Source organism: Nicotiana sylvestris, chromosome 5 (assembly GCF_000393655.2).
Source record: "Nicotiana sylvestris chromosome 5, ASM39365v2, whole genome shotgun sequence".
NCBI lineage: Eukaryota > Viridiplantae > Streptophyta > Magnoliopsida > Solanales > Solanaceae > Nicotiana > Nicotiana sylvestris.
The window spans coordinates 17,346,497-17,490,675 of record NC_091061.1 but is presented as its reverse complement, the minus strand read 5'-3'; the positions used below and the strand labels follow the sequence as shown (position 1 = coordinate 17,490,675).

At 37.6% G+C, this 144,179-nt stretch overlaps 6 protein-coding genes, 1 long non-coding RNA gene and 2 other non-coding genes across 14 annotated transcripts; 4 read left to right on the top strand and 5 right to left on the bottom strand.

Moving 5' to 3' along the window:
• The first annotated feature begins 56,719 nt into the window (after positions 1 to 56,719).
• On the top strand, positions 56,720 to 58,811 carry LOC104236166 (DELLA protein GAI-like). Its single transcript, XM_009790043.2, has one exon. The coding sequence runs from the start codon at positions 56,920 to 56,922 to the stop codon at positions 58,450 to 58,452; it is 1,533 nt and encodes a 510-aa protein (XP_009788345.1). The 5' UTR covers positions 56,720 to 56,919; the 3' UTR covers positions 58,453 to 58,811.
• Positions 58,812 to 60,417: 1,606 nt separating this feature from the next.
• Positions 60,418 to 61,493, bottom strand: LOC104236165 (uncharacterized). The gene is made up of 2 exons (XR_713369.2): positions 61,425 to 61,493; positions 60,418 to 60,932 (listed from the first exon to the last, which is right to left on the bottom strand). It is a non-coding gene; the product is annotated as an uncharacterized lncRNA (long non-coding RNA).
• Positions 61,494 to 76,267: 14,774 nt separating this feature from the next.
• On the top strand, positions 76,268 to 80,308 carry LOC104236163 (uncharacterized). Of its 2 annotated transcripts, none has more exons than XM_009790042.2 (6): positions 76,268 to 76,682; positions 76,762 to 77,014; positions 77,229 to 77,413; positions 78,050 to 78,237; positions 79,477 to 79,581; positions 79,797 to 80,308. In XM_009790042.2, exons 1-6 carry the CDS (start codon positions 76,588 to 76,590, stop codon positions 79,976 to 79,978), a joined length of 1,008 nt encoding a protein of 335 aa, XP_009788344.1. In that variant the 5' UTR covers positions 76,268 to 76,587; the 3' UTR covers positions 79,979 to 80,308. The 2 variants fall into 2 exon arrangements, with proteins under 2 accessions (XP_009788344.1, XP_009788343.1); XM_009790041.2 differs by having other exon boundaries at positions 79,312 to 79,581.
• Positions 80,309 to 81,546: 1,238 nt separating this feature from the next.
• LOC138869837 (small nucleolar RNA R71) lies at positions 81,547 to 81,651 on the bottom strand. Its single transcript, XR_011400088.1, has one exon. It is a non-coding gene; the product is annotated as a small nucleolar RNA R71 (small nucleolar RNA).
• Positions 81,652 to 105,193: 23,542 nt separating this feature from the next.
• On the bottom strand, positions 105,194 to 105,298 carry LOC138869853 (small nucleolar RNA R71). The gene has a single exon (XR_011400103.1). It is a non-coding gene; the product is annotated as a small nucleolar RNA R71 (small nucleolar RNA).
• Positions 105,299 to 105,895: 597 nt separating this feature from the next.
• On the top strand, positions 105,896 to 107,068 carry LOC138868314 (uncharacterized). The gene has a single exon (XM_070145859.1). The coding sequence runs from the start codon at positions 105,896 to 105,898 to the stop codon at positions 107,066 to 107,068; it is 1,173 nt and encodes a 390-aa protein (XP_070001960.1).
• Positions 107,069 to 119,079: 12,011 nt separating this feature from the next.
• Positions 119,080 to 122,937, bottom strand: LOC104244031 (protein RSI-1-like). Its single transcript, XM_009799330.2, has 3 exons — positions 122,786 to 122,937; positions 122,664 to 122,688; positions 119,080 to 119,266 (listed from the first exon to the last, which is right to left on the bottom strand). The coding sequence occupies exons 1-3, from the start codon at positions 122,858 to 122,860 to the stop codon at positions 119,085 to 119,087; spliced, it is 282 nt and encodes a 93-aa protein (XP_009797632.1). The 5' UTR covers positions 122,861 to 122,937; the 3' UTR covers positions 119,080 to 119,084.
• Positions 122,938 to 128,927: 5,990 nt separating this feature from the next.
• LOC104244032 (probable transcription factor At3g04930) lies at positions 128,928 to 131,318 on the bottom strand. Its single transcript, XM_009799331.2, has one exon. It carries the CDS (start codon positions 130,242 to 130,244, stop codon positions 129,123 to 129,125), a length of 1,122 nt encoding a protein of 373 aa, XP_009797633.1. The 5' UTR covers positions 130,245 to 131,318; the 3' UTR covers positions 128,928 to 129,122.
• Positions 131,319 to 132,015: 697 nt separating this feature from the next.
• On the top strand, positions 132,016 to 138,223 carry LOC104244033 (pentatricopeptide repeat-containing protein At1g66345, mitochondrial). 5 transcript variants are annotated; one of them, XM_070174276.1, is made up of 4 exons: positions 132,016 to 134,378; positions 135,128 to 135,243; positions 135,969 to 136,040; positions 138,134 to 138,218. In XM_070174276.1, exon 1 carries the CDS (start codon positions 132,224 to 132,226, stop codon positions 133,847 to 133,849), a length of 1,626 nt encoding a protein of 541 aa, XP_070030377.1. In that variant the 5' UTR covers positions 132,016 to 132,223; the 3' UTR covers positions 133,850 to 134,378; positions 135,128 to 135,243; positions 135,969 to 136,040; positions 138,134 to 138,218. The 5 variants fall into 5 exon arrangements, with proteins under 5 accessions (XP_070030377.1, XP_070030376.1, XP_070030378.1 ...); XM_070174275.1 differs by having other exon boundaries at positions 135,128 to 136,040; positions 138,134 to 138,223; XM_070174277.1 differs by lacking the exon at positions 138,134 to 138,218 and having other exon boundaries at positions 132,016 to 133,511; positions 134,312 to 134,378; positions 135,128 to 136,163.
• Positions 138,224 to 144,179: the final 5,956 nt, after the last annotated feature.

Below are 144,179 nucleotides of genomic sequence, written 5' to 3'. Positions count from 1 at the left end.
CCCTAAATCTCCCAAGTGGCGACTCTGAAGTAAATAAACCAATCCCGTTTCGATTGTCCTTTAATTGGAAAAACTCCCTTGCGCCCTCTCGGGTGCGTAAAAAGGAGGTGTGACAGCTCTGGCGACTCTGCTGGGGAGTCCTGAACCCAGAACCACTGGTTCAGGGTTAAAAATTCGAGCTTAGATAAATTGTTATATTTGGCTTTATCTGATTTTTACATGTTTTGAGCCTAATGTGCTAAATGCTGCTTTTACCGCTTTGATATTATCTGAACTGTATATAAATTGTGCCGAAACCTTTCTCTTCTTACCTCCGGGGATGTGCTCACTGGTTGAGACTCCCTATTCTGTTAGTGTCATACCCTAAATAAAAGAGGCTCGGAAAGTTTCTAAGCCGGCTGGCCTTTTGGTTCCCGGAAAGGAGCTCCTTCCTCAGCTCGAGTTGTCCGCTCGGGTACACTGTCTAGAACACCGACCCAGGTTTTGAACATAGAATAACGTGACTTCATGCCGGATCCCTAGTAGGAACGCTTATTTGCATCACGTTGCATTTGACTTAGGGGACTCAACACAGGGGTTGGGTCCGTCTAGGACTAGCAACCTGATATGAAAAGGCCATCTTGATGCATCCTATTTATTTTCCGTGCATTTATTTGTCTTGTGCCCGCATGCTGGCCGGTGTTTGAATATTACGAATGTTGTAAAATTGAAAAAAAAGGAAATAGCGGTTAAAGGATTGATTGTTTATTTAAAAAAAACAAAAAAAAAACAAAGGAAAAATAGAAAATCGTTGTTCTGTTTTATATAGAAATATATAGTTTGTCTTATTATAAAAAATCTTATTACAATCCCGAGGCATTGAAAGGCCGTGTTGCAATGTTGAATTTTCTATTTTTGAAAAATGATAAGAGAGTCATAAACAAGTCCGGGTGACGCCGCTTATGTCAAAATAGCCAAATGTTCCCGAAAGGAACTCCGGAAGGCTGCCTTGGTACAGACGGCCACCTCGTTTTTTTTCTCACACAACCTTAAAAATCTTCGTTCATGAAGTGCTGAAAGGTCGTGTTCAGAAATCCTTTTGAGAAAATTCGCATATATTTTTGTTTTATCAGAATAAGTTTCATTTGTTAAAAATCGTATTAATAAATGTGCAGAATGAGCACGACTCCAAATGAACCCTTTTCGATCATGAATAAAATCCCCCTCCAATTGCGGCTCTGGTGGAATGATTTAGGCAAAGAAGGGCATGACGAAATCAAGAAGTATCTGAAAGGCCTCACGAGTTTGTTGGATATCAGGCCACGGGGAGATATCATAAGGGCACTAGTCCCCCACTGGGATCCTGCGCACAATGTCTTCCATTTCTCGGACTTTGAACTTACCCCAACTTTAGAAGAAATAGCAGGGTATATCGGCAGCGCTGAGACTCCTTTGAGGCACAAATATCTGATTGCTCCAAGAGCTGTAGCAATACACCGGTTTCTGGACTCCTTAAAGATAGTCAGAACAATTCATAACCCTGACTTGGCAAAAGGTTTTTGCAGCATGAGTTTCATATATCAAAGATATGGTCACATAGGAGGATTCGACAAGCCAGAAAACCAGTTGTGCAGCAAAAGTAATCGTCAAAAGTGGGAAGAACATAGACGGATTGCTTTCATGATAACTTTCTTAGGACTACTAGTATTCCCAAGAAAAGACGGGAATATTGACATAAAGATAGCAGGGGTCGTCAGTACGTTGCTCACACAGAGAGATAGTACGTTGGCGCCCATGATAGTATCTGATATGTTCCGGGCTCTCACGTCTTGCAAAGCCGGAGGAAGCTTTTTCGAGGGTTGCAATTTGTTGTTGCAAATGTGGATGACCGAACACCTATGTCACCGAGCCCAGTTTCTGAGCCATGGATCCGCTGAAAAGACCTGCATAGAGGAGTTCTATACCAGAGTTAATGAGACCTACCTACCGGAAGGAGTCACAGCATGGACCTCATATTTCCGTACCCTCGACGCCAGTCAAATACAGTGGGCGCTAGGATGGTTACCGATCGACGAAGTCATATACATGCCAGCAGCCAGGCCCCATTTTCTCTTAATGGGACTTAAGAGCATTCAACCATACGCGCCGCATCGGGTTTTAAGGCAACTTGGGAGGTGTCAGATAGTGCCGAAAGACGAGGATCTAAGCACCCAGGTGATTGAGATCAGTCCCGACGGCCAGTTTCCTGAAGCAAGGGTTCGCCAAATTTGGAGCCAATGTCAATACTTAGAAGCAAATACTTGTGTAATGAATCGGGCAAAAGGGGAAGTTTCGCCCGGGTATCAGGCCTGGTACAAAGGGGAGACATCATCTGGAAGACCGACCAAAAGACCTCACCTGCAAGAATTTGCCAAATCTTCACAAGAACAGTGGGGCTGGTTGGCCAAAGAGCAGGAATATCTTGTCAAAGCAGGCAAACTGAAGCAACAAGTTCAGGATATGAAGTTTGAGTGCCAATTACAGTCTGCTGCCCACAAGGGAGAAAAGAACAAGTTAATCAGAGAAGGCGAGATCCTCAAAGCTCAGATCCGGAGAATGAAAAAAGAGGCTAATAGCCAGCTAGGAAGCCGGGCAGATAAAAGATTGATAGCAGGGTTAAAAGATCAGGTTGCGGAATGCCAGGAAGATTTGGAAAAAGCCAGGGCCAGCACAGCAAAATTGCGAACCAAGTGGGCAAAGGGTGCGATGGCTCGGAGGCAGCGCCTGCAACAAGTCATAAGGGAGTATGAACTGAGCATCGGGACATTAAGGGAAACGAATGCCTCTCTTCGAGAAAGGATCCTCAAGCAAACACGAAATGCCCAAGCCGACAGAAGGCAATATTACGATGCAATGACCAGAATGGAAAGGCAAATGGAGATGTTCCAGGATCAACTCACCACCAATGCGCAAACACTAGGATTAAAGAACCGACAGATAAGGCAGTTGTTCGCAGAAAGGGACAACATTCGAGGAAGGATCGACGAGATTGGGCATTACATCTACATGAAATGCCTGGCATGCGAGCAAATGCCTCGGAAGACCCTTCTTGTTTCTATCATGGGCTGCGTCCACCGGATCATGAATGAATTAAAAAGCTTGCAGAAAGACCTTACACCTAGAGCCGCGAAAAGGCCGAATGATGCCTCGCGGGCCCTTAAGTTGGAGAATTAATCTTTGGTCAAGTCCTGTTTACTTGGCTTTGTTGTTTTCCCATATGTTGTTTTTTTAGTCAAATCAAGTCAAAAACTATGGAGTCTGTGCTGTTGCTATTTTGTTTGAAGTAATGTGTAATAGCAAATTTTGATATTGAAGTTAAGTGACTCCGAAAGAATTTTTATGTGTCTTTACTTGAAGGCAGAACTACGCCTGGTCTGATTCGCGCGGGGACGTGATACGTAGGCAATCCCCATAAGATTCGACCGCTTTTAATAAAGAAAGAAAAGAAAATACAAAAATAAATAAAAAGGGAACAAATGAGCAAACCGGGATGACGCATGTTGTTCGAAGCAAAGCATGTAGAAACGGTTAACTGCCCAGGAGCATTGCATCCTCTATGTGTTATGATCAAATCTGTTAAACTCTAACGCTAACAAAGTTTGTTGTTGTCTGAACCAGACAAGTTAGTTGTTAAAGAACTCTGGCAACACACTCCTACCAAACCATATCCAAAGGACCGGTAGCAACAAGCATGACTACTTCAGAGAATAGTAATGAGGAAGAAAGGCCGATGAGCCAGTTGTTAAAAGAAGCGATGGAAAAGATTGAAAGGATGGGACTAGAAATGAATGCAATGCAGCTAGCCCTAGCCAAAGCACAAAAGAGCCCTGAGCCACTGGGGCACATGCCGGAATACCCTCACTCCGGCCCTTCCACAAGTCTCCCAAATCCCCGTTATTATCAAGAAAGAAGCCCTCATGATTCCCAAGCTCCACCACCCTATCAACCTCTCCCAGCACCCAGCATTCCCACTTTTGTGGGACCCACATCAGCCCCCTTGCAAAGAACGACCAGTGAGCCATTGTTTTAGGCTCACGATACACAATACTATCCCCCCGAGCCTACGTTTCATGCCCCCGAACCACAGGCTTACAATCCACATTTGGAAGTGCCGGCAGAGATTGAGAAGCCGGCTAAGGCCCCTGAACAGGATGAAGTATTGAGAAAGTTCAAAAGCCTGGAGCAGTCCTTCAGGAACTTGCACGGGCTGGGCAATCAAGTCAGCGTAGCATACAAAGATCTGTGCCCTTTCCCAGACGTCCAACTCCCGGCTGGGTTCAAGATGCCTAAGTTTGATTTATATGAAGGGCACGGTGATCCCATGGCACATTTGCGGGGATTCTGTAGCAAAATGAGAGGGGCAGGCGGCAAGGATGAGCTGCTGATAGCTTATTTCGGCCAAAGTCTGAGCGGATCTGCACTAGAATGGTATACCAGGCAGGATTCCAGCAGGTGGTACACGTGGGATGATCTGGCGCAGGCTTTTGCAGGTCATTTCCAGTACAATCTCGAGATAGTCCCTGACCGTCTCACATTATTGAGAACTGGGAAGAAACCCGGGGAAAGTTTTCGCGAGTTCGGGTTCCGCTGGAGAGAACAAGCAGCTAGAGTCGATCCTCCCATGAGAGAGGGAGAGATGGTGGACTATTTCTTGCAAACATTGGATCCAACCTACTTTGGTCACTTGGTGACAACGGTTGGAAAATCTTTCAACGAGGTGGTCAAGATAGGGGTTCTGAGGTCCGACAAAATCTTGAACTACTCGGCACTCAAGGCCACGACTCAGGCTATTCAGAGCGGCACGGGAGGTGCGCTGCAAAGAAAGAAAGAAGAAGTTGCCACGATCGAGGCAGGCAGTTGGTCCAGGGCTGGCAAGCCACACTACAACCAACCCAGACCTCACAGGCCAAACTACCCATATAACCCACCACAACATCTCTATCCGCCTCAAGAACCACATTGTTCCGTACACCAGGCCCAAGCATACACTCAGCCTCCGGTTCGCCCGCAATGGCGCACGCCGGCTCCCCAGAACATATATGCACCACCACAAAATACCTATCCTCCACCGAGGGCATATAGAAACCCTTCAGGGGCAGGCTTTCGGGGAAATCCAGATGCTAGGAATGACAGGTTGCGGAAACAAAGAACTTTTACGGAGTTGGGAGAAACCTACACTGCTTTGTTCCACAAGCTTAGGCAATTGGGTTTGGTTAGTCCTGTCCAGACTCGAGAACCAAATCCCCCACCTCAGAATTTGGATCGATCAATAAGTTGTGAATACTGCTCGGGGATGCTCGGGCATGATACTGAGAAGTGTTGGAAATTGAGGCATGCTATACAGGATCTTATTGACACCAATAAGATCGAGGTCCAGACACCGGAGGCTCCTAACATCAACCAAAACCCACTACCAGCGCACCACGAGACTCACATGATTGAGTTGGTGTATGAGGAAGGAGAGTTGAGAAAACCCTCACAAACAGTGATGATGATCCAGGCCGCCCCGAAAGAAGTCTCAACCAGTGGGGGAACGATGGCACAGTCGCAGGGAGAAGGCGTTAAGCCGGTAGTGATATTGGGAAAGAGCCCGTCCGCCATAACAAGCAAACCCGAGCCAAACAAGTTGGTAATATTAGGGATTCCGCCCGCACCTGCAGTTGTGTTGAAGGGGGCATATAGAGAATTGGTCACCATAAAGCCTGTAGTCCAGCTGCCGATGATTGATAGCAAGGCTGTGCCTTGGAAATATGAAAAAGCGGTGGTGATGTACAAAGGAAAACAAGTGGAAGAAGTCAGTTGTGAAGCGCAAGGGCTGACTCGATCAGGTCGTTGTTTTGCTCCAGTGGAGCTAAGAAGAACCAACCCGGCTGCAACCAAGAAACCCGTGTCCGAAGAAGAGGCTGAGGAGTTCCTGAGGAAGATGAAAGTGCAGGACTACTCCGTGGTCAAACAGCTGAGAAAAACACCAGCCCAGATCTCACTGCTATCATTGCTGATCCATTCTGAGGAGCAACGGCGGGCCCTGATGAAGATATTGAACGAAGCTCATGTACCCAATGAGATTTCTGGAAACCACCTGGAAACCATTGCCAACAAGATTTTTGAGGTAAACATAGTAACATTCTCAGATGATGATCTGCCGGTGGAAGGTACGGAGCACAATAAAGCTCTATACCTAGCTGTCAAATGTGAAGACTCGGTGGTAACTCGAGTATTGATGGATAACGGCTCAAGCGCCAATATTTGTCCACTATCTACCCTGAACCAGTTAAAGATCGACCACAGAAGGATCCACAAGAATAGCATCAGTGTCCGAGGGTTCGAGGAAACGGAACAGCCACTGTGGGGGATGTTATACTTGAACTGTCCATCGGTCCAGTCCTGTTTACCATGGAATTCCAGGTGTTAGACGCCACAGTATCTTATAACCTGCTGTTGGGGCGACCATGGATTCATGCAGCCAAAGCAGTGCCCTCCACCCTACATCAGATGGTGAAGTTCGAGTGGGAAAGACAAGAGGTCGTGATACACGGCGAGGACACAACGTGCACCATGGGCGGAGCCATTGTACCTTTCATAGAGACCGCTGATGACAAAGGTCCTTGGGTCTACTAGATTTTCGATACAGGGTCGACCAACAAAATTTCTGAAGGAGAGATCATCCCACACCCTAGGGTAGCTGCCGCGACAGTCATGATGGTCTCAGAAATGCTGGGTTGTGCCGGGAAAGGGCCTAGGAGTCGAGCTTCAGGGGATTGTCCAACCTGTCACCCTGCCTAAAAATCTGGAAACTTTCGGATTGGGGTTCAAACCAACCGCAGCAGATAGGAAGCAAGCGCGAAAAATGAAGAAGAGGGTCTGGTTTCTGCCTAAGCCGGTGCCACGTCTCTCAAGGTCTTTTGTCAAAGCAAGTGCTAAGGGGTCACCGGTCCCAAAGATTCTAGGACCATTGATCGGTATAAATGAGGACCTGAATCAGAGTTTTGAAAGGCTATTCGCTGATGTCAGTATGGTGGAAGCTGGAGAAGGTTCCAGTGGAACAGAGATACAATTTGTGGGGCCTGAGGCCAAGACCAACAATTGGACAGTTACTCCTCTTCCTGTCCGAGGGGAGTCTTGGTAGTAGGCTTTGATTTATGTTTTGTTTGTTTGTTTATTCGGATTATTCAAGGGTGTAATCCAAATTTTACTTTGTAAAAGTGTGAACCCTTTTATCCCGCAAGTTTAATAAAGTTCTCTTCTTTTGCCCATTTTAATTTTGCTTTGTTCTTTTTCTTTCTGAATAGTTCTCTTTTTACTGGTTCTAATGACATGGCATGCACAGCGGATCGTCGACCTAGTCTAATAAATCAATCTGAATCCGACTTAATGACACAAGAGGTCGTTTTCAACGATGAATCTGAATATGACGAAGATAAAGCCTTTGAAGAGATAAACCGAGAACTGCGCCAATTTGAAGAAAAACCCAAACCTAACCTAAATGACACTGAGGCTGTGAATCTAGGGGACGCTGATAATGTCCGAGAAACCAAAATCAGCATCCATATTGAGCCGAATGTCAGGGAAGAATTGATCAAAACCCTCATGGAATTCAAAGATGTTTTTGCATGGTCATATGATGATATGCCAGGATTAAGCACCAATTTAGTGGTTCACAAATTGCCCACTGACCCGGCATACCCTCCGGTCAAGCAAAAGCTAAGGAAATTTAAAACAGAAATGAGTGTAAAGATCAAAGAAGAGGTGATTAAGCAGTTGTAGGCGAAGGTCATTCGGGTCACTCGATATCCCGAGTGGCTGGCCAATGTGGTACCAGTCCCAAAGAAGGATGGGAAGATCAGGGTGTGCGTCGACTACCGCAACCTCAACAAGGCAAGTCCCAAGGACAATTTTCCATTGCCCAACATCCATATCTTGATCGATAATTGCGCTGGGCGCGAGATCAGATCCTTTGTAGATTGCTATGCGGGTTATCATCAGATCCTAATGGACGAGGAGGATGCGAAAAACACAGCATTTATTACGCCATGGGGAACTTACTGCTATCGGGTAATGCCGTTCGGATTGAAGAACGCCGGGGCAACGTACATGCGAGCAATGACTGCTGTGTTTCATGACATGATACACAAAGAAGTCGAGGTGTACGTCGATGATGTGATCATAAAGTCTTGGCGTCAGGAGGACCATGTAGCAGACCTAAGAAGATTTTTCCAAAGACTCCGAAGGTATGATATCAAGCTCAACCCGGCCAAATGCGCATTCGGGGTTCCATCGGGAAAGCTGCTAGGGTTCATCGTCAGTCGACGGGGGATTGAGTTAGACCCATCCAAGATCGAATCCATCCGAGATTTGCCACCGCCAAGGAACAAAACACAGGTAATGAGTTTGCTGGGTAGACTCAATTACATCAGCAGGTTCATCGCTCAACTCACAGCAACTTGTGAGCCCATATTTCGGCTGTTGAGAAAGGATGCTGCGGTAGGTTGGACGGTAGAGTGTCAAGAGGCCTTCGACCAAATCAAAGGGTATCTGTCTAATCCACCCGTATTGGTCCCGCCTAAGCCTGGGAAGCCCTTAATTCTTTACCTGATGGTCCTGGAAAATTCATTTGGTTGTGTATTGGGGCAACATGATGACACAGGAAGGAAGGAGCAGGCCATCTACTATCTTAGCAAGAAATTCACAGTACATGAGGTCAAGTACACTCAACTCGAGAAAACATGTTGCGCCCTAACTTGGGTAGCTCAGAAGTTGAAGCACTACCTGTCTTCGTATACTACTTATCTCATATCCCGTTTGGACCCATTGAAGTATATCTTTCAGAAACCTATGCCCACGGGAAGGTTAGCAAAATGGCAAATTCTGCTCACAGAGTTTGATATCGTCTATGTGACGAGGACAGCCATGAAAGCCCAGGCGCTGGCCGATCATTTGGCAGAGAATCCCGTTGATGAAAAGTACGAGCCCTTAAGAACGTACTTTCCCGACGAGGAGGTAATGCATACAAATGAGATGGAATTAACTGAGGAACCGGGTTGGAAGCTTTTCTTCGATGGAGCTGCAAACGCAAAAGGGGTTGGAATAGGAGCAGTGCTCATTTCTGAAACAGGACGCCATTATCCTGTTACGGCTCAACTACGCTTCTATTGCACCAATAATATGGCCGAGTATGAAGCTGGAATTCTGGGTCTGCGCTTAGCTGCAGATATGGATGTCCAAGACGTCTTGGTCTTGGGAGACTCGGACCTCTTGGTACATCAGATTCAGGGTGAATGGGAAATGCGAGATTTAAAGCTCATACCATATCGACAATGCTTGCATGATCTGAGCAAGCGATTCCGATCGGTGAAGTTCAAACATATCCCGAGAGTTCACAATGAGGTTGCGGATGCCTTAGCCACCTTAGCATCAATGCTGCACCACCCTGACAAAATGTATGTTGATCCTCTGCACATCCAAGTCCGTGATCAGCACGCTTACTGCAACGCCATAGAAGAAGAAGCAGATGGCGAACCCTGGTTTCATGATATCAAGGAATACCTCATAATGGGGATATATCCAGAACATGCCTCTAGAGACCAAAAAAGAGCCCTTCGGCATTTGTCGAATGGTTTCTTCCTCAGCGGAGGAGTGTTGTACAAAAGAACCCCGGATTTGGGATTGTTGAGATGCATAGATGCCGTTCAAGCCACGACGGTTATGGCAGAGGTACATGCTGGAGTTTGCGGGCCACATATGAGCGGATATGTATTGGCAAGGAAGATCCTCAGGGCAGGGTATCATTGGCTCACCATGGAACACGACTGTATCACTTTCGTAAGGAAATGCCATCAGTGTCAGATACATGGAGATCTGATTCATTCTCCGCCAACAGAGTTACATACGATGTCAGCACCCTGGCCGTTTGTGGCATGGGGCATGGATGTCATTGGACCTATCGAGCCGGCAGCATCCAACGGTCATAGGTTCATTCTAGTAACCATTGACTACTTCACCAAATGGGTTGAGGCTAAAACCTTCAAGTCGGTAACTAAAAAGGCAGTGGTGGATTTTGTGCACTCCCATATCATCTGCAGATTTGGGATCCCAAAAGTAATCATCACGGATAACGGTGCGAATCTTAACAGCAGCCTGATGAGAGAGGTATGCCAACAATTCAAGATTACACACCGCAATTCCACCCCATATCGTCCCAAGGCGAATGGAGCGGTCGAAGCAGCCAATAAGAACATCAAGAAGATACTGCGAAAGATGGTGGAAGGGTCCAGACAATGGCACGAGAGATTACCCTTTGCTTTGTTAGGTTACCGCACTACCGTCCGGACCTCTATAGGTACAACTCCTTATTTGTTGGTGTACGAAACCGAGGCCTTAATACCAGCGGAGGTCGAAATTCCGTCCCTTCGGATTGTCGCTGAAGCCGGGATTGATGATGAGGAATGGGTCAAAGCTCGATTGAAACAGTTGAGCTTGATAGATGAGAAAAGATTGGCAGCAGTGTGCCATGGTCAGCTATACCAGAAGAGAATGGTGAGAACATATAATAAGAAGGTGCGCCCCAGGAAGTTTGAAGTAGGGCAACAGGTATTGAAGAAGATCCTCCCACATCAGGTCGAGGCAAAAGGCAAATTCGCCCCAAATTGGCAAGGGCCTTATATCGTGACCAGAGTATTGTCCAATGGTGCTTTGTGTTTGACAGATATCGAGGGGAGATGTGTCGAACATGGCTATCAATTCTGATGCAGTCAAGAGATATTATGCGTAATTTCTTTAATTATGGCAATTATTGGTTCGTTTGTTTGTATTTGGCATTTATTGGATAATGAGATGACGGAGGCAATTCTTTCTTCTATCCAAACACTTTTAACCCTTGCTTCCCCTTTTGAACCTTAAGTCATTCTTTCATACCCCTCTTTTGGAATCACTAATGGAAAAGACATGAAAAAAAAGGAAAAGAAAAAAAAAAGAAGAAAAGAAAAGAAAAAGAAAAAAATCTTTAAAGGAAAATGAAAAGAAAGAGAAAGAAAAAAAAGAAGAAGAAGATAAAATCATAAGGAATACAAAACCGTGGGAACTACGTTTGACCTGATTCCTCAAAGAGGATACGTAGGCGCCTCACGGCTCGGTCATAGTGTGCAGCATAGTATATATAGGATGCATAATGTACATAGTGTGCATAATAGGCACAGTGTGCGTAACGCACGCAGCCCAACATAAGTGTAAAAAATAAAATTCCCCAAGCAAGAAAACTGGGGCAGAGGTTATGTTTTAAGTTCCAACAAAGGTTTGATTCCAAAAGTTGTAGCAGATCACCCATCAAATTATTTCATTTTTTGATAGTCTTTCTTTAACCCCACACCAAAACCAACATCGGTGTCCAAAAGACCTCCCGATCAATATCCAAGAGATACCAAGTCAGGCAAATAGAGCCAAGAATAATACGCCGATCCCCAGCAAAGAAGAGGATCATAAGACGGGGAATGAATTGATGGTCAGAGGAACCTCCAGAAAAGAGGGTCGTATTGACAACACCCCGATTCCTTGATGAAAATGTAAAATGAGAGAGTCTTATCGGTGAAAACCTTCACAGGCACCGAAAGGCGACGTAAGATGAGAAATGTAAAATGAGAGAGTCTTATTGGTGAAAACCTTCACAGGCACCATAAGGCGCCGAGAGCTGAGAGAAAAGAGAGAGTCTCATTAGTGAAAACCCCTCGAAGGGCACTATGAGGCGCCAGACAGATCAACAAAAAACGACCACATTCGCAACGAAATGGACACTCATTTATCATCCCCAGCAAGTCAGACCATCGGGCAAATCGATTGATACGAATAGACTGGGTCGGGAATCTATGGTGCACGTCATGATCACGGGGACCAGTCATGTCCTCCAGATAAGTTCTTTTGAATTTCTTCTCCCACCAAATATTGGTTCAGAAAGATTTTCTCCTTTTTCTATCTTTTATTTCTCTTCCTAAAAATTTGTCTTGAAAAGGATTTTTCAAATCTTACTACCAGAGATCGAAGGGGAATTCATCCAATGCAGGATAACACAAACAATCTTAAAGGTCGGCCCCAGGCAATGCAATGATCGTGCCTTGCAGTTTTGGAGGAAGTAAGCTCCTAAAGGGAGTGGTTTCGGGAGTAAAAGCAGACTCCCACAGCATGTGCTTAAAGAGAAAGCAGAAAGGGGGATAAATTGAAAATCAGCCCCTAGCAGGCCAGAAACCCCCAGCAAGCAATTTTGTCCACCAACCAATTATGGGGACATAGAGCAAGAAAAGGGGAAGAGAGGAAAAATCATCCGCTGAAAAGACACCTCCTCCCACCATGATTAAAACTAACTAAATCCTTTTGTCGGCTGCAGGAAAACAAAGGACTGATGATGGAAGCAAGACGCAACGCCAGGGAAATCACCAAAAACCGGGGCAGAAAATTTTCTGCCGATTGTCAAAATTTTCTCGGAAGAACGGGGAAACAATTTCAATACTTTTAAGTTCTAGGTCGCCCACCAGTAAAATGCGGGAATACATTTAAGTTCTAGGTCGCCCACCAGTAAAATGCGGGAATACATTTAAGTTCTAGGTCGCCCACCAGTAAAATACGGGAATACATTTAAGTTCTAGGTCGCCCACCAGTAAAATGCGGGAATACATTTAAGTTCTAGGTCGCCCACCAGTAAAATGCGGGAATACTTTTAAGTTCTAGGTCGCCCACCAGTAAAATGCGGGAATACATTTAAGTTCTAGGTCGCCCACCAGTAAAATGCGGGAATACATTTAAGTTCTAGGTCGCCCACCAGTAAAATGCGGGAATACATTTAAGTTCTAGGTCGCCCACCAGTAAAACGCGGGAATACATTTAAGTTCTAGGTCGCCCACCAGTAAAATGCGGGAATACTTTTAAGTTCTAGGTCGCCCACCAGTAAAATGCGGGAATACATTTAAGTTCTAGGTCGCCCACCAGTAAAATGCGGGAATACATTTAAGTTCTAGGTCGCCCACCAGTAAAATGCGGGAATACATTTAAGTTCTAGGTCGCCCACCAGTAAAATGCGGGAATACATTTAAGTTCTAGGTCGCCCACCAGTAAAATGCGGGAATACATTTAAGTTCTAGGTCGCCCACCAGTAAAATGCGGGAATACTTTTAAGTTCTAGGTCGCCCACCAGTAAAATGCGGGAATACATTTAAGTTCTAGGTCGCCCACCAGTAAAATGCGGGAATACTTTTAAGTTCTAGGTCGCCCACCAGTAAAATGCGGGAATACATTTAAGTTCTAGGTCGCCCACCAGTAAAATGCGGGAATACATTTAAGTTCTAGGTCGCCCACCAGTAAAATGCGGGAATACTTTTAAGTTCTAGGTCGCCCACCAGTAAAATGCGGGAATACATTTAAGTTCTAGGTCGCCCACCAGTAAAATGCGGGAATACTTTTAAGTTCTAGGTCGCCCACCAGTAAAATGCGGGAATACATTTAAGTTCTAGGTCGCCCACCAGTAAAATGCGGGAATACATTTAAGTTCTAGGTCGCCCACCAGTAAAATGCGGGAATACTTTTAAGTTCTAGGTCGCCCACCAGTAAAATGCGGGAATACTTTTAAGTTCTAGGTCGCCCACCAGTAAAATGCGGGAATACATTTAAGTTCTAGGTCGCCCACCAGTAAAATGCGGGAATACATTTAAGTTCTAGGTCGCCCACCAGTAAAATGCGGGAATACTTTTAAGTTCTAGGTCGCCCACCAGTAAAATGCGGGAATACTTTTAAGTTCTAGGTCGCCCACCAGTAAAATGCGGGAATACTTTTAAGTTCTAGGTCGCCCACCAGTAAAATGCGGGAATACATTTAAGTTCTAGGTCGCCCACCAGTAAAATGCGGGAATACATTTAAGTTCTAGGTCGCCCACCAGTAAAATGCGGGAATACTTTTAAGTTCTAGGTCGCCCACCAGTAAAATGCGGGAATACATTTAAGTTCTAGGTCGCCCACCAGTAAAATGCGGGAATACTTTTAAGTTCTAGGTCGCCCACCAGTAAAATGCGGGAATACATTTAAGTTCTAGGTCGCCCACCAGTAAAATGCGGGAATACATTTAAGTTCTAGGTCGCCCACCAGTAAAATGCGGGAATACTTTTAAGTTCTAGGTCGCCCACCAGTAAAATGCGGGAATACTTTTAAGTTCTAGGTCGCCCACCAGTAAAATGCGGGAATACATTTAAGTTCTAGGTCGCCCACCAGTAAAATGCGGGAATACATTTAAGTTCTAGGTCGCCCACCAGTAAAATGCGGGAATACTTTTAAGTTCTAGGTCGCCCACCAGTAAAATGCGGGAATACTTTTAAGTTCTAGGTCGCCCACCAGTAAAATGCGGGAATACATTTAAGTTCTAGGTCGCCCACCAGTAAAATGCGGGAATACATTTAAGTTCTAGGTCGCCCACCAGTAAAATGCGGGAATACATTTAAGTTCTAGGTCGCCCACCAGTAAAATGCGGGAATACTTTTCAGCTCTAGGTCGCCCACCAGTAAAATGCGGGAATACTTTTCAGCTCTAGATTTGAAATCAGTAACCCCACCTGAAGGCGGAAGGTTACAACAGAGATCCCCAAGCAGGAAACAATAAAATCCCCAGCACCAAGAAGCAGAAGGCTGCAAAGGCAAGCGCTCGATTCAAAAGGAAGAAGGAACGCGTCTCGAAGGAAGCAGTTTGGGGAAACTTTATGGCATGCCCAACATAACAATTTTGATGAAGAAAGCCATACCACTGAAGAAACCATTGAAAGGCTTAAAGAAGAGGGCCATGTTCCCAGTAGATCAAGCGAAGTGATGAAAACTGGCATTCACAAAAGGCGAAGGACCAGTATCATCCCCCAAGTTCACAAAATAAAGGCATCGGAGGAAAGCGCTAGCCGACAAGGAAGCAAGGTAACAAGAACAAGTCGAGGATAGATGAGATCTCATGATCCATAGTCTAGCTTAGCTTCTTGTTTTTCCTTTCAGAACAATGTAACAAGGAGATCGGTGAGCGGTAGCATCCTGCAGCAGCATGCAACATCGCACAACAACAGCGAACACTACAGTCACACGGTAGTCCCAGCTACCAAAAATTTCCCGAACTACATTGACCTGATTCCTGTTCAGCCCAGAATATGTAGGAAACCTCTGAAGCAAAGGTTCGGTCAAATCTTTTTCAAAAAATGCTTCACACGGAGTATTCGAACGGGCAAAAATCGCTCGCTTTATCTTTGCGCGAAAACCCTTCGTGTCTTCGTGCAAAGAGGGGCAGCTGTAATCACGTGATTTTTGCTTCACGGACAATCGCTCCAAAAGAAAACAAAAATAGTGACAAATGACTCCGCTGTACAATTTTTCAATTTTTCGTGGCATGTGCTGTTAGTCATTTGTGGTTCGGTCCATGTTGAATTTGATCTTATCAATCAAAATAGAACTTATGTTTGTCATGGTAATCAAACCGTAATTCGGTCGTTGAAAGAAAATTCAAAATATATATATATGCATCGTTCGTTCTAGGTTGTGATTTAACTTACTTAAATATTTTTGTGATAATTGTGTTAAAATGTTACATTGTTGTTTGTTTTAATTTCATTGTTTTTTATTATTATTATTTCATTTTTGTTTAAAATTAGAAAACAAAAGAAAAGAGTGAATGAAAATCAGTTTGGGCCCAAGAAATGTAACAAAATAGGCCCAAAACCAGCACACCAGTCCAGTCCAAGTCCGGCCTGCCCAAGTACGGACCCAAACGACGTCGTTTCAGGGACGGTTAATCTGAGCCATTCATCTCCATTGATCCGATGGCCCTTATTGGTCCTCATGACCGGACCCATTCCCATTTTAACCGACCCCCTACTTAACCAAGCGACACCGTATTGTTAAGCCTCCCCAATCCTGACCATCAATTGTAATCAATCCAACTGCCAGGATTGAATCACCCTCCCCATATATAAACCTAACCTAACACCCCACGCCCCATATCCGAACCCCCTCCACTCATCGTCTTCACCAAACACTGAAACCCCCCAAACCCTAGCAGCCGCCCTGATTTCCCTTCACCAGAACCCGGCGGCATGAACGCCGATGACCACCTCCTGAACACCCTAGGACCCCCTCACTCTCCTGAACATGGATCTATTACCCCCTAGCCTCGAATCCCCTTCCTTCATCTCGAATCTTCATTTGAAGATTCGAGTCGAACCCGGACCTATACCAAACCTCACCATCTTCGTACCAGACACTCCCATGACCTCCCTCGTGACCAAACCAAACTTGGTTTGGTCCGAATCTACCCACAACTCCTAAAAAACCAGATCTGAAGATCCAAAACCTAGAACACGAGTAGCCTTGGAATCCGGCCGGTCTTAACAGGGGTTTGAAGTCTAATATACCTTAATCAAGGTGTTCTCGTGTGAGAACACCCTGATTAAAGTTTGTTCGGCCTCAAATGGTCGAAGCTAAGTCGGATTTGGGTCAGTTTGGTTTAAACTTTTTCAGTAAGTTTTCCCTTCTCTTTGTTTTAATTTTGATTGAGTTGTTAGCATGCTTTGTTGTGACTGTGTGTTATTGTCTGATAATTTTCTTAATTTCTTCCATCTCTGTCAAAGACCTTTTTATTTGGTCGATTGTTTTCTGTGTATGTTCTGAATATATTCTGTGATATACATGTTCGATTAGGATAGTCGTCGCATAAATAATTCATATAGGTTCCCAGTAATTGAACAAAAGTTGTCCGATGCCCTTTGGGTCCCTGTACGTATTGTTTATGTGAACGATTGATTATTACCTGTTGTATTTAGTATAGTCGACTCGATAAACATCGTCGATTAGTTTTCTATAACTAATTGATCAAATGAACTAATAATGTCACATGACTGATCGAACCATGTCACTAACTGAATGCCCGACACTGTTTGAAATGGGTTTGTTTGTATTGCAAAACGACTGAAAAGATTCAGCCCATGGGCAGTTCTGAAATTGAACTTTCAGAAGTTCAAAATGCCCTGATGCTGCAAGGGGTTTAGGGCAGTAATAATAAAGGTTAACAAGGGTAGTCTGGGGTTCGAGAAAAACAGGAAAAGTTTAGTTTAAGTGAGCTGACAAGTAGGGTACTAAATTAGGATTAAACTAATGCCAATGGGGAACAAGACACAAGAGTATGGGGTTTAAAATGAATACTTAAATGAGCCCATAACTCTTGAACAAAAGGAATAAGCCAGGCGTGGGGAACAAATGGCTGGCATCAAAAAAGATGCTTAGGCATGGGATTTAATAGGCATGGGCAGTCTGCAACTGGCAGAATCCAGGCAGCTTGACTGCACTGGTTTGTTGGCTTATAAATAGGCTATTTCAGAACTTAAAAGGGGCTGGAAAATTAGTCTTGAAGAGAGGTCTTGTGAGTTGAAGAAAACTGAAAAAAACAGAAAGAAATTTCCAGAAATACTGTAACTGAACACTGTCCAAAAATTGCACAAAGAAACCAAGTTGGTTATCCTAACTGGGACTGTTATTTGTTCCATTATGAGAAGTCTGTGTTCTTCTGCTGTGATTGTTACTACACTGAGCTTTCTGTGTGCTGTTGGTTTGAGTTTTAGTCTCCTTGATTGTCGAAATTGTGCTGGTTATTTGCTGAGCCTTGGCGGTTATTGAATTTCTGTGGCTATAGCACAAAATATTCTATTTCCTTTCTCGACTGGTTTTGTTTCCTATCCTGTTTTCCTGGGATTATTAGTCTGTTGCTCGACCAACGTGTGAACTTCATCTTTGTGGTTGTTTGGTTGTTGTTGTGTTGTGCTATTTATCTGCTGCTGTTGTGCTTGCTGCGTACCATTCAGCTGATCATTTCCTTCTTCTTTTGTTCTCTATACCAGGTACATGACTAATATACTGTCAAATGTAATTGGAAAGTTGAGCATGAATACAAAAGAAAAGACCTGAAGAGTGACTTTTATACATATATTGTTACATTAAATATCATGTACTGTATAATAATTTTCATTCCTGTTTTGATAATAGAAGTAGCCTGTATGCCCAGTATATATCAATGTAGATTAGCTGAAGGTTAGTTTATATATGTATGTTGTTAGGTGAAAATATTCCCAATGTAATAGGTTGTATCTTAAACTTAGTTTAACTGTGTAGTATATTCTTTAATGTAGGCCAGGCATGAAAACTATCCACTACTAGTTAAGTTCTTTCCCTTTAATAAACGATCCCTTTATAACTGATAAACCACGCCAATAGAACCCAGAACAATTTCACGGCCTCAACCTCACAGGGGTCGAGCCCAGGTCGAAACAGACCAAGCAGGCCCGCATCGAACAAATAATGGCCCAGGTCCGGCCCATCACGCATGAGCTGGATTTAGGCCCTTAATATTTGCTCGGTTGACTGTGTACGTGGACATGCTTCTGATTTTGCGCAAGCACTCGGAATTCTGTTATTGATAACTTGTAAGCATGTAATTAACTAGGGCTATCTACTGTTTTCAATTAGTAGAGACAAACGCGACAAGAAACGTAGTTGCTATAGGATATCCTTTTAAAATAAGGACAAGATGAGCCTCGACAAAAAAAAAAGAAAAACGCACAAATTGCGGGGCCCTCGTTAAATGTATATATTGAAGCATTCAGTCCCTAAGGTGGGTCGTTTAGCAAATCTCACGACCCTCCCGGAATAATAACGCGATAGCCTCTTTAAGCGCGTATTTAATAATTTTACCTTCTTAAATTCGGGTGCGCATTTATGTGACCCAAATCCAAATCTCGACGGATTCGAGATGTGTTTCTAATCACGGGTACATTGATTGTGACGTGGTTCGAGATGCGTGTCCATGACGTCGCAAATTCCTTTTAAAAACAAGAATGAGACGAGCCTCGACAAACAAAATGTACAAAAGTTGCGGGGCCCTCTAATGTATGTATATATCAAAGTATTTAGAATTCGGGATGTGCCGTTTAACGAATTTTTACGACCTTCCTCAAAATAACAAGACGCTAGTTGCTTTAGGCGCGCCTCTAATAATTTATTTTCCTTAATTCGGGTGCACATTTATGTGACCCAAATCCAAATCTCAACCGAGTCGAGATATATCGATAGCCACGGGTGCATTGATGTAACGTGGTTCGAGATATGTTTTCACGACGTTGCAATTCTTGTAAAATAATAATAACGACAAAGGCGGTTAAAAGTTAAAATTTGCACATATGTTCAATTTGTATAAAATCAGATAATCAAGCCGAATATAACAGTTGAGCGACCGTGCTAGAACCACGGAATTCGGGAATGCCTAACACCTTCTCCCAGGTTAACAGAATTCCTTATCCGGATTTCTGGTACGCAGACTATAATATAGAGTCATTCTTTTCCTCGATTCGGGATTAAAATTGGTGACTTGGGACACCCTAAATCTCCCAAGTGGCGACTCTGAAGTAAATAAACCAATCCCGTTTCGATTGTCCTTTAATTGGAAAAACTCCCTTGCGCCCTCTCGGGTGCGTAAAAAGGAGGTGTGACAGTTATGTGTAGGCGGATCCTGGAAGGGTTATGATAGTTTAACTACTTGAGGATTTGAATGTTCTACGATTATGAGAATTCACTCGCGTGTTGTTATGGTTCTCTTAGAATGAGTTAAGTAAAATAAAAAAATCTATGTGATGAAGTGTTCACCCTATTAGTGGTTCAGGAGTCAGGATGAAATTCTTGTACTATCGCATATTGGCATGTTAGGTGCAGTGAGCGGTATGAAATTTGAAAGTGAGAATCAAGGTTGCGGTTCGGCGTTGGCAAGGACGTCACAAGCTCGGATGAGCAGAAAAAGGACTTTGAATGTTTAGAGTAAGCTGGTATTGTTTTCAGCATCACCTGAGATCAGTGTTTTGTGAAAGAGGCTTTGCATCCTAGTTATGGATTATTTATTTGCTTACAACATTGTATGGCCAGTGGTGAGGGTGTGCAGACTTGTTACCTGGTGCGGGAGGACGTGGGAGCGTATCTCACGGGAAGATTGTATAAATGTGACATATAGTCACTTGATTGATTAAAGATTTAAACCAAGTATGAAGGTTGTGGTAATATCACTAATTTAAGAATTTATGCCTGGAGGGCACTCGGTTTATTAGGTTGTGGACTGTGGAGGTTTGCTCCAAATATGAGGGTTATTCTTGTGAGTTATGGAAAAGGGGGTTATTATGGACCCTTGAAAGGTTATTAGCCTAGTATGATGCGGTCAGAATCGGCTCGAGGTCAGTGGGTGGATTTAAATATAAATATGGGCTCTATATCAGGCCAGATGTGTTTATTTTAGCATAGCACTCCTCATGGAGGAGTATTCGAACATTGGATGCTATTTCGTCATCGGCTATTTCATGTAGTACTATATTGTGCCGTGTGAATTGTGAAACGGCTTGATAAATTTCTTATGCGTTGAGGTTTCGCGTAGCGATGGTGTCATATGAGCAGGATGGCTCTTAAGATTCAGATCATATACCGCACCTCAGTTGTGCTTGAGTTTTGTAGCTTATGGCGCTATATGTCTCTCCAGGATTGGTATTATGCACTTTGCGTGCTTGTGACCGATATTCGGTATTTTATTGTAATGAGCAATTTAGCTCGATGTGTATCTCCTTATGTGAATTTTATGTGTGGATCGGGTGGCACGCCGCCACGGGTATGTTATTTGGATTGGGTTGCACACCGCAACAGTGTGATGTTGAATACAACTTTCTATATTCTATTTTTGTGTGTCTTTTTTTCCATTTTCTGAGGAAAGTTCATATTAGTGCGTGAGTTGAGTAGTCCCTTCCAACGTTCATTTTCCTTATATATCACGTTCGAGTTTATAGCCTATTGGCACATTGTGGCATCATATGAGACTTTTGATCATGTCCGGGTGGCTTATTACCTTCGTACTGGGTGATATGAGTTCATTGGATTTAGGATCAGTGCAATCTGATTATATGAATTATATTAAGGAGCAAAGACCATTATTTGGTTCATAATGAGGTGATGGTTCTTGTCAGGAGTATAAACCCATTGATTTGTTGATTCGGCAGTTGGTTATGAATTTCTACACGTCTCTTCCATCGTGACAGTATTGTAAGAGTTAGAGCAAGACCTATGTATGTCATGGAGTGCGTTGGGAGCATTAGATTCGTGACATTTCGACTATTATGATCAGAGAATGTTATTATGGTCCTGTGAATAAAGTGGTGCAAGGTGTGAATTCAGCAAAGCTATGCAGCCACGTTCTGGTATATCGTGTGGTGATTAATAAGGTGATCGTATGTTGGAAACAGGCCTGGCAAAGAATTCCGGATGTTGGAACTGGGCACTAAGGCTTATTTGCCTGAATGAAAGAGAATATCTTCAGATTTTGCTCAAGATAATGTGCTCAATTGAGTCGTGGTAGCACGAGTAGGTGCTCGAGGTGTTAAATAGTGATTTTGGACAACTCCAACACAGTTCTAAGCACGTTCGAGGACAAACGTATGTTTACGTGGGAGAGAATGTAATGACCCAACCGGTCGTTTTGAGCTCTAGTGTGTCATTCAACAGTTTGAGGCCATGAGCAGCTTCACTTCAGGTATTATGACTTGTAAGCGTGGTTGGAATTGAATTCCGGGAAGTTCGGAGTTGATTTGGAAAGAGAATTCCCATTTCGAAAGCTTTAAGTTGGAAGAATTGACTAAAATTGAATTTTTGAGTAAACGACCTTGGAATCGGGATTCGAAGGTTCCAACAGGTTCGTATGATGATTTCGGACTTTGGCGTATGTCCGGATCAGGATTTGGAAGACTCGGGAAAGTTTCGGTACCTATTGTGGAACTTGGCATTTTTGAAAGAATTTCATAAGTTTGGGTTGAAGTGCATTTCAATGTAATCGATGTTTATTTGGAATTTCGAGTTAGGGAATAGCTTCGTATGGTGATTTTGGTGTTGGGAGTGCGATCGAAAGTGAATTCGGAGGTTCGTGGGTCATTTTGGAGTCATTTAGCTAAAGATAGAAATTTGAAGGTTTTTGAGGAGTTTGACCGGAAGTGGAATTTTTGATAACGGGGTAAGATTCTGATTCCAGAAGTTGGAGTAGGTCCGTAATGTCGAATATGACTTGTGTGCAAAATTTGATGTCAATCAGACGCGATTTGATAGGTTTCGGCATCGAATATAGAAGTTTGAAATTCCAAAGTTAATTAAGCTTGGATTGGAGTGCGATTCATGGTTTTAGCATTGTTTTATGTGATTTGAGGCCTCGAGTAGGTCCGTGTTATGTTATGGGACTTGTTGGTATGTTTGGATGGGGCCCCGGGGCCTCGGGTGTGTTTCGAGGTAGTTTTAGATCATTTCAAGTTGTTTTGCAATAGCTAATGCTGGTGTCTGGTGTTGTTCTTCGCATTCGTGAGGATCCTGTCACGTTCACGAAGAAGGATTTGGCTTCAGGGACTTTGTTCTTCGTGTTCGCAAAGAGACCCTCGCGTTCGCGAAGAAGGAAATCTCTGTTGCATAGGTATAACTTCGGAGGCTTATATCTCGTAATCTATAAGGAATTTGGAGATAATCTAAAAATTAAAGTTGTATCACTTTGTGTCTAATTTTCAGAAAGGTAAACTATTTAGCATTTGGATTTGTGTACAAAAAGTTATGGCTGGTACACTACAGGCTGTCCGGAAAGATGAAGAAGAAATTTGGGTTGCACGGGGCTGACGTGGGCAGCTTATATCTTAAAATATATAAGGAATTGGGAGATGACCAAAACATGAAAGTTGTAGATCTTGGTGTCTAGTATTCAAAACATTAAACCATTTGTTATTTGGAATTTTTTTACAAAATGTTATGGCCATTATACTAGAGGCTGTCTGAGAAGAGTTTGGAAAATAGTTTTTGGGAATTTTCTTCTTCGCAACGCGATGGGGGTCTCGCGAACGCGAAGAAGAGTCGTCTGGGCAGTGTATAAGTGTAAATAAATGGGTTTAGCTCATTTCATCTCATTTCCTCCATGGGAGCCGACCTAGGATCGATTTTGGAGCTCCATCTTCATCATCTATGTCAAGGTAAGTGATTCCCACCTATTGCATGTTAATTACTTGGATTATATCTAGATTTTAACATGGAAAATCATATAAATTAGTAGAAATTTTGGGATTTTGAAGAAAACCTAAGAAATTTGTATTCTTGGATTTGACCACGATTTTGAACATGAAATTGAGAGCAATTTATGTCACACCTCCTTTTTTACCACCCCCGAAAGGAGGTATAAGGGAGTTTTTTTCTAATTTAAAGTGACAATCGAAACAGAATTATTTATATTAAATTCAGAGTCGCCACTTGGGATAATTTATGGTGTCCCAAGTCACCGATTCAAATCCCAAATCGAGAAAAAGATTGACTCTGTTTTACAGTCCGCGAACACAGGAATTCGGGTAAGGAATTTTGTTAACCCGGGAGAAGGTGTTAGGCATTGTCGAGTTCCGTGGTTCTAGCACGGTCGCTCAACTATTATTATTGGCCTAATTATCTGATTTTTAAAATATTTTTAAACCTATGTGCATTTTAACTTTACAACCACTTTTATTTAATTAATTTTTAGGAGAAAATTCAACGTCATCTAAAACACGTCTTGAACCACGTCACATAAATGCACCCGCGGTCCACGATATATTTTATCTAACATTGTTAGGATTTGGATTTGGGTCACATAAATGCGCACCCGAGTTTAGGAAATTATTTTTTTTAAAAATAACGCGCCTAAAGCAACTACGCACTTCAACTTTGCGAGGGCCATGGGAAATTCAACTAAATGGCACCCCTCGATTTCTAAGGATCGAAATTAATTAAATGAGGGCTATGCGTTTTGATGTTTTATTTAGCACGTCTCACCTCGCTTTAAAAGATTTCTAAATTTAGTTATGAGGGTCATAGCTATTTGCGTTATAAAATATGGCACACCTGAAATTATTCCAATTTTTAAATGTAAAACTAAGCTTTTGAGGTCCATAAACTATGCCTTGCTATCTACTATGGCTCAACTCAACTATTAACAAAGTCTAATTAATAACAATAGATGAATAGGGATTTTACCCCTCTTACTTTTAAATCCAACGTTTAGGCTAATTTAACAAAAAGAAAATTTGCATCGAAGAAAGAAAACAGATTTGGTTATTTAAAGAAAAATAGCTCGTGTCATATCCAACAATAAAACCAAAGGTTGAAATAGGCCGGCCCAACACGAGAGGCCTGCGTTTCAGCTTCGTGCAGCCTCATGGCCCAAATTATTTGAGAGCTAAGGAGAAAACAAGGACGAGACTCGAGTTCGAGTCTCCAGGCATGCATTCAATATCAGAAACATTAGAGGGGGGATCAACATTGAAACCAGCCAATTACCAATAAAGCAAATCATACATTCCATCAGATTCCCTCAATTAAATACCAGCAATGTAGCTAAGTATCAACATCAGGCCTTCAGGCTTGGGCCTGAACGAGCCCAAGTCTTAACGAAGATGGGACATTCCTTAGCTGGTCCAACCTTAAGCTCAAACTTTCAGATCCAATCGGTGACACAAAACTAATTAAAATTGCAAATCCAATCGAGACTATACAAAACATGCCATTGCATTATCGATTTTATTTCTGCATTTTAAGCTAATTAAACCCCAAATCGACTAAATGAGCATTCTTAAATTCAGATACCAATTCTAACTTGAAACAAGTTCATATGCCACTCAAAGGTAAAACCCCACAGCAGCCCAAAACCAACTTTTAAAATCCCAAAATCAAACCATCTTCAACCCAGGTGCAAGATTTGAAGTTTTCAGAGATTCTAACTAGTGAAGAGGATCAGAAAATCAACAATAAACAGAATTTTTGAGCAATTTTTCACAAAGACAAAATGCAGGGAAATCAGTGTTCTTTCAAGTTTTCAGCCGTTTCAGTTTTACAGAATTTTATCCCTAATTTTTTCCCCCTTGAATATCAAGTAATGATGCCTTTATAGGCAAGCTATTAGGGCATGAGAAATAAGCTAAGTTTTGCTCATAAAACCTTTCAGAATTTTCATTTTTGCCTAGGTATCCTTAGTGTAAAAATCAAATTTTCAGTTAGGTCCCCACCCCAGCTTCTAGGAAGCTTCCTCAATCAGTTACTGAGATTCCTTTCACCTAGAAGTCCCAAATTACCCCTTAAACCCTTGCTTTTTAACCCCTGAAACCAGACCAGATGGGTCAAAATTGACCCAAATCGAATTGTTATGGGTCTCCTGTCAAATCCCTTTTGGGCTTTTCTGATTTCAGAATTCAAATCGAGCCCTAATCCAAAATATCAATTTAACGGGTTAGGGGAAAAATCTGGAACCCTTAAGACAAAGCCCAAAATCCAAAAGAAAAGGAAAATGAATTAATTAGTTTTAAACAACAAAATAAACTATGTTGATTATTAAACAACTTATGCATGGAAAAAATTGAAAATGAACAAATAATGAGGAAAAAGAGAAGAAGAAATAGAAAAGAGATGAAGAAGGACGAATAAAAAAGAGAAATACAAGAACAGAAACAACAAAAACAAATGAAAATACCTAAACCGGGCTGGCGAGACCTTGAAGTCATTCTTCGATCTTTCGATTTTGACCGAAAGGGGTCTTAATCATGTGTTCTCAGATGAAAACATATGAACAAGGTCCATTTTGGCCTCAATATTTACTAAGTTTGCCGATTTTAGGATCTTGAAATTTTAGGTTTCATATTTTGATTCAATATTCGATGATATGGAGACGGATTCAAGGGGAACCGTGTTGAAATTTGGAGAGAGGGGGATGAGAGGGTTCAGGGGTGTGATTTTGGGGTAGTTTGGGGTGGTGCAAGGCTGCGCCGCCACCGGAGATGATGGTGAGTTTTGGGGTGGCGTTTAGGGTTATAGGTTAGAGTCTTTGAAGATAGGGTGAGAGACATGAGACGAAAAGGGGGGAGTGAAGGGTTCGGACAGTTAAATAAGACAGGGGACGTAGTTCTGAGCCATCCGATTGAAGGAAATCAACGGCTGAGATTGGCTCAACGAGAACGGTGTCGTTTGGTTGGAAAGTGGGGCTGGACCGGGTTTTGGTTGGGTTTGGGCCGAATTGGACGGGTTAATTGGGGAAGTTTGGTTTGGGCTTGGGATTTTTACATTGATTTAGCCCAAATCCTGATCTCTTTTACTTCTTTCCCTTTTTCTTTTCAACAAATCCTTTTAATTCCTTTTTTTTTTAAATTAAAAACAGAAACCTAAATTAAATCTTAAAACCAAATTAGCATATACATATTAATTCTAAATATTAATTAACATAACTACTAAAAAAAACTAAATTTAAAGAAAACTACCAAAATTCGAATATAAACAATAAAATGCAAAATTAGTTATTTTTGGTGATTTTTCCGATTTTTATGAAACACTAATTTATTAATTAATCTAAAAATATAAAATTAAATATTAAATGCAAATGCAACATATTTTTGTGTTTTTCATGAATTAAATAAAATAAACGTGCACGGACAAATGCAAACAGTCGACAAAAAATGCCACAAAAAATCTACAAAATTGAAAATAATGGAGAAATTTATTTTCTTGAATCTATGGGAGTAATTCATCTAGGTAAAAAATCATGTGCCCACAATTTATATATTTGATTTCGTGAGGTTGTGAGTAAACTTTATCTTCGAAAAAAATTGGAATCCGGGCACGTGGGCCCGAGAGCGATTTTGTCAACTTTTTGATCGGGGTTAGAAATTATTATAAATTGGGTTATTATGAGTAATTGAACATATGTTAATAGGTTTACATAATTGTTGGCTAGTTTTGGAGCATTGTGCATCGATTTGAATCTTCGGAAGGGCGTGGAATGCCGATTTTGGAACTTCGGAGCGAGGTAAGTCTCCTTTCTAACCTTGTAAGAGGGAATTAACCCCATAGGTGAATTAAATTATTATGTGCTTCTATTTGAGGGGGCTACGTACGCACGAGGTGACGAGAGTCCGTACGTAGCTACTAGCTATGCCCCTGTCCGGGTAGTTTAGGCTTACATCATGCTTTGTTGATATTGTTGTTAATTTATGTTATTGTTGTCTTGAGAAGAAACAAGATTAGGGGTGCATAATAATTGTGTTGAAAGGAATTTGAATTGAGGAATTTAAGATTTTTAAGGGTTTTCATGAAACTTCGTATTTTCGAAAGAATTGAGAAATATTATAATGACTTAAGAAATCTATGTGTAACTGTGTCGCATGTGCATTTCGTGAGCGGGGAGAATCTCTTTAAAAGTTTCACGTTGAATTGTCCTTATTTTGAAAGGAATCAAGAAAAGGATTTTGATTTATTAATAAATTATATTTGGCCGTGTCGCATGTATGATTCGCGAGTGGAAAAATTCCGTAAATTATACTTGACCGCATCGCACATATCGCGAGCGGGGTATTTCCTTCTACTACTCTTATGGGATCGGGTCATTCGCCTCGACAGGATTTATGTACCACACTCTCATGGGAACGAGTCGTTCGTCTCGGTAGATTAATAGATGCATCTATGGTTCGCGTCGTTCGACCCTCGGCAATGCACAATTTACTTTTATGTTGGATCGGGTCGTATGCCTCGACATTTCCTATATATATATATATACATCATTCTTATGGAATTCGTGCGTAATATTTGGCTAGAAGCCGGTATATCTTAGGATTTTTTCCTGATTTGATTTATGACAACCTCTTGATGATATCCACTATATCTTTATATATATGCTCTAGTTACGGAGGGAACTTGCTAGTTGAGAGCTCGAGCAAAAATTGTAAAGAAGGGAAATGTACCACGTATTTAATCCATGTTTATCTCATATATTTACTCTCTTTCATATTTATTTACTTCTCTACTGTATTTGATATTATTGGACCACTAGTAAGTGTCGAAGTCGACCTCTCGTCACTACTTTTTCGAGGTTAGACTGGATACTTACTGGGTATGCGTTGCTTTTGTACTCATACTACACTTGTTGTGCATTTTTGTTGCACATGCACATGTATGTTTAGTGTCCTTGTTAGGCGCAACAACATGGATGATATGGAGACTTAGGTGAGCTACATATCTCGGGACGACCCACAACCAGCAGAGACTCCTTCATAGTATTGTATTTTTCTTTCTGTCCAATTTGTATTCCGGACAGTTATTGTATTACATTTTAAGTTGCTAGAAATTGCTCATTCACTTGTGACACCGGGTTCTGGGATGACTATGAGATTTTTCAGTATTTAATTTGTTAAAGACATCATTATCTACTCAGTAAAGTTTATTATATATTATTTAATGTAAGGAAAAGAAATGATTTTAAAAATACTAAATTGAGAATTTAATTAACTTCTTGGTGTTGGCTTGCCTGACAGTGGTGTCCGACGCCATCACGACCTTTAATGGATTTGGGTCGTGACATGCGCGTAAAGTAGACGTTTGCTAAACACTTATGAAAAACTATTAAAGTCTATATCGATGATACGTTAGTTACTCCCTAAAGGCTGAATAACATTTATAATGCTTAGATCAAGCCGTTAAAGTCTTACGACAATACAACATGAAATTGAACCTTGAAAAGTGCACCTTCGGATTGTCCTTAGATGTAACTGTAATAAACTGAAATATTTCCATATACTTATTAATTGTGGGATTGAAGAATTAATTTTATTTATAATTATTGGAGCAAATACTAAGACAGTGGAATAGTGTATTAGATAGGAAAATTTACATTCCTATTTCATATAGGAAACTATATTACCCTCAATGTTTAAGGTTTGATTTAATTACATTTAGTATACCTAATTACCAATTCTATATCATAATGTGTTTTAACTGTACAATTAATGTACCGTATATCACTTCTTAATAAACGCTACCGTATATTCCTCCAAGTCTCCACCTCTCACGTTTCTCTCTCCCAAACTCACACCCTCACCGATGTATCTCCCCACACCCACGTTTTAAACCCATTATTCCCTCTGTTAAAACCAGAGAAACATATGTAACACCCTTCCATTAACGTCCAATTTCAAGCTTTTTTCTTCTAAAACCAGTCAAAATTGAAGTCAAATCTTTAAAATTCATACACACATTTACCTTCAGCTTCAAATTTTCTCAATGAAGAAGAACAAACCTTCAAAGAGATAAGAGAGCAGCAATTCCACCTTTGACCGCCATTAAAAAGCTTTGAAGCTTTGAATTCAAATTTGGGTTTTCAAAAATCATTATTTGTTTTGATTGGGTGTTGTTGTAAATAATTGGGAATATATTTTGGAGTTCATATCTCAATTTTGAGGGGTTTTGGTGAAGATTTAGACTTGATTTTGGCTGAATTTCAGATTGAAACTCGAAGAAGAAGAAGAAGAAGAAGAAGAAGAAGAAGAAGAAGAAGAAGAAGAAGAAGAAGAAGAAGAAGAAGAAGAAGAAGAAGAAGAAGAAGACATGACATACATTATATTGCAGCAATTGTAGATAAATTGTAGAAAAATTATAGATAAATTGTAGACTATTTTTTGCAGAAGATTTTGTAGAAGTTTTAGTCGTTTTGGATTTGTGAAAACAGAAAACAATGCATCTACAATCAGAATATAAATAATCTACAATTTATCTACAAAATATCTATAAACTGGGTACATTGAATTTTAATATCCCAATTCTCATTTCAATTGTAGCATAATTGGCATTTTCGACATAATTGCGTTTTTTGCAGAAGATTTGTAGAAGTTTTAATATCCCAATTCTCATTCGATTGTAGTTTAATTGAGATTTTCGACATAATTGCGTTTTTTTCAGAAGATTTGTAGAAGTTTTAGCCGTTTTTATTTGTGAAAACATAAAATAAAGCATCTACAATCAGAATACAAATAATCTATAATTTATCTACAAAACATCTACAAACTGGGTACATATTTGGAATCGACATGCTTCCCCTGAAATGTATGTTTTACATTTTTTATACATATTTTTGTCCAAAACAGTACTAAATCATCCACTTTAATACAATTTTTATACAATGTTGTTCAACTTTCATACAATAGGTAAATGAATAAAAGATAAATAAATAAACAACAGTCTACAATTTATCTACAATTTTTCTACATTTTCTGCAATATGTCGTCTTCTTCTTCTTCTTCTTCTTTGAGTTTCAATCTGAAATTCAGTCAAAACCAAGTCTAATCTTCACCAAAACCCCTCAAAATTGAGATATAAACTCCAAACCATATTCCCGATTATTTTCAACAACACTCAATCCAAACAAATAATGATTTTTGAAAACTCAAATTCGAATTCAAAGCTTTCAAGCTTTTTAATGACTGTCAATGGTGGAATTGCTGCTCTCTTTTCATTTGCTTTGTATTACTGAAATTTGCGATTGAGAAATAGAGAGAGATGTAGAGAGAATTTCTGGAAACAGAGTGTATCGCAAAAACAGAGTATGAAAAATCTTGTTCTGCATTGTGGAAGATCAGAGTGAAGCCGACTATAATTATGGAATGTGCGTGATTTGCGTTGGGGAAGATCTGGAAAATATTTAATTCCCCTTTTTAGCGCGCAAAATAAGAAATCATAAAGCTACAGTAATTCTTTATTTAGTGCATTGTATATATTAAGTAGAGATACTATTAGCATGAAGTGTAATAAGCAAACTATGAACATATTTGGTAATATAGTTTCATATATGGTATATATACGAAAAAGCCTCTATTAGATAAGTGACTTTAGTTAGTATTTAAAAAACTAATAAGTGGGTCAAGCCCACCACTTACTAGCTGGTCACATGAGATGGCCTAGGTTTAAAGATTATATAGTTTAGTAGGAAAAGAAGTAATGGAGGTTTTAGTTCAGAAAAAAAAAATAACGAATTAAATAGTAAGAAGCCTTTTTACATTGTCAATGTGTACATCGAAGTTTTAAGAGTAAGAAGCCTTTTTACATAGGGAATAAGCTGGCAGCGTGAATAAGGGCTAGAGGGACATCGAAGTTTTTTTTTGGATAATCACTGGAACACATAAAATTTTAGAGCAAAGGAGTTGGTGTGCTAATTCATTGACGGACGAGACTAAGGGAAACGCTTCAGATTAAGGCCATTGGATTTGTTCGGTTGGCGTTATTGACGTTGCAAGGTTGGAGAACTTCCCATTAGCGAGGTAAGTGAGACTTTAAGCTTTAACGCTTGGTTTTCTAAAACTCATTTTGAAAATATGTTTTCTTTGCCTGGTCCATGTGTTGGGACAAGAGTGCGCTTGGCAGAATAGGTGGTATTAGACTAGCCACAAATATATTATTTTATGAAAAATACAAAATATATATATATATATTATAAGTTGTTTGATGACGTGATACGACTGTGAGCCATGATATTGTGTTTGATACTTTGATACGGCTATGAGCCATATTGTTGAGTTTGATACTTTAAGACGGTTGTGAGCCACGATGTTGAGTCTGAGATTTTGATACTGCTGTGAGCCATGGTGTTGAGTTTGATACAGCTGTGAGCCATGATATTGGGGATTGTGTATGCCGCCGTGATAGATTTTGGGGCATTGTGTATGCCGCCGTGATAGATTTTAGGGCATTGTGTATGCCGCTGTGATAGATTTGGGGCGTCGTGTATGTCGCCGTGATAGATTTGGGGCATTGTGTATGCCGCCATGATAGATTTGGGGCATTGTGTATGCCGCCATGATAGATTTGAGGCATTGTATATGTTGTCGTGATAGATTTGGGGCATTGTGTATGCCGCTGTGATAGATTTGGGGCATTGTATATGCCGCTGTGATAGATTTTGGGGCATTGTGTATGCCGCCGTGATAAATTTGGGGCATTGTGTATGCCGCCGTGATAGATTTGGAGCATTGTGTATACCACATGATAAATTTGGGGCATTGTATATGCCGTCGTGGACTCGTCAAGGTGTTTGATTAGTTTTCTTCATTGCCGCTTATGACAAGTCCTAAGTGTGAATTGTGTTAAAGATATACGTGTGTGATGTTAAATATTAGTTTGGACAATTATATTGGGAAATAATTATTGTGCATATTACTTTTGTACTCGTTGTGTGTTTGTATTTTCTAACACTTGTTCTAGAAATATTTAGAGTGGCGGGTCGAGGATCTTATTGGGTTATATTCAAGTATAACTTACTCCTTACCTGCATGTCCATGCAGATACTATTGGTGAAGATGGAGCTAGTAGTAGATGGGTTCACTAGAGTTGATCTAGTTATTGAAGTGAGCCACCGCATTGTTCGTAGAGGCTTCCAAAAGAGTCTTTATCATCTATTCATATGATGTCTTTTGTAATCTTCTTAGATGTTCCATATTCTAGTGTAGGATTTGGGCTAGAGTGTGATTTCTTCGGTTATTTATGAAACAATTTGGATCATTACTTATTCGCATTTAATTATCAAAATATTGAAACTTAAATTTATTTTTGTTGAGTATTGAATAAATGCTAAGTATATGGTATAAGTTGGTTCGCCCAACGGGTAGTGTTAGATGAGTGCAAGTTACGTCAAGGGGTAGTTTTAGACGTGACAAAGTTGGTATCAGAGCATAGGCTTTAAGTCTCGGGTCATGGAGCAGTGTTTAGTAGAATCTTGTTCATGGGTATGTAAACGTCCATATTGTTACGCAACGCCTTCCTGATGTTCTTTGGAAGGGCAATGTAAGGCTAAGCAACCGATGTCACTGCGGTTGCTGTCCGCCAATGAGGTCCCCTCCGCACGCTAGACTAGATTGTCAGTGCCGTGCGGGAAACCAATGTTACGAGCAATTGCGGAAGCTGAGAGAGAATTGGGTTTTGAATGATGATGATGATTTTATTGATGACTGAAATGCTGATTACAAAAGATGCGGTGTCGAGGGGGAGAGACACCAGTACAGAAAATTGCTTGCTTGAAAATGTTTGATTGTTTGGTCCCCCTTAATAATGCTTAAAAAAATAAACCAACATTACATGACTAGTCCTAATAAAGCTGTAGAAGCACACTGAATGAAAATGATGTAAACTAGCCTATAATTACAATGAAAAAGACTTAGTTTATTACAAGGCAGAACTAAGTCCGATGGCAGCAACTTTGTCTTGCGGGTCAGGGTCTGCGCGCGCGTTGCTGTGGGCGCGCACGACATTTGTTATGTTGGCCTGAGGCTGGGCGCTGGTGCTTGGCATCAGGGTCTGTGCGCGAGGCGCTGCTGGAATGGGCCTGCAGCTGGGCGTTGGCGAGGCATCAGGATCTGCGCGCGCGGCATTGTCAGGGCGCGCGGCGCTGTTGTCATTGGCCAGCCCTTGGGCGCTGGCGAGAGGCATCGGTGGGGAGACAGAAGCGCATGCGCGCTTGTCACTTGGCGCAGCCAAGACCACGAGGCCGACCATGGCGCTAGGCATTGTGAGGCTTGCTAGGCCGCCATGGGGCGCGGCCAAGGGGTCATGGGACGTGTCTGGAAAGCAGCCCATGACATCTCCCCCACTTGAGTTGGCACCGTCCTCGGAGCCTTATGATGATGATGATGCTTCTGGTGGTTGTTAGATGGGAGGTCTGCGCCCCTCTGTTCTGTGAGCTTGCTATTCTAGCGACGCAATGATTTCATGCGGCTGACATGGAAGACTGGATGGATCTTCCACTAGGATGGAGTTTTCACCTGGTATGTGGACTTCCCAATGCGTTTTTCGATGGGCAGGGGCCCGTTGTATTTTTGTTGCAGGCGAGGGTCACGGGTCCTCTCTGCAAACAAGTATCGCTTTGGGATGCATAACATTACTTTGTCCCCCTGTTTGATGTTGGGCAAAGCAAAGATTTTGTTCGGTGAATCTTTTTGCCCGCTCTTGGGATTTGACGAGATAGCTCCGCACTATCCCCATGTTGCGCTCCCATTCGCTCGAGAAGTTGGCAGCTCGAGGAGATTTTGGCATGGTTGACGCATTCACCATTTGCGGGAGAAACGGTTGCTGTCCGGTAACAATTTCAAAAGGGCTTTTGTTTGTATGATGGCTCTTTTGAGAATTGAAACACAGTTGAGCAACATCCAAGAGCTTCACCCAATGCTTCTGTGATCCGGTTGCAAAGTTGCGGAGATATTCCTCCAGTATGTCATCAAACCGGTCTATCTGGCCATCCGATGGTGGATGGATGTCTGAGTTGTGACTCAATGTCGACCCAAAACACCTAAAGAGATGGGTCCAAAATTGCTAGTAAAGCGTGAGTCGCGCCTACTAACTATGTCTTTGGGCAGGCCCCAATGTTTGACAATGTGCGAGAAGAAGAGTCGAGCTGTATCTTCTGCTGATGCATTTTGCGGGGCTGCTATGAAGGTTGCATAGTTTGAAAACTGATCTATGACAACCATGATGGATGCAAGATTACCGACTTGGGGCAATCCCGTGATGAATCTGAGGGAAACACTTTCCCATGGTCTCTGTGGGACATGTAATGGCTGCAAGGGTCCCGTATGTGATGAGTGATCCGGCTTGTCCTTGTGGCATGGCTGACAAGTCTTCACACGCTGAGGGGCGTCACCAGTCTCTTGAGGCCGATGACCTGATGGCTGATTGTTGCTGTGAAGGGTAGCCGAAACCAGGGGTTCATGTCTATTGACTACCTTCTCCAACTGCATGGCCGAGATGTTTTCAGCGGCCATATCTATGGGAAAGCATGGTATGGTGCAGGGCTTGGCCCCATTTCCTCCCATCATCAGGAGCATGTTGGCATATGGTACCGGTATGGTATTGGTTTGCCTCATGAACTCCAAACCCACTATGATGTCGAAGTCATCTATGATTGCGATATGCAGGTCGATGCTTCCTCTGTATGGGCCAAGTTTCACTGGGACATTTGTAGTTGTTCCACCCAATGTCTGGGGTGGTGAGTTGATAGCCTTGACGCGACCTTTGCTCTTTTGCACAACAAGACCCAGGCGCTCTACTTGAGTTGACAACAAGTAGTTGTGGGTGGCACCCGTGTCTATCAATGCGTGAAGGGGCTTGCCGTTCACTTTCAATTCGACGAACATTAGGGTCCTCGCTTGTTTAGGTGGTCTCTCGTCTATCTTTTCCTTCCCTTTCTTGGTGATTGGGACTGAGATTTTCTTAGAAGGACATGCACTGGTCCCCGCTAAGGCAAGCGGGATAGAGCCAACAATTGCATTGAAGGCGCCTACCTGGTCTTCTTCTGATGTGTCTGATGCATCTGACTCATCCTCGGCAGTCTGATGAGCATTGACCTTTATGTTTGGGCATTCATTGTTCCAATGTGCCCCGCCGCAATGATGACATTCTGAGGGAGGCTTTCTCCCCTGGTTGTTGTTGATGGATGCAGCACTGTTACTGCTGGAGGGAGGAGTCTTAGTTTTGGATGCACTCCGATCTCCCCCACTTTTGCTTGGGCCACCATTGCTGGGATGGTTCCCGTTGAATCCCCCCGGACAGACGGCTGGGGCCTGTCGTTCTAAGTTCCCAAATGATAATCACCAAGGCATTCTGCAGCTTGAATGGCCTTGGGCAGGGTGTCTACCCGTTGTCTCTGTAGTTCCATACGGGCATAAGGTTTCAAACCTTCTATGAATGCGAAGAGTTTGTCTTTGTCCCCCAGTCGCGTATGTTTAGCATGAGTGCGGAGAATTCACGCACGTACTCCCGCACTGATTTGGTGTGGCGGAGCTCCCGTAGCTTTCTCCTTGCATTGTATTCCACATTTTCGGGGAAGAACTGCAGGCGTATGGCTACCTTCAATTCATCCCATGTCTGGAGAGTATCTTCACCGGCCTTGATGGCTTCGTATTTGACCCGCCACCAAAGTTTGGCATCGCCCTGAAGATACATGGCAGCAGTCGCTACCTTTTTGGATTCCTCCAAATGGCCCACGGCATCGAAGTATTGTTCGATGTCGAAGATGAAGTTTTCCACTTCTTTAGCATCCCGGGATCCGTCGTATGGCTTTGGCTCCGGTATCTTAAGCTTTTGTGGAATGGGGGTGAGGTTTGCTGCACCCCTGATGTGATGGTCGCCTTCTCGAAGTAGGCTCTGTAAGGCAGCATTGACAACGTTGAGCTTGTCTGTCAAGTCGTTTATGGTTTGCTGCATGATAGTTAGTCTGTCTGCCTCTTGTTGCCGATGGGCTAAATCGTCGGCACGCTCCTGTTGGAGGTCCTCAAATTTGCCATGAATATTGGCAGTTTCGATGGCTGCCGTTTGTCGGTCATCGTCAGAGTCACGACTGATATTTGCAATGTCATTTTCTGCCTGCCGCATTCGACAGTCTAGGTTGTCCAACCTTTGTACTAGGTTGTTGTTTTGATCAGGCACTGTATCCACGATGGGTCGTAATCGGTCAACCGTCTCTTCTAGGGATGCTAGACGCTCCCCATGATTCACCATGGTCAGAAATGGTGATGATGGCAAATGTGTTCCCTCGTCCGATGTCGAGCCTAGGCTCTGATACCAACTGTTACGCAACGCCTTCCTGATGTTCTTTGGAAGGGCAACGTAAGGCTAAGCAACCGATGTCAGTGCGGTTGTTGTCCGCCAATGAGGTCCCCTCCGCACGCTAGACTAGATTGTCAGTGTCGTGCGGGAAAATCAATGTTACGAGCAATTGCGGAAGCTGAGAGAGAATTGGGTTTTGAATGATGATGATGATTTTATTGATGACTGAAATGCTGATTACAAAAGATGCGGTATCGAGGGGGAGAGACACTAGTACAGAAAATTGCTTGCTTGAAAATGTTTGATTGTTTGGTCCCCCTTAATAATGCTTAAAAAAATAAACCAACATTACATGACTAGTCCTAATAAAGCTGTAGAAGCACACTGAATAAAAATGATGTAAACTAGCCTATAATTACAATGAAAAGGACTTAGTTTATTACAAGGCAGAACTAAGTTCGATGGCAGCAACTTTGTCTTGCGGGTCAGGGTCTGCGCGCGCGTTGCTGTGGGCGTGCGCGACACTTGTTGTGTTGGCCTAAGGCTGGGCACTGGTGCTTGGCATCAGGGTTTGTGCGTGAGGCGCTGCTAGAATGGGCCTACAGCTGGGCGCTGGTAAGGCATCAGGATCTGCGCGCGCGGCATTGTCAGGACGCGCGACGCTGTTGTCATTGGCCAGCCCTTGGGCGCTGGCGAGAGGCATCGGTGGGGTGACAGAGGCGCATGCACGCTTGTCACTTGGCGCAACCAAGACCATGGGGCCGACCATGGAGCTAGGCATTGTGAGGCTTGCTAGGCCTCCATGGGGCGCGGTCAAGGGGTCATGAGGTGTGTCTGGAAAGCAGCCCATGACAATACTTATGACCTTGAGGCTACTGAACATCTAGGACGTTTTCTCTTCTTTCATTCCTTATTCGTGCATTGAGCTAGATCAAGTTGAATCTTGGGATGTCCTGTCGCAGACGGCTAGGATACGCATATCCTCCCCTGTTGGACAACACTAGAAGTTTGAAAAAATATATGTGCAACTAAGAGTTGCCTTTGGTACATGGGTTATTATGTTCTTCGGTTGTTGGGATCAGAAAAAAAATTATAAATTTCGGGATAACTTTATTTCTAAAGAAAAAAAAGGCAGCCCGGTGCATTAAGCTCCGGATATGCATGGGGTCCGGGGAAGGGTCGGACCACAAGGGTCTAAAGAAGCCTTACCCAAATTATTATTTTTAAAGAACTTTGTGGGTTAGACAATATTTTGGAGATTAATTTATAAAGTGGCCTAAGGATATAATTCTTGATTAAGAGAAACTTATTCAAAATTCGAGGTTATATATACAACTATGCTTTATGAGCTTGATTAGGAGAAGAAAATAGTTTAGCAGGAAAGTTACAATTGTAATGTAATAGCTTAGCTAAGTCTTGCTTGTTAGGCTTGGTTGTGAAGGACATTTTTAAGAAAGTACTTATATGGTTCTACGCTTAGTGCCTCTTGAAATGATTTTCTATCATTGGTGATATTGTAATGGTGATGTTATAAGTGTGACCGTAATGTAAAAGTATATAATTCCAAGTGCATTAAGTATAAGCATGGTAGTGGTACTACGTGATGCAAAGCCTATTGATGGTGAGAGTCCGTGTAGAAATGCTAGCATGTGATAGCAAATAAGACTTAAGTATATATATATGCACCAATATAGTAAAAAGTTAAGTATGAAACTTAGCACATAGTGACATTATACACGGAATAGTGAGACTACTACACGTAGGAATGAAATAGATGAACACTAAATGAAGTTGAGTATTAAAAACAAAGAAGAAAAAAAGAAATGACATGACTATCTCTAATAAAAGTAATCAATTTATACAGTTTTATTAACGTATATTGTGTTCGATAAAACATATATTTGAGGAGGAAGAGCAACACGTTATGAGTTGTATATGAGGGGAAAAAATGATTTATGTACTTGGATCTACCATTTTGTGATGACCTTACTCGTTTTGAAAGTAAATTTAGTGTTCTGAGGTCTTAAAACCTCTTTTTGTCTCACCTCAATTTGCGTACACAGTCCGGGCGCATTTTCGAAAAGTTTTTATGTGAAAACCAAGTGAAATAAGGAAATTGGCTTTTAAAATTGAATAAAGTTGACTTGGGTCAGCATTCTTGGTAAACGGACCCGGACCCATAATCCGACGATCTCGTAGGGTCCATAGTAAAATTTGGGACTTAGGCATAGGCCCGGAATCGAATTCTGAAGTCCCAAACCCGAGATATAAAATTATTTTCTGGAAAATATAAAGGTTTTTAAAAGTGAATTGATGCATTTTTTTGATGGTATCAGGCCCGTATCTTGGTTCCGGAGCCTGGTACAAGTTTAAAATAATAATTTAGATGAATCTGTAAAATTTGGTAAAGATCAGAGTTGGTTTGGTATAAAACAGACCTATAGTTGAGAAAATAGTAATTTTGATGTTCTTGAGTGATTTCATGAATTTGAGGTTTAATTCATAGTTGTTGATGTTATTTTTATGACTTGATCGCACGAGCAAGTCCATATGACGTTTCTAGACTTGCATGCATGATTAGTTTGGAGCCCCTAGGGCTCGAGTGAATTTTGGATAGGCCTCGGAGTGCATTTAGACTTAGAACATAACAGTTGCAGGTTCAGAGAAAATTGCAGGTCTCTGAAACTAAGTCCGCGGTGGGGTCTTCGCGATCGCGGTAGGATCTTCGCGACCGCAGTGGGATTTATGCGGTCAACGGTGAGCAAGGCTATGTCTTCGCGGCCGCGCTCGATATTTCGCAGTCCGCGGTGGAGCTCCGCGGCCGCGGTCCGCGGTGAGGGTCTTACTTCAATTTTTAAAACCCTAAAACATAAGAGACGATTTTTCAAACACTCTTACTTCTACAAAATACTAGTAAGTAATTTTTAACTCATTTCTTTCACTTCTTAACTTCTTTTTACAAGATTTCATCCTAGAATCTAGGATTTTCATGGTGGAATTTGAAATTTTGGGTAGAACCTAAGAATATTGAAATTTGAGGATTTAGAACTCAAATTGAGGTCAGATTCCAAAACCAATTATATATCCAGGCTCGGAGGTGAATGAGTAATCAGGTTTTGGTCCGAATTTCGGGTTTGGACCAAGCGGGCCTGGGGTTGATCTGACTTATTTTAGAAGAACTCGGGTTACTGATAATCAAATAGAAAATAGGAATAATTAATATAAATAATAGCTGAATAGAAATCAAAGTAAATCAGTATATTCCAATAGTATTTCGTGTCTTTACAAATGTTCAATCTTCGCCTTTTATAGCTATCTTTAAGTAATACAATTTGTTTCTCTCATAATAGAGCCATAATGGACAATTAATGGCATTTAATGTAACGTTATAATTGGTAATCAATACAGATTCCATAATGTTTTTCGTAATTAATGCCAATTAATTACTGATAAGACGTATCTATACCGCTTTTTACTATCCAGGTTCATCCTCCTAATACGACTTCCGAATATTAAGAGGTTCGAGCATCTATCCTTTCTGGTTTTCTTGGATCTCTGCCCGTGTCTGTTGAAACTCGTGCCTCTTCAACTATTCTTTGCCAACTGTCATCCTTTGACCAGTACACATGTCATGACATGTTACCTTATAATTAATTCTATATAGGAACTTAATTTTTCCCAATACAGATAGTCCTCCTCACTTGCCATTTATTCATCAATAGAATATTTGGGAAGTGGATCTTCATTAAAGCGGGAATATTTGCCGCCATTAATTTTTCTCTGGAACTGACGCTTCATATGTCACTTCCACTTAATGTTCGTGACATGTGGCATCCCCTGGTTGGTTCTGCAACTTTTCAGCACTTTTTAGGACTTTTTTACGGCTTCATCAATTACGAAACGACAGCTTCCATCAAGACGTTTCCATCATTGCACCTTTTCCTTTGACGGTTTCTTCTGAATATAAATATAACTTTTCATCTTTGTCTTTCTCATAAAAGGTTTAGAATATTCAGCTCTTGTTTTCTTCTTCCTCGTACTACTATGTCTTCTTCAAATCCTAACCCTCGGAGAGTCCCCATTGTTGATAACCTTCCTCTTGCTCCTGGTAGAAGTAGGAGAGGAGGAAGACTTCGTAGTTTAGGATCTTCATCATCACGAGGCCCTTCTCTTCCTTCAACGAGTTTTACTCCACCTTCCAAAACCAGAGGTTCTCTTTCCCAGAGGTCTTCGTCTAGAAATAAAGAACCCAATGAACCTCTTCATGAACCTTTGGTAGATGAAATTGTTCCTGCTGAACTATCTTTTTATACTGATAGAGAGTCCATCAGAAACCAAGTTTCCTCTATGTCTTCATTAGATCATACTGATATTTACCCATCTCAGATCACTAAAGGTTTGATTTCTGTGGTTCGTAGGGATTGCCATTAGAGTCATGATTTACCCATTATAATTCCTAATGCAAACCAAAGAATTACTTCTTACTTGACTGGGTTTTCTTTCGTATATACATATCCTTTTACACTGAATTTCAAGCCTCCTATTGACCCTGTTATCATCGAATTCTATTGCTTTTTCGACGTTTGTTTAGGACAAATTGGCCCCATCTTGCAGAGGGTAAGTAACCTCCACTTCCAACCAAGAGGTTGTGAGTTCGAGTCTCCCCAAGAGCAAGGTGGGAAGTTCTTGGAAGGAAGGATGTCGGGGGTCTATTTGGAAACAGCCTCTCTACCCCAGGGTAGGGGTAAGATCTGCGTACACACTGCCCTCCCAGACCCCACTAAGTGGGATTATACTGGATTGTTGTTGTTGTTATGCGGAGGATTGTTGCTTGTTTGAGGCATTTGGCCAACATGGTTGGCTTGCCTTTTACTTTCTTCCATTTGATCCACCTTTATTCTCCCAAACTTTTCCGTCATGGAATTTTCATTTTAGTAGTGAGAAGCAAGAGAGTTTTAGTTAGCCTAGAGGACGATAAAGACCGTGGCTGGTATGCCAGGTTTGTTGCTGTCCCACTGTTGGTTTAGTGGGTGAAGAGAATGTTTCATTTCCTGAGAAGTAGAATTTTGCACGTAAGTTTTCTTTTTATAACTTTCTATACCTTTTTCTCAATTTTGCTTGTTATCATTTTAACTTTCTCTTCTTTTTCAGCAACCATGGGAACTGTTGATGAGATTCCCAATTTTCGTGGTTGGGTAGGAAAATTGTTAAGTGTTGCTCCGATGGAAGGTAGATCCTGGAAAAACCTTTCTCATCGGTTTGGTTGGAAAGTGAAGACTCATGGTAAACGCTTTTTCTCTTATATCCTTCATATTTTCATTCACTTTTTTCTTTGGAATTTGTTTTTATCCTTCTTTTTATCAGGATTTCCCATTCGAGGCATAAGTGCTGATGCTGTCGTAGCCTCCAGAGTCTCTTTGGAAAGAGCCCAAGAGATAATTTTGGGTTCTTCATCGAAAAGGAAGGCCACTGTTGTCCGGGATTCTGAAGAAGGGGAAGAACAAGATGGAGGTTCTTTGATAAAAAGGACATGAGCCAGAATACGTGTCTTTTCAGACGATGAAGCGTCTCCTCCCCGTTCTGTTCCCTTTACCGAGCTTGTTGAAGCCACCATGGTGATCTCCGATGATGACACTCCCGCGGCTGCTCGTGATTCTAACGATCAACTTTTTGCTCGTGGGTTTGATAGTGAAAATTTGGGTTCAGTTTCTGATGAAGTACCTCTTGCCTCATTTTTCATGCCTGCTCCTGTGAAATCCTCTTTACCGGTTGTGACTGATGCCGTTGCTGCTTCGCCCCAAGCTATTTTGATTCCTTCCACAGTTCGTCCTTCAACTGTCCATCATACCGAGGTTGGTTCCTCAAGTGAAAGTGGATCTATGAAGCAAGTTATCATCGAGGTTCCTGCCGATAGTAACCTTTTGAGAAAATCAGGTCAGGCTGATGTGTGGTTGAAACCTCTGATTGGTCCAGTTGAGAGATCCAAGCTTGAGAGTCACAACTCTTTGACTTGGATGAATGACATAATACAGTCATCTTTAAAGGTATCCCTTTTTATTGTTTACTACATCCTTCTTCTATTAAGGTTCTTACCTCTTTTTTCTTTTTTAGATCAATCTAGTTGGCATAGAGACGATGAAGAGGATTTCTCACACAGAGCAGTTAATGCATGAATATCAAACTGAAGCGGACAACTGGAGAGAACAGTATAAAAGTCTTCAAATTGATATGGAAATGTTAGAAGATGGCAAGTGCACCTTAGAGAAGCAATTGAAGGTTTTGACTTTAGAATTAGTAGTTGAGAAGGCTTCCTCAAATCAAGCTGATAAGGATAAGAATCTCCTTGAAACATCTTTTTCTGAACAACTCTCCAAGGCTAGTGAAGAAATCAGAGAACTGCAAGCTTTGCTAAGTGAGAAAGAAGTTTATGCTGGTGAACTCGTACAAACACTTACTCAGACCCAAGAATATCTTCGTGAGTCTTCTGATAAGGTCAGTTTATTAGAAAGTTCACTCGCTCATCTGCAAGCTTCTTATGATTCTGCCTTGGCTGAGAATGAAAAGCTCAAAAACGAGATTGATTAATGGGAGAAAGATTATGAGATTCTTGAGGACAAGACTGCAATTGAAGTGAGTTGGGCTATTTTAAACACACGCCATGATACCCTTGTGGAAGCTATCCACGAGGGTTTTAACTTGGATGCTGAGTTAGCTAAGATAAAAGAGACCGTTGAAAAGACTCAGCAAGGCCAAGATTTTCACTCTCCCATGGCTGATACTCCCGAGCACATTGAAGATGATATGGGTACGGTGAATGTTCCAACTCCTTCAAGCCAAGTCGAACCTTCTGCTGCTAGTGACCCTGCTTTAGATCCTTCTTCAGCCCCTTAGTGAAAAATTTATGACATGTAACTTCTTTTTTTTTTGGTGGAATGTGGTTATAACCCCCGATCCCACTTGGGGGTTTAGTTTTTGGAAATGACAAGTCCCAGGACTGTAGAAAACAAAAATCAAGACTTCAATTGGCAATTATCAAGAAAATACCATCAGCCACGTTCAAGGAAATGTAATTAACGTCTTCATTGGCAGAGGGGTCACTGTCGCTTTTCGTCATTCCGCATTCGCATAAACGCGCTGATAGATAAAGTTTGATAATCAATTGCTATTTCTCGTCTTGAGACCATTTCTAACCTTACACTAAATATTATGTCGAATCCTATTTTAATATAATATTTGATATTTTAGTATTCCAATCCAATATCATTTCTTACACCATTTTGGTCTGTGATTAGTATTACAGTTTGGCATAACAATATTCATCAATATTTTTTTACTTTTTTATTATATAATACTTTTAATTTAACATATTATATTTTTTTTATTTATGTACCTAATATACCTAATTATTTTTTATATAATGTTTTTATAATATTAATTTTGCATCTTAATTTTGGTACATAATTTTTATAAATTAATTTTCATATATATTATTTTTATATAAAATTGTAAGTTAATTTATTATAAGTTATAATTGTATAAATTAAAATAAAATCAATCATCAACAAAAAAAGTTTAAATATAAAATATAATATGTTGTTAATAAATAACACAATGTTCATTAAATAACATAAAAACAAATATTTAATTAATTAGCGATTGAAATAGATTAAAATAAAAAATATATTAAATAACATAAATATTTAAAAATTATAAAAATAATTTAGTACTCTGGCATGTCGATTCTAGATCCACCAATATCATTAAAATATTGAGCATATGGGGTAGCGGATTGTTGTGGTTGTAGATGTTGAAGTTATTGACTTTTTTTATCCATTATTCGTTTTTGTTCTTGTAGAATAAATTCACGAATATTTGGATTCAATAGAATCTAAATTTGACAATAAAATTTTATTTTCTTCTTTAAATTCTTTTAGTTTCAAAGCTCTATCTTTTATCTCGATATCTCGTTGCGTGTCTGCACTTAACTTTGCCAACAACTCAATAAGTCGATTATTTTATGATTGGACCATTTTCATAGCAGATGAAAAACCTTCATCGATTTTTCTCTTCATTTTTGCTTTCTTCACCCCAATAGGTCGTCCTGATGATGTGGAATCATCTGCAACATACTCATTCAAATTTAGTAAAAATGAAGATAAGTTAGGAGATGATACTAGAGGTTAATTAGGAGTAGGAGTCTTAGACTCCGATGAAATATAAGAAGAGCCTTGCTTTCGTACGTTTTTTCTTCCAACATCAACATCTTTAAACTTCTCAAAATCTTTCAACATATCCCACGCATGATCAAACTTAAAACCGTTTTATAGTTTAGATCTTGCATAAGTTAATATTTTGCTTGATTAATTTGCAATAGTTTTCAAAAATTGAAGGAAAACTTTAAGTAAATATATACAAATAATGTATATGTTATCACAAAATAAATACTTACAATATATTTATCGGAAGCACCACTATGATGCAAATTTTTAACTTGACGTGCACAACCATTTAAATTTCTTATAGCCTTCGCAGTAACCTGAATTCGAGATTGCACCAATCTTTTATTACATTCTAGATTTGTTTTATGAAATAAAATATAAAATTTAAATAAAAGAAAATAATATAATATAGAAGAGAGAGAAAATATAAAATGGATATTCTTTTTTGGTGTAAAAAGTAGTGTAATGAGTTGGAGTTAAATTTCACCATTTTGGTGTAAAAAATAGTGCTTAAGATTAGAGATGCCCTAATTTATGTGAAAATATTTGAATTTATCTTGTTTGGATTTCGGCGGGTTCCAAACACTTTGCTTCCGTTTGACATAAATTTTGGCTATTTTTTTTATTAAAAAAATGAAAACATTGTTTGTTCATAGAATTTAATTAGTTTTTGAAAAAACAGATTATTCAAAATTTTCAATATTTTGTCATGTAAAACGCAAGTCCAAATACAAATTCTAATTTTCAAAAATTATTTTTCAATACAACCTCAAAATTCTTTTTCTCACTTTTCACCTAAATATATGCTAGTTTCTACTACCTATAAATCAAATATTCCACTAGAAAAGGGGTCACTGTCACTTTTCCAGTCGGGAGTCAATTCGTCTTTCGAATAAGCGCGCTGATAGTTAAAGTTGAGTAGCGTATCAAAGGTAGATAACAAATTAACAAATGACAACGAAATTCATCATAGGAATGGCGCAAAATAAATAAAAGAAGTTGAGTATGGCGAGGCCTCACTCTTTTTAAGCGAAGCACGAAGATATAGATACCTCCAGCAATTTATCACCAAAAAAATTTAGGAGTTTTAAAAAGATGTCTATGGACACAATCATGGAAGATGAGGATTCCTTTGGTTCTAATACAGATGCAATTATCTATGGAACTTGCGATCATTCTGGTGAAAGCATGATCTCAGGTCCCAATATCGCTTCGTCTTCTGACGACCACCACCAGCAGATTTCGACTGGTTCTTATGGTGGCACTGATGATTTGATGATTGTATCATCAAGTGCATCATCCAAGTTTACGAATAATAATCAAAGTGAGCGTCAAGAGGTTATGATATTTAATGTTGATTTCAGATCACTTTCTGAGGTTGTTGTTTGCAATAACAGTGATAATGATGTTGGCAAGATTGAACAAAAAGTAAATTCAATTTTTTTTGGGAAAAGCCTGAACGAAGTGGAGAATGAAGATGAAGTTATGATGAAGACGGAGGTGAACAGAGAGATAATGGTAGCTCCGTTATTGGTGAATTGTGTCCCACGTCGGTGAGTTAGGAGTATCTTGGTCTCCTTATATGGTCCTACGCAATCCTTACCGCACAAGCTAGTTTTTGAGGTTGAGTTAGACCTAAGGTCCATTCTTAGTATGGTATCAGAGACAGACTCATCCCAATTTATTATTACCGATGGTGGGTCCCCATTTATATTTTCCATGCTCCAGCCCTGGACGAGAGGGAGGGGAGGGTATTGAGTTGTGTCCCACATCGGTGGGTTATGGGTATCTTGGTCTCCTTATATGGTCCTGGACAATTCTCACCTCACAAGCTAGTTTTTGAGGTTAGGGGTGTTGAGTTGTGTCCCAAATTGGTGGGTTATGGGTATCTTGATCTCCTTATATGGTCCTGGGCAATCCTCACCTCACAAACTAATTTTTGAGGTTGAGTTATGCCCGAGGTCTATTCTTTTGTAAGGAAATAAATCAGCAACAATAACAATTGTGTACCTATTAACAACAAAGAAAGTAATGCAGAACCTGTCTTGAAAAATTACGCCAAGTCCAACCTTGTTTTACTAGGAAACAGAGCAATAAATACTCGACAAACTAGATGTATTTTCTATGTTTTTCCTTTTATGGAGAGAAGAGAAGGAGAAGATTTTCGTTTTTTTTTTTGTATGTTGAAATATACACTTGTCTCTTTAAAGAAGAAGAAACTGAAAGTTTCCCCTGTTAATGGTAATTAGTCCAATGTAGTTTTGGTGCAGTAGTAGCTCTAATTCAAGTTTTCAGAGCTGTTATGAAGCTCCCATTTTAGTTTCTTTTTCATACTTTTGTGAGATTGTCTTCCTCCAGTGTTTTGCCCTTTCGCCTGGCAACCTCTGACATAGTGGATGCTGGAAAACATATCTTGCGAAGATTGTTGACAAAAATAAGAATCGTGCCTAATGATATGTCTATCTGGTTCCTTAATCAAATGTGTTAATTTTTGGGTCCAATTTATAAGTGAAATATGTATTGATTGGTTTGTTTGAAACTTGAAACATCAAAAAGCTCTGTCTTTCACGTGTATAGATTTTGTAGACTCGGATATGTGGGGTCCACCCCAGAAATGAAGAAGAAGGAAAATAGATATTCTAAGTCAATTTTTGTGAGTTTGAACATCTCTTCCTTTCTCTTCCTTTCTTTTGATGTCACTGATGACATCAAAAGACATCTGTAGGGATATAGAATCTCTATAAATAGAGAGCTTCTCAGCCATTTGTAAGACACCAACAAAGAGAGAAAAGATAGAGAGCAAGGTATTGTATAAACTATAAGAAAATAGTTTGTGAAGAAAAATAGAATGTGAGAGATATTGTAGTGAGGTGGAAAAAGCAAAAGAGTGTTTATTTTTTTTAAGGGTGTAGTGGTCGTAGGAGTATTTTTACTCGTTACTACACAGTGTAAAATTCCTCGCTATAGTGATATTAGTTGCTCTTCTTGGCCGTGGTTTTTCCCTTATTCAGAAGGGTTTCCACGTAAAATCTTGGTGTCATTATTGTTGCATTTCTATTCTTGCTGATTTAACCATAACTTAGTGTTCTGCGTTTATCACTAATGCCGTGAATATTATTTTTACGGGATTTATTCCCAACAAGTGGTATTAGAGCCAAGGTTCTGTCTGAGTATGCTCTGTGGTTGCAGCACAGTCTGAACTTTCACATCAGAAAAGAATTACTTTGGTCTCCTAATAATAGTATTTGTATTTGTGATAAGCGATGGAAGCCAACACTAGTAGAATGGTTACTTTGAATGACACAAATTATGCCATTTGGAAGGGCAAAATGGAAGATTTGCTCTATGTCAAGAATTTTCATCAACCTGTCTTCGCCACTATAAAGTCTGATAATAAATCAGATGAAGAGTGAAATTTGTTACACAAGCAGGTTTGCGGCTTTATTAGACAGTGGGTTAACGATAATATTTTGAACCATATTTCTGGGGAGACACATGCTCGGACCCTATGGGAGCATCTTGAAAGTTTGTATGCTCGGAAAACTGGAAACAACAAGATGTTTCTGAAAAAGCAGATGTTGGGTTTAAAATACCACGACGGTTCCGCGATGACGTGAACCAGTTATCTGCTATGGGCATTAAATTTGATGAATAAATTCAAGGCTTGTTTTTACTTGGTTCCCTACCAGATTCTTGGGAAATTCTTAGAACTTCATTATAAAATTCTGCTCCGGATGGTGTGATCTCTATGGATCTTGCCAAGAGCAGCCTTTTAAATGAAGAGATGAGAAGAAAATCTCAGGATTCCTCCTCATCAGATGTCTTGGTGACTGACTCTAGGGGGAGAAGCAAGAATTGGGGTTCTCAAAATAGAGAACATAATAAAAACAAATCCAGAAGCAGACTTAAATATATTGAGTGCTATCATTGCGGGAAGAAAAGGCATACAAAGAAGTTCTGCCAGATTTTTAAAAAGAGAATAGAGACAAGGAAGAACAGAAAGAAGATGGCAATCGTGTGGCCACCGTCACTACAAAAGATCTTGTTACTGTCCTTGATGTGGATCTGATAAATATTGCTTGTGATGAGTCAAGCTGGGTTGTGGACAGTGGTGCCGCATCTCATGTGACATCAAGGAAGGAATTTTTCTCATCATATACTCAGGGTGACTATAGAACTTTGAGTATGGGTAATGAGATTGTATCTAGGGTGGCTGGTGTTGGAATGATTTGTTTGGAAACTAGTATTGAAACTAAACTAGTTTTAAACAATGTAAAGCATGCACTTGATGTTCGTTTGCACTTAATCTCTATTGGTGTTTTGGATGATGAGGGATATGTCAGTACCAATGGTGCTGGAAAGTGAAAGCTCACTAAGGGCTCCATGATTGTGGCTCATGGGGAAAAGCGTCGTGGTCTATACTGGACTACGGCCTCTACCTGTGTTGATATGGTAAATGTCGTTGAGAGCCATAACTCTTCAACGTTATGGCATAAGAGGCTTAGCCACATTAGCGAAAAAGGACTAAATGTTCTGGCCAAGAAGAAATTGTTGTCAAATTTTGAAAGTGCAAAATTAGAAAAATGTGAGCACTGCTTGGCTGGAAAACAAAGAAGAACTTCTTTCCAGTCTCATCCTCCTTCAAGAAAGACAGAGTTATTTGAGTTAGTGCATTCAGATTTATATGGTCCAATGAAGACAAGGACTTTGGGTGGGGCACTTTATTTTTCTACCTTTATTGATGATTGTTCAAGGAAACTTTGGGTCTACATCTTGAAGACTAAAGACCAAGTGTTGGGTGTCTTTAAGCAGTTTCAGGCTTCAGTTGAAAGAGAAACTAGAAAGAAGCTGAAGCGTATTCGTACTGATAGCGGTCGTGAATATTATGGACCATTTGATGAATACTGCAAACAACAGGGTATCAAACACCAGAAGACTCCTCCTAAGACTCATCAGCTTAATGGTTTAGCAGAAAGGATGAATAGGACCTTGATGGAAAGAGTTAGACGTTTGTTTTCTGAAGCAAAGTTTCCGAATTCCTTTTGGGGTGAGGCTTTGTTGACCGCCGCACATGTTATTAATCTATCCCCTACGGTTGCTTTAAAGTGATGTTCCAAACAAAGTTTGGTATGGCAAGGATGTTTCCTATGACCACTTGAAAGTGTTTGGTTGCAAAGCTTTTGTACATATGCCTAAAGATGAGAGGTCAAAATTAACTGCCAAGTCAAGGCAGTGCATCTTCATTGGTTATAGCCTTGATGAGTTTGGTTACAGGCTATATGATCCAATTGACAAGAAGGTCATGAGAAGACGTGATGTTATCTTCGTGGAGGATCAAACCATTGAAGATGTTAACAAAACGAAGAAGCTAAAATCTCCAGGTTCTGAAGGTTTAGTTAATCTTGATCAAGTTCCTCATACAAATGCGGATGACGTTGATGGGCTCAATGATGATGGTGATGCCCAGAACCATATTCCAGATCAACATATTGATGGTGATGGTGATAACAATGCTAATGTTGACGAGGTATATGCTCATACTTACGAAGCTGTGGATGAGTTAGATATTCCACTCAGGATGTCTTCTAGACCTCGTACTCCATTTCCCGTGATTCACCCAATGAGTATGTATACTCACTGATGGGGGAGAACCTGAATGTTTTGCGGAGGCCATGGAAGATAAACACAATGATCAATGGATTGAAGCCATGCAAGATGAGATGAAATCTATGCATGAGAACCATACTTATGAGTTGGTAAAATTGCCTAAGGGCATGAGAGCTTTGAATAACAAATGGGTGTTCAAAGTTAAACCTGAAGAACATAGTTTGAAACCTAGATACAAAGCTAGATTGGTTGTCAAGGGATTTGGTCAAAGGAAAGGTATTGACTTTGACGGAATATTTTTTCCTGTCTTGAAAAGGTCCTCCATTCGGACAGTTCTTGGTTTGACTGCCAGTCTTGATTTGGAGATTGAGCAGATAGATGTGAAGACTGTTTTTCTTCACGGTGACTTAGAAGAGGAGATTTATATGGAACAACCTGAAGGCTTCAAGGCAAAAGATAAAGAAAATCTTGTATGCAAACTTAAGAAGAGTCTATATGGATTGAGTAAGCTCCCAGACAATGGTACAAGAAGGTTGAGTCTGTTATAGGGGAGCAAGGCTACAAGAAGACTTCTTCAGATCACTGTATGTTTGTACAAGGATTTTCTGATGATGACTTTATCATCCTCTTGCTATATGTGGAGGATATGTTGATTGTGGGCAGGAATGTTTTCAAGATTGACGAGTTGAAGAAACAATTGAATAAGTTTTTTGTAATGAAAGACCTGGGTCATGCTAAGCAGATTTTGGGCATGAGAATTACTCGTTCGAGAATCGAAAGGAAGTTTTACTTGTCACAGCAGAAGTACATAGAACGTGTACTGGAGCGCTTCAATATGAAAAGTGCTAAGTTGGTTCGCACACCCCTTCCTGGTCATCTGAAGTTGAGTAAGAAGATGTGTCCTACAACAATGGAGGAAAAAGAGAGAATGACCAAGATTCCTTATTCCTCTGCCGTCGGAAGTTTGATGTTTGTAATGGTATGCACTCTACCAGATATTGCTCATGCAGTCGGTGTTGTTAGCAAATTTCTCGAAAATCCAGGAAAAGAGCATTAGGAAGCTGTAAAGTGGATACTCAGGTATCTAAGAGGAAGCTCACATGAATGCTTCTATTTTGGAAAATTAAATCCAATTTTAAAGGGCTATACAGATTCTGATATGACAGGTGACCTTGATAACAGAAAATCCACTACTGGATATTTGTTTACTTTTTCAGGGGGAGCTATATCATGGCAGTCGAAGTTGCAGAAGTATGTCGCACTATCTACAACTGAAGCGGAGTATATTGCGGCTACTGAAGCTGACAAAGAGATGATATGGCTCAAGAGATTTCTTCAAGAACTTGGATTGCGACAGATGGAGTATGTTGTCTATTGCGAAAGTCAGAGTGCAATAGACCGGAGCAAAAACTCCATGTACCATGCGAGAACAAAACACATCGACGTCAGACATCATTGGATTCGTGAGCAAGTGGAGAACGAATCACTTCAAGTCAAAAAGATTCACAGGAGTGAAAATCCTGCGGATATGCTAACCAAGATAGTACCAAGAGACAAGTTCGAGCTTTGCAAAGAACTTGTCGGCATGCGCTCAAACTAGAAGTCTGGTGTTACTTCCTTTAGACGAATGGGTCTGGAGGGGGAGATTTGTGGGGTCCATTCCCATAAATGAAGAAGAAGGAAAATAGATGTGATAAAGACTTCTAAGTCATTTTTGGCAGCCACCGTTTTTGTTGAATTTTTCAAATTGAAGAGTTTGAATATCTCTTCCTTTCTTTTGATGTCAATGATGACATCTGTAGGAATATAGAATTTCTATAAATAGAGAGCTTTTGAGCCATTTGTAAGACACCAACAAAGAGAGAAGAGAGAGAGTAAGGTATTCCATAAACTATAAGAAAATAGTTTGTGAAGAAAAATAGATATTGTAGTGAGGTGGAAAAAGCAAAAGAGTGTTTATTTCTTTTGAGGGTGTAGTGGTCTTAGGAGTATTTTTACTCGTTACTACACAGTGTAAAATTCCTCGCTATAGTGATATCAGTTGCTCTTCTTGGCCGTGATTTTTTCCTTATTCAGAAGGGTTTTCACGTAAAATCTTGGTGTCATTATTGCTGCATTTCTACTCTTGCTGATTTAACCATAACTTAGTGTTCTGCGTTTATCACTAATATCGTAAATATTATTTTTACAGGGTTTATTCCCAACGGGATATTCATGAGACACATTACTGCTTAATTGATATGTCTATCTGGTTACTAGTATAGTTGAAGTGACTAACTGGTGCCAAAATTAAAGAACTATCTAAGAATTTAGCCTTTTAATAACTATCGAGTCAAGACTTGGTTGGTTGGTGGAGAAAAAATCAAGACTTCATTGGCAATCGACAAGAAAATTACTTTTCTCCAACTGCTTCATTGGCACTTTGTCAAAGCTATTTATCTACATCAGTCATGTTCGAGGAAATTTAAGTTCCAACTTTTGTCGTAATTTTAGTCTTGTTTGGATCCCATTAGCAGGAGCATACTCAGAAATGTTTGTAAACGATATCAAAATTTACAAAAGAACCGGAGTAATAACTTTAATTATCATACTTCTAAACAAGAAATAACTTTAGTATATTAATTTTGTTGAGTTTTAAGTTAGAAAAATTCATGGATTAAATGCTAATTCATCACAATTTTTAACTGCATAAATTCTCTCAAAAATTTGCAAAAATGATGTGTTAGTTAAGATTTGGACCTCTGACATCTTAAAGTAAAATCAAGCACGTAACCAATACACCAACAAATAATTTATGTTAAATGGTGTCATTTTTTCCTATTTATCTGCTTTCTCATAGTATTAATATATATTTAGTAAAAAAATTCCACAAGACACCGCACCGATAAAGATACATCCACCCCTGCCTACTAGCCTCAAACCGATGTTCTTGAAAAGCTTTTCCTTATAATAATTAAACTTCTTCCACTAGATGAGTCATTCCACGTTGATAGATAAAGTTGGACTATTACAAACAAATGAAAGCGAAATTTCTTGGAATAACCATAAAATAAAAAAAATAAAAATAAAAAATAAAAAAATTGACTATGCAAGACCTAAAACTCTTTTTAAACGAATTATGAAGCTAAAGTAACTCCACCAATTTATGAAAAAGAAAAAAAAATGAATTATAGAGAGATGTCTATAGACACAATCATGGAAGATGGAGATTCCTTTGTTTCTAATACAGATGCAATCATCTGTGCCGCTTCTGATATTTCAGGTTGGACTCAGAGCTTGATCTCAGATCCCAACATTCCGAATTCGTCAAACTCGACGAGTGTAGACGACCACCACCACCAGCTGATTTCGACAGCTGCTGGCGGTGGTACTAATGATTTGATGATTATATCATCAAGTGCATCTTCCAGAAGGTCCAAGAATAATAATAAGAAAAGTGATCAAGAGATCAGAATATTTAATGTTGATTTTAGAGCATTTTCTGAGGCTGCTTTAGTATATTCACCTTCTTCTTCTTCGTCACCAACTCAACCCCAAAACAATTTTCATTCAGAAGACACTGCATTCAGAAGGTTTACATCAGATTTTGGCCCCAATAATGTCCCAATAGCTGCAACAGATCCTAGTCAAAGCTAGGGGCGGATCCAGGATTTAAACTGCCAAACGACCACAAATGGTAGTTACAAAATGCCAGTGAGAAGAGACGCGGAAGCCTAATGATATGTTTCAACAATGAGATCTTTAATTTGATCCCTCAGAACAAGACGCGGAAACGATCATGTTATCTTTTAAAAGCAGTATCTTACTTCAACCAAAAAAAGAAATCATTTAAGAAATAAGGAATAATTGCAGCTGGAAACCAACTTGTTGTAGTTGCCTAAATAATTGCAGTGTTGTCTGCTAAACTGTAGGCAAAAGTGCTTACCGGACTAAATTCAAGGAGTTGGGCTGCAAAAGTTGAGGAGCACACACCAGAAGCTGCTGATCCTTTTTTGCATATGTTTGGATTCTGTTTTTATCTTTCAAAAGTTTGCAGTTCTTTTCTAGTTAACATTAGACTTGTTTAGCATGTTTTTAGCAGCATTTTATTGAACAATCAGTCACTAACTTCATGTATTTAAGAAGCACTAAGATCCCGCCATGTACAAGGTCCGGGAAAGGGCCGGACGACAAGAGTCTATCGTACGCAGTTTTACTTTGCATTTCTGCAAGAGATTGTTTTCACGGCTCGAACTCGTGACCTCCAATCAATGAAATGTACCACTTGTCCAAGTCAAATTTACTTTCCTCGGCTTTTAAAATCATATAACAAACCTCTAGTAGACTATGGCAAAATCTGTTAGGTGTTTGTCCAGGTTTTCTTACCATAATTGATCTTCCTACCTCATGAAGGAAAGAGCAACATGTTTATCATAACTGAATTTTTCTTTTCCTAGAGAAAAATATAATTCTTTCATATTTCGCTAGTCCCTTTTCTTGTAGGAAAATGTTTGGAGTTCTATAAATTGAAGATTCATCCTTCTCATTCAGTAGCATTTACAATGTAGCCATATGAGGTTGAGAGTCGTGTTTAGGGGAGAACTTTATGGGACAAGTGTCAGTGTGTTCACTTGTGTTTGCCTCTTCATGAGGTTGTTCTCTCGATGTTTTGTACTCTCTTTTTTATATAGTGGATTGCTCATCTCCATTCGTGGACGTAGGTTAGTTGACCGAACCACGTTAAATGTTTGTGTCTCTTTTGGTATATTTTTCTTTTATTGTGTGATTTATCGTCGTTCGAGTGTTGCTTTACTAACTTTCGCGCATGACACCTAATTATTTCGGTCTTACTCTCCTCGATTTTTAAAATCATATAACAAACCTCTAGTAGACGTGGCAAAATCAAATCACTTTTTTGTAACCTCTCAAGTGTAAACAGGGTTAGATGATGACCCTGTTATTAATTTGTCTTTTTAGAAAGTTTTATTGATGATCATATACTCATTGTGGGAGCCACTAAAACAGTAAAAGGAGTCACTTTAAAATGCTCATTTTTCTCCTTTTCAAAAATTTCAAGGAAATTACATATAATCAAATTCATTTGGGTTCTCAAAGTTGCAAAAACTCTTGGGAGAAAAGTGTCAGCTTCAAAGCACAGTGAGAATTGTGATTAAAATATATTTAAAAAATTATTTTCACTAATTGCAAATCAACTTGTTTAAAGTATTCTCCTGTAGACAAAGATCATATTTTTGGGGTCTCTACTTTACTGGAACGTTATTGAATAGTTTATCTCAGGTTGAGAATTCCAATTGCTACCTCATGAGCTAGTTTGGCAGAAGCTGTGATTGTTTTAAAATTTATTTACTACAGCATCTAAGGGTGTGGTCTATAAAAATTATGGAAGATAAATGTTCAAAAATCCCAACAAATACAAAAATAGTTAGATGATGTTTTTTCATTTGCCTAATTAATTCTTGATAGGTAAAGTTATTCAGCACCTATTTTGATAGAAGATAACATGTCGTCATTGAAAAGGTTCGTCGTGCAAACTGATTAGGACACTACTATTACGAAAAAAATACTTTTTTTGTTTCAAATTATGTGAATCTATTTTACTGAGTATGGAGTTCAAGAAAATAAAGAATACTTTTGAACTTATGGTGTAAAATGAAGCACATATATTTTGTATGACTATAAATCATTGCATATAAAAGGTAAATTGTTTCCAAATAGAGAAATGAGTCATTCTTCTTGGCACAAATTTAAAAAGGAATAGATTCACATAAATTAAAATCGAGAGAGTATAATTTTACTATTATGCTAGGTAATTGATAAGAACACATAGGAATTAAATGAGCTGATTCTTGTATTCTGAAATCAATATTTTCTTTTTCGGAAAAGAGAAGTCTTCTTCTCCACCCAGTGGCGTAGCCATATATAATGAAGAGTGTCGGTTGAACATCCTTTATTAAAAAATTATATTGCATACATAAAAAATTATACTGTATATATAAATCAAAAAATACTTTTTATATATAAATATTAAATTTTGAATACCCATAATGAAATTCTTTACTTATGTTCATTTTAACAACTTTCAAATCAAGATTTGAATGGTGAAAAAAGATAAAGACTTCGTTGTAAATTGACAAGAAAATGATTTATCTACATCAGCCATGTTCGAGGAAATTTAACGTCCACCTTCTCTCCAATCAAGACTTCATAGGCCTAGCTAGGAAAATAAAATTACTTCATTTCGCACTCGTCAAAGATCGATATTTATCTACATGCATGTTCGAGGAAATTCAACGTCTAACTTTTGTCGTAATGTTATTACTTTGTATGGGTCCCACTTTTCTCATGGTGATGTTTTTAATTGAGCTCTATATATTCCCTATTAGAAGGGAGTAATCAACATTCAACACTACATAAAGGTAGATCAAAGTGCCATTCTTTTGACGTATGAAAGTTACATTCCATGAACAAATGAAAGTGAGATTTCTTTGAATGACGAATAACAAATAAAAGAAGTTGACTAAGTCAAGACCTGACTCGGTCTTGACTCTTTTTAAGCAAAGCAGGACGCTAAGAAAACTCCAGCAATTTATCGCCCCAAAAAAAAAGGAAGACGAAGAAAAAATGAGTTCTGGAAATTCGTCTTCGGACAAATTATTGGAAGATGGGGAGTCCTTTGATTCTACTACAGATGCAATCATCTATGGCACTTCTGATATTTCAGATTTGACCTTAAGCTTGATCTCAGATCCCAATATTCCTAATTCGTCTGATTCATCGACGAGTATAGACGACCACATTTCGACTGCCGCAGGCGGTTGTGATGATATGATTGTGTCATCAGGTGCAACTTCCAGGATATTTAATAGTAGTACTGATTTCAGGGCATTTTCTAGGAATATTAGTGTTGTTTGCAATAATTACAGCGACAAAGTGGCCGAGGAAGGATCTGCAGAGAGCAGTAACAGAATGAGATCTCGGGATGGTCTTGAACTTTGTTTAGGTTTGAGAATTGGCAGTGAGGCAGTGAACGAAGAACCACTTGTCAAAATCTTATTGGCTTGTGGCGAGGCAGTCCAACGAAACAACCTAGCTCTAGCTGATGCACTAGTCAGGCTCATAAGAGAACATGCAGTTTCAGAATTTGGAGCAATGAAAAAAGTGGCAACTTATTTCGCTGAAGCTTTGGATCAAAGGATTCAAGGAATGAATTTAGAAGATATTATGGAATTTTCTTGTTACACGGACAACATCATGCAGATGCGCTTCCATGAGATTCGTCCGTACCTCGAATTCGCCTATTCCTCTGTCAATCGAGCTATTCTCGACGCCTTTGCCAATTCTAGTAGAGTACATATAATTGATTTCAGCTTGAACCAAGGTCCGCAATGGCTTGCACTTATGCAGGATTTCGCTTTGCGTCCTGGCGGTCCACCGGCTTTTCGGCTCACTGGAATTGGCTCACCCGATAACACCGATGCCTTACGGCAACTCAAGTGGAAGCTCGCCGAGTTTGCCAATAAATTTGGCGTAGAATTTGAATTCCGTGGAATCGTGGTCGACTCTTTAGCCGATGTTGATACTTCCAGGTTGGATATTAGGCCTAGTAATTATGAAGAAGTGGCTGTGAACTCTATTTTCGAGTTTCACCATCTGTTGTATACACCAGGCGAAATCGAGAAGGTGCTGAATTCAATCAAAGAGATGCATCCGAAGATTGTGACCATAATCGAAGAAGAAGCAAATCAAAGTGTCTTTATGGACAGGTTTAACCACGCATGGTCTTACTATTCAAAAATGTTTGGCTCCTTGGAAAACTCAGAGTCGACTCATGATCAGCACAACAGCGGTGACTCAAGGTTGGTGCATGAGTACCTAGGTCAGCAGATCAATAACATGGTGGCTTGCGAATTAGGGACTGAGCTAGTTGAGACGACGCTGAGTGAATGGCGAGTGAAGATGAACTCAGCCGGGTTCAACCCGGTTCAGCTAGGTCCAAGCATGTACGTACAAGCAACCATGATATTGGCCTTGTTTAAAAATAGGAATGGATATCGAGTGGAACAGAATGATGGGTGTCTTACGTTGAGTTGGCATGGTCGCCCACTCATTTCCACCTCTGTTTGGCAGCTTACGCCGCCGCCGAGTCTAGGCTAGTCAGTCATGGATCGGATGAACTCGTTATCCTTTGTTTGAGCAATAACTTTTACAGTAAGACCATATTTCTTTGGCTAATTTAAAAGGATCCTTCAATTTACCCTACTTAGCCCCATTTTAGGATAGAGCCAATATGATATATCAGTACTATTAGGGTCGTTTGGTTTGGAAACAACTTATGAAAGAATTATAATGTATTGATTACTAATGCAAAGATTAACCGTGCAAAATTTGTAATGCAATCATTACAATCTTTTTATGTTTATATTACAATGAAGGTTTAAAAAATGCATCAATGCCTTCAGAAATACGTTTCTAAGTAAATTTATTTACAAAATAAAAAGAAAAGTTTATATTCATTGTTGTTCAATCATTTGCCGGTGGATCAGTCGTGTGGACCCTGTGGTAATGGTATCTTTTTGAAAAATGTTGATACAACTTGTATGAGAGTGAAAAAAAAAAAGACTTGATTGGTTAAAGAAAAAGGATCAAAGCTTGTTGGAAATTAACAAGAAAATTATTTATCTACATGAGCAGACTGCATGTTCGAGGAAGTTTAACGACCAACTTTTTATTATTATTTCTTTTTTCGTGCTGTCCAATTTTTCACCAACCAACACTTCATTAGCAATAGTATAAGATATTATATATTATATATACACTAGGAAATTTGTCCGGTCGTTAAAAAGATTAGTAACTCTTTGTTGTGATAATATTCTTAAGGTTGATTCCATGTGGGAAAAATAAAACTCAACAAATTGAACATCAAATAAATGAAAGATAATATGTTCTTAAGCATTAAGCCAGAATATACTCCTTAATAACCAAATTGTTTGTTATATTTGAAAAACGAAGGAGATATGTGAAGGCAAATAAAATATTAAACAAATAAACCAGCGTTGCGTTAATTGATAAATTTTACATGTATTAAGTGAAAATAAAAGAGAAAAAGTAGAATGGTCAGCACAAACGATTATCAAGAAAGAAAAGTTACTTGAATATATAAGATGGCGAAGCAAATTGTCCACTACTCCAAAAGTTCATTGCTTACTCTAACATTGAAATAACTGTGCAGATTCTAAAAAATTGGATCTTATATACTCGTAGTAATTAGCAACACTTGATCAGTGATGGGACAAATCAAATTGTGTTAGCCTAATAAGGCATGTGCTTAAGCAAACAATTAAATTCTTTTCAAAGACGTGCCAAAATTACATTTTTCAAGCTGATATAGAAATACAAGTTAGATAGCAGAATTCAGAACAAGTTAGTAATGGCCAACTCCTCTCACGGTCTCACAGCAAAGAACTCAATTTGTTAGAACTACTCATAAACATAAAATAATATATCCCAATTGAGTACACACGTAGAACACAAAGGAAATATAGAGAAGGGAGCATGAATTGAACTAATGCCTTCTTGATTCTATCTATCATTATGTAACATGTCATTTCTTATACTTGAAATCACAATTATCTCCGAGGTAACTTGTTGCACCTTAATTATTCAACCGAGTAATTATATCTAGCATGAGCAATTTTTTTTAATGAGAATTACAAGTGCGATTGAGCTCTTTTAGAAGAAAGCTATCATTTTCTTCTTCAATGAAGTCACTTCGAAAATATTTTTTCTCGTGCAATCCTCTGTTATTACTCCAGAATAAACAGCTATAAATCACACTAAAAGTATATTACAAATAGTATGTCAAATGAAAGGGGAATGAATAGAATCAAAGCAAAGGTATCGGGGAAAAAGAAATAAACAACTGATATAAGTATAGAGACTGACGTAACATGAACAATACTTCGTAGGTATTTCATTAGGAGCTAATAGCTTTTAGAAGTAAAGAGATGAAAATTATTCATCCTATAGGATTTCAAATCACAGGCTAAATTTAATGAAACATATTCTTTTATAGTAACATTCCCTCATTCAACATAATTATTTTCATGTAAATGCTTTGAATTTAGATGAATGAATTAAACCTTTTATTCCTTTCCTCTTTAAAAAATGACTGAAACATTACAAAAATTTGACATCTTGTTGTTCTCTTTCCAGTGAATTTGCTATTTTGGAGATGCTCAAGTGCCCCTATCTCGGGTGTTGATCTTGTCATACCAGCAGCCTATAGTATATTATCCCAAATAATGAGAAAACCAGTTCCAAGTGACAAAAGTCAAGGAACTGAAGCTACAATATGCCAATAACAGCTAGGTCTATCTTAGTAACTGAAACAGCAGTGCGCAGACCACATCTCTGCAGACCTTCTCAAAGAAAGCTTTAGGAAATCACAGCAAGTTCTTAGCGCATTCTTGTACTACATCTACTTTTAAAGTATAAATATTAATTTTTTCCTCCTTACGCAAAAACCCCTTTTGCAAAACAACAAAAACCAAAAGTAAAAGAATATAGAAGCTCAAGTGTAAATGAACCATGGGAAGTTTCTATGTTAGGCCCTCATTCTGCACTCCTCCATACATCTGTTATAAAGGTATAAACAATCAGAGTATAAGAGCCGAATAAGTAAAATGTTTCACCAAAACAATTAAACAAACACAAAAAAAAAAGCCATTAAAACCAAAGAGCACATATAGGTGAGATTAACTTTGCTCACAATTATTGAAGGAGATGATTGTAGTCTGTATAGAGCGATTATTAAACTCTGGGAAGAGAAATTCAACGTTAGAATTAGTCAGTAAGTGATTCGCTGTAACAAATCAATTTGACAAATATGAACAACAAAATTGCACGGAAAAAGCAAAAATATTAACAATACAATCCCCAAGGAGAACTACGAAAAGGAACCCCAAAAATAAAAGTTTACAGAGCAAGAGCACGTTATCCCCAAAATTGAACAATTGAAATATGAAAATATAATGAAAAGTTCGAAATGAGAAGGCAAATAGATGGAACTCTTAAATGGAAGAGGGAAAAGTAATGAGCAGGCGATATGGAAGAAAGTAGTTCTTTACCATGGATCGAAAACCCATATTGTCGGTTTCAATCGCGACTTTTGGAGTAGATTGTTAAGGGACCATTCTTTGTGGTGGCACTTAAGTGGGACATTTATTAGTAAGCGCTTTTATTATTTTTTTTTCCCCTCCAATTTGTAGAGAAATGAGAGGAAAACTCAAAAAAATGAGAAAAAAGATAATGTAATAAAATAAAAGTAATGCAGTAAAATGTAAATAAGAAGAGATAGAAAGAAGGGAGAAGTGTTTTCTTCTTTCACTTTGGTGTATATTTCCATTGCAATTACATGGCCTTTTATAGGCATAAAAATAAAGATGATGGACATAAAGTAGGAAATTTAATCTTTAAGTTATTCACAACATGAGCATCCAATGTAGTATCCAAAATAGTATCCAATGTACAAACTATTCATAACACTCCCCCTTGGATGTCCATGTAAAATAATGTGCCTCATTAAAAACTTACAAGAAAATATTGGGATGTACATAAATATTTATAATATGCATTGCTTGTTGTCTCATTAAAAACCTTACCAGGAAAACCTAGTAGGACAAAACCTTGGTTAAGGAAAAAAGTGCAGCGTGTAGTTACTCCCCCTGATGAAAAATCACTTAATGTCTCGAAGACGACGCATTCCAATCTTATATATCAGCTTTTCAAATATTGAGGTTGGTAACGCCTTAGTGAACAGATCAGCCAAATTATCACTTGAACGAACTTGTTGTACATCTATTTCACCATTCTTCTGAAGATCATGAGTGAAAAAGAATTTCGGTGAAATGTGTTTTGTTCTATCTCCTTTGATATATCCTCCTTTCAATTGAGCTATGCATGCAACATTGTCTTCATACAATATTGTTGGAATATTCTCTTTCGAAGAAAGACCACATGTTTGCTGAATGTGTTGAGTTATAGATCTTAACCAAACGCATTCTCGACTTGCTTCGTGAATAGCTATTATCTCTGCATGATTTGAAGAAGTAGCAACCATAGTTTGTTTTGTCGGACGCCATGATATGGTTGTACCTCCACTTGTAAATAAATAGCCTGTCTGAGATCGACCTTTGTGTGGATCAGACAAATATCCTGCATCTGCATAACCAATCAACGATGGCTTGGATTCATTTGAATAAAATAAACCCATATCAATGGTCCCTTGGAGGTATCTGAATATATGTTTAATACCATTCCAATGTCTTTGTGTTGGCGAAGTACTAAATCTTGCCAATAAGCTTACTGAGAGAGCTATATCTGGTCGGGAATTATTGGCAAGATACATTAATGCCCCAATTGCACTAAGATATGGTACTTCGGCACCAAGAAGCTCTTCATCATTTTCATGAGGTCGGAATGGATCTTTCTTTATATCAAGTGATCTCACAACCATCGGGGTACTCAATGGATGTGCTTTATCCATATAGAATCGCTTTAAAATCTTTTCGGTGTATGTTGATTGATGGACAAATATTCCATCTTTCATATACTCAATTTGTAGACCAAGACAAAATTTTGTCTTTCCAAGATCTTTCATTTCAAATTCTTTCTTCAAACAGTCTACTGTTTTTGGAAGCTCCCTAGGAGTTCCAATGATATTTAAATCATCAACATACACGGCGATTATAACAAATTCAGATCCAGACCTTTTTATAAAGACACAAGGACTAATTGGATAATTCTTGTACCCTTCTTTCAACAGGTATTCACTCAAACGATTGTACCACATACGACCTGATTGTTACAATCCGTATAAAGATTTCTGAAGCTTTATTGAACAAGTTTCTCGAAAACTTTTATATGCTTCTGGCACTTTAAATCCCTCAGGTACTTTCATAAAAATTTCATTGTCTAATGATCCATACAAATAGGCTGTAACAACATCCATTAGATGCATATCAAGTTTTTCTTGCACTACCATATTTATGAGATACCTGAAGGTGATAGCATCTACTAAAGGAGAATATGTCTCCATATAATCAATTCCAGGCCTTTGGGAAAACCCTTGTGCCACAAGTCGCGTTTTATATCTAACGACTTCATTTTTATCATTTCGTTTTCACACAAAAACCCATTTATACCCTACTGGCTTTATGCCTTCAGGTGTTCGAACTATGGGTCCGAAGACTTCACGTTTTCCAAGTGAAGTTAACTCTGCCTGGATAGCGTCTTTCCATTTTGGCCAATCATTTCTCTATCTACATTCATTGACAGATTTTGGTTCAAGATCCTCATCTTGTTGCATTATTTCAACAACAACATTATAAGCAAAAATGTTATCGATAATAATATTATTTCGGCTCCATCTTTTCCCGGTTGAGACATAACTTATTGATATCTCTTTATTTTCATTATTTTCAGGTACTTGGACCTCTCCTAAGGACTTATCATTTGTTACGTCTTGGGACTCTTCTTGAGGCACTACCTCTATGTTGTGTTCACTTTGATCACTTGCTCCTTTTCTTCTTCGAGGATTTTTATCTTTAGAACCGATTGGTCTACCACGTTTCAAGCATGACTTAGACTCATTTGCTTTACTTAATTGTCCTGCCGGGATATCAACTCGAATTAGAGCATTAGCAGCTGGAATATGTGACTTAGTCACCCTTGGTAGGTCAGTGAATGCATCTGGCAATTGATTTGCAATATTTTATAAATGAATAATCTTTTGAACCTCTTGTTCACATTGATTTGTTCGAGGATCTAAATGAGACAGTGATAATGCATTCCAATCTATCTTCTTTTTCAGCTGCTTATTTTCTCCCCCTAATATTTGATATACTGATTCATCAAAATGGCAATCGGAAAAACTTGCCGTAAATAAATCTTCAGTCATCGGCTCTAGATATTTTATAATAGAAGGAGATTCATATCCAACATATATCCCCAACCTTCTTTGAGGACCCATCTTTGTGCGTTGTGGTGGAGCAATTGGAACATATATCGCACAACCAAAGATCCTAAGATGGGAAATATTTGGCTCCTGACCAAAAGCCAATTGCAATGGGGAGACTTTATGATAACTTGTGGGCCTTATCCGCACAAGTGCTGCTGCGTGCAAAATAGCATGACCCCATACTGAAATGGGAAGTTTTGTTCTCATAAGCATTGGTCTAGCAATTAATTGGAGGCGTTTGATCAATGATTCTGCTAGACCATTTTGTGTATGAACATGAGCAACCGGATGCTCAATTGTTATCCCAGTTGAAATACAATAATCATTAAAGGCTTGGGATGTAAACTCACCAGCATTATCAAGACGAATTGTCTTAATTGCATAATCTGGAAATTGTGCTCTTAGCTTTATTATTTGAGCCAACAATCTCGCAAATGCCATATTGCGAGTTGATAGTAAGCACACATGTGACCATCTTGTAGATGCATCTACCAAAACCATATAATATTTGAATGGTCCACATGGAGGGTGAATGGGCCCACATATATCACCCTGTATACGTTCCAGAAATGCAGGGGATTCCATCCTAACTTTAATAGTTGATGGTCTAATAATTAATTTTCCTTGAGAACACGCAGCACAAGAGAATTCCTTAAATTGAAGAATCTTCTGATTCTTCATTGCATGTCCATGTGAATTCTCAATTATTTTACGCATCATATTAGAACCAGGATGGCCCAACCGGTCATGCCAAATAATAAAATTATCTTGATTAGTAAACTTCTCGTTTACTATGGCATGTGTTTCAATCCTGCTAATACTTGTGTAGTATAAGCCGGAGGAAAGAGCAGGTAACATTTCAAGCACATATTTCTTACCGGACATTATTGTAGTAATATAAAGATATTCAATCTTTTCATCATTTGTAGTCTCAATATGATAGCCATTTTGGCGAATATCTTTGAAACTTAATAAGTTTCTTTGAGATTTACTACAATATAGTGCTTCATCAATAGCCAAATTTGTTCCTCCTGGTAGTAATAAATTGGCTCTTCCAGAACCTTCAATTAATCTTGTACTACCGGATATTGTATTAACATTCGCTTCTTTCATTACCAAATAAGAGAAATATCTCTTATCTTTTAAAATAGTGTGTGTTGTAGCACTATCCAGAAGACATATATCATCTTTATTAATCTTGAGTCCAACTGAAGACTAAGAATTTTCATATTCTTCATAAAAAAAAACAAATAATACATCATAAGAAATATGAAAGACAAGCGGAAAAACAATTAAGAAATACATTAGGAATGTAGAAACTAGCAACACATGATGCATTACGAAAATACATTCAAGAAAAATAAACTAGTTGCAAACATAAAAATAACAACTTTTATAGCTTCATTCCCCAGTAAGATGATTAGTTCTTCAGTCAATATCCTCAAAGAAGTCTCCAACTTCTAAATGAGTAATATTTGTTAGGCCTTCAAAATCATCATCTTTATATGCAAGATGTGCCTTAGAATCATATTTATTTGAGGGACCTGCTTCATCATCATTATTTTGAAAGGTCAAGTGTGCCTCCACATTATTTTCTTTTTTCTTGAGGGAGGCTTGATAAAGTTTGACAAAATGTTCTGGCGTACGACAAATGCGTGCCCAATGACCTCTCATACCACATCGGTGACACATACTAGCTTTACCTTTTGAATGATTAATTTGAGAACCCTTATTGTTCTCCAATTTATTTCCACCATAATGACGATAATTGTTTCGCCCCCTGCCACGTCCACGTTTACGACCATGTCCACGACCACGGTAACTATTTTGTTTTCTTTCAAACTTATCATATGTTGCTACAGCATTCATTTCCGGAAATGGAGCTGACCCGGTGGGACGAGCTTCATAATTTTTCATTAATAGAGTATTATTCTGCTCAACCACAAGTAGGCATGTGATTAACTCAGAATATTTCTTAAAACCTTTTTCACGGTATTGTTGTTGTAGCACCACATTTGAAGCGTGAAAAGTAGAAAATGTTTTTTCCAATAAGTCCTCATCTGTGATAGTGTCTCCACATAATTTTAATAGAGAACTTACTTTAAAGATAGCAGAATTATACTCACTTACGGTTTTAAAGTCTTGCAACCTTAAATGTATCCACTCATACCGAGCTTTCGGTAATACCGTAAGTTTTAGGTGGTCATATCGATCCTTCAAATTAATCCATAATTCAAGTGGATCTTTTACGGTTAAATATTCAGTTTTTAACCCTTCATGTAGATGATGACGAAGGAAAATCATGGCCTTCGCTTTATCCTGATTTGATGCTTCATTTCCTTGTATAATAGTATTTCCAAGACCTTTAGCGTCAAGGTGAATTTCAACATCAAGAACCTATGATAAATAGTTCCTTCCGGTGATGTCAAGTGCCACAAATTCAAGTTTTGATGAATTTGACATAGTGAAAACTATCATAAAAGATGAATAAGTTAGAGAAATAATTATAATAATAAACAATTAATGAAAACAAAACGATTAAGGTAAAAGAAATAAAAATAGAGTTATATCATGTTAACAATCTACTATTTCATTTTATTCTTGCCATAAAGTAGAAATTACATACTTGTTTCATTTCACTTTATATTATTGATATATATGTGTTAATAGAATTGAACGTGACTAACATTATTTATATGTTCCAATAAATATAAAGTAATTAAAAAATTATTGTTTGTCAATTCATTTCTCACAGTTCTTCAAAATGCCTTAAAGATATGTTTTGATCTAGGGAGTCCATGACATTAGTGCATAGCTAGTTTGATGATTTGAGGTCCTCTAAGAGTTGAACACGGAAGGAAATAGTTATTTAATCACTGCAATGTACTTAAACTATTTAAGATGCTCAAGCGCACAAGTAATCTGCAAACAGTGAGCATATGATATGTACTGCCATAAATAAGATGATTATAATGATACATACCTTAATAACATATGGCTCAACTTAGCGGGAGTTAAGAATAAAATTAGAGGTTCGTGCTGATAACGATAAAATAAAAGTAATGTAGTAAAATGTAAATAAGAAGAGATAGAAAGAAGGGAGAAGTGTTTTGTTCTTTCACTTTGGTGTATATTTCCATTGCAATTACATGGCCTTTTATATGCATAAAAAGTAAAGACGATGAACATAAAGTAGGAAATTTAATCTTTAAGTTATTCACAACATGGACATCCAATGTAGCATCCAATGTAGTGTCCAAAGTAGTATCCAATGTACAAACTATTCATAATAGATAAATGTTTTTCCTAGATTAAAAGGGGTGCCATGTCAGCAGTATTTTTCTCTTATATATATATATATATATATATATATATATATATATATATATATATTAGACATTTTCGAGGAAATTTAGTGTTCTCGCAATTTGACAGTGCTTGGGTCTCACCTGCCTCAAAACATTGCTAAATGCTAATATTTCCTATTTGAACTATTAATATATAATGAATTGTTGTTATATTGAGATGCTGTTACGGAGGGTTGACTGCATTTGAATCATATGGGATTAGCTATATAGCTTTGTGATGGATAAACAAGTTGATTTTAATACCCGTTTATTACCTTCTCAGCATTTTCATATTGATCTAAATAATCGAGCCAAGATCACTTGATTGGTAAAAAAAATAAATCAAGACTTGATGGGCAATTGACATGAAAATTAATTATCTTCATCAACCACGTTCGAGGAAGTTTAACGTCCACCTTTTCTCCAACAGCAAAGACTTCATTGGAAATTGTCAAAGATCGATATTGATCTACATACATGTTCGACGAAATTCAACTTCTAACATAATTTAGTCTTGCTTGGGTCCCTCTTTTCTCAAACTGATATTTTTAGTTGAGCTATATATATTGTTTAACCCAAAAAATAGTTTCTTTGAAGGCAAAGCAAGAAATAGAATAATTCGAGTGTCTAACGACCAATTTACTTCTCATTTTCAACTATAATTGATGTGAAAAAATAATAACAGTAGTAAAGAATAAATTGAGAGAATAAAGGGAATAGTAATCTAATTGATGATTGCAGCCTTCTCAAAAAAGGAGATATTCTTCTGACAATAGAAAATGAAAAGAAAAATCTATTATTGACAATATGATTTATGTTATAAAATAAAAGTAATGCAGTAAAATATAAACAAGAAGAGATAGAGAGAATGGAGAAGTGTTTTCTTCTTTTACTTTGGTATATTTTCCTATCTATTACAAGACCTTTATATAGGCATGAAAAATAAAGAAAATATGTCATGGAATATGTCATTGAACATAAAAAATATGTCATTGAATATGTCATTAACCATTTGAGAGAAAGATCATGGAGGAAGAGTAGACATCCACCATATTTTGATTTTTATCATAACACTCCCCCTTGGATGTCCATAAATAATGTGTCTCGTTAAAACCTTATTAGGAAAAAAGTACACATATTTAGAAATATGCCTTTTGGTTGCCTCGTTAAAAACCTTGCAGGGAAAACCCAATGGGACAAAACCTTGTAAGAGAAAAAGAGTACAACGCGTATTAACTCCTCCTGATGAGAAATCACTTAATGTCTCGAAGACGACGCATTCAAATCTTATATATCAGCTTTTCAAATATTGAGGTTGGTAACGCCTTAGTGAACAGATCAGCCAAATTATCACTTGAACGAACTTGTTGTACATCTATTTCACCATTCTTCTAAAGATCATGAGTGAAAAAGAATTTCGGTGAAATGTGTTTTGTTCTATCTCCTTTGATATATCCTCCTTTCAATTGAGTTATGCATGCAGCATTGTCTTCATACAATATTGTTGGAATATTCTCTTTCGAAGAAAGACCACATGTTTGCTGAATGTGTTGAGTTATAGATCTTAACCAAACGCATTCTTGACTTGCTTCGTGAATGGCTATTATCTCTGCATGATTTGAAGAAATAGCAACCATAGTTTGTTTTGTCGGACGCCATGATATGGCTGTACCTCCACTTGTAAAAAAATAGCCTGTCTGAGATCGACCTTTGTGTGGATCAGACAAATATCCTGCATCTGCATAACCAATCAACGATGGCTTGGATTCATTTGAATAAAATAGACCCATATCAATGGTCCCGTGGAGGTATCTGAATATATGTTTAATACCATTCCAGTGTCTTTGTGTTGGCGAAGTACTAAATCTTGCCAATAAGCTTACTGAGAAAGCTATATCTGGTCGGGAATTATTGGCAAGATACATTAATGCCCCAATTGCACTAAGATATGGTACTTCGGCACCAAGAAGCTCTTCATCATTTTCATGAGGTCGGAATGGATCTTTCTTTATATCAAGTGATCTCACAACCATCGGGGTACTCAATGGATGTGCTTTATCCATATAGAATCGCTTTAAAATCTTTTCGGTGTATGTTGATTGATGGACAAATATTCCATCTTTCATATACTCAATTTGTAGACCAAGACAAAATTTTGTCTTTCCAAGATCTTTCATTTCAAATTCTTTCTTCAAACAGTCTACTGTTTTTGGAAGCTCCCCAGGAGTTCCAATGATATTTAAATCATCAACATACACGGCGATTATAACAAATTCAGATCCAGACCTTTTTATAAAGACACAGGGACAAATTGGATCATTTTTGTACCCTTCTTTCAACAGGTATTCACTCAGGCGATTGTACCACATACGTCCTGATTGTTTCAATCCGTATAAAGATTTCTGAAGCTTTATTGAACAAGTTTCTCGAAAAATTTTATATGCTTCTGGCACTTTAAATCCCTCAGGTACTTTCATAAAAATTTCGTTGTCTAATGATCCATACAAATAGGCTGTAACAACATCCATTAGATGCATATCAAGTTTTTCTTGTACTGCCATATTTATGAGATACCTGAAGGTGATAGCATCCACTACAGGAGAATATGTCTCCATATAATCAATTCCAGGCCTTTGGGAAAACCCTTGTGCCACAAGTCGTGCTTTATATCTAACGACTTCATTTTTATCATTTCGTTTTCGCACAAAAACCCATTTATACCCTACTGGCTTTATGCCTTCAGGTGTTCGAACTATGGGTCCGAAGACTTCACGTTTTCCAAGTGAAGTTAACTCTGCCTGGATAGCGTCTTTCCATTTTGGCCAATCATTTCTCTGTCTACATTCATTGACAGATTTTGGTTCAAGATCCTCATCTTGTTGCATTATTTCAACAGCAACATTATAAGCAAAAATGTTATCGATAACAATATTATTTCGGTTCCATCTTTTCCCGGTTGAGACGTAACTTATTGATATCTCTTCATTTTCATTATTTTTAGGTACCTGGACCTCCCCTAAGGTCTTATCATTTGTTACGTCTTGGGGCTCTTCTTGAGCCACTACCTCTGTGTTATGTTCACTTTGATCACTTGCTCCTTTTCTTCTTCGAGGATTTTTATCTTTAGAACCGATTGGTCTACCACGTTTCAAGCATGGCTTAGACTCATTTGCTTTAATTAATTGTTCTGTCGGGATATCAACTCGAATTGGAGCATTAGCAGCTGGAATATGTGACTTAGTCACCCTTGGTAGGTTAGTGAATGCATCTGGCAATTGATTTGCAATATTTTGTAAATGAATAATCTTTTGAACCTCTTGTTCACATTGATTTGTTCGAGGATCTAAATGAGACAGTGATAATGCATTCCAATCTATCTTCTTTTTCAGCTGCTTATTTTCTCCCCCTAATGTTGGATATACTGATTCATCAAAATGGCAATCAGAAAATCTTGCCGTAAATAAATCTCCAGTCATCGGCTCTAGATATTTTATAATAGAAGGAGATTCATATCCAACATATATCCCCAACCTTCTTTGAGGACCCATCTTTGTGCGTTGTGGTGGAGCAATTGGAACATATATCGCACAACCAAAGATCCTAAGATGGGAAATATTTGGCTCCTGACCAAAAGCCAATTGCAATGGGGAGACTTTATGATAACTTGTGGGCCTTATCCGCACAAGTGCTGCTGCGTGCAAAATAGCATGACCCCATACTGAAATGGGAAGTTTTGTTCTCATAAGCATTGGTCTAGCAATTAATTGGAGGCGTTTGATCAATGATTCTGCTAGACCATTTTGTGTATGAACATGAGCAACCGGATGCTCAATTGTTATCCCAGTTGAAATACAATAATCATTAAAGGCTTGGGATGTAAACTCACCAGCATTATCAAAAGACGAATTGTCTTAATTGCATAATCTGGAAATTGTGCTCTTAGCTTTATTATTTGAGCTAACAATCTCGCAAATGCCATATTGCGAGTTGATAGTAAGCACACATGTGACCATCTTGTAGATGCATCTACCAAAACCATATAATATTTGAATGGTCCATATGGAGGGTGAACGGGCCCACATATATCACCCTGTATACGTTTCAGAAATGCAGGGGATTCCATCCTAACTTAAATAGTTGATGGTCTAATAATTAATTTTCCTTGAGAACACGCAGCACAAGAGTATTCCTTAAATTAAAGAATCTTCTGATTCTTCATTGCATGTCCATGTGAATTCTCAATTATTTTACGCATCATATTAGAGCCAGGATGGCCCAACCGGTCATGCCAAATAATAAAATTATCTTGATTAGTAAACTTCTCATTTACTACAGCATGTGTTTCAATCGTGCTAATACTTGTGTAGTATAAGCCGGAGGAAAGAGCAGGTAACATTTCAAGCACATATTTCTTACCGGACATTATTGTAGTAATATAAATATATTCAATCTTTTCATCATTTGTAGTCTCAATATGATAGCCATTTTGGCGAATATCTTTGAAACTTAATAAGTTTCTTTGAGATTTACTACAATATAGTACTTCATCAATAGCCAAATTTGTTCCTCTTGGTAGTAATAAATTGGCTCTTCCAGAACCTTCAGTTAATCTTGTACTACCGGATATTGTATTAACATTCTCTTCTTTCATTACCAAATAAGAGAAATATCTCTTATCTTTTAAAATAGTGTGTGTTGTAGCACTATCCAGAAGACATATATCATCTTTATTAATCTTGAGTCCAACTGAAGACTGGAGAATTTTCATATTCTTCATAAAAAAAACAAATAATACATCATAAGAAATATGAAAGACAAGCAGGAAAAAAACATTAAGAAATACATTAGAAATGTAGAAACTAGCAACACATGATGCATTAGGAAAATACACTCAAGAAAAATAAACTAGTTGCAAACATAAACATAACAACTTTTATAGCTTCATTCCCCAGTAAGATGATTAGTTCTTCAGTCAATATCCTCAAAGAAGTCCCCAACTTCTAAATGAGTAATATTTGTTAGGCCTTCAAAATCATCATCTTTATATGCAAGATGTGCCTTAGAATCATATTTATTTGAGGGACCTGCTTCATCATCATTATTTTGAAAGGTCAAGTGTGCCTCCACATTATTTTCTTTTTTCTTGAGGGAGGCTTGATAAAGTTTGACAAAATGTTCTGGCGTACGACAAATGCATGCCCAATGACCTCTCATACTACATCGGTGACACATACTAGCTTTACCTTTTGAATGATTAATTTGAGAACCCTTATTGTTCTCCAATTTATTTTCACCATAATGACGATAATTGGTTCGCCCCCTGCCACGTCCACATTTACGACCATGTCCACGACCATGGTAATTATTTTGTTTTCTTCCAAACTTATCATATGTTGCTACAACATTCACTTCCGGAAATGTAGCTGACCCAGTGGGACGGGCTTCATGATTTTTCATTAATAGAGTATTATTCTGCTCAGCCACAAGTAGGCATGTGATTAACTCAGAATATTTTTTAAAACCTTTTTCACGGTATTGTTGTTATAACACCACATTTGAAGCGTGAAAAGTAGAAAATATTTTTTCCAATAAGTCCTCATCTGTGATAGTGTCTCCACATAATTTTAATAGAGAACTTACTTTAAAGATAGGAGAATTATACTCACTTACGGTTTTAAAGTCTTGCAACCTTAAATGTATCCAATTATACCGAGCTTTCGGTAATACCGTAAGTTTTAGGTGGTCATATCGATCCTTCAAATTAATTCATAATTCAAGTGGATCTTTTACGGTTAAATATTCAGTTTTTAACCCTTCATGTAGATGATGACGAAGGAAAATCATGGCCTTCGCTTTATCCTGATTTGATGCTTCATTTCCTTGTATAATAGTATTTCCAAGACCTTTAGCGTCAAGGTGAATTTCAGCATCAAGAACCCATGATAAATAGTTCCTCCCGGTGATGTCAAGTGCCACAAATTCAAGTTTTGATAAATTTGACATAGTGAAAACTATCATAAAAGATGAATAAGTTAGAGAAATAATTATAATAATAAACAATTAATGAAAACAAAACGATTAAGGTAAAAGAAATGAAAATAGAGCTATATCATGTTAACAATCTACTATTTCATTTTATTCTTGCCATAAAGTAGAAATTACATACTTGTTTCATTTCACTTTATATTATTGATATATATGTGTTAATAGAACTGAACGTGACTAACATTATTTATATGTTCCAATAAATATAAAGTAATTAAACTATAAAATTATTGCTTGTCAATTTATTTCTCACAGTTCTTCAAAATGCCTTAAAGATATGTTTTGATCTAGGGAGTCCATGAATATTATAAGTATGACATTAGTGCATAGCTAGTTTGATGACTTTGAGGTCCTCTAAGAGTTGAGCACGGAAGGAAATAGTTATTTTATCACTGCAATGTACTTAAACTATTTAAGATGCCCAAGCGCACAAGTAATCTGCAAACAATGAGCATATGATATGTACTGCCATAAATAAAATGATTATAATGATACATACCTTAATAAAATATGGCTCAACTTAGCGGGAGTTAAGAATAAAATTAGAGCTTCGTGCTGATAACGTGTTATAAAATAAAAGCAATGCAGTAAAATGTAAACAAGAAGAGATAGAGAGAATGGAGAAGTGTTTTCTTCTTTCACTTTGGTGTAATTTTTCATTACAAGACCTTTATATAGGCATGAAAAATAAAGAAAATATGTCATGGAATATGTCATTGAACATAGAAAATATGTCATTGAATATGTCATTAACCATTTGAGAGAAAGATTATGGAGGAAGAGTAGACATCCACCATATTTTGATTTTTATCATAACAATTTAGACATTTTTTCGATGGGGATACAAATTATGGAAGGGTTGGATTTAAATAGTACTACTACTCGTAACCGTTTGCTTTGTTTAGCTCATATCTGTTACTATAATATTGATCGTTACGTGATTGATTTGTAACGATTGAGATAATGATAACAAATCGCGTATAATCAGGGATTGACTGATCCTTTCCTTACTTATAGTCATTTATAATGACTTTAAGTATCAATCCGTAACTATTTTCATATGTTTAGCACCGAGACTAGTAGGCACAATGTACTCAGGGTGTTGCTTCTACTTTCTGTACATGTCCCACTTTCTTGTCACATTAACTCCCTTGACACTTGTCATTATGACATTGATCCACGCGGCGAGTAAATTTTTCACTAATTCATGTATATTCTCAATTAGAAGCTTGTAATAAATATTAGAAAGTTGATCATCAACCATTCTTTACCGTATGAAAGTTACATTCCATAAACAAATGAAAGTGAAATTTCTCCGAATGACTAAAAAAAAAGTTGACTGTGCGAAGACCTCACTCTTTTTAGATGGTAACTCCAGCAATTTATCAACCGAAAGAGGAAGAAGAAGAGAAGAAGAAGAAGAAGAATAGCTGTAGAGAGATGTCTATGGACACAAACATGGAATCATCTATGGAGCTTCTGATATTTCAGGTTGGACCCAAAGCTTGATCTGAGATCCCAATATTCCTAACTCGACGAGTGTAGATAACGACCACCAGCAGCAGATTTCAACGGCTGCTGGCAGCCGTACTGATTTGATTGTATCAGATGCATCGATTTCAGGGCATTTTCTAGGATTAATGGTGTTTGCAATAACTGCAATGAAGACAAGGACGAGGTAGAGGAGAAAGCGTCAGAGATCAATAACAAACTGAAATCTTGCGCTGGTTCTGATCTTTGTTTAGGTTAAACATTGAAAGGGTCATGAACAATGAAACCAACATCAATATTTTCAATAACAATAATGTTGTGGAGAATTCCAGAGTGAATGACTATTTTAAGTCTACTATTTTAGATGGTGTTGAATTTTCAAGTGGCATTTGGGGTGATATCATTTCTATGGAGACATCTAACTCCCCAGTATATAGTTCTGGATTTCAAGATTTTTATTTTCATAATGTCGAATTTCCAAGTGACATTTGGGGGATCCCCCGTTGAATTATTGAAGTACTTTAGGATTTAAGTTATATGTGCCGACGAACTTTTTACAATATTAGTATAATTTAACATGTTATAATAAGTTTCCCTGCGTCAAAAATATACATCGCATAAAATGTTTTATTTTATGCATATAAACTATACATTTAATCCCCTTAGCTTCGTAGTATATTTACTTCTTTATACTTTGACTCTCCTTAGTGAAAATTCTCGTTCCGCCATGGTTAATGATACTAATTCTCACGCTTTATGAGCAGTTTATGTAATTATCTTTTAGTTGACCTAATATTGTAAAAATTCGATACTCTATACTCAATTATAATTTGTATAAAACTTGTTCTTGAACCAAACCATTCCTTCAATATACAAATCAAGATTAATTTACATTATTTTATCACTATATGACAATCAAATTAACATAAAATGTTTTGCTCCTGTTTTGAAGATGCTAGGTTACCCTGCTTCGGTGAGTCCTGAATCAACGGTCTTCCTCTATTACATAGGAGTAATACTTTTACTAACATTCCTATTTTTCAGATGTAGCCATTGACATTGTCACAAAGTGTCTCTATTGTATTAAAATACATTTTACAAAATGTTGTTATTGTGCTTTTGTTTTTGAAATTGAGGACACAAATTCATCGTTTCTTCCACTCTCAAATTTCATTAAATAGTTGAGTCTGGATTTATTTCAATTTGAATCTGGTTGGCAAATCCTGAAGCCAAAACAAAATCATCCATTTGGTTATATAGTTATAAATCTCACATTCTTGATTTCGAGTCTCACTATCCGCAAAATATTTCTACGTTCTTGACCAAAAAAATAACAACATGACATCAAAATAGATCTCAAATTTTGTCTTCTATCAAAGTAGTGATCAGATGGCAGATCGTTACCTCGCCATTTTCTTCGTATCTCTTTCTTGTCTTTATCGATCATTTGATGCGAGTGCTGGAGATGTTGATCCATTATACAGGTAACATATCTTACAATTTTACTTTGCATTTTGCTTCACGACTGTCCTTTCTAAAACCATTTATTATCTGAATAATCAGGGCATGTATTTCGCAATGTGAAAAAACTGGATGTGTTGGTGAAACATGCTTCACACATTGTGAATACTCTGTAGATGGTTCTTCCTCTGATAATCAGAAAGAGCCACTATACCGGCAATTGACACAAAGGGATTGCCCAAATGACTGCAAGTACCACTGCATGCTTCAAAGAGAAAAAGAACGAGCTGCACTCGGATTTGGTCCTGTGAAATATCATGGTAAATGGCCATTTAAACGAGTGTTCGGACTTCAGGTTTGTAATATTATGAGCCTTGGACCTATATATGTTTATGAGCTGTTAAAGTATTTACACAATCATGTCACTTATAAGATAGTTATGAATAAATCTCTACATTTGGTTAACCTGCATTGATCGTGGAAAAAGTTTTTACGCTCTCAGTGCATATTACTTAAAATCCCTTAGTAATATATGACTATTAATAAGAAGTGATATCTTAACTTTCCAGGAGCCTGTTTCTGTTGCTTTCTCTGCACTTAACCTTGCAATGCATATCCAAGGATGGCTGTCCTTTTTCAAGCTACGATCAAAGACGACAAATAAAAGGATATCCTATGATTATGCTGGTCTGTGGAACATATACGCCCTCTTGTCTGTGAATTCATGGTTCTGGAGTGTTGTCTCCCACAGTCGGTGAGTAATTTTCACCTCGTGAACTAACTTTCATAGTTGAGTTAGACATAATGTCCTTAATTTTCTTAACATTGTATCAGAGTCAGATTCATCCCTATTCTTATTTACCAAATGTCAGTCTCATGTTATGTTATCCATGCTCCAGTTAACCTAGCCTGTGCATGCGAGGAGGCGGGGATACATTAGATTGTCCCACATTGGTTGATACAATGGGCCGCATATCACCTCATGAGCTAGCTTTTGAGATAGAATAAAGCCTAAGATACACCTTTTAGTTGTCATACTTACCCGTGCCTATTATACTTTGGTTTCCTTATTTTCCATATAAGTGTTTAGGCTTTTCGTTTGACCATATATAATCAGAGGCGGATCTAGGATTTTAGTTCTATGGATTCAGCATTTAAAGTTATGGGCTTATATCTACTGTTTATTGTAATTTTAGTGATTTTTTACTCATAAATTTATGTTCCACGTCGAAAGTACTTGGTTCAGTTGAACCCGGTAGTTCTATGTTGCATCCGCCCTGTGTATAATAGGATATTAATGCAGCATGTGGTGAGAAGTTTTATTCATTTTTTAGCGAAGTCAATATGGTTATGGAATTGTATTAACTTGTTATCAGTACTTCTATTGCAGAGATGTGGAATTGACAGAAAAACTAGATTACTCATCTGCAGTGGCATTACTTGGATTTTCGCTTATAATATCGATACTAAGATGTTTCAGTATAAAGGATGAGGCTACGAGAGTATTGATGTCTGCTCCACTGCTTGCCTTTACAACCACCCATATTTTGTACCTGAACAACTATCAAATGGACTATGGTAATTTCCTCATCTCACGGTTTTTGTTTAGGGTACAAAGTCCTGCATTGAAAGAAGGTGAGCTTAGATGTAACTAGTAAAGTTGATGCCATGTGATCAGAAGGTCACGGGTTCGAGCCGAGGAAATAGCAATTTGTGCATGCAGAAATATAGAGTAAGGTTGCGTACAACCCTTGGGGTCCGGCCCTTCTCCGGACCCTACACATAGCGGGAGCTTAATGTATCGGGCTGCCTTTTTTTTATAGTCATGCATTGGAAATAGGATGTAGGCTACATATTCTTATAAAACCTAGCACAACAACATAAGAAGATATCAAGATAAAAGGGAAAGAATACAGAAATAATTATTGGGGTGTTGCTTTTTGTGTCTATAGACCATACTCTGCACCACCAAGAGTACTTCTTGTGGAATGGTTGAGACTCTTTCACCTTTAATCAGAAATCTTGGATTTGAGTTGTAGGAGTGAAAAATCTAAGTAGAAAACGCTTTATTCCTTTTAGTAGGCCAACCCAAATTGAATCTGAATTAGTTGAATCCATGCTCCAGATGTCGGGTGCCTAGAGGTGGCAAATGAGCAGATTAATAGGTCAAAGTTGGATGGATCTAAATAAATAAATGGATCATGATCCAACATATCCAAAGTGTGCTTGAGTCAAAATAGATTAGGTTAAGATGGATAAAATAAGAGGTCATAACTCAACCCGTCCAACATGACTCATTCTCTCCGTTCTCTCCCTCTCTCTCTTTTGGCTTTTTCACAAAGAAAACTATTGTATTTTTTCTCGAATTATCTTAAATTCTTCCAAAGTTACATAATTCTCAGTCTTCAAATTTGATTATGTTTGGGTCTCGATTGTGTTTTGACCTATCCAGTTACACTATGTTGGATCATTTCGCGTTCAACTTGTTGGATCAAGTTAACAAATCGGGTCATAGCTCAATTCGTTTAAACTAGCACAGTTTGTCTGGTTGCTAAAAAATGGATTTATTTGCCACTTCTAGTTGCTTTGTTCTATCACTATCACTCTTTCCATTTGTTATTCTATAACTACTTACTTGGAATTTTTTTCCAGGATGGAACATAAAAGTTTGTGTTACAATGGGTGTTGCTCAGCTTCTGATTTGGGCAATATGGGCTGGAATTAGTCATCATCCATCCAAATGGAAAATATGGACAGTGGTTTTAGGGGGTGGATTTGGTATGCTTTTAGAAATTTATGACTTTCCTCCATATGCAGGAATAATAGATGCACATTCTCTTTGGCATGCTACAACAGTTCCTCTGGCTTATATTTGGTGGAGTTTTATCCAAGATGATGCAAAGTACCAAACAATTAACCCTAGTAAGAAAGTAGAGTAATTTTTTTTTACAGGGTTGTGCCCATCTTCAGACCCTACGTGAACGCGGGATACCATACCGGGCTGCCCTTTTATATCTGATGTTTAGCTTAAAGTATATATATTTTTATGTATATCGCCTCATATCTTACTCTTGTTTCGTGAATTTGGGATGTTAAATGTTATGAATTATATTGATTTGAAGTGTTTTTACTTGTAGGAATGATTCGGGAGCAATTTGGGGCAAAACGTGAAAGATTTGAAGCTAAAACGAACAAAATCGGGAAAGGAAGCAGTTGGGCGCCACAGGCAGTGCCTGGCGCCACCTGTGACGCTGAAAACAGTAGGCTCAAAAATTGGGGCGCTATGGAGGGCGCCTGGCGCCGGGCTGGGCATCGGTGACGCGAATCGTGTCCTATTTTGCCCGGGACAAGTTTATTTCGGCCCTAGACCTACCCAACTGATATAAAAGCAAGACTAAACCTATTTTTGAGAGGAGAGACGCCACTTTGAAGTAGAGATACACACGGGATCGTGAGGAAGCGAAGAATTCTCAGTTTTCTTCCTCTTTTTCTAGTATTTCCAATTGATTCAACACTTATGGAATTGTTTGATTACATCATGAGTGGCTAAACACCCATTGTTCTGGGGTTGTGATTTAGCCATGAATATTGTTGTTTGACATTAACTTAACCTTGATTATAATTCACCAATATATGGTTGTTTCTTCAATTCTGCGTTTAATTGCTTAATTGTCTGGCCAACAGTTAGGTTCTATTTACTATCTATGCTATGCTTGGGAAAGCCGTGTTTAGATTAGAGAAGAATTGAAGAGAGCATGATCTTAACCCTTAGGGGGAGCGGATTTGTGGTTAGGATAGGAATATACCTAGTCACCGTGCTTAATTAAATATCGTGATCTTAATGCGTTCTTAATAGATTGATTTCATAGAAATATAGGCATTAATCTATTGAGAATAGGTGAGTAGTACTTCGGGAGAAGGCTATGAGAGCATTTATCGATTAATTAGCAACCATGAGTGAATTATATGAAAGGGAGAGTTAATTAGAACACAATACGATTGGTGAATCGATCACAACTCTGGAATATTTGTCTCTACTGAATACACAACAATCAACTCGTTACTTGATAACTTAGTTATTATTTAGAATTGTAGTATAATATAATCATATTATTGGACTTTGATTTTAGCTGGATTGAATAACAATTTTAGTGATTTAGTGAGTAGTTTACACAAGTCTCTGTGGGTTCGACACTCAACTTATCATTATATTACTTGTCGACCACGTATACTTGCGTGTGCGTTTGAGAGTAACAAGTTTTTGGCGCCGTTGTCGGGGACTTGAATATTAAGTACTTGCTAGTTTTTGCTTTAATTGTTTATTTAGTCTAGTCTAATGTTACTTGATTGTTGCTCAGATCTCAGGAACTTTGATTGAATGCGTAAGGTCAGAAGCCAGGACCGACTTCAAGGCTTTGATCCTGAACCTGAGAGAACATTTCACAGGAGGTTGAGGGAAGCAAGGGATACGAATAATATTCAGGCACTTGTTCAATTTCCTGTGGACATAGCAGAGGAACAACCTTTGGCTGTTCAGGAGGTGGCGATGCCCAGCATTGCTAATGTCACCTCCAGTATAGTGAAGCCCCGGATCACTGGGCACTTTGAGCTGAAACAGGGCATGATCCAGTTACTTCATGCAAACGGGCAATTTATGGGTCTTCCACACGAGGATCCACAGCAGCATATTCTGAACTTCATGGAGATTAGTGATACTTATATCACTAACGGTGTCACTCCAGATTACTGAGGCTCACACTTTTTCCATTCTCTCTGTTGGGCGAGGCTAAGCGATGGCTAAAGGCAGAACCAGCTAACTCCATCACATCATGGAATGATTTGGCAAGAAAATTTCTGGCAAGGTTCTTTCCTTCAGGCAAAACTGCAAAGATAAGAAGTGAGATAGTGGCCTTCAAACAGAAAGCGGGAGAATCTTTATACTCAGCTTGGGAAAGGTTCAAGGGGCTACTCAGAGACTGTCCTCATCACAATCAGACGAATGAAGTGTTAGCTCACACTTTCATAGAAGGGCTATATGCTAAAACAAAGATCGTGGTAGATGCTGCATCTGGGGGTCAAGTGTTGGAGAAAAGCTTTGACGAGATATATGCATTATTAAACAAATTCTCCCAGAGCAATCTATGCCCAACAAATCCAGAGTCTGTATATTTTGTGGGTAATGCAAATCGAGGCCAAACAAAAGTATGGGGACACTTACAATCCTAACTAGAGGAACCACCCAAACTTCTCTTGGGGTGGAAACCAGGGCACTCAGAATCAATACAGGCCTCAAGCATCTCAACAATAATATAGACCACCTCAGGTTGAACAACAAGCGAGTCCTACAAGTCACCTTGAAGATATGTTGAAAAAAGTGATGGCTAAACAGCAAGCCCTCGCCACAACAGTGAGAAATTTGGAGCGTCAAATGGGACAGCTTGCTAGTGCTCAAATTACTAGACCAGCTGGAGCTCTTCCAAGTGATACTGAGCCCAATCCTAAAGCTCAAGTCAATGCGGTTACCTTGAGAAATGGAAGAGCACTAGAAGAAGTTCCAAAGAAAAAGAAGAATACAGATCATCCTGAAGGAGAATTAGCTCCCAAGCCAGTTGAGGGTAATGAGAAAGATGATAAAGGACCCAAGCCAGTAATTGAGACTAGGCCACCGCCTCCGTTTCCACAAAGACTGCAGAAGCAAAAAGATGATGCCAAGTACAAGAAATTCCTAGATATTTTGAGCCAAGTGATCGTGAATCTGCCTTTCGTGGAAATTTTGTATGAAGTGCCTAAGTATGCAAGGTATCTCAGAGATATTGTGGCAAATAAACGAAGACATGCAGAGTTTGAAACAGTTGCACTTACTGAAGAGTGTAGTGCTAGAGTTCAGAGTAAACTTCCTCCTAAGTTGAAGGATCCTGGGAGTTTCACAATTCCTTTGTCTCTTGGAAAATAAGAGGTTGGTAGAGCCTTGTGTGATTTAGGGGCCAGTATAAATTTGATGCCATCCTCTTTGTTCAAGCTACTCGGATTGGGGACGCTTAGACCTACTACAATCACTTTACAGCTAGCAGATAGGTCACTAGTCATGCCCGAAGGAATTATTGAGGATGTGTTAGTTCGAGTGGGAAAGTTTATTCTTCCTGCTGATTTTATTGTTCTTGATTACGAGGCATATGAGGAAGTGTCCATTATTTTGGGGCGACCATTCTTAGCTACTGGTGGAGCAATTATTGATGTGAGAGCAGGGAAGTTAAAAATGAGAGTTGACGATGAGGAGGTCACTTTTAACGTGTACAAGGCACTTAAGCTTTCTAAGCAATTTGAGGACTTGTGCATGATTACTGTGGTAGAATCGAAGGGGATAAAGCAGAGTCCTTATGTGAATTATAGTGATCCAGATGGGACAACTGAGTTAAAGGAGGTCTGTCACACCTCCTTTTTTCACCCCCGCGAGGGTGCAAGGGAGTTTTCTCCAATTGAAGAACAGTTGAAACGGGATTTATTTAATTATTTAAGAGTCGCCACCTGGGAATTTTAAGGCGTCCCAAGTCACCAATTTTAATCCCTGAATCGAGGAGAATATGACTCTGTTTATTATTCTGCGAACCAGAAATCCTGAGTAAGGAATTCTGTTAATCCGGAAGAAGGTGTTAGGCATTTTCGAATTCCGTGGTTCTAGCACGGTCGCTTAACTGTTTTATTATTGGCTTAATTATCTTGATTTTTATTTTTTTTTTAAAAAAACTTCTTATTACGTGACTTTTTCTACCGTTTTTACTTATTGTGGTTAAGAACCCTTCTTTGAATCGAATTACGCGTACGTATATTCGTGTTATAAATTTAAAAATGCGGAATTGTGTCACGCGTACGTGTACACAATAACTTTTGATAATATTTATTGAGTAATCATTTTTCGAAATTATGTCGAATCCAGAATATTTGTTTTTCTGAATAATGAACCGTACATCTCGGTTTTTTATGAAATTGATTTAACGTCTTTGAAAAAAAAATCCTTTTATTAAATATTCGTTCGAAATTGCGCGTACGCATAATCCGAATTTTTTGCTTTTAAAAATATAATCAGGGTACGCGAACGTATCCCTAATCGCGTGACATATTTGTAATGATATTATGGAATTTCCACAAAAATATTTGTTATATCACGAGAAATCTCGTTTTAAGATACTCTTTAATTTTTTGGAAAAGAATCCACAATTTATTAAATGTTGACCATTGATTATAATTTCCGAATATAAATTATATTCATTCTAATTATTCAAATTCAAAGGACAGAATAAAAATATGATTAATACTATCTTTAAAACAAATATGACATTATATATATATATGCCAAGGAATAAATTACATATGAAACTAAAAATGAATGATTCATAAAGGAAAGGAAATATTTTCCAAGAATTTTCATTATTCCTTGATGCAAATTCTATTTTTTAATTACCAATGATTTAAAGTGTTGCCATTTGTGTATATACAACTCAACTTATTCTCATATACTCGTTTTAATCTTAATAGATGAAATTAATCTACTTAGTTATGCCTATGATTGAGTTAGGATAGATATAGATATAATCAAACCAATTTGATTCTCAATCTATGTGAATTATTACTAACTATTAATTTTCACATTGTATAAGTTCCTAAGCCCTTTATTACTAAGAAAGAGAACAAGTCTTGTTGACTTAATAAAATGATATTGCATACAATATTACTTACTATATTTGACATTTTTAAACATACGGATTATACTAACGCATCTTTCAACTATAAATTATGAACACAACCAATGTTATGCTAAAAGATGGCAAATTGCAGCTAATCATCATCTAGCTTTACACAACCAATAATTAACTAACAAGATAAACTAATAGCATATTTTCTTTGATAATGCTATATTATGCCATACCTTTCTAACAATACCATGAAGTGTAAATAAAAACCAACTTTCTGCCATATTTCCTATTTACACAACTCATAGATAACTAAACTAATGAAATTTGACATGGATATCATTATTACAAAGTTTATATGAATTTCGAAATAAGACAATTAACTTGTAGCCATCGAGTCGAACTTACTACTGGTTAACCAATATGAAACTAAAGCTGAAATTTTCAACTAAAGAACTCAAATGAGTAGATGACAGTATTACAATTCAAACTCTATTTATCCATCATGTTGAATCTCTTTCCAACATAAAATTTAAAAGACATGTACCTGAAAATGAAGGTAGGAGGAGTAAATTTCAGCAGTAGCAGCAGTAACAAATTCAGTAGAATATACTGATAACACAGTAAAATCTGAACAAGAATAGGATTCGAAGAGCCCAGATGCACAGTAAAGTACTTTTAAGAAACACTTCGGATTTTAACTGAACAGTGGAATCACATAAAGTTGAACAGATTCAACAAAAAAAACAACATTTCAGATTTCAGTTTTTCTTCAGTTTCAAATTCAGTTTATTTCTGATTTTCTGCTTCTGCTGCTGTATCTGTGTGTGAGTGTGTATGTGAGTGTTCTATTTTCTGTTTCCTTCCTTTAAAATCTCAGCCCTCAAAATCTCTTAAAAATTCTTTCTTAAAAATTCTCTCTGAAAACCTTTTCAAACTCTCCTAAAATCTGTCCAGCTAAATCAGTCCAGCCCCCTGTATTTATACAGGTCTGGTCCTAGGCAATTTAAGTGCTTCTTGGACCCCTTATATCTTTTAAAAACAGAAAAATTCTATTAAAAACTGCTTTTACTACTTTAAATCCCATTAAGCTAACTTTTCCCTGATTTTCAGCAGCCCATTATCCCTTGTTCCCCATTAGTATTATTAACTAATAGCAACTAACATTACATTATAATACACTAGCATTAATACCCTGTTTTTTACTGTTTCATTCCCAGAAGTGCCCCTGAAATCCTAATGTTATTACTGAAAAAAATCAGAACCTACAGCAAAACAGATTCTAAAATCTGTACAAACTTAGTTATCTTTCTGATTTACAGCTAAAACCAATCCTATTAACCTCCTAACACAATTGTATTTGACCAACTTTTGTAAGCTTGAATTCAAACTGGACATTACAGCAATATTACACTGAATTCAGAACTAACATCATAACAGCATATTTCTGAAATTATCATAACAATTCAGACTGGACTTAACATTAAACCAAAATCAAACACACACAGGATCATTGTCAATACTGACAATGCCCTGAAACTTTAATGTTCAGACAATAACATATACAACATACATTTGAATTCACTGATTCACAGACAATCATGATTTAATTGACGAGCATTAATCAATTGACTATTTACAACATTTGTCAATAATTAATCTAAAATAATAGAAGCAGACTGTTTTAGTCAACATTTTCAGAAATGAAAAATTCGTAATATAACTAATCGACGAACTTAATCGAGTCGATTACACACATTGTAAACAATCACAACCAACAGAAACAATTCACATTCGGATTAAGTAGACAGAAATGACAGAATTGATCAAAACAAATATGAAAAATTAATAAGCTATTAATACGGACAACAATACACAAAATAAATAGAAAAATACCTCTGAACATTAATTTTATTCTGACTCGAACTCAACTTGGATTTCGGATTTTTTGTTTGAAATCAAACTGACCTTAGTTGAAGTATTTTCCACTGAAAATACTTCGACTAAGGTCGATTAAACCTCAATCTTCATCATAATCTGAACAGAATCCGGAAGTTTGGTATTTTTAGGGTTCTTAAAAACTCGATTTGGGATTTAACCATTTCTGGTCAGATTCGAGAAGAACCAAACATGACACAATGGTGAGGGTAGCCTAGGGGTCATTTGGTGTTAGTTTGAAACGGATCTGAGTTCGTCCTTGTTTGGTCCGAATCTTCAAAAGAAGATTCGAGAAGTTCCAAACTGATTCGAGCCAAACAACCAACAGATCCATACTTGGGATGACTAGGGGAAGCTATGGTGTTAACTAGATGTTGTTTGGTTTAGATCTGAACTTGGCTTGAATCTTCAAATGAAGATTCGAGAACCTTCAGGGAGATTCGAACCAAGCAGATAACATATTTGGATAGAGGAGGCTCAGGGGGTTCTGGGGTGTTACTTTGGTGACCGGCGGCGTTGATGCCGCCGGGTTTCAGGCGAAGGGGAATAGGGGCGGCTAGGGTTAGGGGTCTGTTTGAGAAGATGATGAACAGGAGAGGATGGGGGGGGGTGTTTAGTTAGGGGCCGGGGTAAGGGTTTGGGATTTATATAGGGGTGGGGTGGATCGATATCGTCCGTCCGATCAAGCAAGATGAAAGGCCAGGATTAATTCATTAAACCAAACGACGTCGTTTGATTTAAAGTTGGGGTCGGACTAAATCGGGTTAATGGATCGGATTATGGGTTGCGGGTAAGGGTGATGAGATCTTGGCCGTTGGTTGTATTTAATCCAACGGCCCTTGATGAGAGGTGACCAAACGACGTCGTTTGGTATTAGCTTGGGACTGGGTCAGACTTGGCTGTTTGGATTGGGCTGTGATGGGGGGATTAATGTTTTGGGCCTGGATTTTAATCCAGGTCCGATTTTTGTATAACTTTTTTTTTTTTATTTTATTATTTTCTAATTTCATTTTTTTTAAAAAAATCTTAATTAAAATTATAAAAACAAAATTACCCTTACAAAGATATTAATTACCTTTTTAACAACTATTAACACATAGACAACATTAATCACACAGTGGAAAAAATAGAACAAAATGCATATTTTTATGATTTTATTTAAATTAACTTAATTAAATGCATACTTAAATCCTAGATATACATGAAACATGTATTTTTATTTTTATTTTGTTTAATTATAACAAAGCAAACATTTTACGGACATAAACAAATATTTAACACCACGCAAATTCAGAAATTACACAGCAAAAGAAATTTATTTTGATTTATTTTGGAGTAATTTTTCGTAAAGCAAAAATCACGTGCTCACAGCTGCCCCTCTTTGTGCGGAAACTCGAAGAGTTTTCGTACAAAGATAAAGTGAGCGGACACGAGCGATTTTTGCCCGTTCGAATACTCCGTGGGAAGCATTTTTTGAAAGATTTGACCGAACCTCTGCTTCGAAGGTTTCCTACATATCCTTGGCTATAAAGGAATCAGGTCAATGTAGTTCGGGAATTTTTTGGTAGCTGGGACTACCATGGGACTGTGATGTTACTGCTGCTTCGTGCTGTTTTTACTGCTCGCTGACCTCCTTATTACACCTTACTTTAAAGGAAATACAAAATTAAACTAGACTATGGTACATGAATTATAAAATCTTATCTAGATCATGCCCTTGCGTTTCTTGTTGTTTTGATATCTTGGTGAATCTTGGGCATTTGGCTTATTTCGTATTTTTCTTGAAGCTCTTGTTGTTTCTTGCTGGGGATTCTATTGGACTCCTCTGCTTTATTGATTTTAAGTGTGCTCCTTTCTCATATGAGCGGGCTTTTTGATTTCAACACTTCAATTTCATTCCCTCGTTCTTCAGGTGGGTGCCTTGACTGCTTCTTTTCTTTTGTCATCCTCATTCTCCAGGTGGACGCCTGACTTCTTCTCTTCTTTGTCCTCATTCTCCAGGTGGACGCCTGACTTCTTCTCTTCTTTGTCCTCATTCTCCAGGTGGACGCCTGACTTCTTTAATTCTTTCATCCTCATTCTCCAGGTGGACGCCTGACTTTTCAATTTCTCATCCTCATTCTCCAGGTGGACGCCTGACTTCTTCTTTTTCTCATCCTCATTCTCCAGGTGGACGCCTGACTTCTTCTTTTTCTCATCCTCATTCTCCAGGTGGACGCCTGACTTCTTCTTATTCTCATCCTCATTCTCCAGGTGGACGCCTGACTTCTTCTAATTCTCATCCTCATTCTCCAGGTGGACGCCTGACTTCTTTTCTTTCTCATCCTCATTCTCCAGGTGGACGCCTGACTTCTTTTCTTTGTCCTCATTCTCCAGGTGGACGCCTGACTTCTTCTTTTCTCATACTCATTCTCCAGGTGGACGCCTGACTTCTTCTTTTCTCATCCTCATTCTCCAGGTGGACGCCTGATTTCTTCTTTTCTTTGTCCTCATTCTCCAGGTGGACGCCTGACTTCTTCTTTTCTTCATCCTTATTCTCCAGGTGGACGCCTGACTTCTTCTTTTCTTTGTCCTCATTCTCCAGGTGGACGCCTGACTTCTTCTTTTCTTCATCCTTATTCTCCAGGTGGACGCCTGACTTCTTCTAATTCTCATCCTCATTCTCCAGGTGGACGCCTGATTTCCTCTTTTCTTTGTCCTCATTCTCCAGGTGGACGCCTGACTTCTTCTTTTCTTCATCCTTATTCTCCAGGTGGACGCCTGACTTCTTCTTTTCTTTGTCCGCATTCTCCAGGTGGACGCCTGACTTCTTCTAATTCTCATCCTCATTCTCCAGGTGGACGCCTGACTTCTTTAATTCTCATCCTCATATCAGGCTTGAATTTTCTCAGCCTCTGCTTGACAGGAGGCACCATTGGATCGGTGGGCAATTTGTGGACCACTAAATCAGTGCTCAAGCCCGGCATGTCGTCATACGACCATGCAAAAACATCTTTGAATTCTATGAGTGCTTTAATTAACTCCTCTTGGATCTTTGGTTCCAGATGGACACTTATTTTAGTTTCTCGGATATTACTCGTGTCCCCTATATTGATGTCCTTGGTATCACTCAAGTTAGGTTTGATTTTTTCCTCAAAGTGAATTAACTCTTTACTAATCTCTTCAAAAACCTCATCTTCATCATATTCTGATTCATAATCACAATATGTTTCTTGAATTAATATTTCGGAACCAGATTGATTTTTAAGACTGGGCTGAAGATTCCTCATGCATGCCATATCACTAGAGCCAGCGTAAAAAGAACTGTACAGAAAAGAAGAAAAAGAAAAGAAAGCTTATTAGGAATGATAATAAAAAGGAAACTGCTTTTTATTGGATGATGAAAGATAACAAGGTTTTGCACACTTCAAACCAACTGTAAGATAAACTTTGGGATTACAACCTTGAAATAACCCAAACAAACTGAAAGAAAAATCAAAATAAACTACCAAGACTCCTTTCGAATTGGGAGAGGAGTGGCTATCCAATTATTGAGCTTTGTTTTCGGTCCAACGAATTGAACTTCTGCGTTGCTACACCCTTCTCCGCCTTCCAGCATATTTACATCACTAAACAATTTCTCGAACCTTTCAATTAATTCCTCCTCAGGATTGACCTGGGATTTAGGAATTGTTGTTATCGGGCGATTTTTAGCACCGGTCTTGACAAAAGACTTCGACAGCTGTGGTACTGGTTTTGGAAGAACCCATGCTTGGTGTTTCAACTTCCTGGCCCTTATCACGTCATTGGCGGTAGGTGTGAACCCTAAACCGAATGTTCCCCAGTTCTCGGGGAGAGATACTGGTTGTACAATTCCTTGTAAAGATAAACCCAGACCTTTGCCGGGTATAAAGCCATTCTTCAGCATTTCATAAGCTACCATGACTGATGCAGAGGATACCTTTGGATTCGCAAGGTATTTTCCTTCTGGAATTTTCTCTACCGACACTGTGTCTGACACTTGGTATACCCATGGTCCTTGGTCAATTTCTGCTCCCTCGACTGGTACAATGGTGCTGTCGTGAGCTTTTAAATTTTCTTCTCCATGCACGACTATTTCTTGATGGTCCCATTCAAACTTGACAGCCTGATGTAATGTTGACGGGACTGCTTTAGCAGCATGGATCCATGGTCGACCCAACAACAAGTTGTAAGAAACAGTCATGTCCAACACTTGGAATTCCATTGTGAATTCAACTGGCCCTATAGTTAGTTCCAACACTATGTCGCCAAATGAATCTCTGCTTCCACCGTCAAATCCTCGTACGCAGATACTATTCTTTTGGATCCTCTCCTCTTTAATTTTTAATTTGTTTAAAGTGGAGAGAGGGCATATGTTTGCACTGGACCCATTGTCGACCAATACCCGGGTTACTACGGAGTTTTCACATTTCACGGTGAGGTAAAGAGCTCTGTTGTGCTCGGTACCTTCCACAGGTAATTCATCATCAGCAAATGTAATCCTGTTTGTCTCAAAGATTCTGTTGGCTATTTTGCCCAAATGATTTACAGAGATCTTTTCAGGAACATGAGCTTCATTCAGGATTTTCATCAATGCCAGACGGTGTTCCTCTGAATGGATCAGTAATGACAACAATGAAATTTGAGCGGGGGTCTTCTTTAATTGATCCACAACAGAATAATCATGGAGCTTCATTTTTCTTAAAAACTCCTCCGCCTCTTCTTCCGTCACAGCTTTCTTCGTGGGCATTGGATTGTTTTTAGTTTTTCTCAGCTCTTCGGGAGTAAAACATCTTCCCGAACGAGTCAAGCCTTGTACCTCACACACTTCTTCCTTGATTTCTTTGCCTTTGTACATTACGGTCACCCGTTCATAGTTCCATGGGATGGTTTTGTTGTTGATGATTGGCAGCTGGATTACAGGTGCAATAATAACCCGATCTGTACGTGCTCCTTCCACGAATACAACGGGTTTGTTAGCAACCCCTGGTACTATCACTTTTGGCCTTTCTTGTTTTGCGGCAACTTTATTCGATGTCCCCTCATCGACTATCATAGACGGTTCATCACCACTTTTGTTCTGTTTAAACACCTGCTTCTCTTCCATTAGCTGCTTATCTGGCTTGGTTTCATGAGACTTGATCATCATGACAGTTTGTGACGGCTTCTTTGTCTCCCCATCAGCTTGTATGATTTCTATCATATTAGCCTCTTGATGGGCTGGCATCGGATTTCTATTGATATTCGGAGCTTCGGGGGTTTGAACCTCGATTTTATTAGTATCAATCAGCTCTTGTATTGCATTTTTCAAATGCCAACATTTCTCCGTATCATGGCCTGGTGTACCGGAGCAATATTCACAGCTAATGGTGTAATCCAGATTCTTTGGTGGAGGATTGGGTAGCTTGGATTGTATTGGTCTCAACATGTCTAACTGTCTCAGCCTGTGGAACAGACTAGTGTAAGACTCTCCCAATGGAGTGTAAGTTTTCTTTTTCTGTTCCCTTTCTCCCCTGAATGCTGGCCTAGGCCTGAAACCTGGTCCGGGATAAGCTCGGGGGTAGGTATTTGGTGTGACAGGAGCACGCCAATTGGTGTGAACAGGTGGCTGATTGTATGCTTGAGCGTGGTTAATGGCGAAATGAGGCTCTGAAGGATGATAGTAATGTTGGGATGAATCATGGTGGTAAGCTGATTGGCGAGGTCGTTGCTGATTATAGTAAAGCGGTGAACCCCTGGGTCCCGGCCAAATTCCTGAATCAACTACGGTTGCTTCCTCCCTTTTCTTTCTTCTGATTCCTCCTACCCCGCCTTGAATAGCTTGAGTAGTTGCCTTAATTGCTGAATAGCTCATAATTTTATTTGTCTTGAGGCCTTCTTCCACCATACCTCCCATCTTCACTACCTCGTTGAATGATTTTCCAACCGCTGAAACCAAGTGGGCGTAGTAAGTTGGTTCCAAGGCTTGGAGGAAGTAGTCTACCATTTCGCTCTCCTTCATAGGAGGATCCACTCTTGCTGCCTGTTCTCTCCACCGAAAACCATACTCTCTGAAACTTTCATTGTGTTTCTTCTCAAATTTGGTCAAAGATAATCGATCTGGGATGATTTCCAGATTGTATTGGAAATGGTATGCGAATGCCTGTGCGAGGTCATCCCAGGTGTACCATCTTCCATGGTCCTGGCGTGTATACCACTCCAAAGCTGATCCGCTTAGACTTTGACTGAAGTAAGCCATCAATAATTCATCCTTTCCCCCAGCTCCTCGCATCTTGCTACAGAAACCCCTTAAGTGGGCTACTGGGTCGCCGTGCCCGCTGTATAGGTCAAATTTGGGCATCTTGAAGCCAAATGGCAATTGTACATTAGGGAATAAGCATAAATCTTTGTATGCTACACTGACTTGCCCACCTAATCCTCGCATGTCTCGGAACGATTGTTCTAGACTTTTGACCTTCCTGAACATCTCTTCTTGTTCAGCACTTTTGGCTGGCTTGTCAATTTCGGTTGGGAGATCAAACCGAGGAGCAGGTGAGTTGATTTCGGAGGCTTTGAAGGTGGGCTCCGGGGGGTAATATTGGTTGTCTTGGGCCTGAAATGTAGGCTCACTAGGAGATTTGTGAAATGTAACAGGGGGAGGTGCTACGAAAACAGGAGTCATAGGTGGAGGAAGGTACGGAACTGGTTTTGGAGGTGGAGACTGTGGTGTCTGAGAGGTGGTGCCTCGGTAGTGCTGATAAATGGGGAAACTTGGGGATAATTCAGTGGTGATATTATCCTGAGTTTGGATCATTGATGGAGCAGGGTTATTTGGGTAAGATGGGGGTAACTGTCCTGTAGACCAAGCTTGGTACATTTCAGCCATTTGCTGCTTGAGCTTAAGCATTTCTTCTTTCATTTTCCCGACATCCATCTCTTCTATCTCCATACCTGTGTCAACATCTGGGATAGACATACTTTCGGGTATTGGTCCTTTTGATCTTGTGTGATAGTGATAATATGCCAGTATACTCTTTAGAGAAACTAACTGGTTGAATTCTGAAAATGGACAAACTTGTTAGTTTTGAGAGTTTAACACATATATAATCACACGTTGAGATGCAATGCTCCTAGACAAATAATCCCTTTCTATTATGCATTCGCTCGGTTGCTTGTGTCGTCCCAGCTTTTTTTTTGAAAAATTGTCATTCGCTTTTATTTACTATATATATCTTTATTGTGGTGGTCGAATTTTTAGAGATTGCCTACGTATCATGCCAAACATGAATCGGACCTTGCGTAGTTCAGACCAGAGTCAATCATGTTTATTTATTACCCAAAGATGGAATTACATTTGAAAACTTTAAGGAAATAGCTTGAAACACACATCAAAATAAAGATACAATTCATAACATCTCACAATATTCCACTTTTGTTGTCAAATATTGGGTTATCTGCTCAATGTGGTGCTTGACCCGGATGGCCTCCCAGCGTTCGATACATCCTTTCCAACTCCATTGCTAGATGACGAGCAAAAGTGGGCGCATGCTCTGTAAACGCTTCATAATCCATTCCTTGGCAGTTTACATAACTTTGAGATGTGAAGACTGCCAGGTCGTGGATTTGTGCCCTGAAACCTTGGAGACGTTGGTCTTGGTCTTGTAATTGCTGCTGGCGAGTGGTGGCTATATCTCTGACACGGTTTTCACGATCTAAAGCTGATTCTAATAGAGCTCGGAGTCTGGCCTGCTCTAATCTTGCTTGCGATCTTTCCCTGTCGAGGTCTGCTTGTTGATATTCTCTGTTGCATCTTCTTGCCTCTTCTAGTTGTGCACGAAGCTGGTCTTCTGATCGCATCCAATAGTCTTTTTCCATCTTGAATTGAGCCTTGTCTTTTTCGGATTGCCTATCTTGGCGTTCCTTGTTAGATCTGGCTTCTTCGTTTAATTGTTGGATCCTTTCTTTTGCTTTGCTCAATGCCCTTTCGTTTTCCGCAAGCATGGAATCATAATCTTGCATTTTTTCGAAGAGGTTGGCGATGGTTTTTTGATCCTTCCAGCTTCTCTTTGGCGTTTCAGAGACTCTTTTCATTTTTAGGAATCGAGCATGAAGATTTTCATTCTCACAAGCTGGACTCTTTTTCTCGCCTTTGGCTTCTTGTTCTTGCAAATCTTTCTCCAAACTGAGGCTTCTTAGATTTTCTTTTAGGTCATGGATAGTGGCTTTGTACCCTTTTTCTTTTTCTCCCCAGATTAACCGTTCTTGGATTTTATCATTGAAGTTTTGAACATGGGGTCTTTTTGTTGGCCTTTTTAGCTCAGGTTCTGGTACATCATCCACGCGAGACCGCTTTTCGAACCACCTCGCATATCCAGGATTTATCTCACCCTTGGTAGTGTCTAGGACTTGAGTATCACTTTTCAAGTATCGGCACCCATTCCACATTTGCTGAAGTGAAGCTTCGGGAATAGTGGCTTCTGGGTGTAACTCGATTACTTGCATACTCAAATCTTCCTCATCAGGAACTATTTGATATCTCCCTAGTTGCCTTAGGACTCTTAGTGGTGCATACGGCTGAATGCTTCTCAATCCCAATAGTAGTAGATAACTATTTGAGGTTGACATATGTATTACTTCTCTCATCGGGAGCCATCCCAGAGTCCATTCAATTTGATTTGCAGTTAAAGCCTTTAGATGAGATACCCATGCTTCTATCCCTTCTGGAGCTTGATAATCTTTTGTTCTTTCCTCATAGCTCTCGATGCAATTAGCTTTGTTCGACCCATACTGTATGATCTTGGGCTGTTGTTGGAGATGTTCAATCACCCACATTTGCAACAAAATTTTGCATCCTTCGAAAACTTTCGCTCCTGATTTGCATAAAGTCAAAGCCCGATAAATATCTGATAGAATGATGGGGACAAGGGTGTGATTTTCTTTAGTGGTGAGGATTTGCACAACTTTTGCGGTGCGAATATCAATTGTTCGCTCTTTATTTGGGAAGACCATGACTCCTAGAAAAGCCACCATGAAAGCAAATCGACGGTGTATCTGCCAAATGTCTTTGTTTTGCTTATTAGTAAGGCCTTTCTCATGAATTTCGAACCCATATGACTTTCCAAATCTGGAATACAAAAAATTGAAGGAACAACATCCATTGATGACATTGCTTTTCCTGATTTGACTGCTGATGTTCAGAAGACCGAAGAATCGATGTATTGAAGGAGCCTTTGTGAATATCAAGCTTTGATTTCTTAAACTTCCGTCAAAACCAACATAGCCAGCTATCTCCTCTAATGTAGGAGTAAGCTCGAAGTCAGAGAAACGAAAAACATTGTGAACAGGATCCCAGAACGTTACTAATGCCGTAATCAGATCATCCCGAGGCTCAACTTTCATAATGTCCGTAAGATTTCCCAAATGCCTGACGACCCATTTTTGACCGTCTTCGCCTAAATCATACCACCACATTTGAAGCTGACATAGAAATTCCTCCGTACTTGTGGATGAGGGGCTTTGTGTGTTGCTCATTTTGTATCTGAAATTTAATTTTAATAAAGTCAAAATTTATACTAAAAATCATTTTCGAAATTTTTTCTTTTATTTAAAATTTTTTTTTAAAACTATATTTTTTCGAAATTTTTAAAGCAACCCATTTTATTCCTTGCTTCTTACCAAGATTTTATTTAAGCTGGTCAACAAGCATGTTCGAGGCAAATGAATGCACAAGTAACAAGTAGGATGCATCATGATGGTCTTTTAATTTTTTGGTTCACCTGTCCTAGACAGACCCAACCCCTGTGTTGAGTCTCCAAGGCCAAATGCATATGATGCAAATATTCGTTCCTACTAGGGATCCGGTACATGGCTGAGTTATTCTAAGTGTAAAACCTTAGGTTGATTGTTCTAAACCTGGCTTACCCAAACGGACAGTTTGAGCCGAAGCGGGGGCAACGTACCGGGAGCACGAAAGTCTGCCCGGCCTAGTTACTTGTCCCAACTCCGTCTTATTTGGTATGACTTTAACAGAAAGGTGGGTCACGCGCACGTGTACACCATAAATTCAGAAGACTCAGAAAGAAGGGGGTTTCGTAGCAGTTGTATATATTCACAATTCAAATAATATTAAAGCGGTAAAAAAAACATTTAGCATATTAGCATATAAACAGTTGAAAATTATATAGTAAGTAAAGCCAATAAAAACAGATATTTTAAGCTCGAATTCTTTAAACCCTGAACCAATGGTTCTGGGTTATGGCAACACTCAAGTCCCCAGCAGAGTCGCCAGAGCTGGCACACCTCCTTTTCACCGCGCCCGCGAGGGTGCAAGGGAGTTTTCTCCAATTGAAGAACAGTCGAAACGGGATTTATTTAATTATTTAAGAGTCGCCACCTGGGAATTTTAAGGCGTCCCAAGTCACCAATTTTAATCCCTGAATCGAGGAGAATATGACTCTGTTTATTATTCTGCGAACCAGAAATCCTGAGTAAGGAATTCTGTTAATCCGGAAGAAGGTGTTAGGCATTTCCGAATTCCGTGGTTCTAGCACGGTCGCTTAACTGTTTTATTATTGGCTTAATTATCTTGATTTTTATTTTTTAAAAAAAAAACTTCTTATTACGTGATTTTTTCTACTGTTTTTACTTATTGTGGTTAAGAACCCTTCTTTGAATCGAATTACGCGTACGTATATTCGTGTTATAAATTTAAAAAATGCGGAATTGTGTCACGCGTACGTGTACACAATAACTTTTGATAATATTTATTGAGTAATCATTTTTCGAAATTATGTCGAATCCAGAATATTTATTTTTCTGAATAATGAACCGTACATCTCGGTTTTTTATGAAATTGATTTAACGTCTTTGAAAAAAAATCCTTTTATTAAATATTCGTTCGAAATTGCGCGTACGCATAATCCGAATTTTTTTTGCTTTTAAAAATATAATCAGGGTACGCGAACGTATCCCTAATCGCGTGATATATTTGTAATGATATTATGGAATTTCCACAAAAATATTTGTTATATCACGAGAAATCTCGTTTTAAGATACTCTTTAATTTTTTGGAAAAGAATCCACAATTTATTAAATGTTGACCATTGATTATAATTTCCGAATATAAATTATATTCATTCTAATTATTCAAATTCAAAGGACAGAATAAAAACATGATTAATACTATCTTTAAAACAAATATGTCATATATATATATATATATATATATGCCAAGGAATAAATTACATATGAAACTAAAAATGAATGATTCATAAAGGAAAGGAAATATTTTCCAAGAATTTTCATTATTCCTTGATGCAAATTCTATTTTTTAATTACCAATGATTTAAAGTGTTGCCATTTGTGTATATACAACTCAACTTATTCTCATATACTCGTTTTAATCTTAATAGATGAAATTAATCTACTTAGTTATGCCTATGATTGAGTTAGGATAGATATAGATATAATCAAACCAATTTGATTCTCAATCTATGTGAATTATTACTAACTATTAATTTTCACATTGTATAAGTTCCTAAGCCCTTTATTACTAAGAAAGAGAACAAGTCTTGTTGACTTAATAAAATGATATTGCATACAATATTGCTTACTATATTTGACATTTTTAAACATACGGATTATACTAACGCATCTTTCAACTATAAATTATGAACACAACCAATGTTATGCTAAAAGATGGCAAATTGCAGCTAATCATCATCTAGCTTTACACAACCAATAATTAACTAACAAGATAAACTAATAGCATATTTTCTTTGATAATGCTATATTATGCCATACCTTTCTAACAATACCATGAAGTGTAAATAAAAACCAACTTTCTGCCATATTTCCTATTTACACAACTCATAGATAACTAAACTAATGAAATTTGACATGGATATCATTATTACAAAGTTTATATGAATTTCGAAATAAGACAATTAACTTGTAGCCATCGAGTCGAACTTACTACTGGTTAACCAATATGAAACTAAAGCTGAAATTTTCAACTAAAGAACTCAAATGAGTAGATGACAGTATTACAATTCAAACTCTATTTATCCATCATGTTGAATCTCTTTCCAACATAAAATTTAAAAGACATGTACCTGAAAATGAAGGTAGGAGGAGTAAATTTCAGCAGTAGCAGCAGTAACAAATTCAGTAGAATATACTGATAACACAGTAAAATCTGAACAAGAATAGGATTCGAAGAGCCCAGATGCACAGTAAAGTACTTTTAAGAAACACTTCGGATTTTAACTGAACAGTGGAATCACATAAAGTTGAACAGATTCAACAAAAAAACAACATTTCAGATTTCAGTTTTTCTTCAGTTTCAAATTCAGTTTATTTCTGATTTTCTGCTTCTGCTGCTGTATCTGTGTGTGAGTGTGTATGTGAGTGTTCTATTTTCTGTTTCCTTCCTTTAAAATCTCAGCCCTCAAAATCTCTTAAAAATTCTTTCTTAAAAATTCTCTCTGAAAACCCTTTCAAACTCTCCTAAAATTTGTCCAGCTAAATCAGTCCAGCTCCCTGTATTTATACAGGTCTGGTCCTAGGCAATTTAAGTGCTTCTTGGACCCCTTATATCTTTTAAAAATAGAAAAATTCTATTAAAAACTGCTTTTACTACTTTAAATCCCATTAAGCTAACTTTTCCCTGATTTTCAGCAGCCCATTATCCCTTGTTCCCCATTAGTATTATTAACTAATAGCAACTAACATTACATTATAATACACTAGCATTAATACCCTGTTTTTTACTGTTTCATTCCCAGAAGTGCCCCTGAAATCCTAATGTTATTACTGAAAAAAATCAGAACCTACAGCAAAACAGATTCTAAAATCTGTACAAACTTAGTTATCTTTCTGATTTACAGCTAAAACCAATCCTATTAACCTCCTAACACAATTGTATTTGACCAACTTTTGTAAGCTTGAATTCAAACTGGACATTACAGCAATATTACACTGAATTCAGAACTAACATCATAACAGCATATTTCTGAAATTATCATAACAATTCAGACTGGACTTAACATTAAACCAAAATCAAACACACACAGGATCATTGTCAATACTGACAATGCCCTGAAACTTTAATGTTCAGACAATAACATATACAACATACATTTGAATTCACTGATTCACAGACAATCATGATTTAATTGACGAGCATTAATCAATTGACTATTTACAACATTTGTCAATAATTAATCTAAAATAATAGAAGCAGACTGTTTTAGTCAACATTTTCAGAAATGAAAAATTCGTAATATAACTAATCGACGAACTTAATCGAGTCGATTACACACATTGTAAACAATCACAACCAACAGAAACAATTCACATTCGGATTAAGTAGACAGAAATGACAGAATTGATCAAAACAAATATGAAAAATTAACAAGCTATTAATACGGACAACAATACACAAAATAAATAGAAAAATACCTCTGAACATTAATTTTATTCTGACTCGAACTCAACTTGGATTTCGGATTTTTTGTTTGAAATCAAACTGACCTTAGTCGAAGTATTTTCCACTGAAAATACTTCGACTAAGGTCGATTAAACCTCAATCTTCATCATAATCTGAACAGAATCCGGAAGTTTGGTATTTTTAGGGTTCTTAAAAACTCGATTTGGGATTTAACCATTTCTGGTCAGATTCGAGAAGAACCAAACATGACACAATGGTGAGGGTAGCCTAGGGGTCATTTGGTGTTAGTTTGAAACGGATCTGAGTTCGTCCTTGTTTGGTCCGAATCTTCAAAAGAAGATTCGAGAAGTTCCAAACTGATTCGAGCCAAACAACCAACAGATCCATACTTGGGATGACTAGGGGAAGCTATGGTGTTAACTAGATGTTGTTTGGTTTAGATCTGAACTTGGCTTGAATCTTCAAATGAAGATTCGAGAACCTTCAGGGAGATTCGAACCAAGCAGATAACATATTTGAATAGAGGAGGCTCAGGGGGTTCTGGGGTGTTACTTTGGTGACCGGCGGCGTTGATGCCGCCGGGTTTCAGGCGAAGGGGAATAGGGGCGGCTAGGGTTAGAGGTCTGTTTGAGAAGATGATGAACAGGAGAGGATGGGGGGGTGTTTAGTTAGGGGCCGGGGTAAGGGTTTGGGATTTATATAGGGGTGGGGTGGATCGATATCGTCCGTCCGATCAAGCAAGATGAAAGGCCAGGATTAATTCATTAAACCAAACGACGTCGTTTGATTTAAAGTTGGGGTCGGACTGAATCGGGTTAATGGATCGGATTATGGGTTGCGGGTAAGGGTGATGAGATCTTGGCCGTTGGTTGTATTTAATCCAACGGCCCTTGATGAGAGGTGACCAAACGACGTCGTTTGGTATTAGCTTGGGACTGGGTCAGACTTGGCTGTTTGGATTGGGCTGTGATGGGGGGATTAATGTTTTGGGCCTGGATTTTAATCCAGGTCCGATTTTTGTATAACTTTTTATTTTATTTTATTTTATTATTTTCTAATTTCATTTTTTAAAAAAAAATCTTAATTAAAATTATAAAAACAAAATTACTATTACAAAGATATTAATTACCTTTTTAACAACTATTAACATATAGACAACATTAATCACACAGTGGAAAGAAAAATAGAACAAAATGCATATTTTTATGATTTTATTTAAATTAACTTAATTAAATGCATACTTAAATCCTAGATATACATGAAACATGTATTTTTATTTTAATTTTATTTAATTATAACAAAGCAAACATTTTACGGACATAAAAAAATATTTAACACCACGCAAATTCAGAAATTACACAGCAAAAGAAATTTATTTTGATTTATTTTGGAGTAATTTTTCGTAAAGCAAAAATCACGTGCTCACAAGGTCGTGTTTCCAGCTGAGCGTGTAAAGATGATTGAGAAAAGAGCCAGAGATGAAAGAGGAGACCTTCTGAGAGCGCGCAAAAAGGCTAGAATTCATGGGAGAAAGAAGAAGAGAAAGCGCCCAACCTGAGCAGAGTAGCAGAGTCGTGCCACGACTATAAATAAGGCGCTTGTTGGGAGGCAACCCAACCTGTGTATCTTTTATCTATTGATTATTTCTTTTTACTGTGTTTTGTGTTGTTTTTTTTATTTTTGCAGAGTAAGGGAAGTCTGAGTACCCAAAGTTAAAGTTGAGGAGCATGTTTGATCTTAAGTGTGGGGTCGTCCCAGCCCTTAATATTGAGTATCAAGTCCGAGTTAGGTCTGAGAGGGTCTTAGGGAGTATTTCTCACCCTTGTTTTTATATTTCTCTATGATCATGCATCGAGGACTATGCATAATATAAGTGTGGGGTGGGGAAACTACTTTCTGGAGTATAACTGTCTTTCTTTTATAACTCGTAGTAGACATAGTCTAGGTTCAAAAAAAAAAAGTTGAAAAAGCTCGGACTGTTCCCGACGATGGATCTTTTGGACAATTTTCTTGAGGGATTAAAGTCCGATTTAAAAATCCCAATTTTTTTTTTATGTTTCATTTAATTTTCTTAGAATAGCTAGGTGGTATTCCTTGGTTTTTCTTTGGGCACCGGTTCTTTTCCAAGGATGTAGCTCGAACCGGGCATTTTTAAATTTTTTTAGGAGTAGTTTAGGAAGAAGCTGAGTCATTCTGAGATACTCACTGGCATGGTTGATGTTGGAACATTAGGCTATGACATACATTCTGTTTTCCCGTATATTTGGTTTGAATTGTAAAGCCTAAGTAAAGTAAATAGCCTATTTTGTGACGCCTTTTCTCAGTTGTCTGACTTGTATGCCACATAGTGCAATGTTGCTTAAATTTCTCATTTAATTGTGCTTGCTTGACTTGAGAGTTGAACAGAACCGTCTTGATTGAGTCATGTGCAACGTGTGTGTGAGGATTTGTGATTTTCTGTGCTATCCTATGTAGTCTAGAACTTACCCCGTGTGTTAATTGAAGCGAAATGGTGAGTTGTTCTAATCTAGGAGATGACATAGGCATTTTCTTGCTTGATCATGGATGTGCTTGTCACATAATAATAGAATTTTCCGTTGCTAGCCTCTTTGAGCCTATAGACCTTTCTTTTGGTACCCAAATTACAAGCCATCCCTTATTTTGTTCTTAATTTGATATTGATTGAACATTTACCTCCTAAGGCACTTAGTCGATAAAAGAAGCAAGGTGAGATATTGGGGAGTAGCTTTCGAGTGGAACATGGAAGGGCTCGTTGGTGCACTAAAGTTGAAATCAAAAGTCACTAGCCGGTGAACTTTAAGGTATGGAGTGTGTGAAGAAAAAAAAGAGAGAAAAAAGAGAAGAAAAATGATAGTGTGAATGTATGTAGAAAATAAAACACCTCCAATTCTTATTGAGTTGTGCTATTGACAAAATAGAGAAGTGCTTAAGTGAAAAGAGGCCTATGTTGTATATGGCAAGTGATTTGGTTGAGAAGAATATGTGCTTGAAGTGTAAATGTAGTGTATTAAAGTGCTTAGGAGGGTGAATCACTATTTCTAAATATATCCTACCCGTCCCCTAGCCTACATTACAACCTAAAAGTCCTAATTGATCCTAGATTTGGCTAGCTTAAATTAGTGGAAATATACACTACGGGCAAGCTTATGGAGCGACCACGGGATGCATATGAATTCTTTATGAGACTGAGCGAATTTTGTTCAATTGTGTGATGTCCTTAAATTATGTTCAAAAGCATATTTGAATGTGTGGACCAATTTATATTCACTTTCGGTTTGTTGGTGAGGGCACATGATCTCATGAATGATTGGTAATGTTGTAAACTTTCTTGTTGGGTAAGTGCATGAGTTGAGAGTGCTTAGTGGTTGCAAGTCGACTTTTAAGGTTGGGTAGTGACAAATAGGTTGTTGTAATTGATTGAATTGAAATGTTATACTTGGGCATGCTTAAACGAGAAGAATGTGAAATTTTGTGTGGTCATGCTTGTGTGCCGGTATTGATCATAGTCAAGGGTATAGTGTGTAGTTAAAGGTTAAAGTGCTCCTCAATAATTGATACTTGTACGTAGTTGGGGGTTTATTAGATAGTCCTATTGCTCGAGGACGAGCAAGAGCCTAAGTGTGGGGTGTTGATGTTTAGCTTAAAGTATATATATTTTTATGTATATCGCCTCATATCTTACTCTTGTTTCGTGAATTTGGAATGTTAAATGCTATGAATTATATTGATTTGAAGTGTTTTTACTTGTAGGAATGATTCGGGAGCAATTTGGGGCAAAACGTGAAAGATTTGAAGCTAAAACGAACAAAATATGGAAAGGAAGCAGTTGGGAGCCACAGGCAGCGCCTGGCGCCACCTGTGGCGCTGAAAACAGTAGGCTCAAAAATCGGGGCGACTGGCGCCGGGCTGGGCACCGGTGACGCGAATCGTGTCCTATTTTGCCCGGGACAAGTTTATTTCGGCCCTAAACCTACCCAACTGATATAAAAGCAAGACTTATGGAATAGAGATACACACAGGATCGTGAGAAAGCGAAAAATTCTTAGTTTTCTTCCTCTTTTTCTAGTATTTCCAATTGATTCAACACTTATGGAATTGTTTGATTACATCATGAGTGGCTAAACACCCATTGTTCTAGGGTTGTGATTTAGCCATGAATATTGTTGTTTGACATTAACTTAACCTTGATTATAATTCACCAATATATGGTTGTTTCTTCAATTCTACGTTTAATTGCTTAATTGTCTGGCCAGCAGTTAGGTTCTATTTACTATCTATGCTATGCTTGGGAAAGCCGTGTTTAGATTAGAGAAGAATTGAAGAGAGCATGATCTTAACCCTTAGGGGGAGCGTATTTGTGGTTAGGATAGGAATATACCTAGTCACCATGCTTAATTAAATATCATGATCTTAATGCGTTCATAATAGATTGATTTCATTGGAATATAGGCGTTAATCTATTGAGAATAGGTGAGTAGTACTTCGGGAGAAGGCTATGAGAGCATTTATCGATTAATTAGCAACCATGAGTGAATTATATGAAAGGGAGAGCTAATTAGAACACAATACGATTGGTGAATCGATCACAACTCTGGAATATTTGTCTCTACTGAATACACAACAATCAACTCGTTACTTGATAACTTAGTTATTATTAAGAATTGTTGTATAATATAATCATATTATTGGACTTTGATTTTAGCTGGATTAAATAACAATTTTAGTGATTTAGTGAGTAGTTTACACAAGTCTCTGTGGGTTCGGCACTCAACTTATCATTATTACTTGTCGACCACGTATACTTGCGTGTGCATTTGGGAGTAACAAGTTTTTGGCGCCGTTGCCGGGGACTTGAATATTAAGTACTTGCTAGTTTTTGCTTTAATTGTTTATTTAGTCTAGTCTAAAGTTACTTGATTGTTGCTCAGATCTCAGGAACTTTGATTGAATGCGTAAGGTCAGAACCCAGGACCGACTTCAAGGCTTTGATCCTGAACCTGAGAGAACATTTCACAGGAGGTTGAGGGAAGCAAGGGACACGAATAATATTCAGGCACTTGTTCAATTTCCTGTGGACATGGCAGAGGAGCAACCTATGGCTGTTCAGGAGGTGGCGATGCCCAGCATTGCTAATGTCACCTCCAGTATAGTGAAGCCCAGGATCACTGGGCACTTTGAGCAGAAACAGAGCATGATCCAATTACTTCATGCAAACGGGAAATTCATGGGTCTTCCACACGAGGATCCACAACAGCATATTCTGAACTTCTTAGAGATTAGTGATACTTATATCACTAACGGGGTCACTCCAGATTACGTGAGGCTCACACTTTTTCCATTCTCTCTGTTGGGCGAGGCTAAGCGATGGCTAAAGGCAAAACCAGCTAACTCCATCACATCATGGAATGATTTGGCAAGAAAATTTCTAGCAAGGTTCTTTCCTTCAACCAAAACTGCAAAGATCAGAAGTGAGATAGTGGCGTTCAAACAGAAAGCGGGAGAATATTTATACTCAGCTTAGGAAAGGTTCAAGGGGCTACTTAGAGACTGTCCTCATCACAATCAGACGAATAAAGTGTTAGCTCACACTTTCATAGAAGGGCTACATGCTGAAACAAAGATCGTGGTAGATGCTGCACCTGGGGGTCAAGTGTTGGAGAAAAGCTTTGACGAGATATATGCATTATTGAAAAAATTCTCCAAGAGCAATCCGGATTGGCAAGGAGAGATAGGCAGACACACAGTGCAAAAGTTTGCAGGGGTTTTTAAGTTAGATGTCGTCTCAGCATTATCAGCGCAGATTTCTACACTGACCAATCAAGTCAACCAGATGAACTTGAGTATCAACAAGCAACAAGCCCAACAAGTACAACAAGTTCAAATATTTTATGAAGTATGTGGAGAGGGTCACATGAGCAATCTATGCCCAGCAAATCCAGAGTCTGTATATTTTATGGGTAATGCAAATCGAGGTCAAACAAATCAGTATGGGGACACTTACAATCCCAACTGGAGGAACCACCCAAACTTCTCTTGGGGTGGAAACCAGGGCACTCAGAATCAATACAGGCCTCAAGCACCTCAACAACAATATAGACCACCTTAGGTTGAACAACAAGTGAGTCCTACAAGTCACCTTGAAGATATGTTGAAAAAAGTGATGGCTAAACAGCAAGCCCTCGCCACAACAGTGAGAAATTTGGAGCGTCAAATGGGACAGCTTGCCAGTGCTCAAAACACTAGACCAGCTGGAGCTCTTCCAAGTGATACTGAGCCCAATCTTAAAGCTCAAGTCAATGCGGTTACCTTGAGAAATGGAAGAGCACTAGAAGAAGTTCCAAAGAAAAAGAAGAATACAGATCATCCTGAAGGAGAATTAGCTCCCAAGCCAGTTGAGGGGAATGAGAAATATGATAAAGGACCCAAGCCAGTAATTGAGACTAGGCAATCGCCTCCGTTTCCACAAAGACTACAGAAGCAAAAAGATGATGCCAAGTACAAGAAATGCCTAGATATTTTGAGCCAAGTGAGCGTGAATCTGCCTTTGGTGGAAATTTTGCAGGAAGTGCCTAAGTATGCAAGGTATCTCAGAGATATTGCGGCAAACAAACGAAGACATGCAGAGTTTGAAACAGTTGCACTTACTGAAGAGTGTAGTGCCAGAGTTCAGAGTAAACTTCCTCCTAAGTTGAAAGATCCTGGGAGCTTCACAATTCCTTTGTCTCTTGGAAAACAAGAGGTTGGTAGAACCTTGTGTGATTTAGGGGCCAGTATAAATTTGATGCCATCCTCTTTGTTCAAGCAACTCGGATTGGGGATGCTTAGACCTACTACAATCACTTTACAGCTAGCAGATAGGTCACTAGTCATGCCCGAAGGAATTATTGAGGATGTGTTAGTTCGAGTGGGAAAGTTTATTATTCCTGCTGATTTTATTGTTCTTGATTACGAGGCAGATGAGGAAGTGCCCATTATTTTGGGGCGACCATTCTTAGCTACTGGTGGAGCAATTATTGATGTGAGAGCAGGGAAGTTAAAAATGAGAGTTGACGATGAGGAGGTCACTTTTAATATGTACAAGGCACTTAAGCTTCCTAAGCATTATGAGGACTTGTGCATGATTACTGTGGTAGAATCAAAGGGGATAAAGCAGAGTCCTTATGTGAATTATAGTGATCTAGATGGGACAACTGAGTTAAAGGAGGTCGTGTTTCCAGCTGAGCGTGTAAAGATGATTGAGAAAAGAGCCAGAGATGAAAGAGGAGACATTATGAGAGCGCGCAAAAAGGCTAGAATTCATGGGAGAAAGAAGAAGAGAAAGTGCCCAACCTGAGCAGAGTAGCAGAGTCGTGCCACGACTATAAATAAGGCGCTTGTTGGGAGGCAACCCAACTTGTGTATCTTTTATCTATTGATTATTTCTTTTTACTGTGTTTTGTGTTGTTTTTTTTTATTTTTGCATAGTAGGGGAAGTCTGAGTACCCAAAGTTGAAGTTTAGGAGCATGTTTGATCTTAAGTGTGCAGTCGTCCCAGCCCTTAATATTGAGGATCATGTCCGAGTTAGGTCTGAGAGGGTCTCAGGGAGTATTTCTCACCCTTGTTTTAATATTTCTCTATGATCATGCATCGAGGACTATGCATAATATAAGTGTGGGGTGGGGAAACTACTTTCTGGAGTATTACTGTCTTTCTTTTAAAACTCGTAGTAGACATAGTCTAGGTTCAAAAAAAAAGTTGAAAAAGCTCGGACTGTTCCCGACGATGGATCTTTTGGACAATTTTCTTGAGGAATTAAAGTCCGATTTAAAAACACCAAATTTTTTTTTATGTGTCATTTAATTTTCTTAGAATAGCTAGGTGGTATTCCTTGGTTTTTCTTTGGGCACCGGTTCTTTTCCAAAGATGTAGCTCGAACCGGGCATTTTTAATTTTTTTTAGGAGTAGTTTAGGAAGAAGCTGAGTCGTTCTGAGATACTCACTGGCATGGTTGATGTTGGCACATTAGGCTATGATATACATTCTGTTTTCCCGTATATTTGGTTTGAATTGTAAAGCCTAAGTAAAGTAAATAGCCTATTTTGTGACGCCTTTTCTCAGTTGTCTGACTTGTATGCCACATAGTGCAATGTTGCTTAAATTTCTCATTTAATTGTGCTTGCTAGACTTGAGAGTTGAACAGAACCATCTTGATTGAGTCATGTACAACGTGTGTGTGACGATTTGTGATTTTTTGTGCTATCCTGTGTAGTCTAGAACTTGCCCTGTGTGTTAATTGAAGTGAAATGGTGAGTTGTTCTAATATAGGAGATGACGTAGGCATTTTCTTGCTTAATCATGGATGTGCTTGTCACATAATAATAGAATTTTCCGTTGCTAGCCTCTTTGAGCCTATAGACCTTTCTTTTGGTACCCACATTACAAGTCATCCCTTATTTTGTTCTTAATTTGATATTGATTGAACCTTTACCTCCTAAGGCACTTAGTCGCTAAAAGATGCAAGGTGAGATATTAGGGAGTAGCTTTCGAGTGGAAACATGGAAGGTCTCGTTGGTGCACTAAAGTTGAAATCAAAAGTCACTAGCCGATGAAATTTAATGTATGGAGTGTGTGAAGAAAAAAAAGAGAGAGAAAAGAGAAGAAAAATGATAGTGTGAATGTATGTAGAAAATAAAACACCTCCAATTCTTATTGAGTTGTGCTAGTGACAAAATAGAGAAGTGCTTAAGTGAAAAGAGGGCTATGTTGTATATGGCAAGTGATTTGGTTGAGAAGAATATGTGCTTGAAGTGTAAATGTAGTGTATTAAAGTGCTTAGGAGGGTGAATCACTATTTCTAAATATATCCTACCCGTCTCCTAGCCTACATTACAACCTAAAAGTCCTAATTGATCCTAGATTTGGCTAGCTTAAATTAGTGAAAATATACACTACGGGCAAGCTTATGGAATGACCACGGGATGCATATGAATTCTTTGTGAGAGTGAGCGAATTTTGTTCAATTATGTGATGTCCTTAAATTATGTTCAAAAGCATATTTGAATATGTGGACCAATTTATATTCACTTTCGGTTTGTTGGTGAGGGCACATGATCTCATGAATGATTGGTAATGTTGTAAACTTTCTTGTTGGGTAAATGCATGAGTTGAGGGTGCTTAGTGGTTTCAAGTCGGCTTTTAAGGTTGGGTGGTGACAAATAGGTTGTTGGAATTAATTGAATTGAAATGTTATACTTGGGCATGATTAAACGGGAAGAATGTGAAATTTTATGTGGTCATGCTTGTGTGCCGATATTGATCATAGTCAAGGGTATAGTGTGTAGTTAAAGGTTAAAGTGCTCCTCTATAATTGATACTTGTACGTAGTTGGGGGTTTATTAGATAGTCCTATTGCTCGAGGACGAGCAAGAGCCTAAGTGTGGGGTGTTGATGTTTAGCTTAAAGTATATATATTTTTATGTATATCGCATCATATCTTACTCTTGTTTCGTGAATTTGGGATGTTAAATGCTATGAATTATATTGATTTGAAGTGTTTTTACTTGTAGGAATGATTCGGGAGCAATTTGGGGCAAAACGTGAAAGATTTGAAGCTAAAACGAACAAAATCGGGAAAGGAAGCAGTTGGGCGCCACAGGCAGCGCCTGGCGCCACCTGTGGCACTGAAAACAGTAGGCTCAAAAATTGGGGCGCTATGGAGGGCGCCTGGCGCTGGGCTGGGCGCCGGTGACGCGAATCGTGTCCTATTTTGCCCGGGACAAGTTTATTTCGGCCCTAGACCTACCAAACTGATATAAAAGCAAGACTAAACCTATTTTTGAGGGGAGAGACGCCACTTTGGAGTAGAGATACACACGGGATCGTGAGGAAGCGAAGAATTCTCAGTTTTCTTCCTCTTTTTCTAGTATTTCCAATTGATTCAACATTTATGCAATTGTTTGATTACATCATGAGTGGCTAAACACCCATTGTTCTGGGATTGTGATTTAGCCATGAATATTGTTGTTTGACATTAACTTAACCTTGATTATAATTCACCAATATATGGTTGTTTCTTCAATTCTGCGTTTAATTGCTTAATTGTCTGGCCAGCAGTTAGGTTCTATTTACTATCTATGCTATGCTTGGGAAAGCCGTGTTTAGATTAGAGAAGAATTGAAGAGAGCACGATCTTAACCCTTAGGGGGAACGGATTTGTGGTTAGGATAGGAATATACCCAGTCACCGTGCTTAATTAAATATCATGATCTTAATGCGTTCTTAATAGATTGATTTCATAGGAATATAAGCGTTAATCTATTGAGAATAAGTGAGTAGTACTTCGGGAGAAGGCTATGAGAGCATTTATCGATTAATTAGCAACCATGAGTGAATTATATGAAAGGGAGAGTTAATTAGAACACAATACGATTGGTGAATCGATCACAACTCTGGAATATTTGTCTCTACTGAATACACAACAATCAACTCGTTACTTGATAACTTAGTTATTATTTAGAATTGTAGTATAATATAATCATATTATTGGACTTTGATTTTAGCTGGATTGAATAACAATTTTAGTGATTTAGTGAGTAGTTTACACAAGTCTCTGTGGGTTCGACACTCAACTTATCATTATATTACTTGTCGACCACGTATACTTGCGTGTGCGTTTGGGAGCAACAATATTTTTTTGGGGTTGATTTTTGACATGTAGAGGTTGATTTAGGCAATATTAGTCAAGATTGACTCCTTTCATTTGCTTTTATTTCTTCATTTTAAGCTGGAAATTGCAAGAAGAGGCTTGCTTTCACAAGAAAAATTGAGGTTTCATTGATAAGCAGAGTTCTTTTATGTCTAATGACTTCAGAATTTGTTGAAAAGGTGGTGAGGTATTCTATTCTTGACAAGATTAGCATTTTTTGTTGTTTTTTTTTATCTTGTTTGTTCAATTTTATTATTACCGTTATGTCTTTTGCTTTTGTTATCTTTACTATTTTTGCTTTCAATACTTTTCTTTTCTTTAGTATTTTCATCTATCTTGTATTTTGGAAAGGCTTTTCTTGAGCCAATAGACTCTCTACTTTGTATAAAGAGTAAGGTCTACATACACTTTACTATCTCTAGACCCCATTTGTAGGATCATACTGGAGAGGTTGTTGTTGTTTGTTTTAAACTTGTTATAGATACAATTTTGATGGTTCCTGAAGGTCTACTCTGTTGAGAACCATTTAGTTGAATGTTTGATGTCAAGGGCTAATTAATACACATAATTGTGCTTCACATTCTTTGATGCAAATTCTTAAACTTAGTAGTAGTTTGTACTTTGTACACGTAATTAGAATAAGCTAAAGCCAGGCAGTTTGTTAGTTTTTGTTGTTTATGGCAGCAAAATGATTATCCAGCTTGTTTAGACAAGATTATCAAAATTGAAAGTTAGTAAAATTTAAGATGACTTACAAATTGAATTGTGACAATAGACCCAAACTTATTTACAAACTAACTTGTGATAATAAACCACACCACTTGCTCAAAATTCTGCCATACTGGTCAATCTAGAGGTGAAATTGATGAATGTAATGAAAAAAGAGATTTTTTCATTCCTATAAATTATATGAAACCTTATTACGAAAAATGTTCATGTATTAGTATTTATCCGACCTAAATACATTTTAGTTATAAAATATATAGAATTCACCTTAAAAGATTCTTAATCCATTATTTGTGTCTTCAATCAAGGGATTTAGTTACACTTTTTTCTTTTTTTTCTTTCCTCTCTCCCCTCTTCTCTCCAGATTCTCTCTTTCTTCCCATAGCTCGAGTAAACGGAGTGCTTCGAATAGTAACGAATTTCCCAACTAAATCTGCTAGTTAGTCGTGAAACCCGATTCTTCTCACTTTTAATAACTGTAAAACATTCCCTTCAGCATTCTAAATTCCTTATATTGTTATTATTTTTACTTTTAAAACTTGAACATCAGCTAGATGACCTAATTGTCAATGTCCACAAGAACTTACGAGGTGATACTGCTGCCTCAAATTTTCAGTCCGCAAATTGTGTATTTCATTGTTCAGAAATAGATATACAAAATGAGTTAGCAGTAAAGTGTTGGGCTAATAAGATCATTAATAAGCAGAATTATAACTCTTTAAACTTAAAATCCAGAGCATAATGTAAAATCCAAATTTGAAAAGACAAGTAACCGAAACAGAAGTTCCCATGTAACAAGTCCCTCCTTGCATTGGCAAGTCACGGCTCACATACACGTCATTTAGACCACTTAAATATAAATTGTATATAATATGTCTTTTGTATACTTTGTATTTGATTTATACATAATAAAAATAAATTTCATACAACTAATTATATATTATACAACTTATCTACAACTCAGCTATAACTTATCTACAATTTTCTTACATTATTTCTACTCAGTTATATACAACTACAATATCATACAACTTAAATATAATTTTTATACAATATTGTTCAACTTTCATACAATAATTAAATAAAAAAATATATATAAACAACATAATACAATTTTACTACAATTTCGTAATTATAATATATATCATGTCTTCTTCTTCTTATTCGAGTTTCAATTTGAAATTCAGCCAAAATCAAGTCTAATCTTCACCAAAACACCCTCAAAATTGAGATATAAACTCCAAACCATATTCCTAATTGTTTGCAACAACACCCAATCCAAACAAATAATGGTTTTACAAAACCCAAATTCGAATTCAAAGCTTCAAAGCTTTTTAATGACTGTCAATAGTGGAATTGTTGCTCTATTTTCCTTTGCTTTACATTACTGAAATTAGGGACTGAGAGATAGAGAGAGACGTAGAGAGAATCCCAATTCTTTGCAACAACACCCAATTCAAACAAATAATGTTATTTGAAAACTCAAATTCTAATTCAAAGCTTCAAAGCTTTTTAATGGTTGTCAATGGTGGAATTGAGAGGGGAGGGGGGGGGACGAGTGGATTTGTACGTTACAGTGATTGTAGGAATTGATTAATTATCCTTAAATCCTAAAAATATACATAATTGGTAATTTTGTATATAGGAGGTAATTAAAGTGAAACTTGAATGGGGAGGGTAATAAAGTTTCCAATAGTGTACAAATATGTAAAAATCATACGAAGAAACTTTACTCTTGAAGCCCATACGAAGTGGATTTGTACGTTACAGTGATTGTAGGAATTGATTAATTATCCTTAAATCTTAAAAATGTATATAATTGGTAATTTTGTATATAGGAGGTAATTAAAGTGAAACTTGAATGGGGAGGGTAATAAAATTTCCAATAGTGTACAAATATGTAAAAATCATACGAAGAAACTTTACTCTTGAAGCCCATCGCTACCTAAAAGTGCCCTAAAGTACGGAAAATACTTGTAAGCGAACCTATTTTGTTTTATCAAATAAAACAGTTTAACTTAAAAAATTACCTACACATTTTCCGAGTAAAATTCAATTTAGCCCCTTAACCTTAAAGGGTTAGGAAACAATACTGTTTTTACCTTTTGAATGGGAAAGAGAAAGAGACCCCTTTATAGCAATATTTAGAAAAGTCTTTTCCTCTTTAGAATATGTAAATAACTCCTATTTATTAGATATAAGCTGCTCAACCGTTTGCATAAACATACACTCAAATAATATACCTATTTGTTTGCGCAACGAATACAACTAAGACAAAATACAGAAAATAAAATGTTCTTATGGAGAATCAAACTCAAAACCTTAGCTGGTTAAGTAGGAGCTCTAACCAACTAAGCTATGAGCGGTCGTTGATCTTTGCTTTCTTATCAAAATAATTAATCTCGTATTTAATGGATTTGATATAAAATTCAAATATAGCTACAAATGGTAAATTTGCTAAAAATATCTACGAATGATAAATATAATATAAATGTTTCATGTGTTGCGTAATTTTCCCATCTAATGCAATGCCTCTGGATGAGCTAAAAGTAGCCACATTGCCATTTGATGGTCGCTAATGAGGACCTTAGTATTATACCCGCAACAACAATTACTTGCAACAAAATAAATGTAGCCAGAGTCCGAGCAATAAAATTTACTTGCAACAGAATAAATATAGCCATACATTAATTGGTTTAATGCAAATACAACTGTAAAAATTTTCCGTCAAAGCATTTCCTCAAAATCTTATTCAGTATGGTTGTGTTTCTACCACTAGTCCTAACATGACTGACTTATTATTCGGAAACAATTTAATTTTAAATTTCTTATTTTATTCTTAATAACTTTAAATTTCTTATTTTAAAAATAAAGTATATATATATATATATATATATATATATATATATATATATATATATATATATATATATTTTCAACTTTTATATATTTTACTTAAAGGGCGTTCATCAAAGACAATATAAAAGGGTCAAAAAAATTAAACTAGAAATAAACTCACTTTCAATAAACATTCAATAAAATTGGAACATGATAATACTTCCTCATCAGCCTCTTATTTTACCATGATACTCTTCTTGCTACTAAGAAAAAATTCACCAAAGAGTCTCAGGTAACAATAGAATAATTAAAATTGTCTATAATCCTAATTTAAAATGAACTCTAACTACTAAAGAAACAAATCAAAGAAATTAAAATTGTGCATTATGTCTAAGGACATTTAGGACCTCCTTCCAATTGATTCCCTCCGTTATGAGTTGGGCTAAGTAAGGAGTGTTGTGGAGTATCACTATTGCTTCCTGGTCATTGATTGGCATTGTGAAAGAGATTGCATGTCCCATTAGACCTAACTCCATCCACGAGGCATGTTGGTAGTCCTGTGCTTGTAGAGGTTGGGCATAGACAATCTGAGGGTTCTCTAGTGGGTGTAAGGGTGGAAGGTTTTCCATTGTTAGTGGTATGTGTTGTAGAAGGATTTGAATTAGACGGTTTCTTCTTTTTAGGGTTGATGGAAGTCTTGGCATCTTTAATGGGGGGGGGGGTAGAATATTTAATAAGCTTGTGGCAGGCATGGGATTGATGCTACTTGAGGAGTGGGAGGGATTGAGCGAGAGGGTAATGATTGAGCTTTCTAAGTACATGGCTTTTGGTTGCTCAATGTCTAGTTTTATAGGAAGAGCCTTAGCATCCTTTTCGTCTTCTAAGGTAATGGACATTTGGTTGCTTTTGTTTTCCTTGGTTGCCATTTGGCTAACATGCGCTAGAGGGGGGATATTGCCATATCTAGGGAGTAGATTTTGTTCATTCCCTTCGGTTAACTTAAGATTATGGCTAGATTTTTGTTTAAGAGTGTTAATAAGTATAGTAGGGTTATAATTATTAGAAGGGTTAGTTTTATCTGTTTGGGTGTCATTTTGCATGGCACCGTTTTTATCTATTTTGTTTACCTTAGTAAAGGCCACGTTAGAGTCCAGCATGTTAATATCTTTGTTTTGAGTGGCCAAGTGTTCACTTTTATGGCTATTAGTGGTTTTTAATAGGTTATTAAAATTATCATTAGTGGTTTCTTGTAAAACCGTTTGCTTAGTGTTTAGGAGAGAAAAATGGTTTTTAATAGGAATAGTGGTTTGTTCCTTAACTTTATTGGTCAGATTATTAGCATTTGCAGGTGGTATGGAGTTGATGGGATCTTTAGACTTGTATTGTAATATTTGGCTATCCAAATACTTATCTGTATTGGCATTAAACAGCTTGACAGAGATACCTGGGCCATTGGAGTTTTTGGTTGGATTATTGATGAAATGAGAAGTATTTTTTACTCCTTACTTTCTTCCTTTATGGAAGGAGAGTGTTTTCCATTCTGCTTCTAGATCTTCTATTATTGTAGTAGGTTATTGTTCCTTTATTGGATGTTTAATATCCTTGCTTGTTTTATGTATATAACCACACTGTCCCTGTGTGTGTCCAAATCTGTCACACTTTTTACAAAGGAAATTTTCACCCTCATAATGAATATATTGTTTATGGTGGCCAACATATAGGAAAGGTTGAACTGGAATTTCTAGAGGGATTTCCACACAAATTCTTGCATAGCGACCCCTTAGTGTTGTTGATGTACAAATATCAATTTTAAGTAGAAGTCCTATTGCATTTCCAATCTTCTCAAGGATCTTGCCATCATAAAATTCTGTTGGCAATTGAGGGAGCCTAATTCATATTGCCGAGGTAGTTAACTTTTCATTTGTAGCCACAAAATTTGGTTTCCATCTTGAAATGGATAGAAAGTGGTCATTGCTGAACCATAGTCCTTGATGGATAGCTTTATCCATATTTTCCTTTTTTTTGAATTTTATTATATAGTAATCCTATCCAAGATCAATTAATGAGAATTCTTCTGTTGGCTTCCATAACTCTTGGATCTTTTTCTTTAAATAATGGTGTAGCATGCATTTCCCCACCAGCTTAATTATGATAGAGCATTTCCATGGCTCATAAATTCGTTGTCTATCTTCTTCGGTTAGAGATATTCTTTTAATGCCTCTTACATTGAAGTTTGATGCATGATCGAACTCTTCCTCTTCTAGGGAGGTTGTTGTTAGGTCTGTGTCAGCCTGGTCCAGATTTGGGGTGGAAGTCATTTGGCTAGAGGCAGTTAACATATCCTTGAATGAGGATTTGTTCTTCCATTCATTTTGAGTGGGTTTCTCATGAACAATATCTAGGGGTTTGGATGGAATATTGGTTTCAGCTTCATAGGGTTGAGGATTCATGGTAGGGAACTTGAGAGTTGTTCAATTAGAGTAGTGTTACTTTCGGTCTCTTTAGCCGCGTCACATCAAAATTATTTAATGGGTCCTTGTTGTATATATATATACACACACACAATTTTTGCCGAGGCTAATGAGTTCCGATGACCCTCCTACTCCTCATGTAGTCGGAAGTATAATTCTTTATATTTTGCGATATATATATATATATATATATTTAATTGGGCGTTCTTGAAAGACGACATATAAAGAGGGAAAAGGAACTAAGTTAGAAAAAAACTGATCACTTGCAATAAAAATTCAATAAAACTAGAACATGTTAATGCTTCTTCATCAGTCTCTTATTTTACCATAATACTCTTTTTGCTACTAATAAAAAATTCACCAAAGAGTCTTAGGGAACAATAGAATAATTAAAATTGTATATAATCCTAATTAAGAATTAACTCTAACTACTATAGAAGATTGTGCAATATATCTAAGGACATTTGGGACCTCCTTCCTTAGTCTTCCAATTGTGGTAACAAAGACATGTTTCTTTGTTGCTATAAGTTCCAGGAGGCACACACAAGCACTTTGCACAACATTTTTTACACAAAAATAAGTATGGCTTTTTGTGTGAATAACGCTTTCTTGCATGGTGAATTGAGAAGTTTATATGAAGTTCCCAGCAGGGGTTGAACCCCATTGATTAAGGAAATCTATGTATGGGCTTCGTCAAGCATCCAGACAATGGTACGCATGACTTACAGCAGTCCTGAATTTCAAGGAATTTTCTCATTCGTTGAATGATTATTCTTTATTTTTTAAAAGGTCGGAATCCTCTATATCTATTGTGGTTGTGTATGTAGACGACATTCTATTGACAGGGAATGACATGGATGAATTACATGAATTAAAGATGTTTCTAGATTAAGAATTCAAAATAAAAGATCTCGGGGACTTACATTTCTTCCTTGGTATGGAAGTTCTTCGTGAGGCAACCGGATTGATTCTTTGTCAGAGGAAATTTACTCCAGGTTTGCTAGAGGAATTTGATTCTCTGCATTGCTCCCCTGTTTCCTCTCATCTTGATCCCACTGTCAAATTGCTTGCCAAAACAGGGGAATCCCTTCTTTCTCCAACTTTGTACAAGCATCTTTCGGGTAAATTGAACTATTTAACTCATACTTGACCAGATCTTTGTTTTGCAGTACATTATTTGAGTCAATGCAGGATCCAAGAAAGCCCCATTTGCATGTTGCTCTTCATATCCTACGGTATATGTTGAAAGACCTAGGTTTGGGGATTTTCATGACAGCCTCCCCGTCATTTCAACTCATCGCTTTTTGCAACTTAGATTGGGGAACTTGTACAAAAACAAGGAAATCAATGAGTGGTTTCTTCATTTCATTTAGAGGGTCTCCAATTTCATGGAAATCGAAGAAGCAGACTTCCATTTCTCTCAGCTCAGCAGAAGTGGAATACCGTTCTATGCGGCGTGTAATAGCAGAATTGACATGGTTAGTACGCCTCTTTAAAGATCTGTCTATCCCCATTTCTTTGCCAATACCACTCCATTCCGACAGTCAAGCAGCGATTCATATCACTAAAAATCCCGTCTTTCATGAACGAACTAAACACATAGAAATTGATTGTCATTTCGTGAGACAACAATTTCTTGCTGGCTTGATTTCTCTTTCATTTGTTCGATCTTCTTCTCAGCTGGTAGATTTGTTCACTAAACCGTTAACTGGACCTTCTCACCACAATTTATTGGGCAAGTTGGGTGTTCTTTCATCCTCCTCCAACTTGAAAAGGGGTGTTGGAGATGGTGGTTCTAATGGTGGTAGTGGTATTTCTCTCGAAGGTTCCACTGTGGTTCAAGGTGGTTAGTTCTCGTATGTTTATCTGATGTGTTTGTTTGGTCTCATTATTAGATGTGTTTATCAGACATATATCAAGTACAAATATTGGGCTAAAACTTCAACTGACTACTTGGGCTCAAAGCTTCAGATATACTTGTTGGGCTCTACATGTTTTGGGCCTGTTTAGAAGAATTGTATTGAGTAGGGGTTTTTTATTAGCTGTAAATATTGATTCCATGTTTCTTAGTTTGTTATAAGAGTGCAAATAGAATAGGGACAAGTGGATAGGTTAGTTATACATAGATTCCATTCTTTCTTGTTTATATAGGGCACTGTACAAATTACATGAATCCAATATACACAAAAAACTTTTTCTACAAGTTTTTCTTTCAATTCTGTGAGTTTCTACCACTAGTCCTAACATCAGTTACTTATTATTCGGAAACAATTTAATTCTAAATTTCTCACTTTATTCTTAATAACTTTAAATTTCTTATTTTAAAAATAAAGTATAATTTTTTTTTTTTTTGCAATCTATTTATATATTTTACTTAAAAGGCATTCGTCAAAGACAAAATAAAAAGGAGAAAAAAATTTAAGCTAGAAATAAACTCACTTTCAATAAACATTCAATAAATTGGAACATGATAATACTTCTTCATCAGTCTCTTATTTTACCATAATACTCTATTTGCTACTAAGAAAAAATTCACCAAAGAGTCTTAGGTAACAATAGAATAATTAAAATTATATATAATCCTAATTAAGAATTAACTCTAACTACTATAGAAGATTGTGCAATATGACTAAGGACATTTGGGACCTCCTTCCTTAGTCTTCCAATTGTTGTAACAAGGACATGTTTCTTTGTTGCCATAAGTTCCAGGAGGTACACACAAGCACTTTGCACAACATTTTTTACAGAAAAATAAGCATGGCTTTTTGTGTGACGTTGCTGAGCATCTGTACGTACACTTCGGTTCGCAATCTGTTATAACACAACATATAAAACTAAAGTTACATAATATTATTATTTCCTATCTATCCAGCGGCAGAGTCAGAATTTTTATTAAGAAGTGTCAAAATATAAAAAAAATACACACACAAAAAAGTCAGGAAATCAACATATAGTAATATATATAAATATATAAGAAAAATTACCGAGCTACACAACATAAATATACACCCCTTGGGATAAGGAGGCTCCGTCACTCTATACCGTTTATCTTCACCTTACATTACAAGTCTTATTTAATTAATATTTCATTAATTAGAACAATAAGGATAGATCTAGAGAAAAATAATAATTCTTCGTTTTTTTTTACAAGAAAAATTAAATACAAATTTAATATGACTTCCTTCTCACAATGTATGTGTGTATTTTTTTTTCACCATGTAATTTTTCTACTATCTTATAAGTGAGAGTTAGCAGAGAGCTCTCCGTCAACATATGTCTGCTTGTTGACGAGGGTAGTTTTGGTAATTTAAGTTGAGTTCGTTATTCTAATTGGTCGACATAAAATGTTATTGTAGCAGCTTTGGTTATCTTTCTTTGTGCTGACATTTTAGCCCTGAACAGTGGACCTCATCTGCACTTCTTAGTCATCACACTTCATTATGTATTTGCTTTTATGGTGGACACATGGTTATAGTGATAGAATTATCTTCTCTCTTGCCTATTATCTACTCTCTCTATTTCTAACTAATGTTTTATTGCTACTTTAATAATGAAAATAAATTTCCTTACTGAAATAAATGATATGTTGCAAATCTATAACTATAAAAGATTAACCAATGTTATTAAACATTCATAAATCACAATCCCTTTTTGTAGCTTATTTATAATTAGCTTAGCAGACATCACAAATCTTTCAGTATTTACTAATTAAAAAAAAATAATGCTTAATCATAAATTTATTTAAAAATTTATAACAAATTTTAAAAACTAAACTTTAGATGGAAAATTTCAAGAGAAACATACAAATTACATGAGAAGAAAAACTAGACTTTAGATGGAAAATTTCAAGGGAAATATACAAATTATGTGAGTAACTAACAATATTAAAAACATTTAAAACTAAACTCTAAATAAATATTTTAATATATAGATTTTTTCCACTGCTAGGCGTTGGATTAAAGAAAGTGTAATCTTAGGGTTCATTTAGTTCACAAACAAATTATATTGAGATTATACTACATGAGTCTCATTTGTATTTTTCAGTTTAATTAGTAAACTAACACTTTCTTATTAGTACTTTTTTTTCAATTCCAATGCTATATAGGATTCATAATATCAAAGTAGACAAAGAAAATTCACATGTAACTACTACAGAATTCTCTATCTGTTTTGAACATTGAAAAAACTAAAGATGCTTGTCATGTTACTCATTTCCTTCAGTCTAATTGTTTGAGGATAAATTATTAAAGTCAATAACGAAATGCATACATCTTTACTTTTTCTCGAAAATAAAATTTATAAATCTCAAAGTGAAGATTTAAAGGATCACTTAGTTAAATAATTCTTACATTAATGCTATTAATTAGTTAACTTTTTTAATTATATATGTCAAAACTTTAACCGGTACTTTTTGAATAAAGACAACATTACTGGAGAACCTAGGCACAATTATTTTGAATAACTACATATAGATAAAAATTTACTCATGCTATAAATAGGACTCAATCATGTGAGCTCTTTCTGAAGTTGGAGTCAAATAAATATAAAGGTTGGCCTTATTATATATAAAAAAAAAGAAACAAATCATTTTAAGCATGTCTTTAATGCAATGAACATTTAAGTCATTTAATATATATTTTATAATTTAATATGAGAAGTACTTGAAAAGAAGCTTACAAAGAATATTATGAACATCAAAAAATAACAAAACCACGTCCAATATGTGAATTACTTTGTAAGTAATATTAGGAAAAAACAAATAATATGCACCAATTAGGCCTGAGCTAATATAAGTGTCTTGAACAAGTGACACTTATAACTTCTTTAATGACACAATCATCTATGTATGCATAATTCTTTTAATGCTTCGGGAAGAAAGAATTAAAACTTAATAAAGACCTAGCTCGATAATCAAGCAATAAAATTAGATATAACCTCTCACATCAATGCTACTAATCCAATTGGTCTTGTCAGGAGTACGAGTTATTTTATTTCTGTCTAACAAAATCAATTTATATTATTATTTTTCGCATAACTATCTTTGAACTAAATGACCTCTAATGAGTTGTTTGATATGAGGTACAAGAAGGTATAAGGGTAGTATAAAAATTTAATACCACTTTAATACTTTATTTGGTTAGCAAACCGGGTATAAATTATTCCGGTGTTAATTTTAACACCGGGATAATTTATACCTTATAGAAGGTGGGGTAATTAACATCAGTACAACTTATACCTTCTTTGTAGAAATTATGCAATTGTCATTGTTAATATAACATACCAAACAATGAATAAACAACAACCCCACATAACTTATCCCAATATAACTTATACCGGCATAACTTATACCGGTATAAATCATATTCCAACCAAACGACCCCTAAATATATAGTGGCGATATAGTAGTTTATAGAAGCCTATGAAAAAGTTACTACACTATAACTTTAAAAGTTTAATATAATTAGGATTTGTTGATTCATTCCCCAATTTTCTTCGATGGTTGATTTTGAGACTCAAATTATACCCGGCGTATCTATAAATAAAGAAGCTTATTTTGATTTATAAAAAGTTTACATAAGAGAAAATGGAAGATGTTACCAGGATAATAAAAGTGTTGAACTCATAAAACACTATTATAGCCAAAATTAAAAATTCAAATTGTGTTAAAGCTAAACATAACGTATAAGTATATTTGAAGGATTAAAATTTATATTGGAATATAGGTGCTTATAGTTTGAAGTTAAAATGTAGGGTGTAAAATTTAATGTAACATTTAAAATTAAAATTAGAGTTTAAAATTTAAAAATTAACGTTTAAGGCTCATCATTAGAATGCAGGACTTTGACTTTTGCATTTTTATTTAGTTGAGAAGGATAATCTAGGGGTTGAGTTGAGTTTTTTGCCCCCCTTAATTAATTATATGTTTCTTACACTTTTCACTTAAAGTGTTGCTGTAAGCATCTGATAATAATTAATGCTGGGTCTTTCGCACTGGGGCATGACTAAAACTGAATTTGCGCAGAAAAATCCAAACTTTTAAAATAGTTCTACACCCATTGTCACAAACAAATGACAAAAGAAGAACAAAATGGAAATCTACAAACCAAAAGGTTAAAAAGTGGCACTTCCCCGAGGAGGAAAAGAACCCTTTTGTTAATTAGTTTAACGGTAAAGCTGAAGAAAAAGAAGAAATAGAGAAACTATATACCTTCAGGACGGAGTTTCTTATAACCCTGCTCAAATGAAGAAGGAAACAAGTTTTAGATTAACACGGTGTTAATCAAGATCCTAAATTGATTAATTTTAATAATATATACCAATATTGTTTACCTCAACCACATTGGAGAAAGTGGTCAATATCAAGAACATTGACAAAAGCAGCAACAACTTAGCACTGTAAGCCATATCTCTTCAAAGGATTGACTATATTGCAGTGAATAAAACAGAAGATCTAAGCAGGAAAGAGGAGATATTTGTGAAGTTGAAAGAGTAAATTGTGTATATTTATAGAGGGTTTTCCTAGGGACGAAAAAGAGAAAATATTGGCGATATTTAGGGTCAATTGGTAAGATAAGTCCATCTTAGAGATCATGAAAAAGTAATATCTACATGCCTTTTCCGTTACAGCTTGTCTAGATGCTATTACATGTCGTTTTTAATAATGTATCGTATTATATTATAGTGTATTGTACGCTCGGATAGATAGTATAGTTTGTCATCGTTTCATGATGTCACGCACCAACTATATGAAGAATAAACTTGCAACATTACTAAGAAAAAATAGGGTATGGAGTAGAATTATTAAATAAAAAAGTAGGGTAAGAGATAAAATATGATTATTTAATAATAAGGAAGGGCAAGATGAGAGAAAAAAGCAATGTAATGATGCCACCACACCAAATCCATCGTTCCATGAAGTGGCACTTTTCCTCGTTGCGTAACGACGGGTTTATCAATACGATACAATAAAATTGAAGTAACAATCAAAACAAACATTGCATTTTGTGAGCATGTGATTTTTGCTTCACGGGAAATTACTCCAAAAGAAATTAAAAATAAAAAAATAAAAAAAAAGTTACGTTCGGATATAATTTTTGAGAATTTGCGTGACATTTTGGTAATTATTTTTGTCCGTAAATGTTTACCTTGTTTTAGTTATTTAAAAATACAAAAAAATATAGGTCGCATGCATACTTAGGATTTAATTGTGCATTTAGGAATCAGTTAAACCATAATCTTGGTTTGTAAGGCGGAAATCACACAAAATATGCATTTTTATTCTAATTGTCGTCATCATGTGATTTTTTTTAAACGTTTTAATTTGTGTGTTAATTATTGTTGAATGTTAATTAATACTTGTGTAGTTTAATTTTGGTTTTAATTTAATTAGGAATTTTTGTTTAAATTAAAAGAATGGAAGGGAAGGAAAATATCGGATTTGCGCCAAAATCCGTTTGAAAACCAGGCCCAATTCGTTACACTGACCCGGTCCACGACCTGGGTTCCCAAACGACGTCATTTAGACGTATTTGATCTAAGCCGTTCATCTCACTTCATCTAACGGCTCTAGGCTTGCCCCAGATACCCGACCCACTGGTACCCGGATCGACCCAATCCCCACAGGGACCAAAACGACGTCGTCCCTTTTAAGTAGAAAGATCAAGACCGTTGATCATCGATGATCCAACGGCCAAGATCAAACTACTCCTCCCCGTATATAAGCCTGCCCCCTTCACCCCGCGCCCTAAGTCAGACCCCCCCTCCCTCATCTTCGTCTCCCTCACCAGACCCAAACCCCACGAAACCCTAGCGCTGCCCCCCTTTCCCTTCACCGTAAACCCGGCGGCAACAATGCCGGTGACCCCCAGACTAACACCCCTAGGCCACCTCAACCCCCTGAACAAGGATCTGTTACCCCCTTGCCTCGAATTATTCCCCATCGCCTTGAATGTTCGTTTGAAGGTTCGAGCAAAACCCCGATCTACACCAACCTACCCCAGATTCACACCAGCCGTTACCCTAGCCTCACTCGTGACCAAACCAAGCTTGGTTTGGTCCGAATCTTCCCACAAATCCCAAAACCCCAAATCTGACTGTTCGAACCCTAGAACACAAGAACTGTGGGAATCCGGTCAGTTTAAACGAAGGGTTGGGGTCTAATAGACCTTAATCGAAGTGTTCTCGTCTGAGAACACCTCGATTAAAGTCTGTTCGACCCCAAAATGGGCAAATCCAGTCAAAGCTGGGGTCGTCTGTTGTTAAGCTTTCAGAGTGAGTTTCTTTTTTCTTTTCTACAGCATGTTTAATTAATTTGTTTGATATTTCTGACATGTTCTTTCAATCCCCCCCGTCTTCATGAGACCCTTTTATTTGGTCGAGTTTTTCTCTGTTTTTACTGATTGGGTGTATGTGTGTAAACTATACAATCGACTGAAAATGAATTTGGTCGATTAATTAGTTCCGGGTTTAACTTTGTTTTGTCAGTGCAATTTGAACCCCATGTTAATACTGTTCGACTTGGATTCATTTGCTATTGATTGTGCGTATTGTAATTCACATAGTCGATTCGATATACGTCGTCGATTAGCTTTAGTTTGGAATGATAGTAATCTGACCCATGCTGTTTAAATTCTTGCTAAGGCATTATTTGAATCAGTTGAGAATTGATTACAATTATTTGTTAATCTTTTAGTTGAGTCAGAAATCATTTAAGGATTGTTTATAGCTGCAGTTTAATATGGATTTAGTTTGAATTGATGACATGTTTACTCATTTTGAGTTTGGACAGCATGTGCATTATAGTCCTTTAATGAATTAAAGCAAATTTGACAGCATGTGCTGTCAGGACATACTCATGCTGCCCATATTTGCTTAATTTAATAAAGATAGACCACTTTAACAATGAAAAAGGGGGCTGTCAGGGGAATCTCATGGGAGGGGCTTTTTATTTTAATCTATTTAATGGAAAAACAGGAGGAGAACATGGGAGGGGGTTCAGTTGTTTAACAGGTTATTTGAATGGGCTGATGCTTGGCTATAAAAACAGAAGGTTTCCATTAGTTTAAAGGGGAGTTCAGAGAAAACAGAGAAAAAGAAAATCCTGGCTGCTTCATTGAAACTGAAAATTCTGTTTTTTCCTCACCATTTTCTCTGTCGGAAATTAGCATTAACACTGCTATTTGTTTTGTCAAAACTTAGGTTCCTCCCTTTGAGTGTCTGAAAATCAGAAACTGTGTTCCATTATTGTGTCGGATTCACCTATTACCTGTTGATTAACATTGGAATTTCCTGGGTCTCAACTGAGCCTTTTTGAGTCTTTTACCTGGATATTGGGTACTGTTTCATTGAGTTAATGCTGGTCTATTCTGCATGGGGGTGCTACTGCTGTTGTATTTGTTGTTGTTGCTGCTATTCTTTGTTACTGCTGCTGACTTCTCCACCTTCTTCTTCTTCTTTGCATTTCAACATCCAGGTACACACCAGAATTTCACATTGTTGTAACAGTGAAAGCATGAAATGAAAGATGCGAAGATGTTTAATCATTTGCTGCAGTAATTACAGCTTTTGTTAAATGTTGTTAGATTTGTGTAACTTGCTAGGTTGTAACTCAATAGCATAATACAGTAGGTAGTTTTTGTACTTAATTGAAGCTTAGTCTGTTTAAGTATTGTGATTTACAGTTGTTTGGTTATACGAATGATATAATCATGCAATTTGTGGAATGCACGAGTAGTTGGCATATTGATAACTAGATTTCCTTTCAGCTATATGTTGTATGTATAGGGTAGAATGCTTTAACCTTGCCGAATACAATGTAGTTTTAATCTTTTGAGTTTTAACTTTATCGGGTCCCGTTAGGCAGTTTATAGGACCATGTTCGAATCCCATTAGTAGCAGCTTCTAGTAGTTAATTCTATCAATCTAGTTAAATAAGTTAGCTTAAATTCAAACTCGAAGGATGTTTAGCGTGAGCTTAGCATGCTATTTACCTTGTATGCAATTTCTTTTATCAAATTAAAAGCATGTTCAATAAGGTACAAAAATTCCCCGCTTCGCAGATAATTAATAAGAACCCGGAGTTGGCCAAGCATGTAATTTAATTAGCATGTATTTTCTTTCTTCCATTTTTAGAGACAAACATAATAGAAAAATGTAGTCGTTGTAGGTTTATCCTTTCAAAATGAGACGAGCCTCGCCAAGTATAGATGCAAATTGCGGGGCCCTCAACAAATTGGTTGTAATAAATATTTAGATTTCTTGGGATGAGCCGCTTAGTGAACTTCACCGCTTTCCCTAAAGATAATAACGCGTTAGACTCTTTAGGCGCGACTTAATTAAATTACATTCTTAAATTCGGGTGCGCATTTATGTGACCCAAATTCAAATCTCAACGGAGTCGAAATGTGTTAACAACTACGGGTGCATTGATTGTGACGTGGTTCGAGATGCATTTTCACGACGTTGCAATTCTATAAAAAATAAATGATAATAATAAAAGCGGTTTAAACTTAATAAAAGCACATAAGTCACAACATGTATTTAAATCAGATATTTAGCCATTATAACAATTTAAGCGACCGTGCTAGAACCACGGGATTCGGGGGTGCCTAACACCTTCCCTCGGGTCAACAGAATTCCTTACTTAGAATTTCTGGTTCGCAGACTTCATTTGGAAAGTCAAATATTTTCCTCGATTTGGGATTCAAGATAAACCGGTGACTTGGGACACCAAAAGCCAAACTTTTCCCAAGTGGCGACTCTGAATTAAATAAATAATTCCATTTCGAATATTGTCACTTAAATTGGAAAAAAACTCCCTCGCGCATTTACCCTTCGGGGCAAGCGCGCAAAAAGGTGGCGTGACACATTTAAAGTAACAATACGATACAATACGGTAATTAGCAACCATCCAAAGAAGCTATTACTTCTCATAATTCGTTAAATTCTTAAACACAAAAACCACAGTAAAAGTCCAACTAATATTTCAGAACTATATTTCCACTGGAACAGGCAGGGGTAAGATCTCGTACACACTACCCTCCCCAAACCTCGCTTGTGGGACTATACTGGGTATGTTGTTGTTGTATACTTTCACAGGACCATTTTTTGGAGGAATATGAGCCCGTTTGGCTTAGCTGATTTAGAGTAGCTGATAAGCATTAGGTGTTGAAAAGCACTTTTAAGTGCTGAAACTGATTTAAAAATAAGCAGTTATGTATTTGGATAAAAGTGCTGAAATTAATAATAATCAGGTGAAGAACTAGGTATACAAAGAGTTTTGTTTTAAAAATAAGTATTTTAGGGATAGAATAGTAAATATTTTGGTCAAACCTAAAGTGCTTATAAGCTAAAATTTGATAAGTTGGGGGAGACCAACTTATGACTTTTGGCTTATTTTTGGCTTATAAGCACTTTTAATTTTGCCAAACTCGTAGATAAACCAAAAAGTACTTATAAGCCAGTTTGACCAGCTTATAAGCTTAGTCAAACACCCTCTGTACCTCTTTTATGAATTGAAATGAGTATAGAACAACTCTTCAAACTGGTGCGCAACCTGATCAACGCGAATTATAACGGGATACAAATAAAAAGAAGACAAACTTCCAACAACTACCAACCTAGCCAACAGCAAGAACAACTGGTTTATGAAGTTGGCACACTTCATATTTCAGCCATGCTCTAAAAATGACAGTGTCCTCTGGGAAAATTGATCAAAAGTAAAGAGAAGAAAAGATTCATTGATGTTGATGGTACGACCGGCGGGTGCCCCAATAACCAGCATACTATCCAAGAAACTGCGCAGTTTAAAATCGTTCCTTTCAGTTACCTGTTTACCTGAGGTACAGAACGAATGGCTGGGACCTATATTCATAAGATTGGGACCTCTGCACTTTCCTCCCTACTCTAGAACTACACAAATAGGGACAACTGCATATTTCTAATACATAACATAATCAGTTCACATTGATACAATTGTTTCTCTGCGTTCTGTTACTAAAAGTGATCAGAAATGCATTCTCTTTTTTCATTTTTGATAAAGAATAATACTAATGTTCTGTTCTTCTCCTAATTTCTACAGGTTAGCCAAACCTAGCAAGAAAACCTCCCATCAACTTGTATCTCAGTTGGACAATGAATTGCTGCAAAAATATTCAGGGCGGGAGGGAGGGCCTCATGTCATTATGTTTTGCTGCCAATGCCACATACCAACATTTGAAAGTGATACATGATATAATCGCTAGCCTACAGGCCCTACACGACGACATCATAGCATCCTATGAGCACACACTGCGTGTAACTGTCTTTTCAAATTTACAGAATCTTGTGTCTCTATTATGCAATCAATCACATGATGTAAAGCATCGCAATCACAAAACTCCACTTAGACATGGTAGGTTTTTGCATTCCCTTTAAACATGTTTGTAAATTGATACCTTTAGCAGTTGCCTACGGATATCAATGGATCAAATGCAGGATTTAAATAGTCACAAGCCAGAAGACTCCCATATATGTCAAGGAAATATCTTCTTTGCTAACATTTTACAAAATTTCTTCAACAAAAAGTAGTAATACTACAATATGGGAAAAACTTCTAAGGATATCTAATCTAAACTCAGACTAAAAAAAGTTAGCAGAAAATTCCATATACAAGTAATACATTTACTCATTAACTTTGAAGAGATTGCTCGAGCACCAACCTCAAACGACGCGCCAATACATCCAACTCTGCAACTCTTTGTTCCTTCCACCTCTCCTCAAACTTGTCCAAATTTTCCTCTTTCAAAAAACCACCATTCTTATAATCTTTCAAACACTCATCAAACACATCCATCACCACTTTTGCAGCAATCTCCCCAATACCACATCCTATCCCAACCCGAACCGGACCATCCAAACAACTACACCTGACTTGTTTATCCCCCACATCCCCGCTTTCGAATACCACATTCACCTCACTCAACTTTCCATCTTCATCACAAAACTCACCAATTTCATCATTGTTCTCATTATTTACCTCTCCCACTTCAACATTCTCCTTACTCACTGAAACTCCGTCATGGGTCGGGTCTTTCCCTGTTATTCTATTACTATTCCCAACGGACAAAGGGTCAGTATCCATTGAGAGTTTGTCTTGGTAAGGAACTGTACCATCTTGATTCGGGTCTTGGCCTGAACCCTTGTTCCGGTCAGGGCCTGAAACATAAGGAGCATTGGGCAAAAAGCTCCCTTGGCCCGGGCCTGTATCATATTGATTGAGGCCTTGACCCGGGCCAGGAGCAGAAGGGATGGTGGGCAAAAGGCTAACTTTAACACCAACCAAGTTGGATTTTTTCGACTTGCCAGCGTTAAACGGCGACGTATGAGCAAAATCAGGGTGCCAAAGCTGTCTCGAAAGATCATACAAAGCACGATCATGTGGCGACAACAATGACATATCTAACCCTTTGGACAGACGAGAATAAATCACCCAAAACTTCTTCCTCAACCTACGTAATTTCTCAGAAAGTTGAGATTTCGTATAAGGCTGCGACATGGTATTTGAAAACCGAGTATAAAAAATATTAAGATCACGAGGGAATAAGAGGGAACCATCATCAAGAAGACCTTGTAAAAACCGGATCTCATCCGGTTCAGTCCAAATTCGGTGGAATTTAAATGGTGGCGGTTTTTCCGGGTCCGAACCGGTTGCGGTGGAGGAGATAAATGGGTCGTCGGTTGTTTTGCGTTTGATAGGGAGCTTAGAAGCAGTGTCAGTGGGGGATTGAGAAAGGGGAAGGGTGGAGTCCATGGCTATGAAAAATGTTTAGTTTAATGGGTTGAACAGTTAATTAAGAGATTGATTTTGGATTTAATTTAATTCGATTTGGTTTTTTGGTTATGGCTTGGTTCGAGCGTTACTTTCGGTTTAGGGTGAAGACTTTGTAAAAAGGGAAATACGGATTTTGTTTAATTTTAGTTAATGAATCATGAAACGAGAGGCTAGAGATTTGGAGACATGCTCTTGAGTCTAAAGGTTTCAGGTTGAGTAGGACGAAGACGGAATACCTCGAGCGCAAATTTGGAGTTGAGCCGACGGAAGCGGGAGTTGAAGTGAGGCTTGACTCTCAAGTCATTCCCAAGAGAGGTAGTTTCAAGTACCTTGGATCGGTTATTCAGGGGATCGGGGAGATTGACGAGGATGTCACACACCGTATAGGGGTGGGGTGGATGAAGTGGAGGTTAGCGTCGGGAGTCTTGTGTGACAAGAAAGTGCCACCGTTACTAAAAGGTAAGTTTTATAGAGCAGTGGTTAGGCCTGCCATGTTGTATGGAACTGAATGTTGGCCGGTAAAGAACTCACACATCCAGAAGATGAAAGTAGCAGAGATGAGGATGTTGAGGTGGATGTGCGGGCATACAAGGATGGATAAGATTAGGAATGAAGATATTCGAGAGAAGGTGGGTGTGGCCCCCATGGAGGACAAGATGCGGGAAGTAAGACTCAGATGGTTCGGGCACATTCAGAGGAGGAGCACTGATGCACCGGTGAGGAGGTGTGAGCGACTGGCTGTAGTGGGCACGCGGAGAGGTAGAGGAAGACCTAAGAAGTATTGGGGAGAGGTGATCAGACAGGACATGGCGCGACTTAGGATTACTGAGGACATGGCCCTTGATAGGGAATTATGGAGGTCGAGCATTAAGGTTATAGGTTAGGGGAGAGTGTGAATATTTCTACAGCACAATAGAGGGAGACTATCCAGTTAGGAGTTAGACTAGGAAGGTCATTGGTCGTCTATTGATGCAGGGTTTTCCCTTCTAGTTGTACTATACCAGCCATCTATTTCGTATTTCGTATTTTGTATCCTGTATTTCATATTTCATATCTCTTATATATTCGTATTTTGTATCCTGTATTTCATATTTCATATCTCTTATATGTTGTTGTTGGTATTGTTGTTATTTTTATTACGCATTTTTATGGTACTAATATATCATCTCCTATTGCTTTTTTGAGCCGAGGGTCTCCTGGAAACAGCCTCTCTACCCTTCGGGGTAGGGGTAAGGTCTGCGTACATATTACCCTCCCCAGACCCCACTTGTGGGATTATACTGGGTCGTTGTTGTTGTTGTTTGTTGAATCATGAAACGAATATGGCCATATATATATTTCAATTATGCATAAAAATTGATTTGGACACCATTATTTGTGAATATTGAACTTTGGTTTTTTGAATAATGGTAAAAATTTATTGAAAATATTATTTGAGTAGTATTAAATTTTTTCAAATGAAATAATATCACTCACATAATTTCCATTTTCAAGTGAAACGGCCAAAACACAATTACAACTTTCATTTTTTCCTTACTAAAAAATAAATATCTCCACATGTCCAAATGCCTTGAGAAAAAATATTTGAACTTACTTCTAATTTTTTAATATTATAATTTAAAATTATTTCAGATCGAAATTTCCTTAAGGATTAAATACAAAAATAAAGCAAACATAAGTTTCTATCAAAAAGACGGAATAATATACTAGATCTAAAGTTTAACACAAATTAACTCAATTTGCAGAATAATTTGACCCTTCAGAAAAAAGAAAGGAAAAAAAAAATTCTACTCTCCAACTCCCCTGCCTCGTCCCCAGTTCCACGCCGCCACCTCAGCCAGTCCTCCGTCATCAGCGGCCAGCGCCACCACATACCTCCGTTCCGACCCTTCTTCAGACTATAACAGAAGCCAGTTACCTAGCTATTTTAGCTTCAAATTCCTTCCTATGGTTCAAAAATGAACTTATCACCTCGTATCATTCCCCCTTTAGCTCCCCATTTACTCTTCAAAACTTTCCCTCTCTTAATTCAAACTCGCCACCCTACTTTTTCAACCCTAACTCTTCAAGATTCCTCCAATATAATCACCTCTATATGCAATTCCCTACGCAGAGGTGAAAATTGGGAATACTTAACCAAAAAGTTTCAATCTTTTCACTTCACACCCCCAATTATTCAACAAGTGCTTTTAACCCTCAAAGAACCAAATGATTCCAAAAATGCCCTGAGTTTCTTCCATTGGTCATCAAGAAATTGCAAATTTAAACATGGGGTTTTCACTTATTGCATTACAATTCATATTCTTGCAAAATCTAAGCTTGTCAAAGATGCAAAGGCACTGCTTGAATCTGCTTTGAAAAATGAAAATTTATTTGTTGTTCTTGATTCTTTAATTGGAAGTTATAAGTTAGTTGATTCGTGCCCGTTCGTGTTTGATTTGTTTGTTCAGTGTTGTGCTAAGTTGAGAATGATAGATAAGTGTGTAGATGTTTGTAACTTGTTGGATGAAAATGGATTTATGCTTAGTGTTATTAGTTACAATACTATGCTTCATGTTGTGCAGAAATCGGAAAAGACTAGTATAGTTTGGGGTATTTATGAGTATATGATTGAGAAAAGGATATACCCGAATGAAATGACTACGAGAATTATGATTAGTGCTTTGTGTAAAGAAGGGAAGTTGCAACGATTTTTGGATGTTGTGGAGAGAAGTCATGGAAAAAGATGTCAGCAACCCGGGGTTGTTGTGAATACGTGTTTGATATATGGGATGATTGAGGACGGTAGAATTGAAGGCGGGTTGAGTTTGATGAAGAGAATGTTGCAAAAGAATATGATACTTGATATGATTTCGTGTTCTTTAGTTGTTCTTGCAAAGGTGAAGATGAGAGATTTGGAGTCCGCTTTGGGTGTTTATGATGAAATGCTTAGGCGGGGTTTTGAAGGGAATGCACTAGTGTACGATTCGTTCATTGGGGCGTATTGTGAGGAGAAGCGGATAGATGAAGCAATTAAGCTGATGGATGAAATGGAGTGTTTGCATATGAAACCATTTGGCGAAACATTCAATCATCTGATTAAGGGTTGTTCAGAAGTGGGAAGATTAGAAGAAAGCATGAAATTTTGTGATAAAATGATGGCGAATGGGTTCGTTCCTAGTTGTTTAGCTTTTAACAAACTTGTCGCTAAGCTTTGTGAAAATGGAAGTGCAAAGTCTGCTGATCAGCTATTGACTTCTCTGATGGGTAAGGATTTTGTTCCAGATCAAAGTATCTATACTTACCTCATTGTTGGTTATGCCGACGAAGGTGACATTGAAGGAGCACTTAAGCTTTATTATGAAATGCAGTATAGGTCGATCTCTCCTAATGCTTCTATTTTTGATTCATTGATTATTGCTTTGTGTCAATGTGGGAGATTGAAAGAAGCCGGCGAGTTTTTCTCTTTAATGATTGGTCAATCATTGACACCAAGCATTCATGTTTATAAGAAATTGGTCGCAAGCCACTTGGAGAGGGGCGATGAAACAGGGGCTCATCAGCTGTACAGACAAATACGTAGAGAGATTGGCGACATGCAATAGAGTAGTTTCTGATCTTTCTACTTTACTTGAAATGCAATAGAGCTGTATCAATAAGCAGATTAAAAATAAAATGTTTCTCATAACATTCTTTGTGATGGTATTGGTGAGCTTTGGTTGCCAAGTGGTAACATGATCTTCTCCGCTGTAGGTTGGTTGTTGGTATCATATTGTTTAGTGATGCGATTCATTTCTGAGCGTATAGGAGCCTTTGATAAAAAAAAATGCTTTATCTCAGTGAAGTGCAGCTTCTAGATGAACTTAGACTCTCGGAAAAGAATGATTCAAGCCGTTGGTTTACTACAAGTCGTAAAAGCAAATTTGGAACCAATTCACCACAAAAGAATACGACTGTACTGAGAGGTGCTGATGTTTTAAGTAGAAAGGGTGGTAGTAAAAGGTGAAAATTATTTCAGTATTAAATCAAACTGTTCCTTAACTCTCAGCTGTTGTTTCCCTTGATAGGGGAAAAAATAAGCTGGACGGCAAGGAAAACTTGAGCAAGCTGGCAGAAAATTAACTCCTTCACTGTGTAAGTTGTCTTTACTACTATCTTTTTAAAGTTATCTGATTATCATTATATTCTTTTACTCCTAATATAGTTAGTTGATACAAAGAATATCAATTGCCAAATTTTCTGATGAGCAGTTGATTGCATGGAAACAACATTTATTAGGGATATGCGACTCTTTGGACTAATTCTTTCCTCCCATTTGTTCACTTCACTCTGAGGATTTAAAAAAACAGAAAAAAAGATTCTGAGAAGTTCTTTTTATTGTTGCTATATTTTCACTTCTACTATATAAGGCTTGTACTCTACTATTAGGCATTAGCTAGTAATGGCTCATGATAGGTTGTTATACCCTTGTGCTTCTTTAATATAACTTATTAATATTGGCACAGTGGTTCACACTTTAGTAGTTCAAAGCGGCAGTGATATCAAGTAAGGTGGAGAGTTGTGATTGACCTTCATATAAACCTGATAGGTTGTCGGTTTTGTCCATACTTACTAAACTAGTAGCCAGGTTCATGTGCTTGAAGCTATACTGAAGAAATTTAGTAATATGTTAAGGCCTAAGGGGGTATCCATTTCTGCAAATTGAATATCTTGATTCATACTCGACTAGGGTAATGAAACGTACAACTCCAGATATGACATACTGATCTTGTTCTTATCATGCATGACTTCACATCGTATTGATATGTTAACTTGATCATTAATCACGAGACACAAATTGCTTCGGTTGCTGATATAATCTCCTTGTTTTTTTTTCGCTTCAGTGGGAGCAGAAATGGGTTAACTAAAGCTTGTCGATTTCAAGCAGAAGCAGACTATCTTTCGCATAAAGCAATGGCCAGTCACATTGACTTGAGCTCTTCTGGCACATGGTATTCAGGTCATTCTCTTCTTACCGATAATTTTCCTGCATTTTGGATGATAATAAATAGTTTTTCCACTTCATATGTTGCTTCTGTATCATGAACATATTTTTTTAAATAGAAAAATCACATGTTAAGTTGCAAATGGGAGGTGCAATTGATTTGAATACTCTTAGATGGTTGAATCTGCATTTTCCCCTACATGATATAAGAGAAACTATGGAATAAAACTAAATATTTGTCAATATCATCATCCTCTTCATCTTCTTCTTCTCAGGGTAATCTTTCTTTCTAGATAAATATAGCATATCCAGTTGTCTATATTTTGTGTAAAGATTCTATTATACAATGGTGAAAGGAAGAACTCTAGAGAATGGAATGTAATAAAGTGTAGCAAGTACCCACCCTTTAAGGACTAGAGTACTAGTTCATTAAAAGGAGCAGTCTAGTGTACAAAGCATCTCGTGTTCACGCAGGGCTCGAGAAGGGCCGCACTCCAATGGGTGTGATACTGCTAAATAACTTGGCCCGGGATTTATGCCCGAAATTAGGTTCTAAAGGCACCATTCTCTATGAGAAATTACGACTTGTATCATCAGGATCTTTTGTTTGCTCCGCAAGGTAGTCAGAGCCAGCACTTTTTCAATAAAAAGGCCTGATAGTCTTCAACTGCACATTGGCTTGCATTGATTTGAAACTACTACTATACTAAACCGGCTGAAAGCGGATTTTATTGGGTTAGCTTTTTGGTAGGAAAGGCGGTCACCGGAAGAAATGGGCAAGCTTTTGTCATCCACATCCATCACTGTTAGGGGTAAGCAGTGTATTCTAATGCAAGCGTATTCCTTTTCTTTTTACTATTTTATTATGAAAAGAAATGTATACATGCTGAGCCTAAATTGTAATGCAAATAGGTCGAAATTATCAAAGACATATCCCCCCCCCCCCCTTTTTTTAAATTACTATTTTAATCCATTTTAAGCGCCAAATAGCATAGCCAAAATCTGAAATGCTGAAGTGAACAAAAATATGGAAAAGGTGGATTAGAGCAGCAAATTGCCCTTGTCTTCCCTCTGCCTTTATTCCAAAGGAAGAGCACAAATTTTATCAGAAACAACCTCTATATCTCACATAAGGTAGGGATAAAATCTGCGTATGAAATTTGTCATTATCGTTTATCAATCCAAGCAAAATTCAAACTCCGCTTCAAGTTTGCTAATTATATCAATTATCTCATTTGACGTTCGAGTTTAACTTATGTTTACCGACAGTAATAGTTTTTCAATATTACTAGATCAAGTTTACATGCTATAAAAAAGGGCAATCCGGTGCATGAAGCATCTCGCGTTTACGTAGGGTCCGGGAAAAGCCAAACTCGAAGGGAGCGTAATGTAGGTAGCCTACCGTGATGCAAACATCATCGGTTGATTCCACGATTATCCTTACAACAATTAATTCTCCTAGCAAACCAAATATAATAACTTGAAAATTAAAGTAATTAGTAACCCGCTATTATTAGTTAAAACTTACATTGATAATGTACATATAATTACCAATTTCCTTGAGTCCAATAGGTGCATAAGCATTTGAACCAATCCCCGCACTTACCAATCACAGTAAAAGTTTTTTGATAACGTTGTACACAGTAATTATAACAATTCTGATCGCTAAAACACCATCCATAATCATTATTACCATTAGTTACCAATTCCCAGTCGTGAGCTTCTGTCAAATCTGCGTCCAAAAACAAAGAAAATTAACAAACTAATACACCCTTTTTTCTACCTCAAAATTTTATTTACTTATTTATTTTCATAAGTTCATTAATTTATAATCATTAGTTACCATGACAAGAAAATCAGTAACACCTGTGGACGTGTTTGATGCGGCGCGGAAGTCATGTGCTTTGAGAAGTATTTTTCATGGGAAATATTTTTGTTTTTTTGTTGGTTGGTGAGCGAAAAATATTTTTCATATTCGTCATACAAGCACTAGTAAATGGCTTCCTCGTGAAAATTATTTTTTTGGAAGATATTTTTTTTCGTTTGAAGGGGAACCTTGGAGCAACGGTTAAGTTGTCATTTTGTGACATATAAATCGCGAGTTCTAGTTGTGGAATCAGTCATTGATACTTGCATCAGGATAGGCTGCCTACATCACACCTCCTTGGGGTGCGGCCGTTATTCGAACCTTGCATGAACGCAAGATGTTTTGTGCATCGGACTGCCTTTTTTTTCCTTCATACAAATCACACTAAGAGCTCGTTTGGACATAAAAAATATCACGTTTTTTCGAAAAATTATCACTTTTTTCCGAAATCAGTGTTTGGCTATAAAATTTCAAATTTTCACTTGAAGATGAATTTTGAAATTTTTCGAAAATTTGCAAAACTCCAAAAAGCTGTTTTTCAAAATTTTCACTCAGATCACTCACAAAACTTCAAAAACAACCCAAAATTATATTCATGTCCAAACACAACTCTAGTTTTCAAATATAATTTTCACTTGAAAATGTTTTTCACTTTTTTATGGAATTTTACAATTCTTATGTCCAAACGCCCACTAACTCTTAATATAAAGAATTTTAATAAGTACAATCCATTGGGAAAATTTTCTAATATAAATTACAAGCATAGAACGTGTAACTATCAAAGTTATAAATTTAAGTTCTTTTTTTTTTTTTTTTGGGTACCATTTTCATTTGTGTTGGTCCACCGTTCTCGGTTCTACCTTTTAAAAGTGAGAGTTTTATTTACAATAGGTTCGTAATTAATTTATTATCAATAAAGCTTTGAATTTCTTGTATAGAGAATACATATGTTCTCGTCCCTATAACTCTTGATCCTAGAAAATAGCGGAAAAAAGCAATAAATAATATCCTCATCAGGTATAAAAATTTTGTATGCAGGAAGGATTAAGCACTTGCATTATATAAGGAAATAAATTATGAGCTTTGGTTATAAATGTAATTACTCACCTAGTGATGCAAAGACGAAAATCAAACAGCTCAAAATGACAAAATTCGTGATGTAGACATTATTTCTTCTTCTGATCTTCTATGCAATTTCATGAGAGGATTGAAGGGAATGTTTATAAATGTATTTATATTATAGTATATAAGATGTTTTAAGCTTTAATTTCTCATAGGACCCAAATACTTGCAAATTCAATTCTAATTAATTCTTCTAATCTTCAGTTTCATATTATTTAATGCGACTACACTTTTCATCAGTTTTCAAACAATTAAGATAAATGATTTAATTAAGCTTTCAAGTCGTGTGCGTAAAAATTAGAAGAATAATACAATAATCCTTTCCTATCTATTTTAATTGATTTTTTGGCTGTTTATTTACCTTGTAGCATTAATTAACAATAAAATTAACCATATTAACCTTAATTTTGTTCATTGAAAATATAGCAATATTCCTAGGCTCTTTACTCCGAGGACAACTTTGGAAAAAAGAAGTTAATTCCTTCTTAATATCTAAAAATATCAAATATTGTGAATCACAAGAAAAAGACCCAAAAATCAATTAAAGTGGAGCGGAGGGAGTACCATTTATATATGTGAGTAGGGGGTATACAAAGGAAACCAACAAATTGTACCAACACGATAATCCGAGTCAAATCGAGAAAAAAAACCCGACTATGATTTGGTTTGATTTGGTTTGGTGTTGGAAAAAAAAAAACCGACCATAATGGGTTTGGTTTGGTTTTAACTAAAGAAAGTCAAACCGAAACCAAACCAACCCGACATTACATATATAGATATTTTAGATATATTTATTAATATATAAATATACTTATTGTGATGTAATTTATAAATAAAAATTTGATAATTTTATCTTTTAAGGTATTATTTCAAGATTGGACTTAGAACTTTTGAATGCTCCAATAAGTTTTATAGCCATTAATATTAGTAAATTAAATAATGCTAACAAAAGCCCAAACCAAAATCAAATAAATACTAATGCTAACAAAAGACATTGAATTCAATATTACGAACGGTAATGTATTGAATATCTATTTTTTTATTTTGCAAAAATTTAGATAAAAATGCATAACCTATTTTTTTTTTCTTTAGCGTTAGTCATGTAATTGATACTCCCTTATTAGTCTATTTATTTTAGCATGACTTAGTACTTTTAGATTATGTTTATTTTTATTATGATTTTTTAATTAGCAATAGTTATATTACATAATTTTATTATTTTTATTGTTGAATATTTTAGGATAATGTCACACATCTCATATTTTGTATTATTTTCTTGGAAAATACTTTATATAGTTGTATCTTGCTAGGATTAAAGAAATATTTTGAGCATACGCTATACGTTTTGTTCTACGAAGATTTTGCCGGAAAAAATCCGAAAAAATCTGGATAACCCGAAAACCCGAGATTGAATAACCCGAGTTTTATTGGTTTGGTTTGGTCTTTAAATTTAATAACCCGACACAATTGGTTTGGTTTGGTAATTGTAAAATCCGAACCAATTGACCTATGTACACCCCTATCTGTGAGTCCTCATAGTTATGCCTGAATTTGCGATATTTCGTCTAAAATGGCCTTTTAAATTTAATAACAATAGAGTACTTCACTAACAAGGATTGCGGTAGAATGCTTAGCATTTATTTATTCTAAACCAGAGGTCTCAACTTTGAGTCCTAGGTATGAAGCCACCTTTATTAGACAGTGTTTTTCCCTTTAATATGAGATTTTTCTACGTGAATTCGAATTTAGCTAGGCCCCAATACAAATACTGAACATCAAGTGGGAAACATGAGCGTATCTAGGGGGTTTTATGAGGCACGTGAACCCATGTTCCCCTCCCCCCTCCCCCCCAAATCATGTATATCAATGTTATATTTTTTCAAAACTATTTAAATATATGTGTGTGCACCCACGCTCAAAGTATTATATGATGTGATGGTTATTGGGTGTACCTCTCTAGGTGAGGTTGTGAGTTTAAATCTTATGTCAATCTTGTTGTTTTTCCTTTTTTTTCTAGAAGTAGACGCCCACGGGAGATAGGTGTGTCTGGTGTTATTTTTTGCATCTTAATTAAGTACTTTTTCTTTTTATTTCTTTTTTTTTTGTTTGGTTTATTTTTTCAAAGTTTCCACACATTGAAATTCCTATTCTTCTTTTGTTGCTATAAAATCTTATATGATTAAATAAAATGTGTATATTAAAACTAGTAGCATATAGTCAATGGGTTCAAATGATCTCAATATTTTCAACATGGAAAATAGATATAGATGTAAGAAAATTACTATTTTTTAAAAATAATAATTTTGAACTTATAATTTCAAAAGTGCAATGGATACTCAATCGTAAGAACTAAAGGTTGAACTCGTAAAATTTATATTCTGGATCCACCTCATCTTAATAGTGCATCCATCTTACCAAAATCCTGGATCCACCTCTGATGGGAAAAGCTCGATTTTAGCCGGTTCAGGCACTCGAAACACTGCCCTTAAAAATATTTCATCCACACAATAAAGTATAAAAATTAAGCATATTTATCAAGGTTCAACAAACTCCTTTAATTATAATTAATTGGGAACAAAAACAACAGAAAGTCAAGAAAGAAAAACCCAGACTATAAGAAGCTATAGGAGAAAGAAGAATGACTTAGAAGAATTCTGTATATATATATATATATATATAGCACTAATTTTTTTTTGTTTTTAGCTATTCTTCACTCCTTTTACTCAATTTTCATTGCTTTTCCTGCCGGTCTTGGGTGTTCCTAACTTCTTCAACTCTCTCAACACTTCATATCCTGAATATTCAACATTAAAAGCATAATTAGTCATCAAATGAGGCATAAAACTTTATAAAAACACAAGAGACGTTAGCTAAAATGATAACTTATTAGCAATTTCCACACTTGGAGGTAGGGGTACATAGGTCGGATTGGTTCGAATTTTTTAATTATCAAATCAAATCAATGATGTCGGGTTTTTAAATTTATAAACCAAACCAATAAAGCTGGATTTTTCAATCTCGGATTTTTCAGTTTTTTTTTCTGAGTTTTTGGGATTTTTTCCAGTAAAGTCTTCTATAGCACAAAATATGTAACTTGTGCTCCAAATATTTTAAGTAGAGTACCCTATGTTAGAAACACAACTAAGGATTGGTACACCCTAAACTGGTAAGGAGACTAGGTAGCGGTGACCATATGCCTAAAATGACATCAACTCAGAGTGGAGACCCTATGTTGGAATAGAAGACTAGGGAGTGGTGATCCTATGTCTAAAATAACATCAACAAGGGAGTGAGACTCTATGTTGGAAAAGAAGACTAGGGAATGAAGACCCTATGTCTAAAATAACGTCAACTAGGGAGTGGAGACCGTATGTTGAAAAAGAAGACTAGGGAGTGAAGGCCCTATACCTAAAATAAAATCAACTAGGGAGTAGAGACCCTATGTTGGAAAAGCCGACTAGGGAGTGAAGACCCTATGTATAAAATAAAATCAAATAGGGAGTGGAGATCCTATGTTGGCAAAAAAAGACTAGGGAGTGGAGACCCTTCGTCTAAAATAAAATCGACTAGAGAGTGGAGACCCTATATCTAAAATAAAATCAACTAGGGAGTGGAGGCCCTATGTTGGAAAAGAAGACTAGGGAATGGAGACCTTATGTCTAAAATCAAATCAACTAGGGACTGGCAACCCTATGTTGGAAAAGGCAGCTAAAGATTGGTGTACCCTGTACTACTATGATTTTGAACTTTCTTTCTTTTCTTTCTTCTTATTATTAAGAGATTTGGAGGTGTTGCTGCTACAGAGCTATTTTTAGTCTATGTACAAATTTTTTTGGTTGCACCTGCTTCTTGCAAGGTTGCTTTTGGATTACATCTGTTTCCTATTTTTTCAAACAAAGATTAATTGTTAGTTTAAAGGGTGGTTGGTTTTGTGGCCTTGAGTTTTTAAATCACTTGATCTCGGTCAGCTTCTTTAATGATAGTTTCAAACTGCAACTGGTTGTCTCCTGAATATCGATTGCACTTCTGACCCCGGAGAACCTTTGGCTCTTTCCAAAACTTTGTCATGACGGTTGGTCGCGTGGGACTCAACCTTTTCAACTTTATTTTGCCTATGGAGGCACTTCAATTTGATTTCCTCTTTCCAAGAGTTTTTGATTTCAAAGAATCGGCCACCATGGCCAGTCGGGGTTGACTTGATTCCCCTATCGAGGTCGGGCGCCTTTTGTATATTAGCTTGTATTAACCTAGAGCTCGGTACATCAGTCTTGCCATCCCTTCTTTGCCTTAGTTTTTGGAACAAAGTTAGACTGAAAGGGGTTCAAAGAAGAACAAATAACGGAATGGAATATGAGTTTAAACAAGAGGTGTCCCTTTCGGGGAACGGAAAGAAGGACTTATCTAAAGTACATGTGGACTTCAGTGAACATGACATACCTTTTGACCTGAATACTTGATCCGTGTAAATCTTCCGACTCTTAGAAATTCATCACAACTTTTACTTCGAAACCGAGAAACCTTGCGCATGACTGTTGTAACGACCCGACCGGTCGTTTCGAGCCTTTGCACTTTGATCGCCAGTTCTCGGGCATGACTTGCCCCGTATGATGTATTATGACTTATGTAAATCGTTGATTTTGGCTTTCACGGAAATCGGTATGAATTCGAAAGAATAGTCTCAGTTGAAAGCTTTGAATTTGAAAGGTTTGACCAAGAGTTGACTTATTTGTATATGAGCTCGGATCGAAATTTTTATGATTTGGTTAGATTTGTTGGGTGATTTATGACTTAGGAGTGTGATCGGAATTGGTTTTGGAGGTCTAGAGTAGAAATAGGCTTGAATTGGCGAAGTTAGTATTTTGGCGATTTCTAATTGATAGGTGAGATTTTTATATGAGGGTCGAAATAGAATACCGACAGTTGTTGTAGCTTCGTTATGTCATTTGTGATGTGTGTGCAAAATTTCAGGTTATTCGGACGTGGTTTGATTGGGTTTTTGATCGAAAGCGTATTTCAGAAATTTTTAGAAAACTTAGGCTTGAATTCGAGGTGAATTGATGGATTTGATGTTGTTTGAAGTGTTTTGATGATTGGTACAAGTTTGAATAAGGTATTGGGTCATGTTCGTGCTTTTGGTTGAGGCCTCGGGGTGATTTCGGATGGTTGGGGGGAAATTGGAATTTGTGTTGCACCTTTAGATTTGCTGCTTCTGGTATTTCCGCATCTGCGGTTTGTGGACCGCTGATGCGGGTGTATCATCGCAGAAGCGAAAATGGGTCAGGCAAGCTGGACCGCAGAAGCGGCTAAAGGGATCGCATCTGCGGAAGCGCAGATGCGGTAGTGGTTCGCAGATGCGGCTTAGGCCGGTTTAATGAACTCCGCAGAAGCGGATGTGTTGACTGCATATGTGGTACCACAAAAGCCGATTTTGGACAGCAGATGCGGCCATGTCTGGGCAGAATGTATATATGTCTTCCTTCGCGATTTTTGAAGGGTTTAACCATTTTAGCACTCAGAATTGGGAGCTTTGGGCGATTTTGAAGAGCGGAATCAAAGAGACTTCGTTGAGGTAAGGATTTTGGACTTAAAACACATTCATATAGTAGAATTTCATGAATTTAGGGTTGTAACTAATGAGTTTAAAGGGCTAAAAATGGAGGATTAGGGCTTGAGTTTAAGAGGCCTTTAATAGAGGGTTTGAGGGGTCATTTGAACTTCGATTTTGATGTTGTTGATATGTATAAACTCGTGGAAGGATAAGGAACCCGTTGATGTAAAAAATTTTGAGTTTCGAGAAGTGGGACCGGGGCTCGGGTTTTTGGTAATTTCGGGATTTGTGCCCGTTATTGATTGTTTTCGCTTGGGCTTTGTTCCCTTAGCATATTGTGATGCATTCGTTCTGATTTTGGATAGATTCGGCACGCGTGGAGGCCGATTTGAGGGGAAAAGGCGTCGCGAGCTA

Excerpts from the sequence above, each read along its gene's own strand:
- LOC104244031 (XM_009799330.2), bottom strand. The coding sequence starts at position 122,860 with ATGGCTTACAGTGCTAAGTTGTTGCTGCTTTTGTCAATGTTCTTGATA. Across the intron at positions 122,689-122,785 it reads CTTTCTCCAATGTGGTTGAG|GGTTATAAGAAACTCCGTCC; the intron begins GTAAACAATATT and ends TCATTTGAGCAG. Across the intron at positions 119,267-122,663 it reads TAAGAAACTCCGTCCTGAAG|ATTGCGAACCGAAGTGTACG; the intron begins GTATATAGTTTC and ends GTGTTATAACAG.
- LOC104236163 (XM_009790041.2), top strand. The coding sequence starts at position 76,588 with ATGGCAGATCGTTACCTCGCCATTTTCTTCGTATCTCTTTCTTGTCTT. Across the intron at positions 78,238-79,311 it reads CAACTATCAAATGGACTATG|GATGGAACATAAAAGTTTGT; the intron begins GTAATTTCCTCA and ends ATTTTTTTCCAG. Across the intron at positions 79,582-79,796 it reads GTACCAAACAATTAACCCTA|GAATGATTCGGGAGCAATTT; the intron begins GTAAGAAAGTAG and ends TTTTACTTGTAG.
- LOC104244032 (XM_009799331.2), bottom strand. The coding sequence starts at position 130,244 with ATGGACTCCACCCTTCCCCTTTCTCAATCCCCCACTGACACTGCTTCT.
- LOC104236166 (XM_009790043.2), top strand. The coding sequence starts at position 56,920 with ATGAGTTCTGGAAATTCGTCTTCGGACAAATTATTGGAAGATGGGGAG.
- LOC138868314 (XM_070145859.1), top strand. The coding sequence starts at position 105,896 with ATGGCTAAACAGCAAGCCCTCGCCACAACAGTGAGAAATTTGGAGCGT.
- LOC104244033 (XM_070174275.1), top strand. The coding sequence starts at position 132,224 with ATGAACTTATCACCTCGTATCATTCCCCCTTTAGCTCCCCATTTACTC.